Consider the following 144,179-nt stretch of genomic DNA (forward strand, 5'->3'; position numbering starts at 1 on the left):
AAATAGAATTAATAGAATCTCATAGGACTTCAGACTTTTCTTAATCCATTTAGGGTTTGTTCTCTCCCTTTTCCTCAATCAGCCCCACCTTCCTGGCTACCTGCGGACTGTCATCAAAAGAAATTAAAAAAAAATAAGTCAGTTAAAATCTCTAAGATGTAGAGAGCAAAAACTGTAATGGGTTGTGGAAAATACAGAAGCAGGAAGAATGAAAAATAAAAATGGCAGTAGATGTAGTTCTTTTCATAAGTATTAAGAACATAAAAGAAGAGTTCTTAAAATGTCTATGTGTTTCAGAGGGGAAGAAAAAAGATTTGTCTTCTCCTATTGTGTCTTAAAAATTATGATACAAATTAAAACAATCTTCCTTTGGTTAAAAATGACTTTTATGAATTTCATTATGAAATTTATAAGGAATGGTTTATAAAGCAATCTGACTTTTAGCAAATCCCCAAAATAGCATCAGAATGAGTATTATTTACTTCAGAATAATCTCAGTAGACTGTGTTCATTTCAACAATGTGGTTATTGCCCATGGGTTTTTGAAACTTTCTTTCATAATTCCCTTCAGAACCTGAAGTACATTTCTCCTCAATGGTGGCAAAACATTTGTTCTCAGAGAGAGAATTTGATTTCTTGAAATAGCCAAAAATTAATGTGATCCGCCTAGGTAAAAAAAAAAAAAAAACAGCTTTGGTCAAAACTGAGAGGAAACTATGATTCTGGAGTAACCAGCTTCAAAACCAGTTTCCCAAATAGGAGTTTGAAAGAGCACTTCCCACAGTGTACAGCCTGTTGGAGCAGGAGTTTGCCTTCCCAAGATGGGTGTTTGCTCAGCTACATGAAAAGTCACTCTCTTCTCTTTGGGAGCCTAAATCATAGTATCTGGTTTTTGCTAGCGGCTTTTCATAAAGTTTTAATTAGACATTTACAACTTGATGATACTATCTCCCCTTTCACCTGGCATCAGTCATTTTTTTCCCATTTCTGATGTAGAAAATTAGTTCTCTTAGAACCCACAGAACTAATTAGCTCATGAGGGGCCACTGTGGATTTGCTAGATAGATTTATTCTCTAGTTTACGACATTCTTTGACATTCATAAACTGTTAAGATTGGTGCTAGGTTGTAACTTCACCATGTTTCCTATGGCAATAGCATGTGGAGGTTAGCCAGGCCTCCTCTCCTGTCTCGTTTAGAAGCTCATTAGGAGGCATTCGCTTCAGAAGAGCATGACCATCAAGGGTATCACGTACTCATGTCTGCCATCCCATACATAACAAGGGCTGAGGGACACAACTTTCTGCACTCTTAATGCTTGTAAATGCCTTTTGCTCTGTTCCTGCGGCAACTTCTCCATATGCTGGGGAAAGATCAAGGTTGGTATATATGGGAAGAACAGAAAAGTCATTTCCAAATGATGCTCTCTCTGGACTCATTTGCATCATCTCTGCACCTCCTTGTGGTCCAAGCCTCCTTCTTTCCTCCAAACGAAAAACAGCACGTGGGCATCTTCCCTTCTTCACCAAATGCTGAGGCTTGGCCACAGCAGGCTGAGATGGGATCCTGGTGTTTGGGAACACAGTGGAGTCACCCAGGCTACCAGGGGTGCCTGTTCCACAGAGGTCAGCTGTCTGCTGCTCGTATGAAACTGGCATCAGGCTAAAACAGGGTGTGTGTTCCTCTGGGCCATATCAGAAGAGAGCTCTCGGAGGAGGAGCCTCAGGCATCTTAGAAAACTCCAAAATACAAGGCACAGGGACTTGCCTGCCAAGAGCCTTTCAGGTGGCAGCTCCTGAGGGCAGGTGCTCTGCCTACTGACCCAGCCTGATATCTTGGGACTGGGGATCCAGATTTTCCCTCTTCTGCACAAGAAGGATGAAGCGCTCCAGGCTGGCCAACTCTTAATGTGAGTATTGACTTTTGTCACTGATGTTTACCTGGGGATTTTTATTTGATTCACATAACTTAGTTATTAACATCATGTATGTAAGCTAAGTGTATTACTTAGAGATTAATGTGAGTGTTTACCTTTGTCACTGATGTTTACCTGGGGATTTCTACTTGATTCATATAACTTATTAATGGCATATATGTAAGCTGATCCTGCTATACATATACTTTAAGTAATATAATCATAGCTTTGTGCCCCTGGCTTAGAAAAAGGTGTCATATGTATCTCTTTTGGGTGGTTTTATAGAATTATTAAACATCCATCACTAAAATGGAGAGTGGAGACAGGTCATTCTTCTAAACTGGTATCAAGTGAACTGTTTCCTGAGAGAGAGATGAAGAATGTAAAGTTAGATTCTGAATTAAAGCCCCAAATTCACACAGTTTCTACATGGTACGTTGCACAGACAAATGTGCTACCCCTTGGAATCATAGAGAATCAGCTTTGGAAAATGGGTTTTGCCTGGAGTCAGTATTTTCCTGTAGGATCACATGGCCTGTCTCTGGTGGTTAGCTGCCTAAGACGTAAAGAGAAAGTACCAAAGAAAATGAAGGATTAACTAGAAAGATTATACCCTATGGTCCCCCCCTCGGCCCCCTTGTTGCTTTACTTCTCAATCATCACTTGAGAGGCTGGCAGTACCTTAAATACATGTCATTTGTTTGGGCGATTCTAATTTGTCTGCACAGAACAAGTTTTACTGAGAGAAATATGCTTGTAAAACACCTCTCCTCCCGCTCTACCCACACATCAGAATACCCTCTGTTTTTGACACATATAAGTGTGACTAATAAGGGAATAAAATACAGACTCACCAAATGTTTCATTCCCTTTCCTTGGTTTCCTCTCTCTCCCCTCTTTCTCTTCACTTTTTACTTTTTGAGTTTTGGAGGGAAGACCAAGGATGAGTAGATCTTACGTGGAGACAACAGTGATAAAAACTGCTAACTCCTGAATGACATAGGTCAAATGTCTCTGTGCACTGGCAAAGAAACTCACAGTCACTGCCAAAACCACAGAGTAAAGTCTTCTCAAAATCCCCTCAGACATCGATGTTTTAGAGTTAAGCCTTTTCGTTTATATTTGGACAACCACCTGTTGACTTCTACTGGAGCTTGTCAAGGGCGGATAGATGGTGGGAACCTGGAGCGTAATTAGCCCATTCAAAGGGCTTCATATTCCCCTTTGAAGAGGTTGCCATTATTTTCAATGGAGCCTAGTCAGGGCTCATAAGATCAAAACATGAAAAACAAAGAAGGAAGGGTTTACTTGGGGCAGGGTCCTACTCTTCTCTTGTGATTATCACGGCATTCTCAGGCCATTATTTTTAATCCAGGAATTGATTAGGGAAGTCTTCATAATGCATTTTCCCAGTCCTAAAATGCAATGGCAGAGCCAGGCAAAAGACAATGGAGAAAATCCATGCTGGATGTAGAGAGCACAGTGGCAGGTGCCATTCCAGGGTTCCTGCTACAGGTGCACACTGTCCGGAGCAGGTCTACTTTTCCACAGAGAAAGAGAGGAAGATGAAGACAAAGTGAAGCCAGAGGAAAGAGACGGAGTACAAAGTATGTTTTAGTTAGGAAGGTCTCATTAAAACCAAATCTCAAATTTGTGATGGGAAAGTTGCCCACCATAGAGTAGCATCTTAGGTGAGACACAGATAGTTCTAAGCGCTAACAGGGTGACCTCATTCAGGCAGGGTGCGGATACCCTCAAAGATGATACAGGACCTAGGGACTAGCAAGAGTAAGAAGCCCTTACCAGCCCCTGGTCTGAAAGGGCCAAGGGGGAGGGGGGCTCTCTAAACTGGTGAGAGCTACAGCTGTAGAAGAGAAGCTGCCCCCAGAGCTGCTTCTCTTTGGGAAGGGAAGGGGCCTAGAGAGCACAGCCGCCATCAAAGCCATAGAAGGAAGAGGACAAGGCGAGAAACAGTCTGACCCCTCTCCCCCAGTTCTCCAATAGCTGCCTGCTGGTTGAACTTGAGCAGCAGTTGGTGGGAGCCTAGCTCCCCCTGGGCTGGGCTGTAGAGAGTCAGTGTCCAGAGCATAGAGGAGTGTGGAAAGGATAGAGAATGGATCTGCTGGGGGAGGGCGGGAGGGCAGCGAGGTGCAAATAGAAAATAACTAGCGCACAGTTACTATGATATCATCCAGAAACTTTCAACCCAGTAGACATTGATTGGCTATCAAAGACATACATTGCCATTCTAATACTTTTGATACACGTCAAACCTGGAGCAAGTTTCTGTTATGCACATTATCTCATTTACTCATTTTATACATGATGAAAATGAGGCTCAGTTAGATTATGTCTTGGCTGAGGCCTCACAGCTAATAGTGACAGAGTCGGGATTTGAACTCAAGTTCATTTGACCTCAGTGCTTGAGTACTCTACTCAGAAAAATGTGCCTGTGGCAGGACTCAGTGGTTGGCTGGATGTGGGGAAGGGAAAAGAGGGGAAAGCTGATTGTATTTTAGGGGTTCATATTCCCCTTTGAAGAGGGTGTTAGCTCCAAGCGTGTTGAGTCCATGAACTAAAATGGGAAACCCAGGAGGGACAGATAAGTTTCTAGGGTGCATGCAGAGTCTGAGGCCCAAAAGCTAACTGGGAGGGGACTGTGCCAGCATGCAGCATGAATGCAGATATGGAGGATCAGGAGGCCTCCAAACAGATGGGCTGATGGCAGATATATTGCGGGTCAATGGCATCACCTAGGGAGCTAGCTGAGCAAAGATGAGATGAGGAATAGGTAGGTAGGGCTTTTCAAGACCCCTGCACCAAACGGTTCCTCCCGACTGGAAGGGGACTTTGTGTTGCCTAGTGTGGCACATGAGGCCTCCTCCACTGGGCCGCATGCACTTCAACGTTCCTTCTCCAAATTCCAAAGACAAACCTTCCCCTCTGGTTAAACCTGCTTGCACCTCCCAAACCCCTCCACCTTTTCTGCACTCCACACCTTGTCTCTCCCTCACCCTAGTCCTCCTTCGCAAACACTCTGGCCTGGCTCACTTTCTTGACCCTTGGTAGCTCCCGTATCTCTACTAGATGGTACATGCTGTCCTCTAGGGTATGTGTCCTTTATCTCCATTTCATGGGGGAATTAGGTATTCACGTAAATTAGATGTGGATGGCTCCAAAAATGCTGATTCAATGACTTTTTTGGGAGGTACTTCCAACTTTCTTGTTTGATTCAAATTAGCCCAAAATTTGGGACTGGTTTGTTCCTAAAACAGCACTCCAAAAATAGTAAGAGCAGCATTAGTGGAATATAAAGGTAGAATTCCAAAGGGACTACTATATGAAAAGGGACAGCACTGCTTTAGATATACAAGGGGGGGACCCCAAAGAATAAAATTTATTTATAGAAAGTTGTGTATTTATTCTTGCATATTATTTAAACTTCAGTCACCTTCAAAGTACTCTCCATTCAATGCAATGCACCTATTGAGGCTTTTTTTCACAGCTCAATAGTTTTTGAACTCGTTGATTTTGATGCCATTTAGTGCTTCTACCATTTTTGTTTCACTTCTTCCACATAAGCAAAATGTTTCCCTTTGAGGACTTTTTTCATCCAGAAAAAAAATTTTTTCTCGGGGCCGGATCATGTGAATAGGGAGTGTGGGACACAGGGATCATGCCATTTTTGGTCAAAAACTGCTAAACACTCAGTGCACTGTGGGCAGGTGTGCTATGTAAACCACCCATCTTAACAAAATGGGCAAATGCACTGAGTCTTAAAAAATTCAGTCAAGCCAAATGCAGCCTCTCACAACAACACCAGCTGGAACACAGGTACAGATGGGTTTCTAGAACACTCACCTAGTGGGGAAGCCTGTACTACGAGGGGTCTGCCCCCCAGAAGATAATTTTATTTGCAAGGGGATCCCCCCCTCATATAGTGTAGTGGTTAAAGGCACAGTGGGCTCAGGAGTCAGATTGTTTGTGTTCAGATTCTGGCCCTAACACCTTGCAATTTGGGGCAAATTACTTAATCTTTCTCAATTTTCTTAGCTTGTAATAGTATATCTATTGCATAAGTTTGTCAAGCATATCAAGGTAGGTAATGTTTAACCCAGCACCTGACAGGTAACAAAAGTTAGATACCACTGTTATAATTACTTTTAGCCACAGCATCTAGCTTAGTCGAGCTAGAAGGAACTTCCCAGGAAGTCTAGACCAATCATTTCATTCATACATGTGGAAATGGGTGCTCAGAGGCAGGACATGATCGGGTGGAGCTCAGCTGTCATAAAACAAGGCTGCGTGCTTCCTTCCACTGCCCAGAGCGATTCAACAGTGTGCGGGATGGTTTGTACCCTCACGGGCCATGCTTTCACTTGTATTGCAAGCAGTAAGGCAGAGTAATCTAGATTTTTTAATTTTTTCTAAAGAAGACAATATTTATATTATAAAATCCAAATTTTATATCATTATAAATACTGTTCAATTATTCAAATACGAAAAATGCCAATATGATATTTAAGACAAATATTCATAAAGCAAAGTTTACACTGGTTTGTAATCACAAAACTCTTGCCAGTGATCCATACCAATGGTTATGGGAATAATGAAAACAAATAAACAAATATATGGAGATACGTCTGAAGTAGAAATCACAAGGGAGTTTTCTACGTGACAGTTTTTGTTTGTGTTTTTGTTTTTCTAGATCACTATCTAGGTCACAGGGAAACACTTGTAATGAAAATGTCCACCTATAGATGGCAAACTTATACTGCTGGCATTCTGTCCTTGAGTGCCCTTGCAAACTAGTGTCACCGGGACGGAGACAACAGTGAACTTTAAAGAGAGAAAATGAGAAGCCTAAATGGACCCAGAAATAGTACTCTCACACAAACATAGAATGAAAAAAGAAACCCACAGAATTTCACAAAAGAGTTACTCTGATTCATCTGCAAAAATACCTCATGGAATTGCACCCAATGCATTATGTGAAATATATTTCCAGAGTCCCTACAACGTAGGCAACTCCCCCAGCTGAGAGTGAAAAAGGCACACACACCCCTGCCTGGAGAGCCCTGACAGCCCAGCGGCCTTCCGCAGGCAAAGCTCCCCGCAGCGGCTCTCATTTGACCATGGCTGTTTGCCTTGATTTCACAGGAAAGAGTAGCTCAGACACACAGGAATGGCAGTCGCTCTGTGGACTTCCAAGTCCTATCCCTGCCTGCCGCTCTATGCTGCTACAACATAGGACAGAAAGTGACAGTGACCCAGGATTTGGAGGATGTGGGGTTTCTCACTCAAAAGCAAGCCCCAGCCAGTTTTTCCAGAACCTTTCTGAGTACAGAGGCTCAGCTGCCCCAGCGAACCAGATTAACGTCCTTACAGGGCCAGGGATGGCTCTGAGAAGCGCAGCTCTGGACTTCCTGCAGCCTCCAGGAAAGCTAGTTCATTAACAAGGAAAAATCTTTCCACACTGCTTACGAAAGATCTTTCTATATAATACAATCTTTGTGTTGTAAATATGTTTGATTGGAACAGTAGTTAAATGCCTCATTGAGCATATAAACTTTTAACAGTTTTCTATGCTAGATCTATCCCTGTGGATTTACATATATGTGGGTGTATGTAAACCTGCAGAGGGAGTTTTTTCACCCACTTTATATACCCTTCTGCCACTGGCTCTCTTTTTTTTTCATTTAGCAATGTACTTTGGAGAGCTTTCTGTATACATGTCACTCAGTTTAATGTGGCATGGTGATTTATAATTTGCATATACCACACTATATAAAGCATTCCCCTGCTGGTGGGTAGTGAAGGTGTTTCTGCCTTTCAGAGTTATAAACAGTTATGTAGTGAAATCCCTTTATGTGTAACTGCACACGTGCACGTGTCTCTGAAGGCTAAATTCCTAAGAAAAATTTGTTGGAAAAAAGCATATATACATTTAAAGTTTTTATAAATACTGTTAAATCCTCCCCCCCCCCACATACACACACAAAGGCTGAACTGACTCTTTTTGTTGGCTCTTTCCATTAACTTTCTATTCTCTTCCTGTAGTCTGGGTCATGTTTATTCCATGTCCTAACTTTATCCGTAAAGCTTTCCTTCTCTCTCTTTCCCCCACACCCAATGCATCAGAAAGCCCTGTTAGATTTACCTTCCAATATGTCCCAGATCCAGCACCGTGTCCTCTGCTGTCCCCTGGTAGAAGCCACTGTCGTTTCTCTCCTGATCCCTGCAGTAGGCTCTCACATATCTCCATGCTTCTGCTCTTGCCTCCTTCAGACTCTTCTCAACACAGCAGCCAAAGGGAGCCTGTCACAACCCAGTTAGATGGTTGCACCCGTCTGCTCAACACCCTGCAACAGGTCATCACCCCGCTCAGAGTATAGACCTCGCAGTGACGGCCAGGGCCATACATGATCTACCTCTCTTGCCTTTTCTCCTCTACTCTTCTTTTCTCCACTCCTTTTTGCTCTGGAATCTGACCTGTTTGCTCTTTCACGAGCACTCTAGGCTACCCCTACCTCAGGCTCGCTAACCAGCAGACCCCTCCATCCAGGCATCTGCCCAACCAACTCTTTCACCTCCTTCAATTCTGCTCTAGTTGCACTTTGTCAGCAAAGCCTCCCTGGCACACTTATTAACACTGCACACAGCTCCCACCCACACCCAGCATTTTGCTCCTTTTTCTTCTCCCACAGCACTTACAACTCTCTTACCTGCTACGTAATGAACTTCTTTATTGCATGCATTGCCTATGTACCACCATCTGAATGTAAGTGCCACGTGGGTGGGAATCTTTGCTGTTTTGTTTACTGAAAAACGCTGTGTATGCAAAGCAGTACATAGTACACAGTAGGTGACTAATAGATGTATCTACTGAGTGGGAATTGTTTGTTTCTCCCCCTGTTGCAATTATAAAATAGCTTCACAGAGATGTGGCTGGGACACCGAGGTGTTCCCTAGTAGATGACGTTTTCCTTTTTGTTTCACAAAGGAAAAATGAAAAAAATTTTAAACCTTGGCTGTGCAAAAGACCCCAAAAGGAGGATGAAAAGACAATTTGGGGACAAAATATTTGCAAATCACATATCCATCAAAGGATTTGTGTAAATAGAATACATGAAGGACTCTCAAAATTTAACAGTAAAAAAACGAAGAATCCAATTAAAAATGCATAAAGGACATGAACAGACATTTCATCAAAGGAGCTATAGAGATGGAAAATAAGCACATGATATAGCATTCAACATCATTGACTTTGGGGAGATGCAAATTAACAGCATACTGATACCAGGCCTGTCATAAAATAGAAAATAATGATAACATCAAATGCTGGCAAGGATGTGGACAAACAGGATTACTCATACATTGTTGGTGGGAATGTAAAATGGTACACTCATGCTGGAAAATAATTTAGCAGGTTTTTTTAAGTTAAAAAAGGACTTTTTGTACAACCCAGAAATTGTATTCTTGAGTGTCTATCCAAGAAACAGAACATATTTTCACATAAAAATGCATATAAAATGTTCATAGTGGCTCTATACATAATATCCCCAAACTGGAAACTGCCCAAATGCCCTTCCGTGGGTGGAGGCTTTAACAAATTAGGGTACTTCCATGCCGTGGAATATTACTTAGCAGATCTGGAGAACACTATGCTAAGTGAAATAAGCCAGTCAGAAAAAGACAAGTAACACATGATTTTACTCATACATGGAATCTAATGAACAAACTGAGCTAACAAACAACATGGGGACAGACTCATAGACTGAGAGCAGGATGACGGCTAGTGGAGGGGTAGAGTTTATTAGGGATGGAGGGATTGAGCCAAAAGGCAAAAGGCTTCATGGACATGGATAACAGTGTGGAGATTGCTGGGGGGTGAGGGGATATAAAGGGCCTAAATGGCAATGGAAAAAATACAATGAAGATTTTTTTAAAAAGAAAAAGAAGGAATTAACTATTGATGTATATAACCACTCAGATGAACTTCAGAGGAGGTATGCTGAGTGAGAGCACCGATCTCAAAGGTTACTTCTTATATGATTCTACCTACATAACATTCTTAAAATAACAAAATTATAGAGGTATAAAACAGATTAGTGGTTAGGGGAGTTTAAGGTTAGGGAGGGAAGAAAGGAACATAAAGCGCAGTATGAGGGAAACTGAAGTGATGTTAAGTTCTGTATCTTAATTCTAGTGGTGGTTACACTAAGTTACCTACGTGATAAAACTGCAAATAACTAGACAGGAAAAGAGCAGAGGGAAGGAGAGAGAGAGAGAGAAGAGCCCACACATAACTGGAGAAACCTGAGTAGGTTCTGTAGGTTGTACCAATATCAGCTCCCTAGCATTAATACATACGATGGTTAACCAAGATGTTAACAGTGGGGCAGGCTGGGTTAAGGGCACACCAGACTTCTCTGTACACTTCTTTGCAACTTTCTGTCAATCTATAATTATTTCAAAATGAAGTTAGGTTCCAAGAAGAAATTCAGGTCAGTAAGTAAGCCCCTCTTCTTACAGCCCAGAGATGCTCCTGCTTCCTTGATTTCGTGAGGATACTTGCCCCTTGCACTAGTCTCTTTATTTTCAATACATATAACACCTCTCTACTTGGTCTTTTCCTAAAAGTTCCGCTCACTGTTCAAGGGAGACACTGGGAATACCTTATTCCCCTGTGGTTCTGGGGAAGTTGCTCAGCATGCTGTTCTTCAGCCTTCCTTTTGGAACATGGAGAAATGGCATCTGTCCCCTTCCTCACAGGGACACTGAGGAAGGCCAACCCAGAGAGGTTCCAACAAACTCCTCCCATGTCCAGTTCAGAGATCTAATGAGAATCAGGCAGGCACTTCCCTCCACTGAGCACCCTGCACATGCTCCTCACTGCACACGTGCTTCCAGCACGGAGACAAGCTGAACACCGGCCAGGTTTCAGCAGGTCCTAGAAAAATGTGAAGGTCCTCTGTCAGCCAGGGCACTGCTGGCCGTTGGACAACAGTTACCGCTACGGCGCAGTAGTTCTAGTGCGATAAACCCATCACATGTTATGGGTCTACGGTGAGTTTATACCCTTCCTCAAATTTCCAATTTGTCAAAGTGAGTGTGATTTTTCAAGTCAGTCACCTAAACTAATTACTTAGTAGGGTTTTTAAAGTAAACCTATTCAGCTATTTTTAAGAAACTTTTCCCTGAATTGGACCAATCAATTTTCAAACCATTTTATACATGTCAATGTCAAGTTTTTTGCAAAATTCCACTCAGTGCTTCCCACCTCCACACCCTTTCTTCTTCTTCACCGGGAGCATCCCTTCTTCACGGCCCCACTTCCTCCGGAGCACGCCCTCGCCAAACAAATGTGCTGTGTCACTTCCATTCTTGCACCTCCCTGGTCACTCATTAACCACTGAAACCTCGGCCGGATTGTTTCCGATGCATCTCAGGAAACACTCTTTGACAGGTGTCGCACAAGCCCAGAATCAACAAGGAGGGCTGTACTGTCGGGCAGGTGCTACACCATGTATCGCCCTCGTGCCAATTAGAGAAAGGCACCCTCTTCGGGCAGGACGCCAGACTGAGTCATGGCTGAATTTCAGTCTTGACTTGCCCAGCTGGGCACAACCTCCACGAATGGACCCAGAGGTTCTAGAACGAGTCCAGGAACAGGGCTCAGCTCCTCCTCCCCTTTGCAGTGGGTCCATCATTGACTTGCAGTGTTTCTAAGAGCAATCACGTGACCCTTTCATGACACATTTTCCCCCTTGGCTCACAGTAAAACCTATACAACGATGAAGACATCAGGTTTTACAAACCCATCCTGTTAACGCTGCTTTTCCCTGTCACCATGACGGTGGTGCCAGTCCTCATCGGGAGATCAGTAGATCACTCAGCTCTAGTGCAAGCTCAGACTGTATTGGTTTACTTCAGTGAGGAAGGGGGAGCGCTGGCCAGTTCTGTCTGTGCTTGGTTTCCCTCGTCCAGTGAGGTGGTCTGTGACTCACAGCACAGCACCCAGGACCTGCTGTCTGGGGCCCAGGGCACACACTCTCTTGAGTTGAATGAGAACATTTGACTCTGTCAATTTGTAGTGGAACACACCTCCCAGATTTTCTACACTCTACGATACCAGCTCAGGACTTTTCTCATTCAGCATTCGTTTCAGTCAGCTCGTCTGAAAATTGGAACCAGAAACACTCGACAAATCACTGGCCACATCATGGTTCCAGGTGGTGACATATTGCTGCTGCTGCTGCTGCTTATTCATGAAACTGGAGGTTAAGACTCTGTTTCTGAGACGTAAACTAGGGAAAACCCCACATAAAGCGCCGGTGTTGGACAGAATATCACACAGACAATTTCCAGCTGAAATGCCAGTTATTAGAAGTCATGTGGAGTCAGGAGTTGCCATGGAATCCATTTGTTTCTAAACCGGCTCCTCCTGCTGGAATAGTTTCTCATTATCACGTCTTTCTTATTGGGAAGGGAGGAAGGGGGAGGGGGAGGGAAAGAAAGAGAGGGAGAGAAGAAGGGAAGGAGACATCTGGTAGAAAACTACGTTAATAATTCTAAATACACAAGCCCTAAAATGAAGAAGAAATTACAAATACTGAGGAGAGTTAATATCACCATTAATACACATTTACGTTTCTGTCTGGTTTGCACTGAAACAATCCCATCACTATCATGGTTTCTTTTCTGTGACTTCTGATTATTCCAGGCAAATGTGTGCAGGCTTAGTATCTGACACTGATCTTCACAAACAAATCATCGGATCTCCAGGAGTGAAAATAAACATCAAAGCAGGTCTGAACCACGATAGGCTGCACATTTGCAGAAACTTGTTTTCCTCTGTTTTCTCCAGTGTCTCATTTTTATTTAGATTCTTAACCAGACCATTACAGCTTTCCCTCCTGTGAAACTGCTGCCAGGATGAATCTATCCTCTTGTTTCCTCTGAATTATTTGTTTAAATCCTGATAAGTGATTGGCTGGCATGTGTGAATACTTGAGTTGTTTTTGTGCTAAAGTCGCCATGTGTTTGTAAGTGAAATACAAAAACAGGTTGATTGAATTCCACCTTGGGACAACTGAATTTCAAAACACACAGAATCCATAATTTAACCAGTATTTTAACACATGTACAATATAATTTATCATAATTAGTCAGAAGATCTGTTGGATGAAGACACATTAAAATTACATTTGTATATTTATCTTCTGTTTTGCATTATAGAGTACTAAATGTTTCATGTGAGGAAAAAAGTATTGGTAGACAACTCCAGAACCTTGACCTTATACTTCTCACTGTCTCCACTTCCCACTGCTCTAGTGAGCTTTCCCCCAGGGATTCAACAAACCCTCATCTCCATTAAAAAGCCAGGTCCCAGCTCTTCTTCCCATTCAGGGGCCTTAAGGAATGTGAAAAGTTGTTTAACTTCCATAATAAAAGAAAAACAGTCTAAAAGGAGACTAGTTGTTTTTACCTATCGGATTGGCAAACTAAAAAAATCCATAATGTGCTTTATTGCAAGGCTGTGTAGAGGCATTCGCCCTCCCACACTGCTGGTGGGAGCATCAATGGGACACTGTGGTAGTACAACTCTGTGGTAGGCAATTCGGCAGTACGTATTAGGAGAACCCACATACCCTTGACCTAGCACCTCCACTTTTGGGGATCTGGCCGGTGGTTACACTTGTACACAGGTGAAAGACATGTACATGATTATTCATTGCTGTGTGGCTTGTGATAGCAATGGGGGAACACAACCTAAATGCCCTGGTGGGTGATAGGTTAAATTGTACTTACATTTCCTTAAAATGGAATACTACAGGGATGTTTAGGTTGAGGAAGCTGTCATGGCAAGTGGAAAAAAACAAGGTGCAGAACAGTGTGCAAAATATCAAGCTTGGTAATTGCTTGAATATGCATAGAGCAACTCTAGAAAGATAATAAAAAATTATATAGTTGTAGAGCAGCAGACACCAGCTGGCAGCCCAAAGATGCATTTGCTTCGTTTGCATAGCACTATAAAATTGGATTTCACTTAATAGTTTGCTATCCAGGTAATTTTAAAAAAATGCAGCAGAACAGGTCTTAAGATGTGATATAAGCCTTGGCTGGTGTGGCTCAGTTGGTTGGACAGTCATTCCATAACTAAAAGGTTGCAGGTTTGATTCCCAGTCAGAGCACATACCTAGATTGTGGATTTGATCCCCAGTATGGGCATGTATGATCCCTGACCTGAGCACACACAGAGGCAACCAACTGATGTTTCTCTCTCACATGGATGTTTCTCTCTCTCCCTGCCTCTCTCCCTCCCCCTCTCCCTAAAAGCAATGAAAAAATGTCCTCAGGTGAGGCTAAAAAAACTAAACATAAGATAAGAAATGGTGCTGATAACCTAATGTGTTTGGATTTTCCACCCAGCTTTAGGGTCTCACTTTGGACTAAGTAGAGCAGGGTGGGAGGGCTCTGCAGTGGGAGCACTGATGCACACACAACCAGCTTCATACCAGAGGAGAGCTGTGACTCACAGATACATGTCCTTTCACGGAAACTCTCTCCAGGTTTCCTAAAGATGCTGGGGAGCCACAGCTGGAAAGAGGCACCCCTGTCCTCCAGACAGGCCCAGGAGGCACACCGACTTATCCATTTGTCACAGTAGGCACAGCATCTAGGGCCTGTGATAGTTTTAAGGTCACACAAAATATATTAATTTATTTTACAACCAAAAGAAAAAATAAATATCAGAATAATGTGTAGCCCTGACCAGAATGGCTCAGGATGGTCACTTTGCTCAGGTGGCCAGCAAGGCGAAAGGTCACCAGCTCAGAAAGGGCACATGCTTGGGTTCTGAGTTCAGTCCTGGTCCAGGTGCAGATGGGACACAACTGATAGATGTTTCTCTCTTTCTCCATCCCTCTAAAAATACATAAATAAAGCCTTTTTAAAAAGAATAATGAATCTATGATAATGAATCAAGCTTGAATTACACTCATCTTCATACCAACAAAATTGTAAAATATAACTTTTAATATTTTTATGGAGGAAGAGGCACATAAAAACATGACAAAAGTGCCCAAGAACCAGCAATCATATTCTCCATAATGTGCAGCACGGAAGGAGTAAACATCAGAGGCCCAAAGGGCAGAGGCAGACCCTCTTCCTCCATGTGCTGCTTCCCTGCACCAGCACCACATAGATCTTGGGCTCTAGATGCTTAAATACTCTGGTAAAATTAGGGAATGGACTGGGTCTTGTGGCTCAGTGGATTGAGTGCTGCCCTGAGAACAGAAGGGTTGCTAGTTGGATTCCCAGTCAGGGCACATGCCTAGGTTGTGGGTCAGGTCTCCACTAGGGGGCACACAAGAGGCAACCACATATTGATGTTTCTCTCTCCCTATCTAAAAATAAATAAATAAAATCTTTTTTAAAAAGAAAGAAATTAGGGAATGGTTTCAGGGCCAAAAGGAAACCCAGTACCTTTCTGCCATTTTCCCAATGCGTCCTACCCATGGTCAATTGACCGAACTCTCTAAACTTTTTCTCCCCTATACCCTTGCAGAAAACCCTGGACCCCTAAAATCTTCTGAGGGTACCCCTATCACTCGCCTGCCTCCTGAAACCAACCCCCCCCATCCACGGAAGGGTGGCCTGGCTAGGTTCCAGGGTCCTCCTCTCCTTGGTAAGGCCCATCATCATCTTTTCTAAGAAGGCAGGAATGACCCTTGTTCAGAAACCCCAGCCTGTCACCGCGGAGAACCTCATCCTAACCTTAACTAGATAGTCATATGATTTTATGCCATATGCTCAAGATCCTACAATAGCAGGAGTATCACTTCAAATTTTTACCCTCCTGCCAATCTTCACCTGAGACAAGCCTTGAAAAACCGGACCAAAGCTATGGTTTTCTAAGTGTGGTTCCCTGACTGGCAGCATCAGCATCCCCTAGAAAACTGTTAGAAGGCAAATGATTGAGTCCCACCCCAGATCTGCTGGCAAACTCTGGGAATGGGAGTGGGGACAGCAACCTCTGTTTTAACAGGCCCTCCAGGCGATTCCAGTGCACGCTCTGGTGGTTACAGAACCACCAGGCGCATTGGGGCCCAGATTTTCAAGGGCAGATTCCTCAGTGAGTCCATGGAGGGTGGGACTCAGAAATGTGTCCCAGATGCCAGATGCACTTGGTCCCAGAGCCCAAGCCAGCAGAAAGGGACTTCCCCGGGATCCTGGGGTGACCCCAGGAGGGTCGGCGTGAGCGGCAGCTATTGGAGACTGCTGGCCTTTTCGCTCAGCAACTTCAGTCGGACTGCGCCCCTAGCTGGGTTGTAGCTGCGCCCTCGCGGCGTGATAGGAGGTGTCAGCCACGCCCCTCCCTCGGACCTCCTCTCATTCCCGTTCCTAACTGAGCCGCCTGGCGCACTTACCACCCCGGCCTTGCCACACCTTTCCGAACGCCAACTCCAGAGTCCAACAGGCATTTATAATTCCTAATCAGAATGGGGCTCGAGGGTCCATATGTAAAAGCAGCACTCCGCCACCCCTTCTCCCCTGGTGAACCAGAGGTTAGGCTGAGTCTGGAAGCCGGTCATCTGTTTATGGATTAGAGGGATCCGCCTCATGAGAATGCCTTGCCCACTCTGCCTAGAGGCAGCTTCCTTCGTAGTCCTTGAGTACCTTGGTCAGGGGTACTAAACTGGGCTCAGAGAAAGGGTAACTACACAAACCCAAAGGCTCTCAGAGCTGAAGGGAGCGAATGAAGCACACGCCCTTGGATACACGCAATTCTGAGACCCCCCTCACCCTTTTGGAGGCCAAAGACCCCACTACACCCCCTTCCGGCCACCCCGCCTTCGCTTGTGAGCCCCGCAGGAGCTGGGGTGCGCTCCTGAAATGCACACAGAGCATGGTTTGCCCTTGGGAATCCAAGAGTCTTTCAACCCCAAGTCTCAAACCAACGTTGATTTTCAGCTTTTGAACGCCTTGGTTGTGCACCTGTGCCCAGCTTTGCTGAATTACACACACACACACCATTCCTAGCTGGATTTCTGAGAAGGACAAGTGTAAAAAGTGCCCACGGAGCAGCAGGCACCCATTGGCTCCTGTCTTCAGAGTGCGCAGCATCGAAATTTTCCAGTGCAGGTGCGCACAATTTAAGCAGCATTCTGGTTACTCGGCAACGAATTCAAGGTACATTAGATCACAGTATCAAAATCTGGGTGGAAAATATAATCCAGATTATTTAGAGAAACTATATAACATCCTGACCTGCAGTCACCACTCTTATTTTTCAAGTTGGTGTATTTTCTTCCTTTTTTCTCCAGTGCTTTTTGGGACATTTCCACAGTTAGTAAGTCGGGCACCTGAAAAGCAGTACCTCAGAAGAGGGCTGTTTTGTTTCTTGCACAAAATATCTTACTTGCAAAACATCCTAACCAAACAAGTAATATTTACTGTAATTTAATTGTTTAAATATGTCTGCTTTTTTGTGTGTGTGGCTTATCCTATCCTTTGTTTTCTAGTAGACCTTCTTCACTGAGTCAGAATTTTAAGGGGCTCTTGTTTCGGCCCGGACATTGCAAAGTCTAAATGCGGTCATAAAACGGGGCTATACCAGGATTCACTTATGTACATGGAAGAAGAAAATCATTCATTATTTTCATAGACATTAATATTTCCCTAGATAAATTCTCCTTTCCAGCGGTAAAAGAGTGAACATGTGGATATAACATACTGAGATATTTAAATGACTATCTTTGGATTTTGCACCTTGATCATAATAATATCCTTCTTCTTGATCGGGGCTGTGCGCTTTGTACAATCGTGTGTATGCGATGTGCACACGTGTAGAAGTGCATGTGTGCGTCCCTAGCAGTCTGTAAAAAAAGAAAAAACTATGTTACTGGGGTGGGGGAGATGGGGGGGCGCAGAAATCACCCTCGGTTTGATAAGATGCTCAAGTGTCAGGGCGCCGAGAGGAGTTACCAGCAGGTCTGCGTCCAAGTATGAATCGGCACCACAACGGCCCGGCTTGGGGCCGTTGCGCTGCGGCTTGGCGGTTCGCACCGGAATTCTGCTGAGCGTTCTCTTGGTCTTTTATAACCCAGGGGTTCAGCTTTTCTAGTCTGGACTTTGCCTGGTGTTAGGAGAGGTCAGGCGGCCCTCGGAGACCCCCTCCTCTCGGTTTCCGGAGCGCGCAGCCTTCGGTGCCTGCAGGTGGGGGCGTCTGGGCGGGCTGAGACCGGGCTCCCAGTGGGCAGCATCCAAAGCCGCTCCGAAGGTGCAAGAGACTCCCAGGGGCAAGATGTCGCGGTCGTTCTAGGCTGTTCGCTCAAGTTGAGGACGAGGGCGGGGTGGGGGTGGTGGTGGTAAGAGTGGAGGAGCAAGGTGTTTGTTTACAGATCGGTTCCGGCTTCTTCCCGCGTTAGGATGGCGTTCTGGGGCTGCGTAGACATGCCTGAGGGACAGAGGGCTACAGCCAGAGGCACCCTCGCGAGAAAGGAGCGGCCTGTTCCGTTGCTGATGGGTTGCCTGGGCCCATTTCTTCCTTTTCTGGGGCTTTCCCCTTATATTGATAAAGAGGTGGGTATGATTCGCCAAGAAACTTATTAAGAATTTCTCACGCTAGAGCCCAGCACAAATTGTCAGAACACTTGGGAGGCACCCTGGTGCCTCGGTTCACGCCCCAGACTGGGGGGCCGGGGCGGGGAGCGCGAGCGGGGCGGGAGGGCGGGGCCGCCTGGAGGGCGCTGGGCGAGTCAGGGCGACCGGGCGGGGGCAGTGAAGGAGCCTCGTTCCGGCTACAGACTAAGTTCAAAGATTAGAAAAACAGGTGTTACGTCGCTATGCTAATTCACTCTCTGAGTAAACTCAGCTCCGACAGTTGTGTGCGGAGGACTTAGCGAGAGGGCCCTGGCTGTGCATTCACTTTGTTTATTAAATGACATCTACTCGGTTCATCAACAACTGAGCCTCACTGGGACGATGGAGCAGACCGCCTGGGCCCCCAGGACGTCGCCTTCGCTGCGAAGACTTCCATACTCATTTTGCTCATCTTGCTTCTCAGGGCAAAACACTGCATGTCTTCTAGGTGAAACGCACCCCGTACGCAGATCCCGGCATCGCCTAATCCCTCAGAGAGCCCCTGCCGTGGGCGAGGGTCTCAGACTCCCGAAAAGGCACGAACACACCTGCACGCTGTTTGAAGTAGGAGATGGGGTTTAAAGCAACCGCAGACTTAACTGAAATCCTTTCTAGAACACAGTTGGACTAGAAAGCCACTTCTTACCCCTAAAGTGTCATTGCACAGCCTGGCAGCTCCAATTTGCCCCTAAGATCTGTCCAGGCTGGAGACGGAGGAAACGAGGGTCATAGAAGGTCCTCTCACCTCTACAAACACACATCCCCTCTCTTTACATGCGGTAGGTACTTAATCTTACCCGGGTTTTCTGGAATCTTGTCTGTGAGGGAGCCACAGTACTTCTCTGTATTCCTACCCATCTCTCTTAACAGTGCACGGCTCGGTGGTCAAACCGCCCAGAACCAGGTCTCTAATTGGTTACAGCCTCTGCTGAAGATTATAGCCCATTAGCTGGATTCAAGTTTTGAAACACCTACAAATCTCGTTTAGTTTTTTTTTTTCTTATTCTTTCTTTCTGTGTTGAACATTCACCTCCTCTTTGCCAGGTGTTTCCCAGATGTGTAAATACCCCCAGAAGCCTCCGCTTGTCGCTCTGAAAGCTTACTGCCATCGGGTGGCAAGGATGTGGCAGATGTCTGGAATTTTTAATACACACTCTTAAAGTTGTTCCGAACCACAGCAGAATGGCACACAGCCCTCTTCAGAGTATGTGTATGTTTTCTCAGCGGCAATCAGAGCCGCGCACGGAGAGGATGAGCACGTTCCTGGCGTTCTCACTCTTTCACGGCCCTTGAACCCACTGCCGTCGGCGCACCTCCGGGAGCTGAGTCGTGGTGACCGCAGCACCGAAGCCGAGCAGGGAGCGGCGTCTTTAGGGAGGGATTCACGAGCAGCGAAGACTGTCCTGGGGGACAAGCCGACTCTCTCCCATTGCTCCCTGTTTTTTCTCTCGACAGGGGGAAGGCGAATCAAATCCTGCCTTTAAGATAACATTTGTTAGCAACAATCCTTACAAGCGCTTGTTTAGAGGGCTCCTGTCGGGGAATCGTGAATGCTTTAAATTCATTCCTGTAAACCATTCTTTCTGTAACGCATAATGATGTTAGACTTTTGTTTTGTGAAACGAAGCCCAACAAAAGACTTCATTCACATTTAAAACAAGGGAATATGTGAGATCTCTAACTCAATTTTGGACTGAAATGTAACCTCTTTTCCGCTATTGTCCCCTATCTGCTCCGCAGAGGAAAACTCCACCGGTGAGCCTTCCACGGTGAACGGATTAGCACCCAAACTCTACCCATTTCGGGGAAAAGAGCTCCTTTTTGGGATGAATTGAAAGACCGGTATGTTTATCTCCTCTGGCGAAGAATTCGATGCATTTTATCTCCTCTGGCGAAGAATTTGCCTTAGATTCAGACGAATGTGAAAGATAAAATAAAACCCATCGCCGGGCCGGAGTACCAGGTGGGCCCTGCGACGCGCCAGCGACAAGGGCGCGGCCGCCGGTGGCCCCCGGGCGAGCCCCTCCCGCCGCCCGAGCGGCCCCGACTTCGCGGCCGGGCGCCCCGGCCCCCGCCCCCACCGCCTGACCTCCGCGGCCTCCGCCCGCAGCCCGCGTCTAGCGGTCGCCCCGCCGCGGCGGTGCCGCCGCCCGGGGCCGCGTGCTTAGCCACGGCACCCCGGGGGGCGCGGGTCCCGCGCGCCGCCTGCGAGGCCCGGAAGCCTGGAGCGACCGCGGTGGCCGCACCGCGTAGACCCCCGCGCCCCGGGCTCGCTGGGGGCACTGCGGCCACGCCGGCGGCCGGCCGGGCGCCCGGAGCGGGGACGCGCGGGGAGCAGCGCGGGGCGTGCTCGCGCCACTCGGCGCGGCCGGGCCAGTGAGCGCCGGGCCCCGTGCGCGGCGGGCCAATGGGAAGCGAGGAGGCGTGTGAGTGGCACTCGGCGAGGGCGGGAGAGCCGGCGCGGAGTGAAGTTGAAGCTAAACCTGTAATGTGTAAAGAAGTTACAGGGGGGCGTTTTCGGCTTCCAATTAGGAATTACACTAGCAACTGCCCAGGAGGAGGGTTCCAAAACTGCCTCACCCGTCCCAAAGCCCGCATCCCCCTGTTCCTCGCAGGCACCCCGCCCCCGATTCCTGCCCGAGGGAGCCCGGGGAGCCAGGGCGCTCTCTGCTCCTCTCCGCCGGTGGGAAGCGCAGAGGCCCGCGGAGTGGCCCCGGAGTGGCCCGCGGAGTGGCCCGCGCAGAGGCTCAGTGGGACCGTAGACATGAGTCCAATTACGAGGCGGGCGCCTCCGCACCGGTTGCCGCCAGCGGGGACCGAAGGTAGGTGAAGCGGAGGACACCCTGCGCCCGCCCAGTGGTACGCGAAACCCTACGGCTGGGGCGGCGAGGCCGGACCGCCTCCCACCTCCACCCCCACCGCGGCCCGGGCGCCGCGAGGGGCTGCTGCGAACGTGCCACCTGTTAACCCAGCGCCGCCCGCCAGGCGTGTTGCCGCCCCTGCTGGGCAAGGAGAACGCCGGGTCGCCTCGGGAGACCCGAGGGACTTGATGCGTAAGCGCCACTTTTTGAGGAGTCCCTGAGACTTAAGATCCAAGTTGGAAAGGTAGCCAAGTTCCAGGTCTGCCGAAGTGGGGTGACCGAGAGGCAGCCCCGCAGCGGGGGAGGCTCGCACTTGCGGAAACCTGGACCGGCTGGGGCGCGGCGCCGGCGGCCCTCCCGAGGCTCTTCCAAACGGTCGCCGCGCCGTTTAGCCAACTTCCCAGGGGGCTGGAGTATGTGGCTGACCTGGGTGCGGGAATGCGAGCAAGCATTGTTGGCAGGGGGCTCCGTCTCTCTGCTGACTTCTCCATATTTTAAACAAACAAACAAAAACACCGAGGAAAGCAGAGGCGCGCCGAGGCCCTTTCCGGAATTCGGGCGAGGGCAGGAGTGATTGCGGAGCCGCAGATCTCTTACACTCTGATGCTGTTGTCTTCACAGTGGCCTGAGAGAGTCGCCCGGCCTTCCAGCTCTTTGCACAGGGACTTGGAGCCGTCTCAAATGCCGCGGAACTGAAGAGCGAACGTCGGGGATTATGTCGATTTTCCGAGGACCGGGGTTCGCAGCGCCGAACAGAAGAAAAGGCTGGCTCCTCGGGGGTCCCGCCGGCATTTGATATCCAGAGGCTGCCAGGACGCCCAGATTGCCCTGGATTAGCGACTTGCCTGTGTTTGCATCCCGTATTTTTAAAGAAAATAGTTTCTGTTCGCCGCGTTGGTCTTTTACCATCACTAATACACCGAAGCAAAGACTTTAGTCTTTTCATGGAAAGTATGCTTTATATTTTTGCCAAATATGATCTGTAAGTGAAAGTTTATTTTGGTTTTGAATGAATCTGTGGAGTTTATGTTGTAAGAAGAAAGGGGGAACGAGACACAATGAAAGAGAAGTCCAAAAATGCTGCCCGGACTAGGAGGGAGAAGGAAAACAGTGAATTTTATGAACTGGCTAAATTACTGCCTTTGCCCTCGGCTATCACTTCGCAGTTGGACAAAGCATCCATAATCAGACTCACGACCAGCTATCTCAAAATGAGAGTAGTGTTCCCAGAAGGTAAGTGACTTTGCCCAGATGGAATTTCAAAGACAGAAGGGGTAGAGGACTTGCCAGCCAGTGTGTGAACCTGTACCGCTGGGAGGAGAAGTACATTCATACTTTCACACACTCTCTGCAAAGAGAAGTTTAGCGTGGCTGCTTGACTGAGGACCTCTCTGAACTTAGAAACCCTGTTGCCTTTTCTTGGCTCCTTCTACATCCCCATTAATACTTTCTCTTCAGTCCGTCAGATATGTTTGGTTGGGAAGCAGCCCAACACTGCTTTTGTCAACACTTCAGATACTGGGCTCAATTGAAAGTACTACTAATCCAAACATGACTCTTTTTTTTTTTTTTTTAGTATTCCTCTCCTTAGAATTGTATCTGGTAGAAAGCAGGAACACTGCCAAATCCTTATATGTTTGCTACGTATAGTTAGACCAGTGCACACGAAGCTGGGGAAACTGGATAATAATTTCTCTATGTATTTATAATTCTGTAAATGAAGAGAAAGCATATTCATAGAGAAATATGTCCTGAATTTACCTAGTCTCTTGACTGCTGATAGCATATTTACTTTGAGTCTTCGAGATAGTCACAGATTCTGAAACTAACTCTGGGGTATGTGGTTTGCAGCTCTGGGCTGGAGAGTATTTCTGAGATAATAGGCTAGTCCCTTAAAACATAAGATTGAATTAATTTGGCTAGCCCACTTAGAAAATATCTTCTTAGGTGGTAGGTTGGCAAATGAGTCCTAGGAAAATTGTCTTAGAAGGACTAGAAGTTAGAACATCTGAGATGTTGTCATGATTTTAAATGTGTATTTATATTATGAAGATTCTCTGTGTGAGAATAGCATAGCCCTCACAAAATACTCTCCTGTGTAAAAAAAGCCATTTACACTCACTGTGAAAAAGACATTTCTGCCTTCTTCTCCATTCTTTACTGACATTCAAATAGCATGAACAGATCTAAAATATGTATTTTAGATAAATCATTTCTGAGGGAAGGCTTTTGAAAATGTGAAGGAGAGGAGACCAAATAAACAAAAATCGAAGAGAAAGAACCCAGTTTGTTTACTAATCAGAACTTCTTATTTGCCCCAGACAGGTTTATGTTATTGTTGCTTTTGGATGTTTGGGGTTTGTTTTCTTCTAAGGAAATAGGGGGAAGGAAATAGTCATTATTTGGCTTGGAGTTTCATTTTGCTTGAGCTTCACTAAAAGTTGCTATCTGAATCATAATCTTGCAAAACATGCCCCCCAAATTAGTCAGGGGCACTAAAGGAAAGCTTTCACATTATAGCTCAATTTTACCCCCAAACTTCAGTAGGTGTTACAGTCATTTTGTCTTAAAGCAGTTCTTTGCACAGTCTCATCTGACCCTGGAAACTACAGGAGGAAAGGAGTCAAAACCTAAAGCGCCTGAAAAGTTAGACAGAGAGAGAGAGAGAACCAGGAGGAGAACTTCTGTATTAAAACCCAGATTACCTCTTTAAATTCTGCTGAGAATTGTCGGTGGGAAAGTTACTATAATGCTACACTACCTTATGTTTAAAAAGGAGATCTCGTTGTCTTTTATACTGTCAGCGCCTACTTTATAAAAATAAAGCTATTGCGAACTCCGCTGGTCGCGCTGTTCCTAACAGGATTATTAGCAGTGATTTGTCAGCCCCTGCGGTCTCAGTGGGCTCCCTTTCTGCGTGATTTCTAGCAGGTCTCGTCAATTATCGGTGCCAATGTCGCTCTCTGTTTGATCAGAAGAACCATATGGTGCTGCTTGTGGGGCTGCAAGTAATCGCGGGAGGAAGAGGATAGCAGGTCTGCACTCCTGGGCGGGCACAGAGAGGGACCTGCGCACCGGGGAGTCGCTGGGCCAGGGCGCTCATCTGTGTTGTGCAGACCCTGGGCAGGCGGCCTGGAGGGGATCCGGGCTGGGGTTTGTCCTTTTGTTCTTGTTTTTAAGAGAGCAGGCTTTATTATTTAAATGGTAACTCTACAGATTATAAATCGCATGATAAATAAGTTGTTTTAGCCAACTTCTTCGTATTTTAAAGAGAGCGCTGATGAAGACTCCTGCTGGAGTCTGGGTGGTGGCCAGCACGGTCCCCTGTGGCTACCTTAACTGATGACTGTGCTTTCCGAAGCGCCCCTTGCCTTCCTCCGGAGCCCTGGGCCCTGGGCTCCTCCTCCCTCCACTCCCTTCAGTGGGGAGTGTGAGTTTATGGGGAGGAGGGGATGGACGATGTGTGAACTCTGGGCACATCATTTATTTCCCGGGCTACTGTTGAGCTCATAACTCACCCCGCAGCCTCCACACGGTGAGTTAGACAGGGTCATCCGAACAGCTGGCTGCTCGGGATGAGGTTTTAATTTTGAGGATAGCTTCAAAAATGCAAAACCCAAACACATGCGTTAAAAATATCCAACAACATCAACAACGAACAGACACCCCGACGTTTTTTAAGGAGTGAAATAATCAGAAGCGAAGAACCATGCATAACCTGCAGAGGGTGCCAAATTTGGGTTCAGCCAGGGACCGAGGGCCCCGTTGGACAAGACTGGGTTCATGGCAATGGGGGAAACTGACCACTTTACATGAAGATTCTCTTTTTTTGTGATAAAAAAAATGAAAATAATTTGAAAATGAAGTTTGTTTTTACATACCTTAATACCATCCTAGCACATAGTAGGTCTTCAATAATATTTTATTTTAAGGATAGGAGATAGTTGTTTCATAATGGTAAGCCTTCTTTCACATGCAACATGGATTTTGCATGATATGCAGTCTAAAATAACCATAAATCTGGTGACACAGGCATAACAATGACTGTGCGACTCTATTGTTTTTGCTCACATATATTTAACCCATCATACCCTTCATGCCAAAAGATTTAAATCAACAAAAATCTTTCCATATTTGAAAAATGGTTTAAATCCCAAAATATTGTTAACCCCCATCCAATTGCTGAATACATCCTTCCCACCAGGGTCTAGTGGATTCCTTGTCTGGGGGAAAACTTTAGCTCTTACTTATCTGAATAGAGAAAATTGAGCTGTTGAGGGAAAAAATAGAGAGAGAGATAGAGGAAGAACGGGATATGGATGCCTGAGATTGTTAAGAATAAAAGATTGGAGATTTTACAGTAAAAAAAAACCCTCAAGGAATATTACTGTGAAATCATTAAAACTGCATATCTCCCAATTGGCAGTGTATCCTATTCTAAAATGGTCTTGCAAAGAGAAAAATATCGAGGCATCTAGAAAAGTATCTTTGGTATTATCAAAGACAGAAAGACAGAATAATAAAAAGATGATGTGACCTTATTGTGCAAAATAAGATGAACTCAACTAAAATATATATTTGTAATCCAGATATCATACAGGTTTGGCTGGGGGTGTAGTGGCGTACAGAATAACCTTTGAAAGGACCAGACATATTTACAAACCCAAAGCCTTTCAGAGTCCTGGTAACATCACATTACCATTTCATACTCATGATGTCTTGGGAAAACAAAAATAATTACAGAATTGGAATTAGTAACTTTGCAAGAAAGGGAGTCTGGAAAGACAAGGATGATTAAACAAACCTCCACAGACTCTTTCCGTAATATTCACCTCAAGATTGAACTCAAGATTGAAATCCTTAATCACCTTTTTTTTTTTTTGAGGCCAAGAACTAAAAGAGAAAAAGAGGCCCCATTTCCCACGTGGATGGGTGATTTAAGGCTGTTTTTCTTGCTGCTTGGGGAAATGATTGAGCATTAGGTTTCCATGTTTATTTTCTTGCATAAGTTTTTCTCATTTAAAAGCCTTTAAGCACAGTTTATGCTCCACGCTGGTTTTCTCTGTTTAATTCTATTTTTGATGTTGACTTAAAATGTAGAGTGCAGAACTAAACTCCATGCAGAGCATTTGCAAGGCAGATTTATGTGCTAGAAATTGTAGATCAGCTCAGTGAAAAAAAATACTTTTTTTTCCTTTAAACAGAGGATCACTAATAAAAACAGTAACAAAAAAACCCAACATAAACAGTGTATCATAAGCTATGGCGGGTGCTTTTAAACAGGATGCAGTCAGGGTATCTGAAGCTAAAATCAGGACAACTTCCAGAGAGCAAGTGTGATTTCTAGGGAGTTACTTTTCCGTTCCGGGTAATCTTGGCAGCTTCGAGCATTCACACTCACAAAGGTAGATACAGTCAAGCCTAGGGAGTCTTGCCGCGTGTCACTATCTGTCAGCCCAGGTATTGCTCAAGAGAACGTTTAGACCCAGCTACTATGTTGGGATTTTTGCTGTCCATTCATTGTCAGTCTCTGATCCACAGAGTTTAATTTTTGTGGAGGTGAGAAGTACCTTCAATTATTTAGCAATGGGCCTGCTAATCAGAAAGGACTAAAACGGTGCCTGAGCACTGCAGGGCAATCCTGCAGGGAGTCGCTTGACCTCGGTGGCTCGGACAAAACCAGGGACAGCAACTTTGTTTAAGCCTCGACCGCGTCTCCGGCACAGCAGAAGCAGGGAGGAGTAGCTGCCGGCTGGCTGTGGCCTCCAGAGGTGACCCCATACCTCTCCAGGACTGGGCCCACCTTGGCTCCCGTGGCTGCAGCCAAGTTTGCGCGGGCTCGAGGCCTCCGTGAGGGACCTTGTCTCTGCCTGCCCAGGGTTCGAGGACGCGTCCGAGCGCCTGCAGTGCTGTCCTCATGCTGTCGGGGCTACTGCCCCAAAGGACCCGCTGCCGTCTAAACCTTAAGCTGAGATCGAGCCCAAAAGGGCCCTTGCACAGCCGCCGGAGCCACTGTGGCTAACCAGAACCTTTGTGGGAGACGCCAGGCAGGCCTGTCGGCCTCACCAGAGGCTGTGCCATCGCCCCGCCCGGCCACATTACAAGGCCCAGAGCCCTGGTGACACCGTTTGACCCTTTTCAGCTGCCACACAGGGCACCGATGTTACTCTACGTGCATTTTTGTCCCACGGTTTAGTTAGGACCTGGCTGAATGCCCCCCCCCCGCCCCCGTCCTTGGTTCCTGCAGTTCGAGTTCTTTAGCAACGGGCTCGGCGCTGGACAGCCAGCGTGTCCAGCAGGCTGCGTCCCGACCGGGAAGCGGGACAAGGGCGCAGCAAGTCTCCGCCTCGGGTTTACGCTAACTTTAGTGATTCCCCAGCGTGGGTGTGGATGCCTGAGGGGAAGGCAGAGCACACACAGCTACTGCTCAGTGCAGGCAAACCCAGTGGGGCCCCAGCTGCTGAGCAGGACCAAGCGTGACCCAGCACAAGACACTGATGCCCTCGGAAGGTCAGCCATACCCTCCAGGTGGCCAGAGAGGACCAGAGGTGGGGGTGGGGGTGCCTAGGTGCGTGAAGCAGCCTCCTTACGCAAAGACGACTCCTGGATTTGAGTCTCGGCTAAGGGCGCCCAATTCCCCTCCCTCTCTTCCAGAGAATCCTGCCACCGAGGCTCCCGGAGCCCTAAGTTCGCTTGGGTACAGGGCCCAGGGAAATGCTTGCACATCGAGCACTCTGAGCCCTCGGTGAGGACGCATAGGCCCTGGCAAAACCCCAGGTGGCTGAGACAAATCCCTCCGGAACCGAAGCCAGGAGCACGGTCTCGGAGGGGCTTTTCCTGCCTCAGTTACCAAGCGTCAGTCAGGTCGGAACCACTCCTCCAGCCCCCATCATGTGGTTTAACAGGCATATAACGGTTATTGTGGAGATTAAAGTTTTTCGGGAACGACTAAATGAAGGACACAGTTCTATTGGGATATCCTGTTTGTTTATCAAAAGGAAAAAAAAAAAGGTAGAAGAAAATTCTCTTCCTCCTCTTCCTGTCCAGGTGAAGGAGGTGATGATGCCGGCTTGTTATCTTTATTTTGTCAAGGGTACGAAACTCATTCCGAAGGAAAAGCTCGATCAATTTATTTTTGCTACTTGCAATAACACAGCTGGATGATGCTTTGAGCTCACACTAGACCGGGGCTCATCATTCATTCGCCAAGAACGGGCCTAAATTGTGCCTGTGGGATTAGGTCAATTTTAGTGGATCTACTTCGCCTCATTTGGTTACTAATTGGTTTCTTGTTTTATAAATCGAAATCTCATTTTCAGGAAATTACAAAACCCGTGCAGTCAGTCCATTGAGGTAATCCTTGGGTCAGGGGGTATTTAAATGGAAATGGCTCCACCGAGCACCGAGGGTAAAGCAACAGTGAAACTTCGCGGGGTTTTCACAGGAAATGCGAGCTAGCCCTTTAGATCCATAATAGATACATCCCTTGTAATACTGCTTATGTAAATATGATAAACCAGACTGGAAGGGGAGAGGGGGGCGGGGAAAAGCAAAATTTATCTGCCAAGGTTAATGTAGCATACCTTGGAACTCTTCCAAAATAGATTATGTTTTCCTTTGTCTTCGGCCACTTTAGCTGGGGAAAATCCTTTTGTCTAAAACCCGATTTAGCGATCGCCTCCCTGAGAGAGCTCCTTTTTTTCCTTTGCAAAACCCCGTTCCCTCGGCCTCACCGAATTACAAGAAAATCTTCAGATCTTGTTCCCACTGTAATCCTCCCGCAAAGGGAGCTGGTTTCCTCCTCATTTTAAACAGACAATCAGAGGATTTGCGAATTTTCTGCGGTAGGTCAAGTGCAGAAACGAAATCTCAGCTTACCCTCCCTTGCCAACTGAAATTGGGTGCGGGAGCGCGTCACCGCAGACAGGGAGAGAAGGGGTCGGGGAGAGGGGTCTCTGGCCCACTCCCGGGTTTTCGAAGGTGGACCCCGTGACCTGGTTTCAGAAGGTGTCCTGGGCAGGCTGAAGGGCGAGCTCAGGCCTAGCGTAAGATCGTTAGATCGGGAAAGCCCTGCAGGTAGACGAGGGCAGCCAGTCCCTTATAAAACATTAACCCAGACTTAACCGAATGACGGAGGTTTCGACCGACCGGGAATGTAGAGAGAAGGCAATGCTCCGTGAAAGCAAAAGGTTCCTTAAAAGGTGGGGGGTGGGGCAGGAGAGCTCGAGGGAGGCCCCTGTTAACCTGCGCGGGCCGCCTGTTTATTAACCTGCGGAGTGGTCTTATTTCCCCGGTAGGTTCATACTAATGAGGCCGCAACCTGAGACCATGAAACAGTTGGGGCGGGCGCCGGGAGTTCGGAACCAGTGCTTAACCTCAGCCCATCGTGCCGGATTTTAAGATGATTCGGGTCGGGAGGCTGATCCCGGGCATGTTCCAGACGCTTTAGGGGACCCTCATAATTTTAGAATAAATACACTTGTTGGTCTCGAGCGCACGCTTTGCGCCCCTTGGGCAGCAGCGGAAGGCCTGATTCCAGAAGCAGCACGACCTCGGTCAGCGCCGTGCGGCAGAGTGCCCCAGCCCCCGAGACCCAGCCACCGGGCCCCCGTGACGCTTTGGGCTTTCAAGCCTCCGCTGGGCCCACAGCGTCCCAGGCTCCCCCAGCAGGATCCTTTCCCCTTTCCACATTTCAGTCTCCCTAGCCAACCCTACCCGCCACTGCGCGGGGCGGGGCGGGGGTGCCGTGAGCCGGAATGAGGGAATGAACACGTTGTGCCAGAAACCAAGGGGGACAGTTAGGCCGAGATGGGAGGAGCAAAGAGAAGGTGACAATGCAAAGAACATGGACAGGCTGTTGTGGAGGCGGCCCTCCAAATTGGTCCGGTAGGACCATAGGGATTAGGATAGTGTGGAGTCACTCTGGGAAGGGAAACGGGGGCGGGCCAAACAGGCAGGAGGGGTGGAGGGAAGAGTCAGCGGAGTCCCAGCGCGGGCGGGGGGCATCAGCGTTTGCAGAGCAGTGGGGAGATCGTTAGATTTATTTAGATGTGCAAACATCCAGAAGGACCCGATTCGAGCTTAAGGTGCTCACGGTTGCTTATTACCAGAGTTTGGATGGTTTGTTCAGGAAGCAGATCCTGGTCAACACGTTTAGGAGTCCAACTCCATGTTTTATTCTGAAAGATCTACCCACAACCCCATATTACAGGGAGAGTGTATTTGTCATTGTGTACTTCATAGTGAGTTGCCCTGTACCCCAGTAAATCAGTAAATTGTCCCCCCTTTTTTGGTCATGTTAAATCTTGTTTAATTGTGTAAACATAAAAAGAATTTCAAAGTTAAATTGATTTCAGCAGCATCACTGTTAAAAAATATTACCCATAAAAAGTTTAACCTTGGTCTGGGCAAATTTCTTCTGTCTTATTTTTCTTTCATTTTCTTTCTGCAAACAGGTACTATAGTGTCTCCAAGTTAATTTTTAAAAATTCAGACACAGGCATCCTGAGAATTTTATTTTTTAATCATCACCGGAAAAATGGTTTGTGGCAAAGCCTAGAAAGAGCTTAACGTGAAAGCAAGAAGGAAAGGAAGGGGTTGCCTTTGTTAACGTGATACCTGGAAAGTAGAGAAAGGGAATAATTCTCTATATCCAGAGTGTCATGAAAATATTGCTAAAACGGTGTTAGAACCTTCGAATAGCTGACTTCAAGAGAAAACCTGTGCTGTTTTTTGGGGACTGAGATGACAGTTGAGATTAGGATGTGTGAGGGTGGGAGCTAGGAGGGAAAAGGCAGGGGAAGAAGAATTTTGAGGGTATGTTGATGCTGGAAGTCATCTGCAAGCAAATGGATTTTTCCGAAGGGGATTACAGGCAGAGGCCTAGGGGAGGAAAGTGACTGGGAAGCCCTGTAGCCAATGAGAAAGCCCACCAGGGACAAGCTGGACTTGGCCTACTGCCTCAGGTTACTCTGGGTGTGCAGCTGGATGTGTGGACACCCTTGGCCTTGTGATAAGAATGATAATGAAACTTGGGTGAGAAATAGTGTCCCTCAACCCTTTAAGGACACGAGTGAACACGTGCAATAGTTTTTTGCTGGGGTGCAGTGTAGTGGGCTTCTTCCGAGCAAGGCTGTCCCCAAATTTGGCCACTTGAAGTCCTGCCAGGGGGATGGATAGTCATCCAGGCCCTGATCTCCCTGAGAAGCCCAGGCCCTTCTGGGAGAGGGAGTCTGACTTCAGTCCAATCCTTTGGAAGTTTAGAGGGCGGGGCTGAAATTTACCTTCTCCCCTTCCTCCTTGTCAGGACAGGGATTTGGGGGAGCCCGAAGATACCCGGTTATGTGTGTGAGACTAGTCTCAATCTCCAATGGAGTAGGAGCCCCACTGCTAAAGAGTGTCTCTGTGTCTCCACAGGGCTCGGAGAGGCGTGGGGCCACTCGAGTCGGACCAGCCCCCTGGACAACGTAGGCCGAGAACTGGGCTCACATCTGCTCCAGGTACTGGCGCGGGCCTCCCGGCAGCACATATACTTCGAGGGTCCCAGTGACTGGCCCCCGCGCCTGGCTTCTTGTTTCCCAGAAAAAATAGGATTTCACCCGGACGTGGCCCTCCCGCAGCCTCTACAGTTTCTCCAGAGTTAAAAGGTTTAGCTGTTAACCTCACTGGGGCGGGTGGAGCCCCTAGAGGCGAGAGGGAGGCAAGGTGACAAGCGGCAAGTTGGGTTTGAAAGGGAGCTCCCGCAAGGTCCCAGTCTGGACGGCTGAACCTGGGGAGGGGGCGCCATTTGACACCACTGGGCTCAGGGAGCCTAAGCGTCCCCAGGCCGAGCTGCCGAGGCCTGGCTGCAAAACCGTCCGAAACAAAGGATTTACACAGGAAATAAGGGGAATCTGGTAGAAATGCCAGTCAATGCTTTAAGCCCACACATTCCGGATCCAGCTGCACCAGCAGCTCGTTTCATCCCCTCCCTGTAGTTCCTGGGCGCTCTCCTCCCTCTCCGTGGCCCCTCAGACCCTCACCACAGGCCAGCCCAGGCCGCGCACAGACAGACCCTCGGGCGCTCCTACACCTCCCCAGGCAATGAGTTTAGCCAATGTTTGCAGTGTGCACTGCTTTAAATTGCCTAGCTTTAAGCTGACTGCTTTAGTTATCTAGCAAATATTTAAAATAGTAAAACTCCACGTGCCATTTTTCGGTGAGCTTCTGGTGCAGGTACCTCAAACCTAAGCAGGCATCATGGGAAAGGCCTGAACAGTTGTTTCACAACAACTGACACCTTACCCAATCTTGCCATGTTACCAGTTAATTTCTCTCATCAATATAAACAAGAGAAGAAACTCCAAACAGTCTATCACCCCGTTTTGGCTCTTGCCCTGGCTTTTCATCTCTTCATCCAAACTTCTCCAGGACTTAATTACACTTTCAGTTTCAATCACTCACCCTGCCCCACTCCTATACCCCTACTGTCCAGGCACCTCTGCATAGGCTCTGCCTAAGCTCCACCACTTTTTGATACCCAGCATAATATACTCACCTCTTATCCCACTTGACCTCATTAATTTCACAAATATAGGATGGCCAACTGTGTGCCAGACAGAAAGCCCCGCCTTCATGGACTTTACATTATCAGGACAGCAGCCTTGCAAGCGCAGGTAGGTACACTGTGTAGTACAACAGGTGGTGTAGGTGCTGTGGAGAAAAATAAGAAGCAAGGCTGTGTTTGCATGGAAGAGGACCTCACTGACAAGGTGACATTGGGGCTTGATGGAGGTGACATTGCTTACTCCACATTGTCCCTCCCCTTCTTTTTCTAAAGTAGCACACTTGCCTGGGTTCTTCTCCCCCTTTTCTTACTCTTCTGGTTTTCCCATCACTGTCTGGTCGTAAATGCTGCCTGGCATTTTTCCCAAGGTTCCAGCTCTGTTTCTCATCTCACAGCTTCAAGGCCTCCTGAGTGATCTCAGCCAACATTATCACCTCAACTCCTTTTCCCACGTTTGCATGCCTCTAGTTCATTCCTCCAGTCTAGACACCCCTCCTAAGCTCCAGATCTTTATTTCCTACTGCCAACTGGACATACCCAGATGGAAATCTGCATACACCTGAAGTTTAGCATTCCCAAGTCCAGCATCCATTATTGTCCTCTTCCAGACTTCCAGTTACAAAAACTCAACATGCTTCTCTAAATTTCCAGTCTTGATTAATGGTGTTACCCTCTACTCAATAACACTGAAGTCAGTTTCAGCTTCTCTTTCTGCCACTATAAATTCTGTAGCCTTAGAACCATCTTTGACTTTGACTCTGCTTCTGATCTCCTCATCTCCACTCTGTCCTCCTATAGGTTACAGTCCACATTCTGCCAGAACCAAACCAAAACAAAAAACATCCAAGCATTCTATTTCCTTGATTAGAAACCTCCATTGGAACCCTGATGCATACAGGGGCATCTGTAAATTATCAGATTGACATATTGGACTCCCCCCAAATTCAGCCCTGGCTACTCCCTCAGCCCTATCTCTGGTTCACCCAAATCATCACCCAGATTCACTCTCCTCCCCCCACTGCACCCCCAGTTCCTGCCTTTGCCATATCAATCCTTCTGCCTAGGATGGCCTTCCTCCCTACTCCAGTTCAAGCTTCCTCTTCAAGGCTCTGCTCAAACAGCATCTCCAAGACCTCTGATTCTTCTCCAGGCCTCTGGCTACTCAGCCTCTGGGCCCCCAACACCACAGTACTGTCTATTCATCTGCGTGGTCATTATACTTCTCTTTAGGCCTCTACTGAAGTTCCAGCTCCTTGAGAGTAGGATCTGACTCATCGTAACATCTCCACTCCTTGGATTGAAGCCTCATTCACAGAAATAAGGAGACAGTGAAAGTCTAGGCTTTGCCTTTCTGGAGAGTCTGTCAGTGTGATGCATCAATGTAAACACACACATGTCACACTATAACACTACTTTATGGACTTGCTGCCTGGAAAGCCTCTCATCTCCTAAATCCCCTCTCCCAGAGTCTTTTCAGAGCCACTGGCCAGCTGCCTTCTGTCTACAACTCTTCACACGGCCAGCCCTTCCACATCACCCAATGCCTGCTATGTACCAAACCCTGCCAGTACTCTTTCCATTAAAAGATGCTGTCACTGTGGAGTCCTCCAAGACTGACAGAGGAAATCTCTGGTTTTTCAGTGATCATCACCCCAAGACCTAACTTATCTTTTATAGCAGGCTGTGTACCCCCACCACCCAAACAATATCTTCGTGTAGATGTTCCTGGCATGTTTGTTTTGTCTATTTTGGTAAATCCTGAATCTTGGAGGGCAGTAGCCTTGTCCATCACTTCCTCTGGGTCCCTTCCAGTGTGCTGCATTTCCCAGATCTTGCAAATTTGGAAAAAAAGCAAAACACAAAAGAGAGACTCTTGGGCTGATTTTCTTTCTTTCTTTCTTTTTTAAAGATTTTATTTATCTTTAGAGGGGAAGGGAAGGAGAGAAGGAGAGAAATATCAGTGTATGGTTGCCTCTCATGCATCCCCTGCTGGGAACTGGCCTGCAACCCAGGCATGTGCCCTGACTGGGAATCGAACCAGTGACCCTTTGCTTCACAGGCCTGTGCTCAAACCACTGAGCTACACCAGCCAGGGCATGGCGGATTTTCTATGCCCCATTTCCTGCCTGGCCCTCTCTACTCCATCTCTCTGCACTTCCTTCTGTGCATCTCTAACTTCTGTGCCCTTCAGTCCCATTTGTCCCGATGTCCCAGAGGGCTCTCCATTCAACTCTGTTTCTATCTCTCCAGACCCTGGATGGTTTCATCTTTGTGGTGGCCCCAGATGGGAAGATCATGTATATCTCGGAGACAGCCTCAGTCCATCTGGGTCTTTCTCAGGTAGGTGAGTGGTCCACACCTCTGGCCTTCAGTGTTTACAACCAGAGCCGGAGGCAGATGAGGAGTGGGAAGGCTTTTCCAAAGGTTTTATATGTGCATTCCTGGCACTGGACACATCTCAGCTGGCAGGAGGGCTGGAACTCTCTCTTTCTTCACTTCCCTTGACCTTTACCTTCCACCTCAAGCCTAAACAATGACTACCTTTTTGAGTACCTACCAGAGACCAAACAACATGGGAGATGGGTTAGATATGTTGTGATATCTTTACCAGAATACTAGCAGGGAGCTACTACTACTACTACTATTATTTCCTTTCGTATATAAGGAAACCGAGGCTTAGATAGCCTGTAACAGCACAGCTGGGATTAGAACTCAGGGCTGACTCTAGTGTTCTGGCTTCTGTCCTCACAAGCCTGTGGAATCCCTGCCCCAGCCTTCCTGTCCCTCCATGTGGCATCCACCACTGGGAGACAGTGATACCTTCCTCTTTACAGGTAGAACTGACCGGGAATAGCATTTACGAATACATCCACCCGGCTGACCACGACGAGATGACAGCGGTGCTCACGGCTCATCAGCCCTACCACTCCCACTTTGTCCAGGGTAAGGCAGGGGCGTGCCTGCGACGCAGTCGGGCCCATCACAGCTTTCAGCTTTTCCCTGTTAGCCAAGGCAGGGACCGAGGGGCTGCGCCGCCTGTCTCACGTCCTGCGCCTCCCTCCGCTCCTCTCCCCTAGAGTACGAGATCGAGCGCTCCTTCTTCCTGAGGATGAAGTGCGTCTTGGCCAAGAGGAACGCGGGCCTCACTTGCGGCGGCTACAAGGTGCGTGGCTGAAGGGGAAGATCCATGCCCCCTGGTGGCCGAGGCCTCTTTGCCAGGTGTAGGACTGGGGCACAGGACACGAGGTACTTAATAAATGGAAGGGACTTTCTTGTGGCCCGGACAGCACGGGAGGGCGTTTCCCGCACGCCTGGACCAGCTGCAGGAGGAGGGCATGTCACGAGGGGCATTGAACTTTGTACACACCTGGAACTACATTTTAAGGCAGTCTTACCTGGATACTGATGGACCACTGGGGCTCTTAAATCTAGGGCCCGTAATAGGCTTTAGGGATGTATCAAGCATCTGAAATGATTGGTCGCTCCAGTGGATTCGGAGTTTACTCGTGGTGGCAAATTCTAACCTCCCAGAGAAGTTAAGAACCAGGGCTTCAGTCAAATCCGTGGTTTTCCTGTTCAATGAGATTAAACACGAGGGTTCCAGGGCACCGCTTGGCGATTCTGGTGCCTTAAGGTCGCAGGGCCCGGCCTCTGCATTTTTGCAGGTCCCCAGGTAAGTTCAGTGAGGCAGTAGAGCCGTTTCCTGATGACACCTTAGAAAGCACAGGTGAGGGGTAACGTTGGACACTTGAGAGCGGGGGCGTGGCCCACACGGCATTTATGGCCTAGTTGAATCTCAAGGTTTTAATCCGTTCCCTACCTTTTTGGGTAGTTTCCTGAGTGGCTGAGGCTGTCACTCTCCGCCTCAGGTTATTCATTGCAGCGGCTACCTGAAGATCCGCCAGTACAGCCTGGACATGTCCCCCTTCGACGGCTGCTACCAAAACGTGGGCCTGGTGGCCGTGGGCCACTCGCTGCCTCCGAGCGCTGTCACGGAGATCAAGCTGCACAGCAACATGTTCATGTTCCGCGCCAGCCTGGATATGAAGCTCATCTTCCTGGACTCCAGGTGGGCAGCGGGGCGGGGGGAGGGGGGAAGAATCATCCCTGGCGGGAGGGCGGCCCTGCTCAGCGGCTGAGAGCTCTTCCTCGACCTTGGGAGCCCAATTTGGCACATGAGGTGGCTGATCAGGCCCTGCCAAGTGGGGGAGGCACCCAGACCTCTGGTGGCTCTGTTGGGTGGGGCACGCCCCCACACCCCGCGCTCATCCCGCGGGGATTTCTCTCTGCAGAGTGGCGGAGCTGACGGGGTATGAACCTCAGGACCTGATTGAGAAGACCCTGTACCACCACGTGCACGGTTGCGACACCTTCCACCTGCGCTGCGCCCACCACCTGCGTAAGGCGCTACCCTGTGGTACCCGCACAGCCCCTTTCAGTGCCCAGAGCAGGGATGGGGGAGGGGAAAGGTCCTGATTTAAGCCCCTCGCCAAAGAACAGCTGGGAGCCCGTAGTGGTGGTTGGTGCGGCCCTTTGAGCGGCTGCTGGAACACTGATGTCCGTGGTCCCTCACATGGTGGAGGGGGAATTTCTGAGTTTCGGAGCAAAATTCTCCAGGGAGGGGTTTTATTCTCCGGTCGATATGCTGCGCTCCCCTTCCCCCCTGCCCCACAAACCTTACTAAAGATGGGTAGAAAAACTGAGGCTAGCCCACTTGGCTCACACTCATTATCTGTGCCACTCACTTGGCTTTTGATATTGCTCTGCTTTGAGCTTAATCTACCGGGATAGAGAAGGTGAGCCAGGGAGTGAGCTGCCCAGACCTACCTCACCTAGTTAGAAAATCGAATGGGGGAGGGGTGGAACCCCCTAACTCTAAGCGTTCCCCTCTTTACCAATCGTGAGGGACCGAGGACTGGAAGCAAATTAACAGGATAATCCGTGCATTTGGGAAGGTGCGTGTTGTCGCTGGCTCCTGCTTGGTGCACTTTAATTAGGACCCACAGGGGACCCATACTCTCACTGCCAGGGGTTGCATTGGGGTCGATCGGAAGCGGGCTCCTGCGCCACCAGCTGCCTCTTGTTTCTCCATCAGTGCTGGTGAAGGGACAGGTGACCACCAAGTACTACAGGTTCCTGGCGAAACACGGTGGCTGGGTGTGGGTGCAGAGCTATGCGACCATCGTGCACAACAGCCGCTCGTCCAGGCCCCACTGTATCGTCAGCGTCAACTATGTTCTTACGTGAGTGCAAATCTGGGGCCCCTTCTCTTACTTCAAGCGGCCTTAGTCTCCGCGAGTGTGCAGGTGGTGGGCACCCACTGCTGGGTCTGCGAGACTAGGGCACCCTGGGGACGCCTGTTTCCACACTGTGATGCCTGCGTTGGGAGGCGGAAGCTTGAGCACTTTCATCTTTATGAAGAAGCTTCCTTCTTTATATTCTAGAGAAAGATTTAGGAGTTTTTCCATCTACAGTCCATATTTGCTTTCTACTCTCTCTCTTTTAACCTTTTAAGCGAACTCTGCATTAAATAAAACTTAATGCGGCAGAAAGAAAAAAAGAGAGAGAGAGGGGGAAAGGGTCCGCCGTACGGAGCCGTTTATGGATAACAAACAGGACATCTGTTTCACTTTTTCAAATCTGGGTTTGAAGTTCTTAATTTTAACCAGAGTCTCCAATCAAAGTTAAGAGTTCTGAGAGAGTGATTTTCCCCCTGAACCACAAAGGGGATTTAAGTGACCAAGAGGATCTGACTTTTACCTCCATAAAGCAAAGGAACCTGAGCTTATGCTGCAAGTCTTGGCCCGCGCCCAGGCCCCGCGCGCGTTCTGGGACGGCGGTCCTGGGTGCGGGGCTCGCCTGGCCGTGCGACCCAGGGCACAGCGGCCTCGGCGGCCTCGGCAGGCGCGTTGGAGCGGTGTTCTTTCTAGAAACAATACCGTGTGGCTCTGCGGGCTGATCACGTGGCCTGGTGTGCCGCTGGAGAAGAAAGCACGTTCTGTGTAATGTTTGTGAAAGTCGAAAGGTTGAAGCCTTCCTTTATGAAGAACTCTTTTGTGTGCGCAGTTGTCATTGGTTTTTTTTTTCCTTCTTTTTGTGGAGATTGAAATTCTTGTGATTTCAGGAGACCTCAGGAGTTATTTACTTTGGAAGAGTTGACACACCAGGCACTCGGTAGAAATGCTAGTTTGACACTAGGAAGTTGGTTAAAGGGTGCTTTTTGGAATCAGACTATACCGTAGGTGATGAGGACTGGATTAATCCACGTTCTTTTAAATCGACAAATCAAAAATGAAGTAATTGGAAATACTTTGCTTGGCAATAACATTATTTACTTTTTGCCCTCCTTAATAAGCAAATTTAATTCAATAGACCTGGAAAATGAATTTAGTTTAGATGAGAATTCAGTACTCAAGAAAATGGCTGGTTGCTGAAAAAAATCATTTTATTTATTTTCTTCATTTTAGTGAAGTGCTAAAATAAATACTATTAGGCTTTTGTAATAGCATGAAAGCTGTGTATTTTAATACAGAGCAGAAAACAGGAATATTTTGGGTATCATGAAACAAAAATCATCTATTTTATGAATGCAGTTGTTCATATTATTAAAATAAACATAAGAGAAAATGGCAAATCATAATTCATAAAATGAGCCACTCTGTGAAGCATAAGTATTAAAGAGTGAAAAATTATGTCTGCTTACCATGGCAAGGAAACTGACATTTTTTAAGAAGGTGCTTTGTATGTCTGAGACATCACAAGTGTTACACATACAGTCTGTTCTCTGGTGGGTGCCTGTGGTCAGTAATCATTTTTTATCAAACAGCCGGGTGTATAGTCACACAGACCCATATAAATGATCAGAATGCAAGTTAGACCTCCCAATGGGTAAACTTAATTTATGTTTGGAGTCATTTTGAAATATTCTGTTTTGTTTTCCAGTGCACAAGTGTATTTTCTTTCTTTTGTTGACTCTGTCATTCTTCACTCTACACACTTCTTCAGAGCTGCAGGATTAGGCTACCAACTTCACATCAGATTTAAAAGATCTGATGAGGATGGATGACTTACAGAAGAAAAAAATAGCATGGCACATGTTTTTTTGAATGTTTTATGCCTCTAAATGAAAATAGAAATAAACACAAGCACACAAAAATGAAAAGCTGAAATTGATTACCCTTTTATGTTTCTCAGTTCAAAATCTTTGTATAAAAAGTCTTAGGACAATTTTTATGGCTGTAAATGTGGAAACTGCCTTAGATAAAATAGCATCAAGTGGCTCTGTGTATGTTGACAGGATTTTCATAATGAACAGGTTGCACTTTGTTTGATGTGTGTATCACACATCTGGCCGGAAGTTACTAATTCACATTGTCTTAGCAAATTAAATAGATGACTATTGATGCTCTATGGTAGCAGTGAACTGTCACATACATTTGTTTTCAGGGCCAGTTCTCTGTGAAGCCTGAGAATGGTAAATGAATTCTTTCCAAATACACTACCTCAAGCAATGTGCTTAAAGAACCACAAGTCCCCCAAATAATTTGACAGGCCAGATGTTTTCCAAATTCAGACACTTTAATAGCATACATTTTGAAGGGATTTTCATGTCACAAAAGTGGAGAGAACTTTAAATGAGCATTTGTCAAATGAAGGTGTGCATTCGGTGGAAGCCACATTCATAAGAAGCTCATTTGTTAAATACCCAATGGTAAATTTATTATTGAAGTTAAAGTAGGCCTAGAAAAAATTAGTCATCATTATCTAACGACAGGAATAACAACTAGAAATATTTAGTTCCTTGTTTTAATCAGCAGCTACAACAGTGCTTTTAGGAATTTTAGAGGTTTCTGGTGTATGTCCTGAGGCTTTACTGACTTTTGTACCACCAGACAGACCACCAGACAGAAGTTTGGTGTTCTGAAATTCTGGAGAAGAGAGTGATGGGACACTATGATTGAATTTTAAAAATTCTTAGTTTTTCTCTGGCTCCTTGACATTCCCTGAGGCTTCTATAGCTCTTCATTAAAACAGGCCACTTCCCCAAAATCACCTGCCCCCCGACACACACACACACACACACACACACACACACACACTGGCCACTTCATGATCTTCTATAAGATAAACATGTTGTGTTAGCTTTATGTGCCACATTTAAAAAAATCTCTCTTAAAAATTTTGGTGCTCACAGACTTTGAAATAAGTGTTAAGTATAAGAGGCCTCGCTCCCTAATTATTCTCAAGAAGGTAGGTTAATGGAGCTAGTGTCTCCTAACAGTGGATGTTGGGGAAAGTCCAGAAAAAATATGGAGAGGAAAGCATACGTATAAAACCTAGGTAGTTTTCTTGAATTTTTTTTGAGTTTGTTATTTAGTAGTATTATCAATTGCCCAGATAAAAATCATTATTTAGTCTAAAGAAAATAAAAAATCTGGAACATACAATAGACTGTGAGAAGGAGTTTCTAAAAAAATGAAAAGTCTTGATTTCTTTGTGTTTTTAAACTTTATATGTTTTAAAAATAAAACATTTAAAAATCGACTTTTAAGGATAAACCAATCATGTGTAAAAACCCCATTTTAAACTATTTTAAAACACATTTTTGAAACATACAAAAAGTTAAAGGAATGTATAGTTATTATTATTATTTATTTTTTTAGTCTTAAACTTATTGATTGATTGATTGATTGATTTTCAGAGAGGAGCAAAGGAGGCAGAAAGAGAGGGAGAGAAACATCCATGTGAGAGAGAAACACAGATTGGTCGCCTCTCACTCTGGGCAACGCCCAACCAACTGAGCCACACCATTCAGGGCTAATAATTATTATTTTTAAGGATCAAAAAATTAAATCTATGTTGCTGTAGCTTGCTAAGTTAAAAGGTTATTATCTATAGGTCATATTATCTATAATATAAGACACACTTGCTTTGTGTATCAAAATTTTTTAATTTATATGCTTCTATTTGTATGTGCATTTTTGTCTCCATAGGGCACATTTAAAATGTTTTAAATTACTGCATGTAGAAACTGAAAAAATGTACACAAAGTGTAGTTTATTGGTGCCCTTAAGAATAATCTACCCCTGAAATGCTTTAGGTACTCACTGTTATATAACCTTAATTAGACTGACTAATAGACAATATTTTATGAGGGGTCTTCTGTAGTGGTAGAATATGGTAAATGTTAGTGTATCTAAACTAAACTTCTGATGAGAATTATTAGCTAATACAATTCTGATATTTTACCTGAAAAGTAAAAGAGAGAGAGAGAGAAGACTTGAAGAGTGTTTCGGTAATTTTGGACTCAGATTTAAAATCTTCCATCATTTTATTTATGTTGCCAAAGAAGATTACTCTGCTTGTTTATTTCCTCAGTTTAGGGTGGAACACAACTATAGTAAAAAAATCTCACATACTGTTTTAGAGTGATTCACTGATCACAGAGAAGGAGGCAATTTTCTCTGTTAAAATGTCTCTTTTAGTGTTGCAAAGAGCAGAATAGAGACAATTTACATTAGTGGTCTATATTATATTTGCTATCAATAAATAACCATTTTGAATTGGTAAAATTAAGGCAAATTCCAAAGGAGACATACTTCCTTCATGTAAAAGAAAAAACAAAGGTCTCTACATTGTAATTATTTCAGGTCCCATAAATTTTGTTCTTATTTGCACAAAACTATTGTAGCTTCATAATTAAAAGGGTTTTAAAGTATTAATATATTCTGCAAAAATGAAACCTTATGTATCCTTACCATAAAACAGCAAACATTCAAATATGCTCATATTAGTTTTCTTTTTCAAGTATAATAATGGTGACTTAATTTTGGCATTTAAATTTTTTAAAATTAAGCTAAAGATCTAGTGATATTGTTGTTATTACTACTAGGATGTTTAGAAAATCATTTTTAAAAACTTGACTAATAAAATATATAGTTACAGAAGTAGATGTTATTTTCCTGGTTCACAAAACTAATCTTTGATATTATAAATAATATCAAACAAAGCACTTTTTGACTTAGTAAGGGACAGGAAAATACAAAATAATTTACTCTCTTGCCTTGAACCTATGGAGTGCATGTTGCATAGATTTCATTTTTTGATCATTAAAAGTGATAATCATACACTAATGTATACCCATAAATTAGATTTGATTTTTAATTGTGTTTGATCTTTATTATGATAATATTGAACATCAAAGCTGCAGCTGTTCCTTATCCTCACCTGAGGACATGCTTATTGACTATAAAGAGAGGGAGAGAAAGATTGATATGAGAGAGAAACATTGGTTGGTTGCCTTTCGTAGGCTCCCTGACTGGGGATTGAACCTGCAGCCTAGGCATGTGCCCTGTCCAGGAATGGAATCTGCAGCCTTTCGGTTGATGGGACAGCACTCCAACGAAGTGAGCCACACCACCAGCTAAGGATCAAATGATCCCATAAAATGATCTTTTATGTAACTGAATCTTTATACAAATAATTAAAGACACATTTGTATTGATAGTAACTTATGACATGTAACAACCAAAAGTATTAATAGTAATTAATAGTAATTTCACAACTACCAAACACTTTATTAAAAGAAAGAGCTGGGAGATTTTGTCTATTTTATAGTACATAACACTAGTACTCATTCAGATACTCTTATCTTCATACACTTTCACTTATATTTAATTTTTTTTAAAGATTTTATTTATTTATCTTTAGAAGGGAAGGGAAGGAGAGAGGGAGAGAAACATCAATGTATGGTTGCCTTTCGTGCATCCCCTGCTGGGAACTGGCCTGCAGGGAACCGGCCTGCAACCCAGGCATGTGCCCTGACTGGGAATTGAACTGCGATTGTCTGGTTTGCAGGCCCGAGCTCAATCCACTGAGCTACGCCAGCCAGGCCTATATTTAATTTTTTAATTGAAATAATCTGTGTTTAATTTTGAATTCATTATTTACACTCAACATTTGTACTTTTTTTAAACAAAGGCCAAATGCATATTTCTTTCAAACTACTGCCCCATCTGTTACCTGATTTCCCCCTCTGACAGCTCTCTAGGGTGGTTTGGGGAGGGGTCCCATTGCTCATTTTCTAGATGAGGAAACTAAGGCCATATATACCTAAATAATTTGTGAAACTAGGAATAAAGCCTAGGGTGTCAACTCCTACTGCGTTGTGAGATTCTCTCCCTGGAGTAGGTAGGGGTGGATGTAGGAGGAAAGTGTCTGGGGTGGGGGGAATAGATTTAAATGATTAAGGCCCATAGGGTTCAGCCCACCTGACTTCTGGACAGGCTTTCATTTGATCTCATAATGGAAGATCAAAAGCTGCCTCTGTTGCTGCTTCACACGTATATACAGACACTGATGATTTAGTGGTTTAAATTTGGCTAAGCTATCTTCTCACTGATGTTCGGTTCAGAATAAATCTTTTTTTGTCCTTATGTCTCACTAAGGGCATTTTCATTTTGTAAGAATAGAAAATGTGGCCTGCAGACTTTTAGTTTTTTACTGAATTACTTGCCTTTAGATTACAAAGATATGTTATTGCCAATGATTTCATTTTTGCAACCAGATTTATTCCTTTATGTTCTTTTTAAACAAAGGTGTTAAAACCAATGTCAGTGGACTGGCAAACCGTGCCATCCTTTTAGTCAGAATTAGCTGCTGTGGCAGCGGATCATTTCCTAGGTGACAAGTGTGTTGTGTGTGTGTGGAGATGCAGGGTTGGTCCCTTTCTGTTTTCCTGGAGATTGGTAGGAAAGGTTTTGTGCCCTGGGGACTCTGTTCAGGGCCTGGGGCTGGAGAGCTTCTCCACATGGTCTGGGCAGGTGTGTCATCCTCTGGCCTTTTGGCAGGGCTGCTGCTCAGCTGCCTCGCCCTCTCCAGGCCTCTCTGGCCTTCACTTCTTTGGTGATTGTTGACCCGAATGGCAGGGGCTCCCAGGACCCCTCCTTCAGTTCCCGGGTGGAGCCCCCTTGGTGTGTGCTGGATAACCAGCCCCATCACTCATCTCTGGCTTCCTAGCCCAGTTGTTGGGAGGAAAGGCTTCTGATCTTTCAGTCGCATCATGGAAAATCACGGATCATTGCCTTATTTGAAAGCAGGGATCCATAGGTGTTATTGTGCCTGAACGGACGAATTCTAGTGTGGCTTTCCTTGGACTCCAGAAGAGCATGTTTTTGTCTTCTGGCCTAGTCTGTTCATGTTGCAAACTCTCTCTTATGTTTGGTACAAGGTCTGTGTGTGTGTGTGTGTGTGTGTGTGTGTGTCTTGGATTATGCCTACCTTGATAATTGAGTAAAAGGCTGCTACTTCTTTCTTCTTATACAGTGCTTTCCTCTCTGTGCTCCATTCTCTTTGGCTTGTGACATCTTTCCAGGTGAGCAGATACCTGGAAGATAGTGAAAGAAAATTTATATGGGTTGAGGTTCTAGTGTCTGTGCTTAAGCCAAAAGGATTGGTTGCAGAAAGGAGCGGTTGGAGTTTGGGTGAAAACTGGAAACACCTGAGTGCCCATCAATGGAGGAATTTAACGTTCTGCCCAGTCTGAAGGGGCACCGTCTCAGTTTCCTTTCCCCTGCCTCAGCTGTTCCAGGCTCCAGGGAGCTGTCAGGGCAGACAGGTGGTCTGTGCTGACGGCAGGGCTGAGGGAGATGAGGAGGAAACTTACTTTTGTGGGGCATCTACAATGTTCAGGGTCTGGCTGAGTCTGGGCCATCTGTTTACCATCTGTGACTTTTACTCTGGGAAGTTATATTGCAGTAGGATCAAGATTTTGTTTTTGTAAAACCCCATAGGATCGTGCAAAAAAAAACTGCAAGGAAAAGGCATGGGCTTTGGTGTCAGATGGATCTGGGTTTGCATATACTTTGCTGTGTAATAGCTGTGAGACTTTGAACACAGCTAAAGTCTTTGATCCTCTATTTTCCCATCTGCAAAATGGGGACAAGTGTACCCAGTTTTTAAGGATTGAGGGGGGTTAAATGAGATAATGTATATATAGCACAGTACCTGACAGAAAGTAAGTGCTCAAAGAATCTTAACTGTTTAGCACTTGCCAATTATGGGACGTCAATTGAAATACTTTGGAAGGGGATAAATAATCACCTCTTTTACTTGAATTTATAAGTCCTCAAATCCACACATTTAAAAGTTTATTTTCTCCCTCCTTCTCAGTCCCTCAACACCCACGCCTGTGAGCACTGTGCTTTTTGTATGTGATGGTTTCTACAGTTGGGTTAAGCTCACCCTGTTTTTCACTGCTGCCATTGCATATCTGAAAGGGAGCTGAGATTTCTGCCGGGAGGGAGGTAAACCAGCCTTTACCAAGTGCCTCATTTATGCCAGACAAGATCTGAAGTCCTTCACCTAGTGGAATGGAATTCCTTTACAGGAAAAAAGAAGGTTCTAAGAAACAAACTTCAGTCAGATTTCTAAGGTTAATTTAGTTGGGATCAGTATTTTGTCAACTTCATCAATGCCACTGATTAGAATATGAAGTAAATAAAATGTGCAACATTGGTATTTAAAAAATTCCTTTTTATCCTCACCTGAGGACATTCTTTCATTGTATTTGGTGGGGGTGGTGGGGGAGAGAGACAGAGGCAGAGATGGTCATCAGTTGGTTGCTTTCTTGTGAGCCTCTCTGGCCGGGAATCAAACCTGCAACCTGGGGATGTGCCCTGATGGGGAATGGAACCCATGACCTTTTGGTGTACAGGACGATGCTCCAACTAACTGAGCCATACCAGCCAAGGTGCAACAGTGGTATTTTTTTATGGTGTTCATTAGAGTCTTGTGTATATTCCCTGTTACTCTGCATAGACTGGATATGCCTGTATCTCCAGTGTCTCACCAAGTACGGCAGGTTGCAGTGATTTATTGCATGAACACATGAAGCAGAAGTCTTGGCATCTCTTGACTAGTTGACAATTTAGCTGGTAAATAGAAACATTCTATTTAAATGTTTAAGAACTCAGATTAGCCCAGTTTGAAATGATAAGGTACACTTGCACTAGTTGCTGAGGGCATAAAATTTAAAGGAGTTTGAAGTGAGGGTGGAGCTATCAGGGAAGGAGTCGAATTTTAGGGAAGCAGAGGTAGGGTCTTCTCAGATGAAACAGGGACATATACGTACTTGTCTCACTGTTCTTTCCCTGTCAGTGTCCCCTGAAACACATTGCCACTCTTCAGACTAGATTTAACAGTGCGTGTCTCACTGCTCCTGGCTAGGGTGGCTTTTCTTTCCTTCTTTACCTTGAACCTTTTTTGTTCCAACATAGGATTGGAAGCTATTTTCACTAGGGCTGTTGCCTTTCCTAAATTAGTACTGGAATATCTCCAACACATTCACTGGACTTTAGGCAGAAATTAGTATTTTTAACATCTAGGCATAGGACACAGCTTTTAAAGTTTTAAGGGCTGTCTGTATTCTAAAGGAATGTAAAAACCTATTGAAAAGAATATACAGTGATACCACACCTATAATAGTTGTATTTTTTAAATTTGCTGTAGAAAACAAATATGAGGTATACATTAGAACCACAAATATGAGTGAATTGGAGGAGGCAGAGGTACAAAGTATATATTCAGGGGGTCCCAGAATTGCAGAACCAGAAGGTTTCCCCAGTGCTGTGTTTGACACTGTAATCCTACTGTTACTAAACTCTGAGGCAGCCTAGGCTTCCTAGTGAGATGTCTGAAACCCTGATAAACACAGGGTGGTATTACGAGGTATTTGAAAATGTGTTATGAAATAAGATCTCACTGCATCTTATTAGGCAACGTGGCATATTAGTTAAGAGCTTGGGCTCTGGGTCTATTGCCTGTTCAAATCCATTGCTGCCACTCACTGGCTTTGTGACGATGGGCAAATTGTTTAACTTCTCTGTCTTTCCATTTTTTGACATTCCTGAAATGCAGGAAATGATAACATCTACCTCATAGAGTTGTTGGAATGTTAAATATGATAATGTATGAGGTTCTTGGCACTGTGTTTAACACAAGGTAACATTGAGTAAATGTGAATTATTAGGGTGGTTATTTCAATGAAACCAAATAAAATAATTTTTACCTTGCCAATAAACACAAAAATCAATGTCTGTGAGTTTTGGACTGAAGGAGGGAACATGTAATCCTTCAGAAGGCAGAGGGTGGCCCATGAATGAGAAAGCAGTGACTCTGCTATATCTGGAAAGGATTGTCAGAACCTTCTTCAGCTGGCTGGGTCCTTCGGCATTCATACATGGTATATTGAGCATCTATCATGGGTCAGGCCAAGTTCTGGGGATCAAAACAAATAAGACAGTATCTGCAGGAAAAAAGAAACGAACACAAGTATAAGCCGAATCCTAGCTTGATTTCCCTGTAAGCTCACGACTGAGATTCCTTCCTGGAGGGAAGAGTTTCCATCCACAATTAGAAAACAGAGAGCCTGAAGTTGCCTGGGTCACCCCTGGGGAACAAATTTGCAGATGTGGTCGGTCTCCCCTCGGATGAGGTGGTGGGGAGAGGGTGGAGGCAGTGGGAGGAGCTAGGCTCCTGGGTTTGTGCACATGTGTTGAGGAAGATCATGATTGGCAGCGAAGACCTGGCTGCAGCCTAGAGTCCAAGTTTAACTCTCACAAGGACAACATTGTCCCGGGCAGGTCCTGTGTATCTCATTACCTCAGCCAGAGAGAGCGGTTGTGCTTGAGTGGTGGTGAGATGATATTTTTGCTGCTTTGAATGGGATTTTTAAGTATTTTGGGGTTTTACTTCTAATAGGATTCTGAATCTCAGCAAATTTTTTATTGTCGAAACTATTACAGATGTCCTACATTTCTCCCTCTCCCCCACCCCGTCGCCCCCCTCCACCCAGGCCCCCTGCCCCTCCTCCCCTGCCTTCACCACACTTTGTCAGCAAATTTTCAAATTGAAGAATCACTGTAGATTAAAACTCTTTGTAGTTAGATTTATTACATTTTTTAAATGTTGCCAATTATTTGGAGCTTTTTTTTTTAACTTTTGCATTGCTGTTCTGCCCTGGAGAGACTGCAAGATGATTGTCAGCTCCTGAAGGAGGGAAGGGAAGATGCTGTTTGTTGCCATACTTAGGTTGGGGAGTAAGAAGGACTCACATTTGAGGGGCTACTACTTTGTGCCAGACGCGCAGCAAGTCCACGAGATTTCGCCAATACAGCATAGCTGATGAGTGGGTGCACCAACCCAGAGGCAGGACTTTAGCGTCCAGGTTCTCTTTAAGCTGGTAACATTGTACTGGGGTGAACCATATGAAATCACCATTTCTGTATATTAAGATAGTCTAATATGGGCAATTTCGTATGATTCTATTGAATATTTAAGAAACAATGTGATATTTTGCAGAGATTTTTGCAAAGGCCTATAGACAGTTTACTCCCTTGTCCAAGATGGGGTCTCCACAAGGTGACTCACATTTCAGGGGTACTCAGAACCCAGTCAGTGGGCATATAATATACTCACCTCAGGCCTGACTCCATCTCTCCTTCACCAGTTTAGCCGTCAACAGTCATGACATTTTCACAAAACAGCAATCGGTAAGCACCACACATAGAATATTATTTTGTTTAGAACATCTAATATTTTTCCAGGATTCAAATGGGAGCCTCTGTCTTTAGTAGAAGGATCTTTTCCCTTTGATTGATTGCTAAATGGATAGAGCCTGTGAAAGGATCTTTTTCCCCTCCCCAGGGATTTCTTGTTCAAACAGAATTTGTTGTATCCACATTAGTAAAGCCGTGTTAATATGGGCTGCTGGCCGGATTGTGAAAATAGCCTCATTATATTGAACTGGATGTCATAATGGTACCCATTAAGTTGGGATTCTCTCTGTGTTTGTACTTTTAAACCCAAGTCCCTTGCCACCTTTAACATCTCTCAGAGAACAGCAACATTCCCTGGTAATGCGATCTGAGAACGTGCTGTCCGCACGAATAAAAACCACTATGAAAACAGAATCCTGGGGCCTGCGCCCTTCCAGGGGTGTGTGGCTCGCCGCACTGTTCAGTCATGCATTTTACTCTCTACTTGTGACGGCTGTCACATGTTCTGGTTGCTGAAGGGGAAGCACTCCCGAGATTTACTTCCTTCAACACTCTCGTGATGTGACTTTGGTGTCCACATACACAACAGGAAAAGAGCAGCTTTTTCTCAGAACTAAGCAAGTGCAACACAAGGCTTTTCACTTTGATTTTTATAGGCTGTTAAGAGACTGATAGTGTTGGAAGTGACCGAATTTCTATTCGCTGTTGAAATCTTACTACAGTCCTGACAAAGGGAAGTATTTGTTGTGCTGGATTTGGGTAATGGACCCCTGCAGGGTTACGGCTCAGGAATGCTGGAAGGCTGAAGCCCACAACAAGGAGGGCAGGGTGGGTGTCAGTTCTATTCCTCCCATTAGAGCAGTTAAAGAAATAGCAAAGTGCAGGGTAGCATTTTATTGTGAGAGCTAATTGAAAACCAGAGGAAAATATTTAGATGCTATGTGGCATTTTACATTATCGTCTTTTCTATTTGTGTCTCTTCTTTGTCAACTCAATAGGATCTTCATTATAAACAAATTTCTATCATTAGGATCAGCTTAATTTCTGGTGCTATAATTAGGAGTATGCTACGAAATGTTGCAGCGTGTGTTTCTCACTATGGCAAACAGGGCGGATCCTGCATTGGCTGAGTATTACCCCCTTGCTTTCTCTGTCTAGAACTATGTGTGACCAAGACAGACACGATCCCTTCCCTCACAGAGCATAAATTTTAGTGAGAAAAAAATAGATAGTACTTATAAACAAATATATTATATAGCGTTAGGGAATGAAAGGGAAAAAATAAGCAGCATTGGGAACCGCTCTGCCTGGTTTCAGGAATTGTAACTACCCCCCATGGCTAAGGATGAGTGAGCCGCAAGGAGACAAAGCTTGTCTCTGGTAGCAAATGCTGCCTCAGCTTACTCCCCTGCCTCCAAAGCTTGGTTGATGTTGATGACGGGTAAGACTCCTCACAGCGAGGGGCAACCTAAGTCAGACTTGATCACTTGGGAGGCCATCATGGAAGGACTTGGGGAGCTGCGACAAAGAGGGAGTGATGGGCCCCTGCCCCCTCACCCCCAGCTATGTGACATAGCCCGAGTCCCCATGTCCTCTGGGAGAAGCACTTCCTGGCCCTAATCCTCTTAAGCCTGAAAACCTGATGGGGAGGGGTGCAGCTCCTTGCCTTGCTAGTAGTATCAGGGTAGATCTGGCATAACAAAGAATTCCTAAAAATCCTGTGAAACCTGCTTTGCTGAGTGTTTTCATTCATATGTTAAGGGTCTGAGCAGGAAATGAGTATGTCTCCCAAAGTTTCTGCAAACTCCCTTTCCTGACAGACACTGACTCAGACTAAGCCCTCAGATTTCTTTGAAATGTTATCTACTGTTTGATCCTTGCCATCCTGTATTCCTGTGTATTACAACCCAATAAAAGCCCCTGGAGGAAGGGGCTCCTGGCCTTTTTTTCTCTCAGAAACTGGCCACCTCTCCTCCCCAAGCAGATCATGTCTTGGTAGTGTTTACTTTTATCCGTGGCGGACTAAAGGCAAAGGGGGTCTTGAAAGCAAAGTTGCCCCCACAAAACAGGACAAAGAGATGGGAATGATTAGGGAAGTCCTCTCTGAAGACTCCTGAATGAGGGAAGGAAGCAGCTATGTTGGGACCTGCAAGGAGAGCATTCTGGGGCAGTAGGAAGTAAGTGCAAAGGCCGTGAGGCAGAAACCATCTTGGCAAATTGTGGAACAGAGAGTGTCACTGTGGCTGGAGCAGAGAAAGTCAATGGGAGAATGGAAGGTGATGATTTTAGGATAGGAGAATCAGACAGTGTTGGGTCCTGATGGCTTTGGGAAGCCATCAGAGAGTTCTGAACCAAGGCATGGCATAAGCTAATGTAAACTGTGAAAAAAATCATCCTGGCTGTTGTAAAGAATAGGGTTGGGAAGGGGCTAGGGTAGAGGAAGGGAGACCAGCTGGGAAGTGATTGTAATTGTCTAGGTGACAGAAGATAATGGCTTAAAAGAAGGAGGTAGTGAAAAGTCAGATTGAGAATATGTTTTGAAGATAGATAGTTGGGGTTTGCAGATGGATTAGACGTGAATTGTGAAAAAAAACGAGGAGTCAGCAATAGCACCTGGGTTTCTAGTCTGAGCAACTGAAGTGCATGGTGAAAAGGAACAGATTTGTGGGCAGAGGCAGCAATTAGGAATGTTTGGTTTGAAATGCCTTGTATCTGAGTGGACGTTTCAGGTAAAGGGTCTGAGTGTCTGTGAAGTAGGGAGGTCTGGGCTGGAGACTGGGAATTTAAAGTCAGTAGAATGGATGAGACCATTGCCTGAAGACCAAGCCCTGAGGCTCTTCAGTGTTACAGGGTCTGTAGAACAGGAGGTGCCCAAAGGGAGGCTGAGAGGGATGAAAGCAGTTTAGTGAAAGGTGTGCAGTGAGGTCAGGCGTGGGGAAAGTGCGAATTCTGTCTTTGGAACATTTCCTCCCTTTTCAGGGGTTTTGCATCTTCTTTGTGGTGCCCTTTCACCCGATTCCTTTAGTTTTCCTCGTCCCAGATAACAACTGCCCAAGTTCTCACAGTGTGGTCTCCTGAACAGCAGCATCAGCACCACCCAGGGTGGAGGGGTTGTTAAAAGTGAAAACTGTGGGTTCCACCCTAAGCGTACAAATGGGGAGCTCTAAAGGGTAGAGCCCAGTAAGCTGTGTTTTGATAATAAACTTTTCAGGCACTTCTGATGCATGCTAAAGTCTGAGAACCACAGCTCTAGGGAAAAGAACTGTTGAAATGAATCAATGAAAGGTAATAGACGAAGCTCACTAAATTATTCCTTTTTGAGCCATCTGTCTAAAGCCAAAGAGATAAATATCTGATAATAGATTTTAAGCATCAGCCAGTAGACCATTACTGAGAAATTTTTATGGGTGGATCAAGAAACCTTCTTAAATCCTATAAATCACAAAAGCAGGTAGCTGACTATTCTGTTTTTGGTAATGGGGTTTTACTGGTAACTATATGTTTTTATAGAATTATACAAGCTCTCTGACTTTAAATATAGAGAGAATTAAAATTTGGGTATTTTAGTGGACAATCCCAAATCTCTAGCAAGAATTTAGAAAGTTTTTTTTTTGTTAAACACAGTATATCTACCAGGCAATTTTAAATAGTGTCTGAATTCTGAGACATATAATAATAATGGTAGAACATTTGTGTAATTGTGAATTTTTATTCATAAAATACAACTCAAATTTATTTTAGCTGATTAAATAATAGAGTTTAATATATATTTAGTCAAGCATTATAGTAGTAAGGGCTTAAGGAGATTAGAAATAAATGAATCCAATTAAAGAACGTCTGTGAGATTTGATATGTCACAGGTATGAATGAAGTGTTTGCATAGCAGCTGTAAAGAAACCATTAATGATTAACCATCTATAAGAGGTTTAATCAAGAATAAATGACATAGGACATATTTTAAAATATTTAAGTTAAACAAATGAAGATTTGTACATTTGAAAACCTAGCATCATTTCATCGTTTTTGATGCATCATTTCCTTAGGGAGTTCAGAGTCTGAGGGTCTACTTCTCTATTATCCGCAGAAATGCCAGTATCTTTGTGCTGTGCAGAGAAGAGCTTCCAACAGTGCCGTGAGGCTTGGCCTTGTGGGGCCTCCCTATGCAAGTCCCTGTAGAGAATTTGGGGACCCCGTGGCTTTGAACCTTGGATCCAGGTTTTCCAGTGTTATAGGAAAGTTATTTCTTTATGAGTACAATTACCTTTTCTGTCCCTGGAGTTTGTGTGGAGTTAAAAATTGGAGCTATAGTTCTTTTACCCTTTCTGCCAGAGGACCTGTTTAGGGTTAGGAATCAGCTTTGCAAGGGTCAGAAAAACTAGGTAAGAAAGCCGTTCCTTTGAGAATAACACTTCAGCCTCATACCAGGTGGTCGGTTCCCCAGCAGCTCCTCTATCTTTGTCACCGGGAGAGTTTTAAGGGCAACATACATTTGAAAAACATCAGCTTAATAAATGACAAGGAAGGAGAGAGAGCTGGACACTAAGGGTGGGAGGTAGGAAAGAATGGAGGGAGATAGAAAAGAGGGGGCCAAAATAATGTGTGCATTTTATTTTTTACTCGTTGAAAAATTTAAAAAGAAACACTTGGTTGAAATTAGCACTGGTTTTTCTTTGTTTTTATTTGGCTCCCCACCCCACCATCCCGCAATGGACCAAAATTCAGGTTCTGATTGTGGGAGAAGAAAATCATAGTTTTGAATGTATGCCTTTGATGAAGAGGCAGCACATTTTGCATTTCATTTGTTCAGATCTGACCTTCAAACAGCAGCCTCCACCTCCGCCCCTCCCTGAACAGAAGAAGAAACAGGGAAGTTGTTTCAAACAGCACAGAATTTGGAACTGAGACCTGGAGCGTTCACAAATATGCCTAAAACTTTAGTAGCTAAACGTAGACTGTCTCCCCACGCATTAAAACCTGAAGTTCCTTGAAAAAGAAATGTGGCCCCAAAGTAGGGTTTACTCCACTTGAACAGTGACAAATGTGTTATCTACAACACACATGAAACTAAAATAAAAAAAAGCAACTTTATGGCAAGAGTTTCTTCTTCTTCAATTATAAGTAATAATTTAAGTTCTGTTCTCCAGAGAAGGAGATGCAGAGCCCTACAGTTCACAGGAGAGCCTTTAGAAGCAGACGCTCCGGTGAGGTGGGAGGGGCGGAAGAGGCAGCCCAGAGTGAGCCAAGTGCACAGGCACTGAGAGAGCCTGCGGTCACGTGGACATTTAAAAATGATCAGTGCTGTGCCTGGGAACTTGAACCTGTGGGAAAGAAGTGTAATGGTGCTTTATCTTTTGCCATTTAATATAATTCACATAGAATAAACCCTGGAAGTATAAAGAAAAGCAATTTGGGAACCATTTCAATATGAAGTGAGAGTACTTGAAATTTGCCTCGATTAGTGTTGTTTTTTAAGGAAATAGTTTTTCTGATTATAAAACTAATACATGTTTATTCTAGAACAAATGAAGATAATGCATAGAAGTACAAAGAAAAGATACAGAATATCTTTATTCTATTTTCTAGATATCCACTATTGACACTTTTTTAGTTTTTTGCCTTTCACTACATGTACATGCAAATATAGTACATGTTGCATATACGTGTATATACTATACATGTTAATTTTAAAAGATAAGCCCTGGTTGGTGTAGCTCAGTGGATTGAGCATGGGCCTGTGAAGCAAAGGGTCACCAGTTCAATTCCCAGTCAGGGTACATACCTGGGTTGCAGGCCAGATCCCCAGTAGGGACACATATGAGAGGCAACCACACATTGATGTTTCTCTCCCACTTTTTCTCCTTTCCTTCCCCTCTCTCTAAAAATAAGTAAATAAAATATTTTTTAAAAAAGATAAATTTTCACTTTATTAATGTATTTTTATGTCATTAGAGTAACAAAATTTAATGACTATAATATTTTATTATGTGAGTATACCATAAATAATGTTTATACTGGTTATTTTTATTTATAAATGCTTTATTATTTATAGTGAATTATAAGAAATTATGCTGATAACACTCTTGTATATAGACTTTTGATGTTTATCTCTGATTATTTTCATAAGATTTATTCCTAGAAGTGCAACTACTGGTTTTAAAGCATGGACATTCTTAAGATTCTTGATAAACACTTCCAGTATACTCCCTTACTGACTGTATATAAGAATGCCCATTTATTTCAACTTATTTTCACTGGGATTTATTGTCATTAAAAAAAAAAAAGAACCTGCCCTGGCTGATGTGGCTCAGTTGGTTGGGGGTCGTCCTGCAAAATGAAAGGCCGTGGGTTCAATTTCCGGTCAGCGCACATGCCCGGGTTGTGGGTTTGGTCCCCGGTTGGGGTGCCTACAAAAAGCAACCAATCAATGTTTCCCTCTCACATCGATGTTGCTCTTCCTCCCCCCAAACTTTGACAGTTTGAAAGGCAAAAATGACATCTGACAGATGCCTTAGTTCATCTGGGTTATTACTAGTGAGGCTAGCCCTTTAAAAATTATTTCTCAGCAATTTGTGCATTGTTTACATCCTTTTCTCGTCTTCCTATTGAGGAGGTATTGTATTTATTATCAATTTGTGGAAGTTATTTTTCTGGGGGCTTAAAGTACAATACCATTGCTCCTAACGCCTTAAATATGTTTGCAATAGTTTCAAGTAAATGGTTGAAGATTGAATTAATCTCATATTTTAGTCTGCCTAAATGTCATATATGTCATGCCTGGATTATAACTTTATAAAAATTAAGTGCATTGTATTAATATACATAACAAAAACAATAGCACATAATTTATTTCTTTGATTTAGGACCTCACAGAATTTCAGAATGATCACTGTTAATTATATACTAGGAATTTAAAAAACCCTTCACATAAATTTGCTTCCTTAGCAGATATCTCTCATTTATGCAGAAAGATTTGCCAGTTTTTTGAATTCTCAGTCATTAGGATTTGAGATGAATAAGTTAATCGCAATGAGAATTATTTTGTTAATCACTTGCAAGTAAGTATCTGTTCTCTGTCAGATATTGTGCTAAACAGCAAGTAGAGATTGTCATGGGAGGTGGAATTCAGGAGGTTGTTGTCAAGGTACACCATTTGTCACACTGTGAGACAGAACTGGAAGTACCACATGGTTAGGAGAGGCAGCTCAGTGGTGTAGGAGCTCAGGGGAAGGGACAGGGACACATCACTGTGGCCCATGGGGCTAAGGAAACAAATTCAGATGCAGTGGTAGCAGGTCTGTATTTGGCTACATTTCAGTTGTGTCATGAGGTGATTCAAAGATAGAACACAATCCCTGTGTTGTGAAGAGGGTTAACTTGCCACATCTTACTGGCACATTACTGGTTTTGAATTAATTTTTGGTTGTTATTGTTTGCCTATTGTTTGCACCCATGTCTGTCTTTCTTGAAATGATGGTGTGATGGTAGATGTCCCTAATGCATTCTTACCTTTGTGGTGCCATCCTCTCCATAGCATGTTGGATGAAACCTACAAAGTCAAGGAGAAAGACATTCTGGGGCAGAGGCAAGTTTATGTAACAGCAAAGACTTTTTCGAGAACTACTAAAACCACCAAATTTCATGGAGAAAATCACAAGGAGCAAATACAAATCCACTTATTAGTGTGACACTATTACTTTTCCAAGGGTGCCTGAGCCTAATTTCCCCGCAGACTGTCCTAGTCCGGGGCAGAATCCTCCCCATCAGCTCGCCCTGCTGGGCTCCAAGGGAGCTTGAAAATGAGGTATGAAGTAGGTCTCTGCTATGAAGGTGTACCCGGTGGCCAGGCAGGAGCTCCGCCAGAATTTAAAGAAGGTTATGCACTTCATGTAACAGTGACTCTAGAATCCAATTAAAAAGTTTAGTATTAAGGCACAGTCATTCCCACTTAATCTGATCATGGTTTAATGCAATCCCCTGCTTATTTCAGTCAGTGACTTTGGAGCCAAATCAATTGTATGTCTCTGTTTCCACATTTTCCTCAGTAACTCGATCACCTTCAGCTGTTTAAAAAAAAAAATAGCTCATTTGGGAAATCTGGCAACATTTTTAAAGAATGGCCACATAACATAAAGTCAACAAAGAAGCTCCAGAATGGCCAGCTCTAAACCTAATGGGGTCAGGGAGCCAAACTCAGTTATCTAAAATAGAAGTAGAATACGGTGTGGCAGACTGAAGAGGAAAATTCTTGGAAAGAACTTTCATTCAACATGAACTGATAAAATATTGTTACCTTTTCTCTGGGCATTCATTCCAGCTCACTTAAAGGTTGTAAATGTGTTTAGTGCTGCCGTTGGCATCATTGAGGCATTTTTCCCCACTTGAAATGATAGAAATATTAATGCATTTCCCTGAAGCTGATATGAGGTAAATGCCACCCTGTTAGTGGTGCAGGCACCTTCTATTTGCTTTGCAAGGGTGTCACACTGAGCTGCCCATACAGCAAGGTGGCATTTACCTCGTGAGTGGGTATGGTGTATTTCTTAAGGGAAGGCTAGAAGACCAATGATGCAAAAAAAAAAAAAATGGCTCCTTTTATTTTATTGGAATTTCAGTAACTCCAAATGTGTACATGACTATTATAAAATTTAGAGTAGTCTCAAGTGGTTAATTCTGCAAATTGAATGATTTCTGACTGTCCATAATGGAATAAGAGAATTACTTTGGTCTGTGCAAATATGGGTGAGATTGACGAGCATATGTCCTAATGATTGCAAATTGCCCATTTTGCACTGTTTCCAGAGCTGAGGTACCTGCAGATCTCTGAGCTCTGATACAAGTCATTAAAGGGAGAAACAGAAAACAAGTGTAAATTGCTATCAGTAGCTATTTCAAAAATATGCCAGGAGGTGTATGCTGTAGTTCATCTTTCAATATGCCAATCATCTTTGGGAGAACTGCATGAGAGAGGTGGTTACCTATGTCGTCCCAGAGTCAGTGTGGCACTTTTCAAGAAAGTTGCAGAAGTGGAGTAGGCTATGTCCTTCCTTTATTAAAGTCAGCTAAGTCAAATTCCTCACCATACTCATTTTAGAGTCTAAGCTCTGTGTGCCCAAGTGTTTTATTTTGTCCAGTTCCATCAGGAAGCACTGCTGTGCATACCCCTAATTTTGCTATGTAAGAGCTAACTTTGAGGATGTGTGTGATACCAGAACATGCCCTAGTGTGGGGAAGGGAGAAAGGTAGGGCCAGACTCTTCTTTGTGTCTGAGTTTGGAGGAGGAAAATGGAACTTGTAATGTGATTCCCATAAGCAGCTAGCCCTTTAATCTATACAAATGAAATACTCAATTTAATAGAATTCTAAAAATAAAACAAATGCTTTGTTCTTAGTGAATTTGCCATTCAAAGCTCCTCTTGGCAGCACATCAACCATACTTGAAATGTCTTTAAGTGGGTATTTTTTTTATTGTGCTTTTCATCTGAACACATCTTTTGAGCTTTAGACTTTTGAACAGGCTGAACTCTTCTCTGAGTGTTGGGTCTGTGCTCCTCTATGGTCCCAGTTTGTTGACTTAGCAATAAAGAACCTACCTTAGTAAGTGTTTTGACTGTAGAGTTTAGAGGCCAAAAACTAACAGCAAATTAGAACGAGTTTGGGGTAGAAAACAAATGCAGTGTAAGGAGGCATTGGTAATGAAATGGATTACTATTAAAGTGAAGCTACTGTTCTGGGGAAATTGCGTGTGAAAAAGTGCCACAGAATGTGGGAGTTAAGAAATAATGCTCGATTAATTGAGAATTTACTATGTTCTAGGTACTGTGTTGTGAGGTTTTCATATAACACTTCATCTAACCCTCAGCACATCCCTATGAGTGATGGTGAGGAAACTGAGGTCTAGATGGGTTGGATACACAAAGTGGCTCAAACCCTCATCCACCTGACTTCATGGCCTTCTCTAAAGTATGGTGGGTCCTTTTTGGTAGTTTTCGATCTGTTTCTAAACATTAGGCCTTTTTATTAATTTATTAAGGGTATTGCATAAATTAAGTTTATTAGAGTTTTCCTGTGAATATTTAGAATTTCAAATCATTTATGGTTTTAAAATGGTATTTAACCCTATTTAATCTGGAGTATTTCTGTCACTGGAAGCTACGCAAAAATTTTGGAGAAACTTTTTCAGGTAATTGAGATGCATAGTTGTGGAGTCTGAAAGTGTGCAACAACAACAGCAAAAAATGATTCTTATTGACTCTCTGCCTGCAGCCATGAAGTTCCTGTGCTAAAATGTTGCGTTAGGAGTGAGTGAAGAACATTATTTAGCCATATTTTCAGTGATACATGATTTTTGCTGTCAGTCCAGGTCCTGCCAGGCAAGGACTGGATGGATGCTCTGCTGTCCAGGGGACAGGACCCCGTCTGACACAGAAGGTGCCCCAGTGTCAGTTGGAGACCTACAGTGACCTGGCTCACTGTCGCACACGTGTGACCTCAGGGCAAGTGGGGGAGGGGATTTATAGCCACAAGGATCTTTTGCCACAGAGAAAAGCTATTGGGTTGAAAGTTGCTAGTAGTGATTGGGGTAAACAATTCTGTCTTATTTGCAACTGTACCTTTTCCCTCTTCCATCTATGTGAAATATTGTGCAAATAGCATCGGAATACAGCAAAGTAGCTCTTAATTCTTGTCCTCTATGAACTTAGATCCACTGGGAAAGATAATACATAATCACTTGAAAACTAAGGTTAGAGGAAGAAAAAGATAATTTCTGGTTCCATCCATACTTCCCTCAGGAACTGGTCCTGGTGACTTCATAAAGATAGTGACTTATTCCTTCTGTTCATTGATGGCTCCTCAGCCCCTAGAACAGAGCCCACATAGACACACTCGGTGAACATGCAGTGAAGGAGTTACTGGGGTTAGCAGGCAGGAAGGGCTCCAGAGAGGCAAATGGGATTTGAGGTAGTTTTTTGTAAAAGGTGTTTATAGGTACGTATTGGGGCAGAGGGGGAGTCAGGAAAGTATGAGGTGTTTGGGGAGAACTGTTTTGGATAAAGTGAGGGGCTAATGAAGGAAAAATTTGAAACATTGTCAGAAATATAGGTGGGAGCCACATTTCCACGTTTTGGAGGGCATCAAATTTCTGACCAAGGAGTCTCAGAGTCTGTGTTGTGTGTTGTCCTCAGAAGGAGTTGATTAGAGCAGGAAAGCAGACTAGGGATGTGATTGGGCTGCCCACGCCTGAGAGACAAAGTGCATGCCCACCTTCTACATTTTTGTTGCTCACGTAGGAAATTTTCTTTTTACTTGCACTGCGTAGATGGATGATCTGACATGAAGCCATTGCAATTTGCTGACATACATCACTAGACTGTAGTTTGTGGCAGTGATATTATTGAACCTGTTTTAGTTGGTTTCTATTCCTAGTCACTTGAGGGTCTCCTTGCCTGAATTATGCTTTTGCTTTTGCCTGATCTTCCTGTAGAAGAGCAAGTCGGGGGAAAGAAAAAAAACATGAAGGAATATTTGCTGATCCATGGAAATCTGCCAGTCACTTTTTCATATACAATGCTATTAATTTATTATATTTCATACACACCCCCAATCCAAAGAGTTGTAAAATGCATATATATTTTTTTAAAAAGGTGTACCCATTACAGAAAAGGAAAATAATATAAGAAAAATACCGGAATCCAGGGGAATTTGTTGCACAAAATACCATAAGAACTTGCTAGAGGTGGTTACAAATTGGCATTGGAGCTTGGGGCTTTTTCGCTTCTGGTGCAGAGAGCAATGATCTCCCTGAGATACACACACTTTATCCCCTTCCTACCAGTCCGCAGGTATGCTTCTTTATTTGTTTACCATCTTTTCCCAGATAGATTCTAATCTGCACAAGGGTGGGGGCTTTACATTTCTTACTCCCCTTTCAGCACTGCATAGCAAAAAAATCTGGTATATATTAGGAGCTTAATAAATATTTATCGAATGAAGGAAGGAATGCAAAGAACTGGTGATAGAATGTACCCCAAGGTAACTGAATTAGTTAGGGATATTTAACTTACTTGTAAACCAGGTTACATTAGTTGGCTAGCTATAAGAATATATGGAATGTTTATCAGAATTATTGATCTTGGAACTGTTGATAGAAGACATTCTTCTTGCCAATAATCATTTAGCATCAGATGGCCAGTTGTCTTTTGAGTTCACCCCACACAAGAAATGTTTAGAGAAGGTTGTTTAACCACCTCACCAACGAGGACCAAAAGCTCAGAGAAGTTGAATTCTGTTTTTTTCCTACTTATAAAAATAAGGAAAAATTTAACGAAGACATTTTCATGAGCATGTAATGTAACTTGGTTGTGGCATAGGTGGCAGCTATATTCACACACACCAGTTAAATGTTAGGCATTTCTAAAATAATCACAGTGTTTGTGGAAACCAGTTATATGGCCAACTACTGCTTGCTTCCTTTTCAAATACAGATTGCTGTCATTCCTGGTGAGAGAATGTATGAATTCCATTGCCCATGGTGACTGACTAAGGGCTATGTCCTCCCACCTGCAGGGACACAGAGTACAAAGGGCTACAACTCTCCCTGGATCAGATCTCAGCCTCCAAGCCAACCTTCTCCTATGCCAGCAGCTCCACTCCTACCATGCCAGACAGCAGGAAGGGGGCCAAGTCCAGACTCTCCAGTTCAAAGTCAAAATCCAGGACTTCCCCATACCCTCAGGTATGTGCATTGCCATTTTGCAAATTTCTTTTCTTGTGACCTGGTTTGGTCTTGTCATGGAGGAAGTATGATGACTGTTTGAAATTACCTGGTTCTAATGAATTTAAAACTTCTAAAAATCTGAAAAGCTTTCTAAAACTATTTTTTTCCTGTTCTCTCTTTAAATTAACTATGCCAGTAAAAATTTGATGTGATCTTGTGGTTTGCTGCTTTTATATAAAGGTTGTGAGAGTCTCAGTTTGTAATCATGACCATAACTTTGTTATTTCAAGAAGACTGATCCCAGAATTATTCCCCACAGTGACTAGCTAGAAAGATGAAGCCAGCATAGCAAAATATGAAGGATAAGAGCTCAATGTAGAAGAAGTGAATCTTAGGATAGAAACTGAAGTCGAAGGAAACTAAAGAATGGAGGCAAAAGACCAAGGATGTATTTCATCATGAGATTTGAGCACAGATGGGCTTTTTATGGGGAGGAGTGAAACAGAGAGGGTCTTCCAGATGGTAGGAATGGTAGGAAAAGCAACTCTTCTCATCTTTGCAAGATGGTGAGCTGATGAGACCCAGAGAAGGCATTCCAGAAACCCTGCAAAGTACAAAGACAAGTCCAGATTCTTGGAAGGAAAAAATTATTGTCTGATCAGTCACTGAGATATGGAAACTAGACAATGCCAAGCTGTGTTCACAACTCTTTCCTGGCCTGAAGGGAGCAGGACAGGACTGGGTAACCCCGACTCCAATCCCAGTATCCTGTACCCTGTGACTACTCACCTCCATCCTGCTCTTTCAGGACATCACATCAGACTGCCTGCAGTTTGCCAGAGTAACTGATGAGATGATTTCTGGGCTAGTATAAAGCCAAACTGGATTTGGACTCATTTCATCAAGGTGGTCTTTAGCATTTATGTTTTCAATATGTTTTTAATGTAAAAATGACCATCTAGGGCATACAGAAATGATTATTTCCAAACTTACCACAGCATATCATTCTGTTAATTTCTACAAGTGTATACTGTTCAAAGAAATGTAATCATTGACCTAATGGTCACTAAGAAGGTACTGTTGGCTAGATTATTTTGGTGGCTCTGTGTGTGAAGATGAGTAGGTCATTGTCCTCAAGAGACTTATGTCACATGGTTTAAAATCTCCCACAAAAGACCAGAAGATGTTTTCCAGGGAACACTCTCTGTTATGAGGACTGAATACTTTACCCATAAAGTGCATTTTAGTTAAAATCATTGTGGAGGGGGGATTTTTATTGAAGCCTGAGAAGATTTTCTTATTAGTATCTTGTACCTTAGGAAAAGTTTTGCTATCCCTTTTGCTACTTGAAAGGATGGATCATATATTTTGGTAGTTCTATACTTAAATATATGGGAATGTCGGACATGTAGATGAAAGAATTTAAATTAGGAAGTACTAAGTTAAGAAGGAGTTTGTCCATTAGACAGAAATTAAGCCACAAAAACAAAATCTCCCTGCTGAACTTTCAAGGCCTCACTGTCTATGTTCTCTTTCATGCTCAGCTCTTAATATCTAAAATTTTTGTTAGTTTACTCTAACAGTAGAATAACTACTCATTTTTTTAAATGTTTTCACTGCCATTAGGCTGCTTCTTATGTGTGTGGGGGAATGATTTAATTTGAAAGTTAAACATGTTCCATAGTTTGAAAATAAGTAATACAGAATAGTGGAAAGTAAAAAAAAAATCCCTTTTATATCCTCATTTCCCTTTCCAAAATTGTGCTTTGTTCTAGAAATGTTCTACAAGTATAAAAATCACTGACAAGCACACACACATGTCTACATGGCATTTATCTTGACATTAGTATGCTAATTTTTGTGGTTAATATGTATATAAATGTAGTTCTTAGAATTTTGGCCCTATGTTTCATTTGAAATTGCAGTCATGAATTAAGTTTATTAACATCTAAGTATCTAGTAAAGGTTATTCTTTAATCATGTTTACTTCAGATAATCAGGGTGTTGGGAAGGTCATTGGCTACTTGAGTTCCCAGTACATGGGTTGCTAATAGACAAGGGAGCAGGCATTTGTGGTGAATTGTCATGGGGGGGGGCAGAGGATCCTCTGGGTACACGCTGGAAAAACAGGACATCCAGGGCGAACGCGTTACTGCTTCTGCTGAAGGACAATGGCTTAGTGCCATCATCTTGAATTCCAACTTCTCAGAAATGCTAAAGAAAAAAATAATTTAGCTGCTCAAACGTCTTATTTGGTTCATATTATCTGTCTATTATTAAGGGATGTTAGGTTTTAATTTTCATGCATTACGTCTTGGACTCAGTAGATGCTAACTGAGTACCTGCTATGAAAGATGCTATGTTGGCCATTGTGGTAAAGGAGGGCAGGGGTTGGATAAAAGAAGGAGGACAGGGGTGAATGTAAAGAAGGGACATGAAGTGTCCATGAGATTTATAGTACAGTTGGGATAAGTTATCTATTTGAATACATAGTGTGTAGGTGATGGTGTATACAAAGCTCTTTATGAGTGGTATCAGCTACTAGTCTCTATGGCTAGGGAAGGTGTTGTAGGTGATCTGGTTTTGAGGGTAGAATTCAGGTGTGTGAATATAAGGGAAAGGAAGGGACACTTCAGGATGCCCAAGATTATGAAGAGATTCAGGAATGCATCATTTGAGTGATTGGGCTTGGAGGCGAAGTGAGGGAGGGTAAGGTCCTGGGGACAGGACTTTAGGGGTGACAGGTTTGGAAGCACTGAATGGTGCTAACTCTCTGCTGACCAAAGAGTTTAGAGTTTGTTTTGTGGAGAGCCAGTACATGTTTTGAACAGAAAATGAAAGCGTTAATGTGGTTGAAGCAAAGCACAACCACAGCCTAGGAGGCTCATTTTGCTGGTCCTGACGTGGGTCTGTGAAGGCCTGAACTAGTATTTACTGCAGTAAAATGCTTTGTGCAGGAGGAATGGGTAAATTTCTGTCTTTAGCGGCTTGCACCTCTTCTTGTTATAGATGTATTTTGATCATTACAGATTTATTTTGAGATTATATTTTAAAGCTTACCACTTCTTCAGATAAATACCCAGAAGTGGAATTACTGGTTTGTGTGGAAGTTCTATTTTTAAATTTTGAAGAACCTCCATAATGTCTTCCTTAGTGACTGCAACAATTTCCAATCCCACCAACAGTGCACGAGGGCTCCCTTTTATCCACATCCCCACTCACACAATGCTGGTTACTTGTTGTCTTTTTGATGACAGCCATTCTGACAGGTGTGAGGTGATATCTCATTGTGGTTTGAATTTGTATTTCCCCGATGGCTAGTGATGTCGAACGTCTTTTTGTAAGTCTGTTGGCCATCTGTATGCCTCCTTTGAAGAAAATGTCTGCTCAGGTCCTCTGGCCATTTTTAAATTAGATTGTTTGTTTTTTTTGATGTTAAGTTGTATGAATTCTTTATGTACATTTGGATATTAACCCCTTATTAGATGTATCATTTGCAAATATCTCCTCCCATTCAGTAGGTTGCCTTTTAGAAAGATACATGCACCCCTGTGTTCATTGCAGCATTATTTACAATAGCAGTGTATGGAAGTAACCTAGGTGTCCATCGATAGAAGAATGGATACAGAAGATGTGGTGCCTTTATACAGTGGAATATTACTCGGCCATAAAAAGAAGACACTCTTATCATTTGCAACAATACGGATGAACCTAGCTGGTATTATGCTGAGTGCAGTAAGTCAAACAGAGGAAGACAAGTACTAAGTTCAGGTAGCTGTGGAAGCTTAAAGCAAAACAAAACAAAACACAAAGAAAACAGAAACATACTCATAGATACAGGGAACAAACTGATGGCTGCCAGACAGGAGGGTGGTGGGAGAATGGATGAGAAAGGTGAAGGGGAATAACAGGTATAAACCTCCAGTGATATATATAATATACAGATATAGCCACAGGGATGTAATATACAGCATAGGAAAGTAGTCAATATTATTGTAATAACTTTTATGGTGACAAATGGTTACTAGACTAATACTGTTATGACTGCATTGTAAGGAATAGAAATGTTGAATCACCGTAGTGTATATATAAAACTAATATACAGTATGTCAACTATAGTTTGATAAAAATCAAAGCTTACTTTTGTAGTAATTATACACTTGTACTGAATTTTCATTTATATATCATTAATAGACACATGATAAATGCATTTTTAGTTACTGAATAATTAAGCTTTTAATTGTATTTAAAATAGTTCTTCCTCCTTTCTCAAAAATAAAGATAATATGTTTTTTAGTTATTTCAGTGTTTGCATATTTTTACCATATTTTTATAGAGGCAGTTTCTACAGCAAAAACTGAGCTCATAGGGTAACAGATTTATGCCTTTTATTAGTTATAAATATGGTGCTTCAATTATTCTATCAATATTATTTATTTGGTTTTTTTGCTCTATTATGTATTGGACATATGTTGAAATCTCTAACAGATGTCTGGTGAATGGCACACAGCAACACTGCCTTCGGGAATTATTGTGGCACCCTGATTTGAACATGCAAGACATGCACAAATTGTAGTTCACTGCCACCACCCAGTTTGTCTGCAGTGGCAGGTGAGCTTTCAGGTCCCCTTCTGGTATGGGAGCCCTTGGGAATGATGTTAGACTTGATTTTATTAGAGTCACTTAATGAATGACTCAATCACCTTTGTACCTCTAGCTGTTACTTGGAATAAGAGAGGCGAAAATGGAATTGTTTTAGAAAAGTCGTCGTAAGAAATAGTATAGTTAATCCCAATGACTCTAAAGGTAGCTACTCTGCTGCTGTATAGCGGCCATCTTCCCATTATGACCGTGGTATTGCATTGTTATTGGATTGCATGAAGATGGCAACCTAGCTTTTCATCGTTCTGTTGAATTTTAAAGTTGAGCATAGAATTTATTTCTCAGGCCTTATTTCTAGCAACTACTGGTGGTGATTGCTAAAATATCTTACACCTACTTTGTGGACCTAGTCATAGCTGCTCTGGTATAGTTGAAGTTATCTTGTCATAATTTAACCATGTTCATCATGAATAAATTGCTTCCTGATTCTAGTTTCCTTTTAAACTTCTCAGATTGGCATACTTATAGTTGTTATGTTTATTGCAGACAGCGTGTACCCTCTTGTTTTACTGCATCACCATGCCCTCCTTTCGTTTTTTCCCTAATCGCCAATAACCAATCCACTATATAATTCTGCAACAGCAGTGCGTGCATGAGGCAGTGTATGCTTCTGAAATGTGAAAGTACTTAATCACTTGCTAGAGAGACACTATAACAGTTGCAGGTTTTACTCCACATCTGTTGCTTTAGATAATCCCACAGAACCCTCTTAATTTTCATTTCCAGCAATCTGGCTTCCTTTTGATAAATGTGGAAACTCTCTTTCTACAAAGGTTTGGTTGGCCTCAAAAATACACCAGTGACTGCAATGCTGACTTTGTAAGTCACAGCGAAAAGAAGGACTAAGAATTTCTCAAGTAGAGTTTCCCCTTATATATAGTAGTACTTTTCCCACCTCCAGGACAGCTATCCCTTCCTTCATTTCATGTTTTGTATGTAAACCATTAGCAACAAAAATATTAATACATGCTGCAAAAAACAAGGTTATCTTTTCAGAAATTCTTTCAATGTACATTGAATGTAATATGTACATTCTCTTCTCAAGAATACAGGCTTATTTATATTTTCTGACCATGTACGAATTCGAGATTAGTTTGCCTTTTCTATAGAAACATCACATTATTAGAATAGATCTTTATGGTGTTTCTAGATCATCTTCATAAGTTAAAACATTTTGCTCCACAAGGTGAGATGTCTGTGTTACAGATTTGTGCTTTGGTTGTGACTAACTCTCGCACTGAGTTAAACATTATATGGATGGGCAAACAGAGGCATCCAGGGGCTGTTGCCTGGTGCCCATCCTTCCCTGATTACTGACAGGTTTTCTCCACAATCGCTTTATGGGCTCGCTTTCTGGTCACACACTTCCCCACTAATCAGCTTTCCTAGACTCCCAAATTCACCTGTTACTATCCCTGCCTCTCTGTCCTCACTCAGCACACGAGTTTCAGGAGGAACCTGGGTGCTTTGTTTGAAATAGGCAATTGAAGTCTACTGTAAAGGACACATGAACTTGCTGCGGGAACGTATAGCGTAAAGGAGCAGTCCGATTAAGGGGGTCCACTGAGAAAGGTGACTGTTTAGGAAGTGTATGGATAGAAGGGGTGATGAGATGGGAGGGAGTATCAGAGGGGAGAGGCAAAAGTGGTGGTTTCTGGTGCAGTCTCCCTCTAAGCCACTATAGGAAATTTCTTTGTCTTTCACTTTGCTTTGGAGCATGATAGTATAAGATATTAGTGAAGGGCTCTGGATGGTGTGGCTCAGTGGACTGAGTGCCGGCCTGTGAAAAAAAGGGTCGCTGGTTCAATTCCGTCAGGGCACATGCCTGGGTTACAGGCCAGATCCCCAGCAGGGGGTGCATGAGAGGCAGCCATATATTGATGTTTCTCTTTCTCTCTTTCTCTCTCCCTTCCCCTCTCTCTAAAAATAAATAAATAAAAGAAGATATACTAACATTTAAAAAATATTAGCAAGGGTAAAGTCCATATTTGCAGTAGATAAACTAGGTATGTGGATTAGAAATATAGGGCCATTTGCTTTTTTGTTAGTTTACCCATATCTTAACTATATATATATATATATATATATATATATATATATAGTTTAATTGCTTCTAACTATATTATTAGAAGCAATGAAATAGTAACTATATGTGACATATAGTATAATATATGTCACAAAAATGCATTCCCAAGAATGAGAATACAATGACAACAAATCTCTCAAAAACTTAAATAAACAGGTGGCTAGATTTAGTTATATTAGATTTATAAGTAAGGTAGCAGGATATTATTGAATATGAAAAGACCAATGAGAGAAAAAAATAAAAGCAATGGCATAAATGAGGGAGGTGGAATGAAACTTAACAAAAATGAGAAGCTGAAAGGAAGAAATCTGAGGGGGGAGCAGTTAATGAGAATTCTAAGGTCCGTTAGGACAGGAGATGTTGCTCTTGATAACCAGATTGCCCTGGGCACCCAGAAGTCCTTACTAGGTGCTGAACGAGTGCATAAACGGATCAGAGCACAGGAAGGTGATAGGGTAGGAGGAGAAAGAAACGAGTGAAGAGATGTTTTGGGGATATAGTCCTTGCCCCAGAGGGCTTCCTGATACAGTGGGAAGATAGAAATGTAAATGGGAAATGTAAACAGTGTGGTATGTGTGCAGTAAAGGCATGTGTTGGCGGCAATGATGCTGTGTGTTGGGGGTTGACCTGCCCTTTCAGCAGTGGCCTGGAGATGGGAGTAGGGGGCTGACAGTGAATGACCTCTAGGCCTAGAAACCTGCGTGCCATGGGGAGTTATCAGTGAGTTCAAGTTTATTCCTGTTTGCAGGGTTTGCAATGGGGCTATGGGATGGCAGTTAATAAAGTCCTGTCCCCTTCGGGTTCCCCTTCAAGGACCAGACTGATGTTCAATATCGCAGATGTGTTTTTCTCTCTCTTCACTCATTTACCCTTCTTTTCCAATTGCCTGTATCCTTACAACTCCCTCAGCGGAGCATTGCACCACATCTTATTTCTCTCCCCAGTTTGGGAAATTTTCTTTCCAGTCTGCCCTGCTTCTCAGATTGACCTTAAAAGACCATGTCAGTGCTTGCAGACCTTCACAACCCTGGCTGTCACTCGAGAGCACCTATAATTTGGTCCTAAATTACCTGGACCCTATGAACTAGACAGACCCCTGGGCTCACATTTTGCCTTGACTTCCCCTACCTCCAGCTTGAACTTACACATCTTTCAAAATTCTTCTTCTTTGAAAGCCCAGACTGAGTGCTGTCTCTTTCATGATATATAAATGAGTTATAGTTCCTTTTGGCCCCTATATAAAATAATATATATTCTGTCACCTTCTGGATATGTCATATCTTCCCTTTTGGCCTATAATCTCTTTGAATGTAGTAGCCATGTCTATTTAATTTCCCTCTCTCACCTGCCCCAGCATCTAATATGGTGTCTGCCACATATTTCCTCTCTAAATGTTGATAAAGCGATTGAATAGATACATACAATAAAAAGAGTCGGAATACTCTGTTAGTTGTCTTTAGAGATATAAAGACCATAGGAAAAAATATTCTGCTACTAAGAAATTTATAACCTATGTAAAGAGGCAAAACGCACATATACAACCAACCTGGAGATGATTTCACAAATGCCAAATCCTTCAGTACAAACCGAACTCCTAGGTGCTGAGGAGGAATTAGTTATGGGAGAAGCTACAGGCTCTTTCTAGAGTAGAATCATGAACAAGTACTCTGTGACTCACACTCAAGGGGCATTGGACCATCCCCATCTGATCTTGAAGTGAGATTTCTAGTTCAGGTTCCTCTGTCATTTCCAGTGCAGCAATGGGAAGATGTTATTGCAGCTGCTGTTTGCTCTGTGTGCGTGCATTTTAATTATGAATTAATTGTGTCAAAGTGAGTGTTTGTGCAAGAAATGCTGTTTGGCTCTGTCTTCCGCCTCAGGAACAGTCTGTGTTTACAGGCACATCCCCACTTCCAGGTCTCCATTCCCATGGTTGGTACATGTTTTCCAGGTCCCTGTCTTATTCCTCTTTTAATAAGCTACATACATTTTTGTACCACACCTTTAGTAGTTTTATGCTCTGTGAGGGATAGATTTCTATATAAATGGGAAAAATCTCTTAAATTTTTTTTGTTTGGTTTGGTTTGAGATCCTCAGGACCTAAACGGCCTGTGAGGGTCATGTTCCTTCATGATGTTTCTTGGCCCCTGGCTCCTCTCTGCCCCATTCCCACTGTCTTTGTCTGGTTGCAGGTTCTCCAGAACAGCCCCCCACATTCAGACCACGTTCCCATTCTCCTAACTGTGCCTCTGCTCTCTGACCCATCCCGCCAGAGTCTGTTTTCTGAACTACTGTGGGTGTCATGTATCTTCCCATCACTCTCTGGCTGTATTGAAAAAACCCACAGAAGCTCCTTACAGGTTATAGAGTGAGGTCCAGTCTCTACACTCTGACCCAGGCTACCTCTTCACCTCTGCCTACCCACTCAGCCACCCCAGCACAAGCTCTCACTCTAGCTGGGGTGTGCTGCAGTGTCTGTTGCGGTGTCTGCTGCGGTGTCTGCTGCAGCCTCTGCCTGAGGACACCTTTCCTGTTGAGCTTAAATCCTACGCACTCCCCACAGCGCAGCTGCAGCGTCACCTGGTGTCCCCGCAGACCCTTGGCCATAAGGCATAATTCACGTTAAACACATCTCTATTCCACAACATAGGATGGTTTGGATCTGGGGGAGATGTAGTGTCAAAAAAGAAATTGGGCAGCGGGTGGAACAGCTGTGCCAAATCAAATTCAGGCCTCTGCTTCTAGCTTCATGGAAGTGATGGCTGGAATTTCCGATTCTGCCACCCAGTGGAACAAAGAAGGAATGGCCAACTCCCCCCATCAAAATGTATCCAGGAAAGTTTATTTTAATGGAATCTATGAAATCAAATTTAGTTAAAACTAAACAGTAAAATTCAAGAGAGCAGTGCCTTATTTGACAGTCCTTGGTGGGATTTGACACACTCGTAATGGGAAGCTTCTGGAGTTAAGTATGTTGGATTTGGATATCTTTAAGAAATCTAGATTTCTTTAACTTTTCCATCCTTCACAGATTTTTAAGAGACCCCCTTAGGCACATTATAGTGCATGGAATTGCTGTGTTCAAAGGTCAAGGTTCTGGTGTATGTTGTTTAATAAATAGTTATGATAGTTGTCCTTATTATTTTACTGAGCTTGGCTTAGAAGAAGAAAAGGATCCATCCTTCCACTTACAGACAACATTGATTAACTCAGTAGAGGACTCTGAACTTGAATTTCTCTTCACAAAAGTACAAATCCAATAGATCTCTTTCAGTGTGCAGAAGGCCAGTAATACGCCTGCCAATCTGTTAGCTGCATCACAGGACACTGCCAAAGAGCCGCCTGAGCGGCTCGTCCTTTGTCCAGACCCAGAATTAACCAGTGGATGACCAAACAAAGCTGCAGTAAGGCACTGGAGCAGGTGGCACCACCTGTACACATCTAATCCAAGCCCATCTAATCTGCCATTTATATGTGAAAAATCGGAGTGAGAGTATCAGGGAAAGGATGGAAGTGGATCTGGCTTATGCCGGAAGCCCATAACAGAAGATTACCATAAAAAGCAGCTACTGCTCCTGAAAACCCAGGATTTACCCAATGGGCTAGAGCTATGTCTGTATTATCTGTGCACGTTGGGATACTCTTGGTCATTTATAGCGGTGTGTGTCAGGGCACTAAAACGCTCATCTAAATATTTCTTCTGGGTTTACTACCTGTTTGAAATCTTCAGTGCAATGAAAATTCCAGCAAGCCTTTAGGACTTCACCTTTGGATTTCCAAAAGGATGTGAATCGTGGATTTCATGGTTTGGGAACAGCTCTCTCCATATGGACCTCTATGGGAGATTCCTTATAGAATTACACTGGAGGAAACCCAGCCTCTGGTCCGAGTGCTGATTCCCTTCCAGCTGTACATCACCCTGACAGCTAATGAGATGTTGACTGTGGTTACTTTTCTGTGAGAAAAATGAGTGAATCGAATCCCAGGAACATTTTTGTAACTGTGGGGGGTGGATTAAGAGAAGGCTTATGACATTTCAAACCACATTTAAAGCATGTTAAAAAACTTCCCATGTTTCTATTTCATGAAATACATCAGGGATTTTACAGGTATAAAAGATTTCTCACCAGAATATTCTTTGAGCTAAAAATAACTAAAATGTGGGTTAAAGTTAAAAACAATGTCGCAACAAATAATAGAATGAACTCTAAGTGAAGGAATTGAAAAGTGAGTGAAAAATCTTGTGAATGCATTCTTCAAAATTGATTCTGAGAAGCTGACAATTTATACCACTTTCTAAAATGAAGGAAGACATGACCAAAATATTTAAAGTTTCTAATAATTGAACTGTGAGTAAATATTTGCTTTCTCATTATTTATAGTATAAATGAAAATATTTATTGCTCAGGTCCTCTACTGAAACCATCATAAACTCTAGAGTGTGACTCAGATTGATTTTTTCCCTTTGAAATGCATTCTCCAATCTCCAATTTTTCTGAGGAATGTTTGTTTATTTGTTTTAGCTTAACTGTTTTGGAACTATATGTCATTAAACTGAATTTCTTTTTTTATTTTTATTTTTATTTTTTTATTTAATTATTTTTCAACTACAGTATTCTGTCTTTTACTCCCATCCCAGGGTTCTTTTCCAAAGCTAAGTATTTGAGAGTCTTGCATAGAAATGTTATACTTAGCCATTCTTATATATACTCTGTAAAAATTATTCTTGCTGTTGAATAATAAGACAACAAGTTAGAAATCAAGCGACAACAAAAACATTTTCACTTGCTGTTCGTAGGCATGCAGGCACATGGAAGTGATGTCTATCTGAGATTCTCTTTGCAGTTTCAGGTGGTTATGATTTCTGGATGCTACAGTTGACTGAGGTTAGAAATGGACTCTAGTATTTGACTGCTGCTCAGTTGCATTATCATAAGCATGTGTTTTCAGTCAGCCTCTCAGATTAGCGAAATATCTTGCATAATTGTCATTTTAAAATGCATTTGATTCTGACATTAGTTTGTCTTTTACCCTGACGTTCATCCTTGAGAACCCCTCCACCCCCCGTAATTTCCAATGTGTGGAAGCCCAAGCCATTCTTTATAGTAAACATGACTCCTGTTTGAGGGAGCAGCCCAGCAGTGGGGGTTATTTTAATGGACATGCTGTACTACTTTAATCTAACCCTTTTACCATCTGTTCTTCCCATAACAGTGAATAAAAAAAAAACAACGTATTTTATGTTTCAGGGTTACATTAGTAAAAAGTAAGATAAAAGTGATTTAAAAGCATGCATATGTTCTTAGAACAATGCAGTCTGCATCTGTGATGTTTTTTTCTCATGGTTCAGACACAAATCAAGAGGAAAGCTGCTCATGCTTGAGAGAGTGAAAGTTTTTCATGGAAAACAGGACTTTACCATAAGAGGGTCTCTCTCTTCATTTTACAGCTAAAAAGGATAAAAACCTTGATGAGCTGCCAGAATAAAAATAGATAACTGTAACATCTATTGTTGGAGCATCTGGCATTTTTCCTGAGTTGGGTGGTTCCTGCCAGGTCTAGATGAATGCTGAGCACCTGCCTGGAGCGAGCTGTTGTGGCAGGGACACAGCTCACGGCTCTTACCAAAAGAGGAATATCCGTGGGTGTGCTGGGGTAAAGAATGCTTCAGTGGTGAGAGGAGGTCATCTCAGGGTGTGTGGAGATAGTTTCCTGGAATGTGGAGGCTGGAAAAAGCCCGCTTTGGATAAACATGCTCGGGGACTTGGGACGCATTACTGCTCGGAGGATGGGACACTGCCGTCATTGGGATGCAAGAACCTAAATCTAGATGAGCCTGTGGCACTGGAAAGAGTGAGGGATCTAGGATTGCATGCTTCCTCTTAAACTTCATAATCGTATAACAATGGGCAAAAACATTTTTTTGAGCTTTACTTGCTGCCTCTGTAAAGGAATTGATAATACTTTTAAGATGTTTTTAGCATTTAATAAGATAATGTCTATAGGATCTCAGCATAGTGACTAACATATAACAAGTATTTGATAATGATAGTTATTATTGTTGTTATGGGTATTAGTCAGCACCCACAAATCCTATAGTAAATTGCCTTTTAGGCAGTCATAGTTCATTTTCTCTTCATAAGCAATTGCAGTGTCAAAAGACAGTAATGGCTCCCTTCTGTGGACTCCTAAACTATAATGTTTTTCTCTCTCTTTGGGTCCTTGGCATTCCTAACTTGTATTAAAGTTATATTTTGTTAACATAACTTTATTTATTTGTAAAATTATTTATAATCCTCCTGATGTGAACACCTGGAAGGTGGGGCTGTGCTTCTCACATCACTCGACACATTGCTTTGCAAAGAGTAGGCACTCAAATGTTAGGACAAGTTATAGGAGGAATTATTGTAAGTAGTTCCCATTGGATGCACAGAAAGCCCCAAATGATGGTTCAGACCTTTTACCAGATGACATATTAGACTCTTCTAGAGGAAATGAGCCTTTCATGAGCTGTGTCCCAAAGGGGCACTGGGGATATGGATGTCAATTGTGGTAGTCGTCCAAGCTCTTTGCCCGTCAGCTTCAGCCTACCTTTGGAGGGTAGCATTCGGTTTCATGTTTTTGGGAACCAGGGCAGCCTTCACCTGACTCCTGAATTTGCCAAAACGAAGGTCTGCTTTGAAAATTAAATTTTAAATAAGAAATATGGGTAAATTAAGGTACAGAACATTCCAATGACAATCAATTTTTTTTAAAGAAAAAGAGAGGTTTTAGCAAAATCAACCAAAAATTAATTTTCAGAATTAATTAACTTTCTTCAATTGATTGATGTACCCAATTAAAATAGGAAATTAAATCATTCAGTTCCATGGCCTTAAATATAAGGGAAAGTGGTACCTTTTCAAAGGCAGAGCATATGTTCTACTGCTCCTAGAACGTGCTCCTGTTCTCCGTGAAGGTAGTATGGACACCAGCCATCACGGGGAAACATCTGTAGCTCTTAGATGTATTCTGATGGATTGCAGTTCTCACTGTCTTTCTACCTTTTAAAACAGACCTTTGCACTTTAAGTCAAAGTTTAGGTGGTACCAATTGTTGGTACCAGAGCGCATTTTAGCTTTGAAAATCAGAGTATTTGGAAGAAAGGCCTAGTGTTGAGGTAACTGGCCAGTCAACAGATTTTTTTTTGCAGCTGGGATGTTAATATCTTATCCTTTAACATATACGTTTTACCTCTTACATGCCTGTAGGCTGGGACTGAATATATGGTCTCTAGAAAATACAGTCTAGGAGAAAAATTATTTTTTGAAGGCGGTGAAAGTCATTAATCAAGAAGCTGTACTTGCAACATACATATCTGAAATACGTTTGTATTTTAAGACTGCTTTGATGCGTATTGTTTTGATCTTCACTACAACCCTGTAATGTGGGTAGTCTGTTTCTATCACGAAGATGCAAAAACCAAGGCATGAGGAAAGTGATCTTTTCTACAAGTCATATTGGATAATAGTAGATCAGGGTCCTTCCATGTTTGAGCCCAATGCTGTTTTTACTGGAATCCCTAGTCAGTAACTTTAAATTACATTTTATGCACAAACTATTAATAATCAGGAAATACAAAGATATTTAAATAATTCAGCTATAGAGCAATTTTCCACTTCTTCAGAAAAAATTTTTAATAAATGGCTTTGTCTCTAGATATTCTATAAAAATAAGTTTACTACATAAGATTTTTCTATTTTAAAACATTTATTTTGAAATGATTTCATACATAAAGAATTGCAAGAATAGTAAAGTATTCCTGTATACTAAACCTACATTTATTAGTTCTCAATGTTAATTTTGCCATATTTGCTTTGTTATTGTCTCTCTCTTTCCTCCCTCCATCTTCCCTTATTATTTATTTTTTTTCTGAACCAGTTTAGAGTGGGTTCCATATATGATGCCTCTTTATCTTAAATGTGTATTGCTTACAAGTGGAAATCTGCATTTTCCTGTGAGGAGTTGCCCACTTCCCGTCCCTGGAGGCTGCATGGGTTTGCATTTCCCCCAGCCATGTGTGGGAGCGCCGGTCCCCCACCCTCTGCTGACAATGCATGGTCAGGCTTTTGGGTTTTGGCTAATCTGATCATTGAGATGTGGTATCCCAACATTGTTTCAACTTGCATTTATCTTATTAAAAGTTAAATATCTTTTCATATGTTCAAGGGCTATTTTAATATTTTTTCTGTGAATAGTCAGTTTGTCATTTGACCATTTTTACTGTGCTTTCTTTTGTCTTCTTTTGTTATTTTTCTCACTTTTGAATTGAGAACTGAATTTATTTTTCATTTCATTTTTATTGATTCAGGTGTCTAAGCTGTGTATCCCATAAATCCAAATATGTACTATTTTTATTAACTTTTCCCCAGAAATTCTGTAGTTCATGTTTGTATCTGCCTATTTCCTCCAAAGTTATTTAATAGGTTTTTTTCTCAGATGGAAAGGCTTTTTTTTTAGATCTTATTTACTCATCTTTAGAGGGGAAGGGAAGGAGAGAGTGAGAGAAATATCAGTGTGTGGTTGCCTCTCGTGCGTCCCCCTCCTGGGAACCGGCCTGCAACCCAGGCATGTGCCCTGACTGGGAATCGAACCACAATCTTCTGGTTTGCAGGCCCACGCTCAATGCACTGAGCTACAACAACCAGGGCAGAAAGGCTTTTAAATTTTTATTTTTTTATTTATTGTGATCAGATAGCATTGTTTATAATATTTTTACTTCATGAAATTTACTGAGGTTTTATTTATGGCCTAATACATTTTATTAGTTTTGATGATTAATTGTGTACACTAAGACTGATTCTTTATTATCAGTGTGTAAAGTTTGATATATAGCCATAACATTTAACTGATTGATTTTGTTTTATAAGTCTTGTATAGTTTTTCTTCTTATTATTATTTTTATCTACTTTATTTTTTCTATACTGAGAGTAGTATCTCACTTTCCTATTATTTGGTTGTCTATTTCTCCTTTTATCTCCTATAATTTCTGCTTTATATAGGTGATATTGCTGTTATTTGACAAGCAGACAGAAAGACAGAAAAAGATATTTTTAAGCAAGATAATAGATATATAATTAGATAAGATTTCAGAAAGATCGCTGAGATGGTTAGGTTTTCCAAACCCCTGACCCTAGGCAAGGTTGGGAGTTTCTGGGGCTCATTCATTTTTCCTCTGTCAGAAAGGCGGGAAGTAGCATGGTGGTTTCCAAGGGTTGAAGAGTTATCGGAGTTGTTATTTAATGGGCATAGAGTTTCTGTTTTGTAAGATAAAGAGTTTTGGAGATGGTGGTAATGGTTGCACAGAAATATGAATGTATTGTACTTACTGCCACTAAATTGTATACTTAAAATGGGTAAGTTTGAAAGTTTTATGTTATGCATATATTACCACAATTAAAAATAATTTTTAAAAAGAATGGGAACAGCCCTGGTCAAGGGGATCAGTTGGTTGGAGAGTGGTCCCATACACCAAAAGACTGTGGGTTTGATTTCTGGTCGGGCCATATACCTAGGTTGTGGGCTTGGTTCTTGGTTGGCGTGCATTTAGGAAGCAACCAATGTTTCTCATATAAATGTTCCTCTCTCTTTCTCTCTCCTCCCCCTTCTTTTCTCTATAAAATCAATAAATATACCCTCAATGAGTATTTAAAAAATTTTAAAAAGAAAGAGAACAATGAGAGCCAGGAAGTGGGAAAAAGTATTGCTATAGACACTCATGTACAGGTTTTTGTATGAATATAATTTTCACTTATCTGAAAAAAGATATCCAAGATTGCACATGGTAGTTGCAAATTAAGTTTACTTAAAAACCCCCAAACTGGTTTCTAGAAAGGGTATATACTTACATTCCCACCAGCAATGTACAAGTGGTCCAGTTTTCCAGTATCTTTGTCAGCACTTGGTATTGTCACTGTTTGTTATTTTAGTCAGTCTAATGGGAATGCAGTAATATTTCATTGTGGTTTTAATTAGCATCTCCCTAATTGCTAATGATGTTGATCATCTTTTTATGTGATTATTTGTCATCTGTTTACCTATTTGGTGAAATGTCTCTTCATATCTTTTGCTCATTTTTTTAAATTACTGAATTTGGGATTTCTTTATAGATTCTAGATACTAGTACTTTGTTTGATATGTGGTTTGCAAATATTTTCCCTCTCTGTAGCTTATCTTTTTATCTCCTTAATAAGGCAATTTGCAGAACAAAAGTTTTTCATTTAGATTATCTAATTTATCAGTTTTCATTTATGCATTGTGCTTTTGGTATCAAGTCTAAGAACTCTTTTCTAGCTGAATATCTTAAAATTTTTCTTTCATGTTACTTCCTAAAAGCTTTATAATTTTACCTTTTACATTTAATTTGTGTGTAAGGTATGAGACTTAGATTGAAGTTCATTTTATTTTTGCCTGTGGATATCCAGTTACTCAGGCATTATTTGTTAAGTCTGTTTTTCCTTCATTGAATTGCTTTTGCATTTGTGTCAAAAGTCAGTTGGGCATATTTGTGTGGGTATACTTCTGGGTTCTCTATTCTGTTCTATTGATCTGTGTATTTATTTCTTCACAAATACCACACAGTTATGATTCTGTAGCCATATGGTAAGTCTTGAGTTGGGTGGATAGATTCTCCACCCAACTTTATCATTCTTTTTCAAATTGTTTTTAACAATTCTAGTTCCTTTTCCTTCTATATAAATATTATACATATATTGAAAGCTTCCTGTCTTCTTTTAACTTTGATTTTTTATTTTATCTATTCAATTTTTGTTTCCTTACATGTTTACTAGCCTTTATTCAATTTCTCTCTTTTTTAAAGATTTTATTTATTTATCTTCAGAGGGGAAGGGAAGGAGATAGGGAGAGAAATGTCAATGTACGGTTGCCTCTCATGTGTCCCCAGCTGGGAACTGGCCTGTAACCCAGGCATGTGCCCTAACTGAGAATCAAACTGTGATCCTCTGGTTCACAGGCCTGTGCTCAATCCACTGAGCTACACCAGCCAGGGCTTCCATTTCTCTTTTTAAATTTTCATTTAAATCTATTCCCCTTTTCACAATTTGTACTTGGTAGTTGCACTATTTGTAATTTAAATAAAGATTTATTCCATTTCTTTGACATTGGTCAGTATTTATTGCATTCCCCCCTGTTTTGTGGTTATTGTTGGGTGTTTTTTCTTTGTCCATTTCTTAGTGTTAAATTTGTGATTCCGGGAGCTGTGCCCATGTGTGCATGTCACGTGTGTGTGTCTCCGAATGCTTGTTGAGGGCACTCATTACAGTTTGGGGTGTTTGTTGTCTTGTGATTTTCCTTTGTTTTGTGGTTGGTTACTTAATGAGAACTTTTACCCAGCTGGGATATTTGTACTTTCATGTACTTTTCCTACAGGAGTTTTAATAGGAGTTTAATTTTTCCCCCCCATTCCTTGGCATTTTATGGACTGAGTTACTATTTCAAGAGCACTCTTTCCCATCAGTTTGTGAAATATAGTTTGTAAATGGATGATGATGGTGGTAGAGAGAGGAAGGAGGAAAGGTGGGATTTGCCTGTTTTGTTTTTCTTTCCTGGTTACTGGACCCTTAATGCCCCCTCCTCCTTCTTTCCTTTCACTGCCTTGTGTGAGGGACATAATCCATTCTCGATTTACTTTCATCTCTTATGGAAATGACACTTGTCTGAAATTGCCACTTCAGATTTTGCTTGATTTTGAGCCCTTATACTGTGGCCAGGGCCGTGGCCGATGGTGCTCTCGTATTTCGGCACTTGTGATGATTTTGTCTGTTTTGCCAATGTCCTAAGCTTCTGCTCGCTCACTCTCTCTCTTTCATGGAGTCTCTTAAACTCCCCCTAACCCTTCGCTCTTCTTCCACAGGCTCATAGCAGCTGCCGTTGTACTTTGTTTTAAGCTTATAATTTATTTGATGTTTGGCATGTTTTCTACCTCTTAATAATGTTGATAGCATGGGTCACCTGTGATTTAATTTGTGCTTCTTGATGACCTTATAGGTTCTAAGGGAAGGGTGTGTAGAGAGATACAGACTCAAATGGCTACCATTACTCTTCCTACTCAGAAGCCTCTGGAATGTAGTAATGTATTGACCAAAAGGCATCACATAATCCCTCTAAAACTTGTGCTATAATGGGATACTTGTAAAGTCAACATCATAGAAAAAAACATAACTTATATAACTTTCTTCTTATAACCATGTCAATTAAGAATCCTTGGCTATAGATGGTAGCCCTATATAATTTATCTTTTTTAAATAAGTGAAATATAGGGACCAGCATAAGAATCATATGTTCAACACTAGAAAGGATACTGAATGCTGAAGGTATAATATAGGATTTTAGCACTGAAACAAAAGTTAGAGAAAGTCTAGTCTAACTGGTACCTCATCCTGCAGATGAGGCTAAGAAAGAAAGTAATTTGCTCATGGTTACCTCTAGTGTTACCTGCAGGATTGTCCTGGGACCAAGTTCCCGTAGCTTCCTGTCCCTACTGCCTCTACCATTAAGTAGCTCCTTTTCTGGCTCAGCCTTTGGTAGGTGAAGTATCACGATGACCCTTTTCCTTTAGGGATGAAAGAAATTCAATCACTTGTCTAACATGGTGCAAGTAGTAAGCAGCTGAGGTAGGTGCGGGAAAAATCAGGAGCCCTGGGGAACAGCATCCATTCGCTGTGCAGCACGCGCAGCGTGCAGTGGCTGGTGGCCATCTCCCCTCTCTGCTCTCCTTCTGTCCTCAGATACTGAATGGGCACCTGAAATAGTTCAGATCAAATTACGGGCTTGAGGTAGTCTCAGCAGAGTTCACTTCTAGTGCACATCCTTTTAATGTGACGAATGTAGCTCAGGGCTTGGATGATGCACACTGGTGCAAGTTCACAGGGCTTGAGAAATAGAGGTTTTCAGCTAGGCATCTCCTCTGTGCCTCTAGAGCAATGTGAGGTCTTGGTCTTACTTAATCACCTGATTTCTGCCTGTTTGAATGGCAGTGTACTTGCTGTTGTAGTTTCCTGACTATTGACAAGAAGCTTATCCCTCTTCCTTCTTTCAAGAGCATCCCAAATTCTTTGGGTGCTCTTGAAATGTGTACCTCATGCATGCCAGGGTTACCTTGTGTTGAATTTTCTTTGTGAGCAGAGGACAGAATGTTCTTCTCTGCTGCGCCAATAGCACTTTCCCATATATACTCATGGGAAGCTTTTCCCCCTCTCAACAGGGCTCAAAAGTCTTGACTGGAGTACTTCAGAAATAGGCCTGGTTTATACTTTTATCAAAACAAGCAGAGTCTGGACCGTTGCTAGCTTGGACTAGCACGGATGATCTGAATCTTTCCTAAGCAAGTACATGGATGTTGTTACTGAAGGGCAAATGTATAGCACTCTGATTCTCATGCAGTAAGGAGAGGGGGTGCAGCAACCACTCGGTGAAAGTGAAGGTGGCATCTTGTGCAAAGGGAGGCTGGTGTCCATGGGAAAAAAGGCTGATGCCACGTGGAGATGTGATGTAGGAAAATGGGGCTCAGGATGCACTGATGTACCCAATTTATAGTTCTGCAAGGAAAGAAGCTGGATTTACTATTATTTTTTTTCTTGATGGAATATGCCAATAGTCCATATGTACATTTGGCAAATAATTACAGTAATAATTAGAAATGGTAACAGAAAAATCTTGAACCCAGAACTTACACAGAACTCTGTCCTGAGCATGCTGTCTTTATTAGCATATTTGGCATCTCCCCAGAAAAACTTCTGTACCTCATTTCTCTGACTCCAGGAGCCCCCAAACTGGGCTGCATATTTGCACTGAGTGGGGAAGTCAGGATTCTTCCTTCTGCTCAGGGTGGGCCCAGCATAAAGGAAAGAGTTTGCCTTGTCTTGTGAAGGTTTCACTGTGAGTTAAATTTGCTCAAGGAGCACATGACAAGTAAAGAACAGTAGAGTCTAGGAATTTTTCCTCCCTCCCCACCCCGCCCCATACCACGACAGACACCCATTCCTCCTTTTATCTGGGCTAAGAATGAATATGTAAAATGGACTTATATTGGTTCCTGAGACTCTAAAGCAGTTCCTGTCACTTTTCTGGAATCTCTCTGACCTTGGATCCTTTTCTCTCTCCTCTCTTCCTTAACAGTGTTTTCTCTCAAGTGTAAAACCATGGTTTGGAGTGCAGGCTTTGAGACCAGATAGACTGTGGGGTGGCCGTACCATTCTGTTAAAACTATCAGTGATACAATGCCCTCATCTATAAATTGAAGATGTATTACTGTCCAGGTGCTTATGCAGATTTAATTTTATATTTATACTTGTATATATATATACACACACACAATGATTAGCACATTGACAGGCACATAATAAGTTCTCAATGAATGGCTATTATTATCACAGCAGGAAATCTCTATATAGTACTTAGACCTGTGTTTGGCATTAGGTAACCAAAAACTGGTAAAAACTGTATTATTAATTTTAATGGTCATGAGGACCTTCAAACTGAGCAGACCTCCTAGAGAGGTCTGCTCAGCCTTTTACGTTTCCTTCAACACCAGACCAAATACTCTGGCAAAAAGTAAGAGCATGATTCCAAACATGCACAGCCTGGCCGGCAGCTGCTTTTCATGATGATCCTATGCATATTTGAAGTTCACTTTAGAAAGCAAGAAGCTCACCCCAGTAAACAGGGCCAGCTTATATGGGCAAGACATTTTAAAAGTTATATTGCCATTGAGTTAGCTAAGCTTTTACCCTACCATATAGCCAGCACAGCCCTCAGAGTGTTAACAGTCCCATGTAAAGCATTATCAATAAGCATGTCCTTGGGTGAGGATTAAAACACTCATGTTAAAAAAAAGGTAGGGTGCAGCACATCGATGCCTTTCTTAATCCTATTTTTGTTTTGTTTCTTAATTCAGAAAACAAATTAAAGAGCAAACAGAAGTAATATATGAAGCTTTCTTGGACTCTTCCTTTGGCAATACCATTTGGGTAGCGATAGAGAATTTGGGTCTGAAGTCTGGCGCTGCCACCTGACAACTCTGTGGCTTTGGACAAATTGGTTTTCCTCTTTGTGCCTTAACATCCCTATGGGTAACCCATATATTAGTAACCCATACAGTGGGTTACTAATGTATCCATTAAAGAGTTATTATAAGAAGTACTGGTGGGCGGGAGAAGGGTTGGTAATTCACATTAAGGAGTTTCAAGAGTGCCTGGCATTTAGTTCCATCCATGTTTGTTATTATTTTTGTCTCCCCCTTTCAGCAGGAAAAGGATTTTGTCTGACTGCTTACTGATCGCAAGTCAGGGGTGCTCAGCTGGTACTAGAATGAGTCTTCTTTTGGTGCTTTAAGCCCACTATGTCCTTAGGGGAGCTTGCAGCGTAAAAAGGCGGTTTTCCTTTTTGTTTTTTAAATGTATGTTTTTCGCCCTCTTGGTTTCAGTACTCGGGATTTCACACAGAAAGATCGGAATCTGATCACGACAGCCAGTGGGGCGGAAGTCCCCTGACAGACACAGCCTCCCCGCAGCTGCTGGACCCCGCGGACAGGCCAGGCTCTCAGCACGACGCGTCCTGCGCCTACAGACAGTTCTCTGACCGCAGCGCCCTCTGCTACGGCTTTGCGCTCGACCCCTCCAGGCTGGTGGAGGAGAGGCATTTCCACACCCAGGCCTGTGAGGGCGGCCGCTGTGAGGCCGGCAGGTACTTCCTGGGGACGCAGCAGGCGGGGAGGGAGCCCTGGTGGGGCTCTCGTGCGGCCCTGCCCCTGACCAAGGCCTCCCCAGAAAGCCGAGAAGCCTATGAAAACAGCATGCCTCACATCGCTTCAGTCCACAGGATCCACGGTAAGGGCCGTCGAAATGACTCCTGAGCTCGCTGCAGTGGGTCCCCGGGCAGGTTTATAATATTCCAGGTTGCACACTGCAGGGACTGACCCAGTGGTTTTCTCCTTTGAGTTTACAAAACAGAAACTCACACCAATGGGATTTGGAAAACCAATTTCACTCTCTTTAAGAGTATTGATTTTGCTACTAGTTTACCAAATACATTTATTTTGGATAGGTGAGTAAAAGTGATTCCCATTTTAAACATCAAATAAGTGTATAAATTAAGTTAAAGTGAATTGTTGAATAAGTCTCTTGAACTTGTATTATGTATGTATTTATTTTTTGTGTGTGTTATTTTCTTCTGCATTCTCATGCTTCAGATGTGGACTTAAGTGGTTTGGGGGCTCATCCAGCTGCATCTGTCTCTGAAGGCACTGTTAGCATGTGTGTGTGTGGGGGGGTACAGTCTTTGTTTCATAGCCTATCACTCACATCACAGGAAGTTTAACCTTCCTGGACCTCTGGGCATTAAATGCCAGTAACTGCCACCTTCCCTCCTCATTATGACAACTCGCCATGACCCCTGTGAGTAAAGGGTGGAGGCATACGTAGAACCTCCCGAGATTTTTGCCCCGAGATTATTACATGGCTTTATGAACACACAGAAGTGGGCATGGCAGTGAAGGCCTTTAGTGCTCCTAACACTCATCTTTGTTCATTCTACAGTAACCTGGTCCAGGAGCCCATTCTGTCCATTTCAGAGTTGGATTCAGTCAGGTCTTTGAAACTCTCCCTATTTCATTAAAAGTCAGTGACGTTAGGTTGATCCAATGGCCCTGATGGTCCTCTTCTCGGCATCGGTGGGGTGGGCAAAGTGCTAGACAGATACCACCTGGCACTGCCTGCCTGCTATGGTTTTCATTTTTTCTCTTTTCTTTTTCTCCTTTTACTTTGAGTTTCTCTAGTTTGTTAGATTAGTAATGGAAACCCAAGGCAAAGAACAATGGCTTGCCAAAGAATGGGGTGAGGCAAAAATCCTGGCTTAATGTACACGGTCTGGAAGAAAATATTCGAAATAAAAAAAGAAAAGAAGGGAAAAGGAAAGTAGTGACTAGTGTGGTCCGGGGCTTTGCTACATTAAAGCCGTTTACAGCTTTCACGTGTTTCGTTCCTCGTCTCCCTTTTCATATTGACTTCAGACTTTGTAGAATTTGAGAATTCAAATTCTTCTTCAGGCTTTGAGAATTATTTAATTCATGGAACATATTTTGGATACACTATTCCTGCATATTAGATCTCTCTGCTTAGGGCAGAATGCATTGTTATTAACATTTTACATTTTTATATATCCTTTACCTTATTTTAGAAACATTCTAAGGTACGAGTTACTCTATAATTATATGTAAAACTGAGATTTTTACCACTAGATTTGAGAATACAATATTTATATCTTTGATTGGGACAAGATAATGCATATCTATGCATGTGTCTACATATATACATATATTATACATATGTACAAAAGTATATATATTCTTAATGCTCAGTTTAAACATTAACATTAGATTCTTTAACTCTACTTAAAATACATTTAGCAATGTTGATATTTTAGTTGATTTAGTTGGAATTGAGAAAATAGTGCAGCCTATATCATCATCTCCCTCAAAAACAAATTATAGCATTTTCTAAGCATCAATTTAATATGATACTTTTCTAGAAAATAAAATAAGCCAATTGCTATGCATTTTCTCTCATTATTTACAGCCTGACAGGCTTAGTGATGTGCATACGTGAAGTATAGGTACTCTTCACTGTTTTTCTAATTGGCATGCACAACCCACAAACAAGGTTTACCTTTTAAAAATCTTGTTATAGTCTTCATCTGACTTAAAAGCCACAGAACTGTGAATTCCAGAACAATACTTTCATACTCTGTCATGGGGGGAGCCAGTCTATTTCAAATATTGGTGCATATATGAAAAATGAAAGATACAAGATTTCTTTAAAAAAGAAATACATTTTGGGGGTTACTTTTCAAACCACTTACCTTTTACTTTTTCTTGTTTCTAGGGCGAGGTCATTGGGATGAAGATAGTGTGGTCAGTTCTCCAGACCCTGGGTCGGCCAGTGAATCAGGTGAACGATATCGCACTGAGCCGTATCAAAGTAGCCCACATGAACCTAGCAAAATTGAAACTCTGATAAGAGCTACCCAGCAAATGATTAAAGAAGAAGAGAACAGATTGCAGCTAAGGAAAGCCCCCTCAGACCAACTGGCTTCCATTAACGGAGCTGGGAAAAAACACTCCCTCTGTTTTGCAAACTATCAACAGGCCCCACCGACAGGCGAAGTCTGCCATGGTTCCACCCTTGCCAACACTTCACCATGTGACCATATCCAGCAGAGAGAGGGAAAGATGCTGAGTCCCCATGAAAATGACTATGACAACAGCCCCACTGCTCTGTCTCGGATAAGCAGTCCCAATTCGGATCGCATTTCAAAATCCAGTTTGATCCTAGCTAAGGACTATCTCCATTCGGATATGTCTCCTCATCAGACAACAGGGGACCATCCTGCCGTGTCTCCAAACTGCTTTGGCTCTCACCGGCAGTATTTCGATAAGCATGCTTACACATTGACTGGATATGCCTTGGAGCACTTATATGACAGCGAAACCATTAGAAACTATTCCTTGGGCTGTAACGGCTCCCACTTTGAGGTAACGTCCCATCTAAGGATGCAGCCGGACCCTGCACAAGGACACAAGGGAACGTCTGTTATAATAACCAACGGAAGCTGATGTTTTTCTAAAATATCTTGTTCTTTAGAGATCTCTAAAAACATATTTATAGTTTCATGCCCCAATGACCAGCATTTCCTATGCTACAGATTATTAGAGAGGATAATTTAAGTTACTGGGTATTTGACATGTGTTCCTTTGAAATCAAAGAAAACAGCACTAGCATTCAAGGTTATACACAGATAATGGAGCTAAAGTGAATATAAAAACTCCCCCTCTAATTATACGGGAACATAGTAGATAAATTTTGAATTGAAGAATAATTGTGACTTAATCTAGTGAGCATGTGTAGCACATGGAGGACTGACGGATGACAGCATCGTGCTGTGATGATCCAGTGAAACTCACGCACACACACAGGCCGCTATGGGCAAACTGCAGTGTCCACTTTCTGTGCAGAGATCTGGGCTGTGTAGCATGAATACACCCTAAGTGGGTAACTTTCCCTAACCTGAGAACATTACAATCATTAAAGAAATGTTCGTTCCCAAGCTAACTAAGAAAGAGAGGGAGAGATCTTGGAAACTGTTTTCTTCTTTGTGTTTCTAACCAACCAGCTCATTTGGTTCAGATATAAATTAGGGAAATGGCTGTGGATATGGTTATAAGAATGGGTTTTCACGTGGCATCCATTAAAAGCAATCAGGAAGTGGTGATTTTTTACCTTACTTTTGAGTTAGACAAGGAACAGGATCACACTGACATATTAGCAAGGGTTCTTCTAAGAGAAAGAACTGAGATGTTGGGACATACATCAGAAACCTGAAGTGCCCGATTGGAAACAGTGAGATAGAAAGGCCAGAGGCCAAAGGAAATGAAGTAATATCTCAAAGCAAAAAACTTAAGGTTCAGAATATGGAATTAACGTATCTGGGGCTCATAAAACCAACCAAATAAAAAACTCAAACCAATTCACCAAGAAAAAAGTCTAATAAGTACAAAAGCGAACAGAAACCAGTGAAGTGCTACATGATAGCAGTTAAGTGTTTGAGAACATTTCAAAGCACAGATGTGCAAATGTGACAACATGTGGAAAACCTCAGGAGAGAGTCTAAGATAAAAGCTTAGGCCGATAGGGGATTTGAAAGGCAAGAATAGCACTTTGATGGGAGGAACAGGTGAAGTACTCATTTTCCTTATTGTTTGCAAACAATAAACAATAAGCTTGGTCTTAAGTTCATGTGAAACAGGAGAAAGACCAGCAGACTAGATGCCAAGATCTCTGGGTTCTGGTTTTGACCCTGCCTATAACTTATTTTGGGAATACAAATGTATCACTCATCACTCCTGGGCCTCAATTTCTTTATCTGCATGGCAGTTCTAATGTTCTACTGTTCCGTGGTTCAGTGGTGCAGCAGAACTGAACTTGTTAATCAGTTAACTCTCTGCTGTGAGTTGTCAAGACTGATCACTCTGGCTTTTCTGTACTCATATAGAGGTCTAGATGCTTCGTAACTTAAGCAGATGCATGGGCTTTTTTAGGCGTGTCCAGTTACAGACAACTTTCTAGTTCAGCCAAGACGAAGATGTTAGAAACTGATGAGGGAAAAGAAAAATAAGTAAGATTTATTTAATGCACTATTCTCTAGTAATCAAAGTGACCTAAGTGATTAAAGAAGTTTCATAGCTAATATTTTCTAGGAGTTCCATGCCTGCAACTCTTGCCATATGTAGAAGGAAAGTATTGGAAGAAATTGACTTAATTTTTTGACTTAATAATTTTGAAGACACCATGACATTGAACACTCAGGGATTAGTAATATGTTTTCATCACATAACACAGTTATTGGCAATCCATAGGTAGGTGACAATCTGAATGATGATAATCTGAGGATGAATACTGGGTTGTTTGTATGTGAGAAAAGCGGCTTACATGAAATGAAATACATTTGTCTTGGGTGTGACCGAGCAACATTGTGCTGTCAATGGAAAAAGTGCAAGTCAGTGAGAAAGTTAGTGGTTACATATACTTTCAAAAAAGTTCAAACAATAAAAACTACATATTGAACTATACAAGCAAAAATATTCTGTAATTTTGAGAAAAATATTTATGAGAAGCCCTTGGAATACTTAAAATTAAATTTTGATCATTTTGCAATGTGAAGTAAGGTTTTAGGAATGCTAAAGGTTTTGCAGACTTCTGTAGGGGATAAATGATTCAATGACACAAGTGTCTGAAGAATACAGTGTGTTTTGGAAAGGAAGTCTATACAGATGGGTTTTATTGATGGTACACGTTCTACGGAAAAGGTCAGAGACAGATGCTATAAAGGAAATGGAATCTTAGGAAAATGAACTGATTTGGAAGAAAAGACTTTCCTTAAAGAAATTTCAGTGGAATATTTACATGGAAAAAGTTAATTGAAGAAAGAAATAAATTATGAACGCTACAAATAGGGTATAATCAGAAGGAATAATGCTCCTTAAAATGGTAAGTCCAATATTTTTAAATGAGAACAGAATTAACTTAATTACATCTTTAAAATTTTGATAGTCTTACCCAGTTTTAAATACAGCTTATTTACTTTACATATCAATAATTTCATAGTAGCATATTTACATTACATATAATACCCACGGGCCCACAGAATTATATAGCTCACATTTTTTTGCAACATGGCGTGATTATTGCAAAATGACCCAAGATAAGTTGAGATAGTTTTTGGTAAGGTAACTTTTTAATATACTGTGCACATACATATATTAAAATATAGTTATAATCTACATTATTTTGTTCTGTGCAGGAGCGTATTGCCTCATAATGAAGATGTCATCTGTGTCTTTTTAAAACATGGGATGTAAAGTCCGTATGTTCCCGATAACTTAATCAGTTAAAATTAAACTTAAATTGGCTTTAATTTTAATCCTTGATCTCCATAACTTCATTAAATGCTGAGAATCATAATACTTGATTGAAATAGAGTGAGAAGCATGATTTATATATCACCTTGGGGATTTGTAGGAATGTGCTCTACCCAATTACTCTTACAACGTATAACAATTCATTAGATGCAACAAAGCTCATGCTCTCTAGTAATAGTAAGAATATCTTTATTGCCCATTTTACCTGCTGGTCCTGCCTAATTTAAAAATTTGGATGACCAAAGTAAGAAATGAATAATTCCCCTGCCCTTCTCTGGAAAAATTTTGTTAAAACTATTATTGAGAATATTCAGCTTTGACAAATTATTTTTGGGTGCATGATATTATTGTTATAGTCATTACAGATCAGACATGTAGGTGTGCTTCAGCTCCATCATTTGACATTCTGTGTTGAATATAAAGAACCAGCTTTCCAAAACTGTAATTGCCTGGTATAAGAGAATATGGCACCGTGCTGATATGACACTCAAAATTTGACAGGAGGCAAGAGATGATTTGCCTTCAGTAAACCCACTCACTCTTTCCTGGTTTTTATTTTATGGGCTTAGGCTATTTCCATTGGGTAATATTCTTAATTTTCTCTGTACCCTGCTGCCACTTGATGCCTCTGGGCAGAGAATCTACTTAAAACAAGCTTTAATGGGATCTTCTGGAAAAGCATAATATGCTCCATTTTAGAAAGCAGGGGGTTAAAGATTGATTCAATAAAAGATCATTTGGAAAACATGCAGAGATATTTCAGAATTAGAAAAAGGCCTTCCCCCCAAGACCTAGAACAATTAAATTTAATAGAAGACACTACAGCTACAGAGACATTCTGAGTACAGGTGTGATATTTTATAGCTCTCATCCCCTCTCTCTCTTTATTGCTGACACTATTTTGGGGGTTCCTCATTTCATCCCTTTGCCCCTCTTCTTCCTCTCTCTTTCAAGAGCAGGACATTACTAAGATGTTCCGTGAAATTCTATTGGTACTAGTAGAATTTGGAAGTGACAGAGTGAATGTTGATACTTATGAAACTGAGGACTGGGCCATTTTGGGGTCACTTACCTGGCTTAGTGGGTAGCTTACAGTTTAAGATACTCTCTTTAAAGCATTTGAATGCCCAAATCTGACTCCCTGGTTCACTCACATCACAGGACATAGACGTACATCCTATGGTTATCTAAGTAAGTATTTCAACTTTTATGTAAATGTCAGTTTTTTTCAAATAGGAATTTATTTGACTTTAAGACACCAAAATCTATTATTTCTTACTGAGAAATACATTGTGGATAAAAACATTCATTATCATTCTAAAGTTTAATGAATGACAGAACAGCTACGGACATATGGAAAGGATATCTTACATAGAAAATGTTCTTGGGGGAAATTTCCGTGTGGTGCTCATTTCTTGTGCACAAGAATTGTACGGGTAGTGCTTCGCTCAAAAAGTGAGATTGTGCTCATGTCCAAATAGGAATTTGTTCAGAGTTCCTTCTCCAAGATTGTATGCAGAAAGGCTATATGTGTGTAGACATGCATTCACATATATTTATACATGCAATATAAGGGTAATGCAGTACACATGTGTTATATGTGTGACACATGTGATACAATACATATATGTCTACACACAAACATGCACACATGCGATTGTCAAGCAAGAAACAAGATTGTATTCTCCTGTGCTTTTCGAAAACTGATGGTTCACATAAGAAATCCTAATTAATAATTTTAAAACAAACACTTATAGTTTTAATTATTATAATTTTGCTGCATGGGGCTTTGCTTTCATAAACCTATATAGTGGAAAATTTGTCCAAATTTGCTGATCTGGAACACATTTAATCACAATTGAATTTATACCCAACAACCCTGGTATGTTTACATTTCAAAAGAAATGAAATGGCGCAAAAAGTTTTTAGAAGTACTGTAACTTTTTTCCTTTTCTTTTCCAAAGGGGACAAATTTCAAAAAATGAAACATATGAGTAGGCACTTCAAAAAAGATGAAATATTTTATGTTTGTTTTTTGACTGACATGATATAAAAAGGATTATATTTGTGAAAGAAGATACTGATTGCCAATATTTCAAATACCATCTTGCAATGTAAAGTTTTTAGTGACATCGTAGTATAAATCTGTAATTTGAACTTTTACTTTGGAATGTAAAGTAGAAAACATTAGCTATGTCAATGATATCTTGCAAAGTGTTCCCATTTATAATTATTTATATTGTAAATAGCTTTCTGAAGTAAATTTGAAGTTATCATGTGCATAAAATGTATTTATTATGTGATGAATTTTTTTGGTTTTAAATATAGTTACCAATATGCAGTTTGAGTCTGATTATTCATTGAGAGAAATATTTGTAGGACAAAACGGTTATCAACCAGCAGATCACAACTGTAGCGGATGAGGACTGCTGTAGCTCTAGAGTCTGTTGGGATGGATAAAACACACACACACACACACACACACACACACACACACTCTCTCTCTCTCTCTCTCTCTCTTAGCAACCTGGTAATAGAAGCTTACAAAGATGCACAATAACTATGAAGTGACAGGTCTAATTTTTAATTAGACACTGGAGATTGTTTTCTCAATTTTCCATTAGAACATCTTAAGCATCACTCCTCTGGTCTGTCTCTACTTTGCTAATATAAAGCAAGAAATACGAAAGTACAGATTACAGTTTTAATGCCCAAGGGAAAGGAGTAGCTGTAATATTGGTGTTACTTAGTTTGCTGTCATTCAAAAACAAATTTAAAAGCATCTTGATAATTTTTTATTTTAGAATTCAAAGTATTTTTAAAATTTTAAATGGGAAATTAAGGTCAAACAAAAATAGATTATCAGGTGGTTTTCTCTTAAGCGTTTTCAAAGTACACATTTTTTCCCTCCAGTGATTCCTGATTTACCTTGATGTATTCCAGAAACTGTCAAGTTGGTCAGTTCAACAAACTGACACAATGTATCTTTAATTCAACAGAAATATTGTTTGTGTTTTATAGTTTTTCGACAAAAAATATTGTCAGTGATATTACAGCATTTATTTGATTTTTTTCCAACACGATTCTTCACATATTTGTTTTAGTGCTTTTTTTCCCTGAAAATAAAATTTCCACCTACTTTATACTCCAAAGTAACTGTACTTCCAGTTCAATCCACACTTTATGAAATACCTATTATATGCCCCAAACAGGAGGGTTACCCCAAATCTTTCTCACTGTAGGACATTATAGGAAAACACATGCAGAGGGTTTTCGATTTTCTTTATGTGCTTCCAAAGTGTAAAGTCCTTAGATAATAAAAAAAAAATCACAAATGTTTATTGATTCATACCGTGCCAGGCACCGAGCCAGGCTCAGATTATCGCTGAAGTGTGAGTCAAGACCGTCACAGGGAGACATGCCAATAAGCTCTGTTTCAATGATGAGGAGTGTGAGACTCAGGGTGGTTAAGGAACTGAAGTGGCGAAGATGACATTTTTACCCAGGTGGGTTTACTCCAGAGCTTTACTTCATTCAGCTTTCTTTTGTCCGTCTAATAAAAAAAATTAAGTGAAAGAACACATTGTCTAAATGTGGTTGCACAAGAGAGATCACTCGGTCCAGCCAACGATGGCTTCTGTGGCCCCGCATATGGTCTTAGGTCTGGGGTTGTCATTTCTCCATTCTTACTCTGACACCCAAGGACCGGCCTCAGGACGCGCAGGCCAAGCCTGCTGCCCTTATACGGTACTTTATCTTCCACTGAATGAGTGTCTGATGTTTCTTTTCTACGACCATAATACCAGGAAAAGCCTAGAGCACAAGAAACTACAGGCAAGTGACCCTAACAGGATCCCTATGATATTTGAAAAGATTTTTGAGGCTTTTTCAATAAACAAAATACAAGGGGCTTACTTGGCAATTAAAAACTATACAATTTATTCACCCCAAATTTTAAGGATAGCCAAAACAAAAGTTACTACCCTTTCATGACAGTCCTTAAACCCTCTCCTTCGTTTTATGGAAATCTTTTCTTCCTCTTTGGATAAAAACTGACCAAAGCCCTGTTCTTTACCAAGAACGGGTATGTCACCATTGCCTGTATTATTTAAAGGCCCTGGTTTTGAGGGTACTTAGTGGGTTGAACTTACGAGGCTGTAGCAACTACCACATTACCATTTGAGGGAAAATTGCCTGAAAATTGTCTGACAGGAAGGCTGCCTTCCTCGGAACACACATGATTCCTATCAGGTCTCCAGGCGTCGGGATGAGCCTGCTGGGACCAGCCTGCCTCTGGCTGCCTCAGTGGTGGTGGTAAATCCCTGGTGTCAGCAACCCAGGCAGCCTGTCCAGTCATCCCCAGCCACTGGCCTCTGCCTCCCAGTATCAGGAGGGTCGATTCTCTGCAGCACTTCTCGGCCTTTTCGTAATTATGCTTTATTACTTAATATGTGTTGCATTTACTGATGTAATTAGATCCAGGGTGGGAGAAATGTAAAACAGCCCTGGCTTTGGGAGTTTGTAAATAATCTCTGCTTTGTTCAGCTTCCCCCAGGTCAGGCTCCTGTGTGGGGAGTAATTCCATATGGGAGTCTTACTCGAGTGCCATCTAAATAAACCTTAAAGGAAATCTTGGCAGTATCTCTCAAGCCATAAGGAAATCATTCTCAGTTTCTGGGGAGGATTTTCTGATAGCTTTGTTTGATATATACATATCTCAAACCCGAAGAGTCTCTTTATGGGTAAGGTCTCCAGAGTTCTCTTGGGGATGAATAATTGGGATTTAATATGAGAAGACTCATCCAGACAATCATTGAGGTTCATTATGTGTTACTCAGGTGCCACATGAGTTAGACTAGGCAGGGTTTGTCTATGGCGCTATGCTAAACCTATTGTTTAAAAGTCAGAGAAATGTGTTTAGTCAACATCTGCAATTCTGTTACATACTTAAAGGTCCTTAACAGCGGAGAAAAATTCTTTCAGGGTGTGGAGAAGAGGAGGGAAGGCTGTCAGATTTTTGAGTGACTTAAATACATCTTGCAATCACCTGTGTACCTTGCTTAACTACATACATCTGCTATATAAGTGGCCCTGATGTTTTTTTCTGCATAAAATTAATGTATGTAAAAGGTATCGTTTAATGTAAGACATGGAATGTTTTATTCTTGAAATTCAGTTTTCTTTCATGAACGCTGCTGTCGCTCCACTTAAGGTCCCCTAAGGAAATGAGAAATGACTAAAGAATTCTATTTCTTGTGTGTATCACTTTGGTTGGTTTACAGTCAAGTCACCAGGTCTCCTTCTTTAGAGATTTTATGGCATATGGTATTTCTCCAAATTTTCACAAGCTCACTCTATCCTGCAGGCACCAGGTCATTTTATTTCAGTGACTATCTCTAAATGAAGACTTTAAGAAAGAGGTATACATAACCATTGTGTGACCCCCTACAGCTACAAAATGAACAACCATCTAATCTATGGCACTTTTTAAAAGAAAGAGACTGAGACCAGGCAGGATCCCTCTCTGGACATTCCTGGCCTTCAGCCCTTTCACAGCTCTCTCCACCTGCCTACCCTCATCTCTCTCTCTCCTCACCTGAGGATATTTTCCATTGCTGTTACAGAGAGGAAGGGAAAGAAACATTGATATGAGAGAGAAACATCTAGTAAGTTGCCTTTCATATTCTCCTTGACTTGTCCAGGCATGAGCTCTGTGTGAATCAAACCTGCAATCTCTGGTTACAGGCTGGTGCTCCAGCCCATTGAGCCACACTAGCCAGGGCTCCTTCCTCTCATTTTTGACTCAGCTCCTCCCTGGATGAAGTATATCAGTGTTCCTTTGACATACACTGAGGTATATGCACACACATATAGGCACACATGGGCACCCACAGGCACATATGTGGGCATACATACATGTTCTGCTCTGCTTCTCTCCACTCAGTCCTGATGGCCGGTGTTTTAAATCCTGAAAGCAGTGGCCTGGGATGGGGGTAAAAGGCAGAAAACTGTACTTGAACAACAATACAAATACAAATAAAAATAAATAAATAAATTCTGAGAGCAACCCGAATCCTACTTTGAGTTGCAGCCTGAGTGCCCTGGAGCCCCCAGTAGCTCTCCCCAACATCTCAAAATATGTCTATATTTTTGTCCTTTTGTTCCTGCCGTTGTGAGCAGATAATGAAGCAATGCCTGTGGGCCCCTCAGCGTGCAGCAAGATATTCAATAGACATTAGTGTTTAGTGTTAATGAGCCTCAGAGAACACAGACATGCAGTTTTCTACCTCCCTTCCATCCATCATCCAGTCAGTGTTCAACTAACACTTACTAAGTGCCTCCATGTGCCGACACACAGCTAGCCACCGGCAGTCCAAAAGGAACTGTAGCCTCGGACTCAAGAGGTTCACAGTTGGAGGGAGGTGGTGAAGGAGAACCAGAGGCCCTTCCCCTCCTCTGCCACTTTCCTTTGGTTCCCCAGCCTCTGATACCTGCCTTGGCTGGCCATTCCTTGACTGACCCTCTCCCTCAGCCTGGGAACTCCCATTTTTCTGAACTCCTCATATGGATGTTCTTAGCCAGCTTGACAGCTGCTCCCTCAGGTTCTCTAGTGTGTTTGGACTCTTTCATTAGCAGCAAAGACCCTCAATGCAGGAACTGTTTCCTATCCTCCTGTTTCCCCCAGTTCCAGCCTCCAGAACAATGCCTGACATGTGATAGAAACACAGTAAATGTGTGTCCAGTGAGTGAAGAAAGGATCCCTCACAAATGATGTATTTCAGGCCATTTGATCTTGGTCGATAGTTAATATCATAAAACTTCCTGGGGCTTGTTAACCCAAAATAATATTCTGGATTCAATAAATATTACAATGCTTCATGTTTTCTTATTAGGAGAGAAGCTTGCGACTTGTTTCTACTTTCTGAGTTTGAGACCTGACCAGTTTCAGTCACGTGAACACATTTTCTCTATTACCCGTACACCAGAGGAGCCGATACACCTGCAACACCTGAGGGCCCTTCCTGGCTCCCATGGTGAGGATGGGCACCTGTCTTTCCTCCCTGCCCAATTCCACCTTCCCCTCTAATTTGCTCCAGCACTCCCTTTGCATTTTTGATGCATATACCATGTTTCTAAGTTGTATTACATGACATCAATCCATTTAAAAAAATGCTTTCCCCAAACCTTACCCTGTCATTCTGTGAGATGTTGACACCAATTCAACCTCCTTACTTCCTTTCCCAAATCTCTCTCCTCCCCTCCAATGTCCTTCCTCCTGTTCTGGACTACACATCTCCCATACTGTGGGCAGTGCCTTTTTCCTGAACAATTTATGCTATTCATCTACTTAAAAGGCATTTTGTGTCCTTAGTGAGGCTGAGTGAAATTGAAATCTTTTAGTGTGTCACATCAGGTGCTTCCCAACTGAGTCCCAAAATACCTCTTTGGTCTTTCTCCCACCTGGCCTCCCAGACACCCCAGGTTTCTATGGTACTGGGTTTTCCAGCCTTCCTGGAATGGGCCGTGCTTTCCATTACCCTGGGCTTTGGCATGGCTGTGCTCCAGCTGAAATGCTCCCCCCCCATTCTTTATTGGGAAAATCCCCCCTCGCCTTTGAGGCCCACAGTTCTCATGTGACGCCTGGAGCCTGATTTCATTTGGGCAAGTTTCACACTTCTTTTCTGGGCTCTCAGAGTGCTTGGTTCTTATTGCTGTTAGAAAATTTATGGAGTATACTGTGAGTTGTAGGATTTTTATTAAATTAGAAAAACAATAGGCTAGTTAAAAAATTGACACAGTGGAGAAATATGTACAGCAATAAAGAAAAATGTATAATTTTGTAACTACTCTTTATTTTCATTCAACCATGTATAATGGGCATTCTTCTAAGTAAGTTTCTATAAATCTTTTATTCTCTCATTTCCTTTAATATGGTGTTTCATAGTATAAATATGCTGTGATTTACAAGTATTCCATTTTTGATAGCCATCTACTTCTTATCAATTTTTATATTTTTTAAATACATATATCTATCTTTGCAAGTAGACCTTTTTGAAACTGTGACATTCAGTAGAATGATTTCCTGGGAGTAAAGTTGCTAGGTCAAAGGGTATCTTCCACGTCAATAAATGCTACCAAATTGCCCTCCAAAGACATTGCAAAAGGGTACTCTGCCCCAATAGTTTATGGGATTGTATTCTTGTCCTTTAATAAAGGTTCTTATTTTGTTTCACCCAGATCTTGATCATTTCTCGACTTTATTCCTAGGTGCTCAGTAACTTCATGAACTACCAATATGTGGCTCTTTTCAAAGAATTTTTTTTCTAACTTGGAATTGATAGTGTATAGGAAAGTGCTTAATTTAAAAATATTTATCTTATACTAATTGTTTTTTATTTAACCCTTGTTACTTCTAATAGCTTTTAGTTGATTCTTTTGGATATTCTTGGTAGATGATAATATTTATTTTGTAATATTCACAATGATTTCTTCTTTATTTCAAAATATGAATACATTTTTAAACATCAATAGCAGATACTCATTTTTATCAAATGTCTGTTGGCATTCAAGATGATAATACATTTTTTCCTAATTTTCTGATGTGAAACATTCTTTCTTAATGTTGAAACATCCTTACATTTCTAGCCAAAACCTTCTCAAAGTTTTAAAAACATACTCTGTATTCAGAGTGCTAATGTTTAACTTCAGAAGTTTTCCTCTATATTTTCACTTGCAATTTTCTTGTGTATTAGTCTCTATTTGAGTATGGGCTCTTTGAGGATGAGGCCCTTGTACTGATCTGCTGTAAATGCCCCTCACTTCACATAACACCTGCTACATAGTGGATATTAAAACAATGCCTGTATTTGTGCTATGAAGACCTTTATGCAAATCCCAGTACTAATAACAGCAGACAGTTCGGTTAATATCAGTTGTTTCTTTGTTTGTATAATAGGCCTATGTAAAGATTAAATGAAAAATCATATATAAGGTATTTATTACAGTGTTTACAGCACGGGAAGTAATTAAGGTTAGTTTCTTTGCTATTCCCTTTGAAATAGAAAAACACCCTGAATTTATCTGTCATGAGGGTGTTATCAGAGCAACCCAAACATTTTTAACAGATAAGATTATGGGTCTCAGAACCTCCACATTCTTACTGTAAAGTGAAGTGATAGGTGTCATCTTTCCTATGATCACTGCCATCAAATAGATACTCGTTAGACATCTTACAATGACAGCTTGAGGAAGCCCTAACATCACACCAATTGTCAGGAGTACACAGGCCACACATGATTTTTACTTTTTTTGTTTTTTTAGCATATTCCTAATCTGTCCCAGAAGGGTAGAATTAATGCTTATTTGTAAAGTTGCCAGCTCTATTCAGCAGTAAGCTTGAGAATTTTATGATAAGAGTGGTCTAATTTGGGCTTTCTATTTCTACAAGGAAGAGAAAAATACAGTAAATGGTCTATTTAAACCTGAGACCTCCCTTCGTCAAACTTAAATATTAATGTTTTCTCATACACCGGAGAAATATGTTCTATTGCCTATGCATGAAGTCGAATCAATGTCTCGGAAAAGCCCTCTGGTGTCATCTCGCTGGATGGTATCAAATAGGAATACAAAGCCCAGATGAAACTAAGATGAGAGAGTAGAAATTGTGACAGGGCTATTTTTGAAATGATGCTCTTAGGAAAAGCTGCTGATTGAAATCAATACCTCAAGACCCGGAATCTGAAAAGACCATTTCTGAGACCTGAGAGGGTCACTGAATAGAAGTGTCAGTTGATAGTATTCAGACCATGCAATTGCTTTCACCAAGGTGCCTCTGTGTTTACTTAAGTGACTTGTGGTAGCTGGTGGCTGAGCATACATTGAGAGAGTCTCCCTGGACGCGGGCTCAGGGGGGGAGGAGACCAGAGGGGACGTCGTCTGTGGTTTAAATGAGTAAGTCCTAGTGTGCTATATTGGAGGAAATGAATTGAGCTGGATTTCCTTTTTTATTTATTCCCTGGGGGAAAAGTATCTTTGAAGGATGTGAAGACTATAAACTTCATAAACGTTAAAAAAGTTAGTATACTCCAAACCTTGCACTATTCATTTCAGACCAGGTCTTTTTAATAAGTTATAATTGATCAGAGGAAATTGATTTGCACAGATCTCCGCTAATGTCTCACAATTTCTACAAGGCACATGGAGGCATTTTCTCTTTGTAAGTGTAAGATTTTGTGTGTGTTGGTGCCCGGGGTGTGGTGTGACAGAGTCTGCTCGTGCGGCTTCAAACTGCTTTCAATAGAGGTTGCCAGATCGCTTAATTACACTAAGATCTAAGATAATTTTGTGGGGAGAAATGCATTTTTTTAATGAAGCCTTTCAGTTTTCATAGCACTCGATTTTAAAATTGAAATTACAGGGAGATTTGATGTGTCTTTTTGTATGTCAAAGTGAGTAAATGAGTAAATTCACATTTCAGTGACCCTTGCACGTGTGTATCGGGAGCATTAATTTTATCACTATGTTTAAGATTGTTCATTCGAATGACATTGAATACTCTTAATTCAGGTGCTCTAGAGCCAGCTTCCACTTTCCCATCAACCATTGGGCTGCCCCAGCTTCACGGGTGTGTTGCAGGTGCAGGAGACCACCACAGACTTAGGAGTCATAATCTCCACCTGCACCCCTCCCCCAGACTCTGTCACGTGCTTCAGGACTGGATGCGCTCTTCATAACCATGAACTTGTCAGACTGGATGTATGTTAAGCTTTGGAAAGAGAGTCAGGGTGTTCAGATGTCAGTGTAGAATGGAATATCACACGGCCCCATCAGTTGCCTCGGGTTTTAAAACTGTGTTTAAAAGGTGCTGCCACTCGTCTGAGAAACTCCTCCGGTGGAGAAGCAGTGAATACAGTGACAGGTGTGAAGGAAAGAAGTAAGATGGGCTGGGCTGTCAGGAGCCTTATGAGGAAAACAGCCAGCAGAGTCTTGTGCTTCACCCAACTGTGTCCTGCATACCTATATATCTGACCTTGAACCAGAGCCTGCAGGATTCCTGGGCATTTACATTATGTGATTACATGCTTAGCTACAGAGACTCTGCCTGCAAGGACCACCAAAGTAAGTTTGCCTTCTAGCTCTTTTACATACACGCAAGAAAAAAGAAGGTGTAGGCTGGAAGCCTAACTAGAGACATTGCCTGCCATTTCTGCCTGTGTTTTTTTCTCTTTGAATCTGAAAACACATAAAACCAAGCAGTTGAAATGTGATGTAAAAGCTGGTCTTGCCGATCCACACTCTGTCACACCAGCAATGTGACTGGGAACAAAGTACTCACTCGGTCCACATCTGAGTGTCCTCACAAAAAATGGGGAGAAGAATAATTCCTACTTTCAGGCACATAGACCAGTGGAACAGAACAGAGAGCCCAGAAATAAACCCAAGTCTCTATGGTAAACTAATATTTGACAAAGGGGGAAGAAGCATAAAATGGAGTAAAAATAGTCTCTTCAACAAATGGTGTTGGGAGATCTGGACTACTACATGTAAAAAAATGGAATTCCATCGCCGACTTACACCATACACAAAAATAAATTCAAGGTGGATAAAAGACTTAAATATAAGTCATGATACCATAAAAGTCCTAGAGGAAAACATCAGCAGGAAAATCTCAGACATTCCACACAGCAACATCTTCACTGATATGTCCCCTAAAGCAAGGGATATAAAGGAAAGAATAAACAAATTGGACTTCATCAAATTAAAAAGCTTCTGCATGGCTAAAGAAAACAGCATTAAAATGAAAAGAGAACCAACTATATGGGAAAAGGGATTTGCCAATGATACCTCAGACAAGGGTTTGATCTCCAAAATACATAAAGAACTCACATGACTCCACTCCAGGAAGACAAAAAACCCAATTAAAAAATGGGCAAAAGATTTAAACAGACACTTCTCCAAGGAGGACATACGGAGGATCCAGAGACACATGAAAAGATGCTCAGCATCACTAGCCACCAGAGAGATGCAAATTAAAACCATGGTGAGATACCACCTCACACTGGTCAGAATGGCCATCATAAACAAATCAGCAAACAAGTGTTGGAGAGGATGCATAGAAAAGGGAACCCTGGTGCACTGTTGCTGGGAAGGCAGACTGATGCAGCCACTTTGGAAAACAGTATGGACTTTCCTCAGAAAACTAAAAATGGAACTACCTTTTGACCCAGCAATTCCACTGCTGGGATTATATCCTAAGGGCCCTGAAATACCAATCCAAAAGAACCTATGCACCCCAATGTTCATAGCAGCACAATTTACAATAGCCAAGTGCTGGAAGCAACCTAAGTGCCCATCAGCAAATGAGTGCATCAAAAAACAGTGGTACATTTACACAATGGAATTCTAAACAGCAGAAAGAAAGAAGGAGCTCCTACCCTTTGTGACAGCATGGATGGAACTGGACAGCATTATCCTAAGTGAAATAAGCCAGGCAGTGAGGGACAAATACCATATGACCTCACCTTTAATTGGAACAGAATCAACAAAAGAAAAAAGCAAACAAAATACAACCAACATTATTGAAATTAAGAATAATCTAACAATAGCCAGAGGGGAGTGAGGAGGGGACTGTGGGGAGAAGGGTTTTCAGGAACTACTGTAAAGGGCACATGGACAAAACCAAGGGGGAGGGTGGAAACAAGGGAGGGAGGTGGCTTTGTCTGGGCTGTGCGGGGGAGTGGTGGGGAGAAAATGAAGACAAGTGTAACTGAAAAACAATAAAGTAATTCATAAAAAGGAAAAAAGAAAAACTCCTACTTTAAAGAACTGACATAATTATTACAAAAGTGATATCTTCAAAGCATGGAAGCATAGTACCTAGGACATAATTAATACTCAGTAATTAGTACTCAATAAAAATTATCATTAGTACTACAATTATTATAATCACTACTATTTGGTATTGTTCTCTGAACTAAATTTTGTAATTTCTGCTTTCAGGATTAAACTAAAGTCATAATATTTATGGACTTTTTAGTTTGGTGGGTGTTAAAGGACATCACATCTCATCAAAGACATTCTTTGGAACAAAAGGAAAAAAATGTTGGAATGTTTGTGATAGTTTTATTTTTATTGCAGTTCTTTAGTGGAATTCCAATATTATTCAGGATGTTTTATGTTCACAGAATTATTTAGGGTATAATCAAAAATACCATAATACTGCCTTCATAAATGGGCACTGTTTTAAAAACTGGGTATAATTAGCAGGGAAATATTCACAGTGTGGGTTTGACATTATTATGACTGCAATATAAATTCCACAAGGTGGAGAAGACCAGCGAAAGAAGGCTACAGATTTATTATAGTAAGATGCATTTGCAATATGGATTGTACTTATCTTTTTATTTGCCACAGACAATGTAAATTAGGAACATCTGAATGAAGATTCAAATACTTTAGCGTCTGTAGCCGCTATAAAATAAACTGTTCTGATGCCTAGAGTGGAAACAGAAATTTTCTGTTTTCTAACTTGGCTAATATGATTTGGCTTGGAGTCCCAGAAGTAGCCAATGATGGCTACTGCCAATGATGGCCAGGGAGCGAACCGAAGGAAAAATGGGGGAAATGAAGAAAAAGTGGGGATCACTTATCATTGATTCCTCCTGTTCTCTCTTTAGTACTTTAGAGAAAGTATTGTTCTTTTTTTTTTTAAGTATTTATTTATTTATTTATTTATTTTTAGAGAGATAGAGGAAGGGAGGGAGAAAGGAAGAGAAACATCAATGTGTGGTTGCCTCTGATGTGGCCCCCACTGGGGGACTTGGCCTGCAACCCAGGCCTGTGCCCTGACTGGGAATGGAACCAGCGACCCTTTGGCTCACAGTCTGCGCTCAATCCACTGAGCTACACCAGCCAGGGTGAAAGTATTGTTCTTCAGTCAAGATGTCATCAATAAATAAAACCTGTTGAGGGGGTAGAGTTTAGAATTAATTAATGTTTTCAACCTATTTTCCATCTTCATGGTTTTTTGTTGTTCTGTTGCTGAAATTATGAGCTTTGATAAGTGTAACAGCAAATGAACATTTAAGTTCATATAAATGTGTGTGCTTTGGTGGCGTATCTTTCATACCTCTAAACATTTCTGGGTGGACAACTTTCTCAGCACGTACAAAGAGCACCACTGTCCAGAGACCATCAAGTGATCACCATGGTGACAGACAAAGGGAAGAGGGCCTATTAGCAGCCTGGAACCTCATCCTAGGTTTTCATGTTTTATCTTCCCTCAGATCTTATTTTTGTTATTTTCATCTGACAGATGAGGAACCGGAGGCTCAAAGATTTTTGAATAACCACTCTAGGTCATTTGGGTCACAAGTCAGACTTACTTTTGCAGTAAAAATAAAATACTATAGTTCGGTGAAGGGTAAAGCTGTGACCACATATCAGGATGGCAGGCTTCTGCTCCCTGAATGCACTGAGAAAGCCTAGACTGACAAGCAGCTGTGAGTTCAGGAGCAAATGTTAGCTGTGAAAGCGACGTGATGAGGATACTGACCCTGGTGGTGTGGGTTGGGTGGGAGGGAGAGAACAGGGCGGGAGACAAGGAGGAGCTTGTGGCTCATCGTGGAACTTAATCTGAGCAGCTGAAACAAGGAAAGCGCTTGACTTTCAGGCAAGATGGTGAGAAGACCAATGGAAGATGGCACTTGCCTCATGCACTCTGAGTGGCTGGGTGCATTTTTGAAGCGGTTTTCCAAGTTGTCTCATTACACAACAATTTGGAAAGTTTGAGCAAAAGCTACACACTCTGAGATGGCCTCACTCCTGTCTAATCTGCAGTCTGACTGAGGCATTTTTTCCCACTGGGGACAAGAGGGGCTTCTTCTGGCTTCACCCATTTAGCGACAAACAACAGCTGGGTAGTTTGGATCCAATTATAGCTACTAATTTGCGAGCAGCTCTAAGCAGACCTGAGATATCCTATGACTTTCTCTTAGCTGTGTGTCGTGATTTGAGAAAAGAAAACATGATGTCCCTCTGGCCTCCCAGGCTAGTATGAGAGCCTCGGCTTAATGTGGAACTGATTTCTTTCTTTGAGCCTAATAGCAAAGCAAGCACTTCAAAAAGACCAATCCATCTCCTCTCCATAAAATGTTAATACCCTTCAGTGTAGGAGGAAAAAAAAAAAGGAACAAGCCAAGCTTTTACCCTTTGCACGGCAAACACTGACTGAAAAGCAAAAAGGACGAAGAACATTTGAATATCTTCTTTTGCAATCTGTTTGTTATCCATTTATCCCATACTGTGAGAGTCGGAGAAAGTATGTGTATCCTTTCTGTGGCTTAACTGTAAGCTTGAGCTTTGCCTACACTTGGGAGAGGGCAAGAACGAACTGACTCGTCCACGGAGCAGCACCTGGCCCTCCCCAGGAGGCTAGTTGTGGGGGCTCCCGCTCCTGGGTGTTTGCTCTGCAACCTCACATGAAAGCCAACTCCCCATGCTGGGATTCAGACCAGGCATCTGGGAGAGAAGATGTTGTTTTGAAGATGCGTGTGAACATGAACTTCTAAAGAGCCTGCAGCACTGTCATTGTATCCTGCCCAATTCCCATTTGGGAGATTACACTGTTGGGTTCTTGGTTTCTCTTTGCTCTCATTGACTTTCCATAGTGTCCAGAGTCAATCCGATGCTGGAAGCACACAGTCACTTTCAGAAGGAGGTGTTTCTTTTGTGTGTGAGGAGAGGAGGTAGGAGATAAGTAGTAAACAGTGTCCTTACTTTCATTACCCATTTTTCTATGTTCAGGACTAGGGACCAACTATCAGGCTGGAATACCAAGTAGGTATTTTCCTACGCAGAACTGACATGAGAAATATTTACCACATCACACTGGGTATCTGTTTCAGAGTTTGTCACCCCCTACCTACTGGGGACTAATAGTGGTTAAGAACTTGGACCCTGGAGCATAATTCCCTATTCATATTCCAGCTGTGCCCCCAAATAGCAACATGATCTTAGTCAAGTTACTTAACTTCTCCCGGTCTCCATTTTCCCATGTGTAAAATGGGAACAATAATATTAACAGAACCCATGTCAAAGAATACAGAACACCATCTCATATGTAGTAAATACTTAGAATGTATTAGCTGGTATTTTTTAAACCATAGGTATTAGGAAGCATAATTCAGTTTTGTTTTGTGCTTCCATCTTCTCTACATATGGGTGGCTAATGCTTCTTGTTAGAAAATGATTGAAACAAATTCTCCTAGGCTAAAAAGTAAATTTTTTTTCTATAAAACCCAATTTGTGCTCTTTACTAGAAGGAATTTCCCCCTCATTCATAACTATGATTTCTATAAAATAAACACAATTCCTAACACATTTCTGAGTTAACTTCATGGAGTATCACCATGGGAGAAATAATTTGCTAGTGTATTTCAATGGCTTGACAAACACAAATCATCTTCAGATTTAAATCACATAATACTTTTTTCCAATTTAACAAGTCTATGTTTTGTGAAGTTTAGCTGATATCTTTAAAATTTAATTGGTTCCCAGGAGCTCCTGTAAAATATGTGGAATTCTAGATTATTTTGGAATGAGAGCAATGAGGTAGATTAAAAATTGTGAGGAAGAGTATTCTTTATTGCTATTACAATATTGTTATCAGGTTATACAATAAATCCTCTTGCTATTACTCTTTTCCATTATCAGGACTCTCCAAATAATAACTAAGAGAAGCTGAGATGAGGTGTAGGAGAAATAAGTAGCAGGATTATTAGAAAATATAGAACTTAGCTTCAGGGCTTTGATTTTATCTTCTTATTGCAAAGGATATTCTGTTTTCCTCTCAGTCAAGTAAAGAAAGTGTGAAATATAGACACAGGTTTTTAAAGGTCTGTGGAAAGGATATTTTATAGTCTCACGAAGGGTATTTAGTGTATAATAAGCTTAGTCAGTAAATTCACATACATTAAATAATGAAACAGCCAAGAATTATTGAGCACCTACTATGGGCCAAGCTATTTATATATACCCTTTCATCTGGTGCTCACAGAATGTTACATCATATTAAAACATTGCTTTCCCCCCGCATCTTTACAGCTCAAGTAACATGCCCACAGATGCCCTTTGTGTCAAGAATGCTACAAAAGCATGTTATCCTCTCCTCCAAGCATGTTGCTAGACTACATCTTTTAGCCTATTTGCATATAGGTAAGACCATGCAATCAAATGCTATTCCATAAAAATGTGGTGGAAATGATATGGCTCCTTCTAGGCCTGGCCCGTGAATCTCCTGCAGCCTTCTGAGCTTTCTTTCTGTAGGCTGGAGGGAGAGGATCAAGTGATGCACTCCAAGGCTATAGAATATGAAGAAGCTACCAGATGGAAGGAGTCTGGGCTCCACACTGGGGAAGAGAACTACCTCTACACCTAGTCCTGTGACATGAGTGGGAAACACTTCTGTTGGGTTAAGCTCTTTGACATTTTGAAATTGTTTGGCCAGCTAACATTGCTTACCCTGACTAAAACAGTTAGTATTGATGCTTCTTTACTAATATATAAATGACTTAAAATAATAAGAGTAGCTAACAAGTACTGAATATTAGTTAAATTCAAGGATGGAAGCTTAGAGAAGGCAAGTTACTAGACCAAGGTCACAAGTTAAGGAGTGATGAAACCAGAATTGAATGTTGGGCAGAATGACCTTGAAGCTCATGTACTTACCCATTTTGTTTGAATATTTGTCTATGAAAGGTAGCATTTATTATAATTATTTTTTAAAGATTTTATTTATTTATTTTTAGAAGGGAAGGGAAGGAGAGAGGGAGAGAAATATCAATGTATGGTTGCTTCTTGTGCGTCCCCTGCTGGGAACTGGCCCGCAACCCAGGCATGTGCCCTGACTGGGAATCGAATCGCGATACTGTGGTTCACAGGCCCACACTCAATCCACTGAGCCACACCAGCCAGGGCTATTATAATTATTTTTATATTATAGGAGTAAGTCATGAGATAAAGTGAGCTTCAATCAAACTTTTGCTCTAATCACCATTTAAAAAATCTTGTGATAAGTAGCTGTAAGTAACTATACCTTTCATAGCTGAAGATCTCATTTCTTAGGTCACTGGGTACTTACTTCAGCCCTTAAAACAATGTAAGTAGGTATGCATCACCTTTATAGTTCTCTTTCCCAGCTGGGCCAGGATACCTCAGCTGAGACATAACACAACATATCTACCCACTTTTCTGTTTTTGATTTGGCAGGATTACTTTTCATTCCCATTAACTCTATATCTTCCACACTATTTTCTGTACTCCAGCTGTCAAGAAAGAATGGCCCTTGAATCCTAATAACCAAGGTCCTAGTTGCGATGATGGAGTGGTCTGTGTGAGTGGGAGTGGGTAGGGGCTAGAGAGAGGCCAGAGAAGGGGCGGGATGGGTCTCTGCAGCCCTCTACATTTTTGTTCTGTGGGAAGCCATCCTTTGTATTTCTTGTTTGTAAGCCTCCTGAAGAACATTATTTATCTCCAAAATAAAATGTACACAAACTCCACTGGCCTTAAGGAATTTTAGGTATGACTGTATGTGGTTCTTGTAGAAAAACCACCTTTAAATTGTAAAACCAAAAAGAAGCTTTAAAAAAGTAAAAGCTAAATTAGAAACAAAAAGATCTTTAAACCCTGGAACCTATACATATAGAAATAGTTTTTTGGGGGCCATATGTTCTTCTTTGTAATACAAATGTGTCGAAAGAGCAAATATCTGCAAAAATCAAGTATAAAGAATACCATGCGAGCTAATGCATATCAAGCCATTCAGTCACGAAAAAAATTTGAAGTAACCAGCAGTGGGTCCGTCCAGACCCACTCTCCGCAGTGGTGATAAAATCCCAGATGCCGTGCCAGCCGTGCGTGCGGAGGCCTCAGGTCAGGGGCGCCCCTGGGGTGTGTGTGCACAGGGAGAGGGCAAGACCAGCTCAGCCTCACCATTTGAAAGCTTTGAACAGCCTGTTTGGAATGCTAATGGTTATGCTTTCTGCTTGTAGAGAGGGATGATTTTTCTGCAAAGCATTAAATCATTCCCACCCCAACCCCCCAGGTCTTTCCAGTAGTAGTTCTATCAAATTCTATCAGATGACTCTTTCTGGACTATATTTTACATTCAAATTTGGAGAATATATGTCACAATCCATAAGGACATAAGAAAGGCAGAGCAAGAAAAGCAGACCTAGTTAAAAAAGGGATAAAATGGGAAAGCACCAGGAGGGTTACTAGAGAAGAGGAAGGGAGAGACAGGAGTGAGGGAGGAGGGAAATGTGGAGCTAGTTACACGACGGTTATCTCTGTGAGGCTGAGCCTGGAGTTCCTGAACATGAACTCAGAATGGACCTTTGCCTATGAATATGGCAATAGCAACGTTAGCTGTGCTTTTGACTCCGGTTATAATATATTAACTTATATATGGAACACATATTGCAAACAGTGAAATCTGGTTTTTAATCTGACAGACCGTCAAAGGGAATTGTGTTAACTAGCAATTTCACACATCTTCAGCCTAATGATAAATGGTGTTAAATGATGTTGTGTCTGAAGCAGAAAGAGAACCTCAAGGGCTTCCAACACCATTAAGGGAAAAAATAAGTTTATCTTATTGGATGCAGCAAATATAATATTTTGGGTTCATAATTTTAAAGACTGATAATCCATATAGCATATGTGATAACCAGAGTCTTTTATTAACCAGGACATTTCATTTCTAATAGAACTATAAACAGTTTATACTCAATGAACTCTGAGTTTCTCTAACTCATATTCCCTCTCCTGTTGAAGCGGAGCTTTTCAGGATACTTTTCTGTGGTCTCTGGGTTGGAGTGGAATCTCATTTACTGAGGGTCAGAGAGGATGGTGCCCCTCGGGGCTTCCCACTGTGCTTGCTGCTCCCTCGAATTTCAGGTGGTTCTTCCCCGAGGAAGCCTGTGATCTTCACATTCAGGTTTCTGCTCACCCCTAACACTTCTGTTCAGTCCTACAGAACTCTCCTCGAATTTGATTCCACTTCTACTTTCTCTTAATCTCTTGACTTTTGTTTTTTCACTCCAGCTGTTGAAACTTTTGTTGCCTCTGCAGTTTCATGAACACAACTGAATAGTTAAGTGCAGACTTACCTCTTCGAAAATCTTATGAACGGTGCTGTGCTGTTTGAGGGCACCCTGAGACCACCTGTCGGGGGGCACACATGGAGGCCCTCGGCTGTGCCTGCAGAGGTTGCAACAGCGACTATGAGGACTTCGCCGGTCCCACTCTGGGACTTTTGAATTTCTCTCTCTTCCAGCTAAAGTTAGATGAAAACTGATACTCAAGTATCTATGAACTGCAGAATATTAAAAGTCTGGTGTGGTATCAGACCTGACTGGTCTACGTAACTGTTCTCTACCACATGCCTCTGGTTTGGGAGATCTCTGGGGTCTGCAGTGTCTATCAGACCTGGCACCAGGCTGCCATCACACAGATGAAGCATTTCCCTTTTCGTGACAATTTTACATCACTTCCAGACTTGAACATTTTTTTTATTTTATTGAAAATATTTGGTTTACTTGTTGACAGATCAAATGCTATTCTTAAGTGCTCATATTTTAAAGTTAATTGTCCTTTAGAAATTAGAACCTGATTAGAAAGCTTTTTCACTCCAACATAAAGTGTTTTAATTCTTCCCCAATTCCTATGAATTGAAAGAAAAATGAATCCCCAGCACCTATTGCCTGAGTGTCTCTCTACATATATGATGTACAGGATGTGTGTCTGACTGCCTTTGGAGGCAGTAAATTTTTTATCTTGTGTCACTAGTGAATTTTATGTTTCCTAGCCTTTGTTAGTCTACTGATATCAACTGTATTTTTAGGCTTGAATATATTTATTTTATCTCAGGACAAAAGTGGTTGAGGCCCAGACTATACTGAGAGGCACTCCGTCACATGTGATTGACTCTGTGGCTCCATGTGGCATTACCTCTCGCTCCGGGACAGTTACCTCTCTTTTGGACAGACGGCTTGCTCTGAGTGTTCCACTGTGAATCCTTTGCTTAAAAACCTGGCTCTGCTATTTACTAGTTATGTGACCTTCAGAATTTTAACTTTTCTAAGCCTCAGTTTCATGGTTTATCAGGTGGGGATGCAACTAGTACCTAATTGAAGGGTTGTCAAGACTACCAATTGAGTTAATGAACCTGAAAAAATCTAGTGCATTGTCTCAGAAAATGTTAGCAATTATTAAGTGGGACCATATCTAAAAAATATGTTTGAAATTGTTTTCCTTATTAAAGAAAATAGTTCATATGGTGAGATGGGAAAAAGTCTCATTGAATCTCCTTTTCTGAAGTGAGATAATAACATTCTATAACCACTGCAATTCTGCTCTGACTAGTAATTTGCTCCCCAGGCCTTTCCATTATTAGTTAGTAATGACACTTACCAGTGTTTCAACATCTGTGGGATTGTAAAGACTGTTGTGTTCTCAGGATAAAAACTGCTAAACCAGTCACAACGCTAGCAGTGGACACTTTGAGAGTCACCGTAATCCCGTGCTGAGGCGTTACGGGAACACCTCTCAACTCCCCAGGGTAGGCCCTGGGCAGTCACGCTTGTAAGCTGTTACTTTTCTCTGTAAGGACTGCCAGGATACCTGACTTAAACAGGCTAATCACATTCTTTCTTCTGATCATCTGGCTTTGAAACTGAGACCCCTAGTCACCAAGTGTTGCTGGGACTGTAACAGGTAAACCTGGGAGCCGAGGGGCTGCCGTTGTGGACCACTAACGCCGAGACACAGAGAAAGCCTGTCTGCGGACAGAGAGAAGAGTGGAGACGTGAGAGAGGACGAGATGCGATTCATAGAGATTTGAAGAGAGCTGAAGAGAGGATTTCTGGTGGCTCAGCAGGTCCAGCTGCATATCTGCCCTTCAATTTCATGAAACATTCTGCGTCTATATAATTAATTCTCTGTTTAAAAAAATTATTGTTGTTCAATTAGAGTTGTCCCCATTTCTCACCCCACAGTAGCTGAGTAGCAACCAAATACTGTAGAGATTCTTGGCACTGATCGGTGATGATTTCAAATTTAGTTCACATGTCCATTTCCACCCACCCATTAGCCCTTATCATTTTACTTATGACCTCTGTCATTCTATGGCTGGTTGTTTTCTGCACAGTGAAATTTGATAGTCATGTGCTTTTCAAACAGTTATTTTTTTAAAACTCTCAACACAGATCATTTGGTTCAGTTAATATAAATTTGGAATAGTAATTTTTTTTTAATTTTAATTTTTTTAATTGATTATGCTGTTACAGTTGTTCTATTCCCCCCTTCATTCCCCTCCACCCTACCCCCATCCCCACCATTACCCCCCTTTAGTTTATGACCATGTGTCTCAAGTCCTTTAGATTCTATATTTCCCATGCTATTCTTGCCCCCCCATCTATTTTCTTTCTACTTTCTATGCTACTTATTTTCTGTACCTTCTCCCCCTATCTCCTCCTCCCACTCCCTTGTTGCTAACCCTCCTTGAGATCTTCATTTCTATGTTTCCACTCCTGATCTAGCTGTCCTTTTAGTTTGCTTTCGTTTTAGGTGTGGTTGTTAATAACTGTGAGTTTGTTGTCCTTTCACTGTTCATGTTTCTTTAACTTCTTTTTCTTAGATAAGTCCCTTTAACATTTCATATAAAAAGGGCTTGGTGATGATGAACTCCTTGAATTTGATCTTATCTGAGAAGCACCTTATCTGTCCTTCCATTCTAAATGAAAGTTTTGCTGGATAGAGCAATCTTGGTTGTAGGTCTTTGGATTTCATGACTTGGAATACCTCTTTCCAGCCCCTTCTTGCCTGTAAGGTCTCTTTTGAAAAATCTGCTGACAGTCTGATGGGGACTCCTTTGTAGGTGACTGTCCCCTTAGCTCTTGCTGCTTCTAGGATTCTCTCCTTCATTTTAATTTTGGCTAATGTAATTATGATGTGCCTTGGTGTGTTCCTTCTTGGGTCCAACTTCTTTGGGACTCTCTGAGCTTCCTGGATTTCCTGGAAGTCTATTTCCTTTGCCAAATTGGGGAAATTTTCCTTTATTATTTGTGCAAATAAGTTTTCCACTGGTGGCTGTGCCTTTCCCCTTTCTGGTACCCCTATAATTCGGATATTGGAGCGTTTAAAGATGTCCTGGAGGTTCCTAAGACTCTCCTCATTTCTTTGAATTCATGCTTCCTGACTCTTTTCTGTTTGGCCATTATTTGCTTTCTTCTGGTCTACTCCATTGATTTGAGTCCCAGTTTCCTTTCCATTACTATTGGTTTCCTGTGCAATTCCATTCATTTCAATTAGTTTCGCCTTCATATGTTTCTCTAATTTGTGGCTATAATCAACCAGTTCTATGAGGATCCTGATGACCAGTGTTTTAAACTGTGCATCTGAGAGTTTTGCTATTTCTTCATCGCTTAGGTCCATGGGCTCAGGGATTTTAAGAATTTGCGACATTTTTGGTCTGTTCCGGCCCTTTAAGTGTGAGAAGCGGCGCCTTGGACTCCCAGGTCGCTGGGTTGTAACGCTGTATGTGGGGGCGTGGTCAGAGCGGGGAAATGGCGGCGCCCTCTACTGTCGCTTGCCCTGGGGACGGCCCTGGTCGAACCGCCCACTCCCTCGCCTGTCCGCTCGCGCACAAATAGGCGACCCCAGTCAACACGCAGCACCGCTTCCCCGCTGTCTCCTCCACGGTCGCTCGCCTGGTCACTCGCCTGGTCACTCGCTGGGTCGCTCACTAGGTCCAACCCTGCACCTGGATTCCGCTTCTGGATTCCGTGCCTGAGCCGCTCCACCAGCCACTGGTTTCGCCCCTTACCGGTCAGGCTGCAGAATTTGTTGTTAACGGACTTCCGAAAAGTTCAATTTTCCGTGTTCTGGCTGTGTTTTGTGTTGCTAATATTTAGTTGTCCCTAAACTTGGTTGTGTGAGAAGGCACGGCACATCCACCTATACCTCCATCTTGGCAGAAGTTGGAATAGTAATTTTGTAATTGTGCTGAATTAAAACTATAAAATACTAATTTTATAATTGTGCTGAAAGTTTAAGAAGTGACAATTAATTAAATTCATTTCATTCTAACCCAGTTGTTAAAAGGTGTTTCAAATTCTGCAAAGAATTTGCAGTAGTGTTAACTGCTTGCAGTAGGGTTAACTCATGTTTAAAGAAAGAAAACAGTGATGTTTCTGGTATCAATGGAAGTTGAATCTCAGAGCAAAGGAAACCTCACTTTGATCCAGCCAAGAATGCAGTCCCTGAGGGTGGACCAAATCAGAATTTTCCAAAGTGCGTTCCTTATTTTCAGGGTTGTTAATGAATATAAGGAATAAAGGGGTTTCATGCTCAAATATGCTGTGAAATACTAAATTTAAACTCGGTCATGTCTTTTCTTTATTGAAGGGTTTTTAAAGACTTTATACAATGATAAACATTATGATTCTCAAATGGTGTATAGCTATAGTAATTCCTAAGCTAGTTCACTATGGAATCCTTTTTTCTCTGGAGAAGATCGTTGGGGACAAGCATTTAATGAAATGCAGTGCGTTGTCCTGTGGAAAGTGTTAACACTTGGAGAAAGTTGACATTGACTAGTGTTGCTTGCCTTGCTGTGCTCTCTTATTGCTCATCCATGGCTTTCATTTATAAATAATGCCAAAATCTCTTTGGAATTACAGGTATTTTTTATCAGTATAATCTTTTTTTAAAAAAAATATTTATTAATTTTTTGAGAGAGAAAGGGAGAGAGAGGGAGAAACATCGATCTGTTGCTCCACCCACACATGTGCTCATTGGTTGATTCCTGTATGCACCTCCACCAGGGAATTGAACTCTCAACTTTGGTGCCTCAGGATGACGCTCCAACCAACTGAGCTCCCAGGCCAGGGTATCAGTACAAACTTTTAAGTGACATTGGCAATGATAAAACAATATAACATATTTATTATGGCATAATTGGGGGCACATAGATGACCCCTACTAGATCACAAAATCCTTGAAGTATCTCATTCATATTTGGGACTCTATGACAGCTCATTGATGATAATCATATTAGTTGAATTGAATTACTAATTTTCTGAAGCATTAGAATGAAATATTTTTTATTCTTTAAATAATTAGTAAACTGTCAGTTTGTTCCTTATTTCCGTGTCTCTGGTTCTGTTTTGCTTGATGTTTGTTTCGTTCATTAGATTCCACTTATAGGTGAGGTCTATGTTATTTGTCTTTTGCCACCTGGCTTATTTCATTTAGTGACTCAATAGGAGGAGGGAGAGGGTAATGGGGGGAAAAGAAGGAAAAGAGTCTAGTCAAGGAACATGTATAAAAGACCTCTGGACGTGGACAACAGGGTGAGGATTGACTGTGGAGGGAGGGCAAGGCAGGGGAGAGCAAGGGTGGGAGAATTGGGACAAATGCAACTTGAATAACAATAACAAACAAATAAATAAATAAGAAACTCTCATTTCTTTTTTCCAACAATGGATTGCTTTGAAGCATCACTTATTAGATCACAAAGCTATAACTGACTGGCTGCACTGAGTGCCCCATTTTAATTCTTGGGGGTAAATTGTGAGCAAGTACTTTACTCTTTTACAAGTTTCTTTCAAATTTAATGAAATATCTGTTATACATTTGCTAAAGGAAAAAACAATAAATCTTTATTAGAGAAATCAAGATTTTGTTTAGGCACTAAAAGAGGGCTTTAAGTAACAAACCATTAATATGATAATTTAATAAAAGTATAAGGGAATGTGATAAAGAACAGTTCACTGTTAAGATTTTGTTGTTCTTTATATCAGTAATGGAACTGACTCTGGCAATGTGAAAACAAGCTAGGCAAAGTTAAGATGCTTTAGATTACATGAGTATACATACTTATAATGCATATAACATACACATTTCATTTTAATTTATGGGCTTAAAAGAACAGTGATTAAGTAGGAGATAGAAGAGCTTTTTAAACACCTTCTGGGGAGTGATTTCTATACTTTGCTGTCACATCTCCAATTATTCTTTCTCTTCAAATACTTATTCCCTTTCTTTGAGTTTTCCTGGTGCAGGTGGCTGCCATTTGTAGAGCTATCAATTTTGCTACCCCCTTTTAAGGCACTATTATTTATGCCAGTTCCTGCTTAACCTTCTTTTGATTCGTTTAGACAAGAACAGCTACAAAACATTTTAAACAGCTCAGGAAAAAAGGTTAACTTTAAGGATAACATGTTATCATGCATGGCCTCCAAATAAAATGTTTAATCTGTTCCAGCACAACTCGCAGGGATTGTGACTTTAACATGCTTTTAATTTGAGCTACTCTTTAACATGCCAGAACTGTGAGGCTCAACGCCATCCAAGCTGTGTAACACCGGCAAGGCTATTCCATGCAGTGGCTGAGATCATAAGCTCTGTCAGGACAAGTTTTTCTTGTCTTTGAACGACAGTGTGAAACTTGTCTTTTGGAGTCATTGCTTTCTCTCTCGGTTAATTGCTGTTGCATATTTTACTCTTCTAAGTCATTTGGTTTAACATGGGCGATGTTAGAATTAATGGCAGGTTTTGTAGTCTGTTAAACCATAAATTACCTCTCCTTGTCTTGGTACTGAAAGAGATTACTTAGCCATTCACAATTTCCATGGGATGTTCTCCAGATGTGTGCCATCTGAAGTCTCCTGACGCCTCTCTCCAGTGGACTAAGCTGGCCTCTTGTTGAAGAAACAAAGAACTAGAAAATATATACATCAATGTTAAAACATGCAGGTCCTCAGACAATGTTAAGATGCCTTCACACTTTTCTCTGAGTCCATTTGCGTTTCCTAACAATGCCCCTACTGTGGTGAGCAAGTGCCTCGGCTGTACTTATCCTTCTTTATGTATAATTTTATGCTAATCCTTGAATTGTTCAAAGAGCCTTTAACAGTCAGCTGCCTTTCGCTGTCTTTTGAGGTATCAAATGATGTTACAACTTGGAAATCCCATAGATGTGGGCAATTGTGTCTTTAAACAATTCTTGCCCATTTGGTTTTCTACCGTGTTACGCGTTAAGGACATGGATCTCTCCAGTCCATCCTGAAAACTGTGGGGGATTCTCCATTTCAAAGAGGCCTAAAGGAGATAGCCATTAAAACAATGTTGCCTCTAATCCAATTTCCCATAATCTCAAACTCTATGCAAAAGCAAATGTTGAACCTGTAGCTGAACCCAGTCTTTTGAATACTAAACCAGGACCCATAATGTATTATTTTACCTATTTGGGGGAAGAGACTGATTGTTTGCAAAATATCTTTGGGTTGCCATTAGTTAGAGTTTAATCCTTTAGAAATATTCAGCGCTCAGGCCTATTCAAGTGCCTGAGCCTCTGCTCCTCACAGCCCCTCCACTCAGCCTGCGATTGCTTGTGTACTTAAGCTCCACTTATTTTGTTCAGGTTCACGATCAGGCGAGACAGTGCTGTCAATTCAAAAAGACATTCTTTTTTCAAACTATTGATCTCTGCTTCTCTTGCAAATCCTTTAGTATTGGCTCTCAGGATTACTATAATGTTATAATCATTCTGTTAAGGATTCAGATTTGTGGTAGGCTAAAAGATGGGGACATCAAAAGGAATGAAATGCCCTTGAAGCAATCAATTTTTGTTCATCAAATACAAATGCTGAGAGGCTGCTTTCGGCTAATAATTTATAACTGAATTAATGACACATGGCTTCGTTCAGTCTTTTTTCCTTGCATTGTTTCCCCCCACCTCTTAAATGATCCAATTTTGTATTCTGGGAAGTGCATTTGAATTGCATAGTATTTTAAACAAGAAGAATGCTTTGGGAAGTGAAAAGCTTGTTTCACTGGTTTTCGAACCGCTATGGCAATAGAAGAAATCTTTTCTTTTTCTTTGGGCTCCGTGAGAAGATCAATCCAATCACAGCATCAGTTCTACTTCCTCTAGTAAATGAAAAATGCATTTGTGGTTTCTATGTGGGTGACATCTTAGCAGAAGCTTCCACCAGGAAAATAATTTCTGTTAAAATTACCAATGGCCTGCTGTGTCTCAATGACTTCTACATAAAACAGTTCCAACAATCAAAAGTTTATTAGTAATAAGATAATGATGTTATAGCGCAGGATTTTCTTTGGTGTTAATAAATACAATTCACAGATCTCTGTTAACATAATGATTAAAAGTACTAAACATTAAAAAGTTCCGAAGGCTTTATTTTCAGTTGCATTCCTCAAGTATCTTCTTCTATACTTCAAAGTGAGAATGTCGATATTTACATTTTGTACAGTAAAGGAATCTTCCAATGGAAGCACTGAATTTCTATTCACTTCTCATGTATCCAATGAGCTTCACTGACAGTAGCTAGAGGGGAGGTGGGAGGGGATAATGGGAGGGAAAGGCAGAAGGGTTCTCAAGGAACACATACAGGACACATGGACAAAGCCAAAGGGGTGTAGCACTGAGTGTGGGAGGTGGGGACAGCTGATGTGGAGGGTAGTGGTGGGGGAAAAATGAAGACTACCGTACTTGAACAACAATAAAAAATTTAAAAAAATAAAAAAAGAGTTAATCATGAAGATGCACCTAAAAAGAAAGTTCCATATGTGACATGAGTGTGACTGAAGAGCAGAATGTCAAAGAGCCATAGAGCCCAACAAAATGTATGGATATGGTCTCCACCTATATAGACATTTTGATTACTTAGATAGAAATGGTTGAAAATTTTCTTTACTCAATTAAAAGATAGTAAAGTTAATAGAGATGTGAACAAAATGGTCAAGAGTAGAGTAGTTGAGAAAAATGTTTTTAACTATTTTAGAAGTATTTACATAAATGTAAAATTAGAGTCTGATTGTGCAATGTCTAGTTTTGTTGACAGTTAATTTTGTTAGCTCAGTCTGAGTTGCTATCATATTTAAAAATAACAAAACTTTTTTTTCTAAGTAGTTGACAATGAAGACTTTTACTAACTCACAACATCTCTTTTATTTCCATTTTGGTTGCAGTAATTGATAACAAATACTCAGCGAATGCCTTGTCTACCATCTTTGAGATTCCAGGGTCCACCAATGAGCTTAGCACGTGGCAGACATGGAGAAAGCACTAGTTGGAAGAATGAGGGAGCCAGCTTTGTGTCCATCTTACATGTAAATTCAAACATTACAAGATGTTTGAGTCAAATTTCCAAATGTCCTGAAAATGCTGGCCTGTCTCAACTTTGTCAAATGAGAGTAGATGAAAATTCATAGACCTGCAGCTACGTCACCTTTGTGTTTGGGCAACAGGGAAAGTGAAAGTAGAAGCACCTTCTGGGATAGTACGCAGGTGAACCACAGGTCATGCTTTTTGGACTTTAACAAAAATTATTTTGTATGTAGATAGTATTTTTAACTTCTCCAAGTTTGAGAGCCTGTATTAATTTTTATTGTCACAGCAATACTGTGAGGAAGGTAGAGCAGGCACGACATATGATTCTCTCTCTCTGAAACAGAAACGAGTGTTCTCGCAGCCTCTTTGAGGCAAAGCTGGAAAAGGAACTGAGGGTCCCTGACTCTTAACCTTGGGTTTTTCTCTCTTAATGTATAGTGCCATACTCTGATGATCTTAGAGCTCTAGCAAATGTGTTCTTCCCCTTTCCCCCTTTCATTATGTAATTACACTCCACTACATGGAATATATTCTAGGTGGCGACAGAAATTGTGGGTATACATGCAGTAAGAATGGAAATTTTGGTAAAAGATGGGTTTCCATTGTTATACTTTGATGGTTATTTTGGGGATTCCAACATAAAAATAGACATATTTTTCCTTAAATAATAGCTCTCATTGACTTCTGTTTTTTTTCCCATATTTGAATTGAAAGTTATCTTGAAGAAATAACAATATAATTTTCACCAAAGTGTAAACAATGCTTTCCTCGGGGATATAGGCCTTTAGATGAGAGAAAAACTACATGCCACAGAAATGGAGCTATGACCGAGGACTCTACACATTAGTAAATCAGGAAGTCTTTTTAACAAGCAATGTCTCTGAAATCCTGCCAGCCCTATACCTGTTACTGCCGGTTTCATATCTTTTCAAAGAGTGGTCTCAGTGGTCCAGTTTCAAAATTCACTTCTCATTGTCTGAGTCAAAGTCCACTCCCAGAGATGTTTAATTTAAGCACTGGTAGCCATATGAGTATTTTCTACAAGTCATTTTTACAAAGCTTTTGACATTTGGAATATTTGTTAATTTCCCACTGCTTTTCACACTGTTGAGATGAAGTCCTGTCTTTAGGTTCTTTGCTTGCCTGAGGCACTCAGTGTTGTCTGCCGTAATCTCTGTAAACTCGGATCTATGGAAGGCCACGCAGAGTGTTTGTTATCCCTCTCATCACGTGATATTTATCTAGCTGCAACAATAATACTGTTGGTATTTGGAAATAGATATCAGACCACTTGTTTTAACTATCCCTGGCACTCTTCTGCAGGTGGTGAGCGTAAGGAAGAGCTTCCTATCTTGGAATAACTGAGTTATCATCTTTTTAAACACAAAGTGTGTTTGCTACTAGTGGCCTTTAGGGTCTTACTACATGCAGGTGTGAGCGTGGGTGGGGGAGAGGGAGCAGACTCTGCCAGCTGTCACAGCGTCAGACATAATACTAAGTGGCAGCAACACTTACCAATTAGTAACCTGTTAGAAGCCGGCACCAACATGGAGTGAGGTTTTTTCCTTTAAAGGAAGAACCATTGCTTCCTAATTTGTTATTCACACACTCCAAATACACAGGCAGGCAGAGGGGTCAGAAGAAAAACATGCACGTGTGTCATATAGTTTTCAGCTGCAAGACTGAGTCTATTCCTTATTTATTTGCTTAAAAATATATATTTCCCATGGAACACAGTTTCACAAAATAGGAGCTGATGCTCTCTTCCTAATACAACTTCAGAGAGTGAGTGGTGTTGACAAAGAAACACCCTGTAAGCCTCTGGATATTAAGCCATACTTTCCAGGTCTACCTGAGCCAAGTGTCTGACCCCAGATCCTTGCATGCTACGGCACCCTGTAGACTCAGTAAGTTTAGCGGCATTGAGTATAATGATAAATAATAAATAAAATGAAAAGTTTTAAATAAAAATCTGAATTTACCTCAATGGATCTGAACAATTTGTTAAAATGCACAGACTTTGTGTATTTGGTTCATTTATGGCAAACACCATGTTGCTCTCTTTGCGGCACATGTATTTGATGGAATTAAGGTGGGGAAGAGAGAAGAAGTACAAAGCACTTTCTCTTCCTAGTTTGAAGGTTTTCTCCTCTCCTTCAGTAGTTGAAAAAAAAATCTATTCAGAGAAATAAAACCATTTTCTCCCAATATTGAAGCATTTGATATTTATTATTTTTACTGTCTCTTTCTCACTTATAAAAGATTGAATCTTTTCTGAATAATCGAGAGAAAGTTTAATACCATTTCAATTCACAAGATCAGAGTGTTGGTTCTTTCCATTTGCAAGGAAAAATAACATGTTTGCCCCGGGGGGTTTATAAGGAGGCCGGGAGGCTGCCTCGGGATTGACAAGTGGGACGTTTCTTAGAATAAGATGGCAGCTCTATCCACTGGCCTTTCCTTCTCCCCTTTCCTTTTGTATCTGCTCTCTTTCTGCTTCACCAGTAACTCCTCTTGGAATTAATCTCTTGGGATCTTAGCTGGTGAGGTGCCAGCCAGTGTGGTGTACAGCTGTGAACATTGTTCTTCCTCCCCCAGTATTTGTTGGGGTGCAGGGCTCTGGATTTAACCAAGGCTGGCGAGGGTGGCAAGGTCAGAGGGGACAAAGCAAACATGGCATCCTCCACTGTGAAAGAGTGGATGTAAAGGTGTGTCCTCAAATATAAATTTCCTTTGATGTATTCTGTATTACATACACACTTGTTATAGATTATACAATATGCATCATACATAATTGAATCTCATATATGTTCTTGAGTGTAATCATTCAGTTGTGCTTGGCACATATAAGTTTTCAATACACACTGCTGTAGTTTGCAGAGAAGTCTATGATGTTCTGCTTACCACACTCACAGCTCTATAAGAGCCAAGACTGACCCATATGTAATTGGGGTAATAAAGCCACCAATTGCCACAGGGCTCAAATTATTATTTGATGTGAAAATAGTTTAGAAAGTATGGACGAGTGCTATTTACATCAAAAGAATTATTGCTAGATATATGTTCAAAGCCAGATTTAGGAAATTTGTTAAAGAGCAAAAATCAGACTCTGAAAAGTTTGTGCCATGTTTTTGGAAACTTGTATTTCAGTTTTGGGAAACTTGTATTCTGCAGGTAGCTGGACAGTCTGAGTAGCTCCATTATCTCAATGTATTCAAATATATCAGCATGTTATTCATCTGAATAGCTCGGAGTAAATAATGTATTTGTTCCTTTAAACTGAAATCATTAAGTCAAGCAACACCAGAAGGGAACTAATTTTGTTTCTATTGAAGAGTCGAGTGAAAACTCTGTAAGGATAAGAGTTGAGGGTAAGATGGTAAGGGGTAAAAAGGATAATGGGGTACTTCTGGGTGGGAGCATGGACGGTAGTTAAGAAGGAATCAGAAATGGTTTTGCGGGGAGCAGGTGGATTCCCGTGTGGAGTCCATGGAGAGTAACAGAAATGGGGAGAGAGGATTTTAAAGATGTTTTCTTGCATAATATTGTCTTTTCCCATCCCCCACCAGCCCTATGTATTTTCTGGAGAGCCTTTCTGAAAATTATACTTAAAAATAAATTAACACACCAGAAGATAGGCTCCAGGGCCACACATATTATTTGAATTGTACCTTCAAAACTATTATTCTCTGGCCTTAGCTGGTGTAGCTCAGTGAATTGAGCGTGGGCCTGCAAACCAAAAGATCATGGTTTGATTTTCAGTCAGGGCACACGCCTGGGTTGCGGGCCAGTTCCCAGCAGAGGACGCACGAGAGGCAACCATACACTGATATTTCTCTCCCTCTCTCCTTCCCTTCTCCTCTAAAGATAAAGAAATAAAATCTTAAAAAAAACTATTATTCTCTGAAGAAAAACATTTAGTGAACACCTACTACATTCCAGTGAGTACTGATTACAGAGCCATTCAACACATGGCACTTCCCAATGGCTGCTGTTGGCCCAGAGATGGACAGATGACCCTAGAAGCCCAGTGGGACTGAATCAAAGCTTCATTCTACACATGGAGAAGAGCTTTATTCTTTTTTGTGTGTGCGAACAAGAAGGCACTGACTATCATTAACAGCCATCTTTTGACCACAAAGGAAAACCAATTGTAAGTGGAAGCTGTTAGCCCTGGAAGGAAAACAGTTCTTGTTATGCTGGTTTTTTCGTGTGTGCACATGCCTGTTATTGTTGTTTTTCAGGCCATACTTGGAAGTATAGTAGACACATATGTGGTTAGGTTTAATCTCTGTAGGAATCATTTTCTACTGTAGTAAATACATGTATTATATAAACATATAATACAAATAAACAAATACAAAGTAGTAAATATCAGTTACTGTAGGTAGCATTCTAAGATGGTCACCAAGATTCCTGCCCACAGGTGCATAAGCCAGTGCAATTGAGTGTGAGCAGGACCCGTGGATATGATGGGTCACCAAGCTGGTGAATATGTTATCTTTTGGCTGGGGTGAGGGAATTTTGTTCTCATCATTAAGGGCCCAAATCAGTTGACTGAGTTAATCCAAAAGGAGGTTATTCTTGGTGGGCTCAATTTATTCAAAAGACAAACTGGGAGAATATCTTCTCTTTCTGAAGAGAGATATTCTCCTGCTGGCATTGAAGAAGTAAGTTACTGTGTTTTAAATTGGGCCATCTGGCAAAGAAATGAAGCAGCCTCTAGAAACCAAGTGTGGGCCCTCACTACTAAGACAGGGAGTCAAAATAGCTCTACCTAATATGCAGAAACAAACACAGGAAGGCTGACAAAATGAGGAGACAAAGAAATATAGCCCAAATGAAAGAGCAGAACAAAATTTTAGGAAAAAAAACTAAACAAAGTGAATACAAACAATCTATCAGATGCAAAGTTCAAAATACTGGTAATTAGGATGCTCAAGGAACACATTGGGTGCTTCAACTGCAGGGGGAAAAATCAGACAGAAATAAAGTTTACTCTAGGTGAAATAGAGAAAAATTTACAGGGTACCAACAGTGGATGGAATAAAGCTGAGAATCAAATCAATGATTTGGAATATAAGGAAAAAAATTTAATCAGAACAGCAAGAAGAAAGAAGAATCCCTCCGCCCCCAAACAAGGATATGCTAAGTAGCCTCTGGGACGTCTTTGAATGTACCAATGTCCAAATTATAGGGATGCCAGAAAAAAAAGAGAGAGAGCAAGAAATTGAAAACTTATTTGAAAAAATAATGAAAAAAAAACCTTCCCTAAGTTGGTGAAAGAAATAGACACACAAGTTCAGGAAGCACAGAGAGTCCCAAACAAGAAGAAGAAGAAGAAGAAAAAAAAGAAGGCCAGACCAAGACACATCATAATTAAAATGCCAAAGGCTAAATATAAACAGAGAATCTTAAAAGCAGCAAGAGTAAAGTAGAGAGTTATCTACAAAGAATTTCCCATAGAACTGTCAGCTGATTTCTTAAAAGAAACTTTGCAGGGTAGAAGGGGATGGCGAAAAGTATTCACAGCGATGAAAAGCAAGGACCTTACAACCTAGACTACTCTATCCAGTAAAGCTATCATTTAGAATTGAAGGGCAGATAAAGTGCTTCCCAGACAAGGTAAAGCAAAAGGAGCTCATCATCACCAAGCCACTATTGTATGAAATGTTCAAGGAACTTATTTTAAAATAGAAGATCAAAACTATAAACATTAAAATGACAATAAATTCACAACTATCAGTAATTAAATATAAAAAATTAATTAGGTGGACAAGCAGAAAAGGAACAGAGTCATAGATAAGGAGATCACTTGGAGGGTTATCAATTGGAAGGGGGAAAAGAAGAGAATGGAAGAAAAGGTGTAGGGATTAAGAAGTACCAATTGGTAAGTACAAAACACACTGGGGAATGTTAAGAACAGCATAGGAAATGGAGTAGCCAAAGAAATTCTATGCATGACCTCTGGACAAGAAGTAAGGGGGGATTGCTGGAGGGAATACAGGGTACTGGGTGGAGGGGGACACAGGGAGAAAAATTGGGACAACTGTAATAGCATCATCAATGAAATAGATTAAATAATAAATTAGGTTTAAGACATTCAAAAATAAAAGAACAAAATATTTTATTTTAAATTAAGTAATTAATTTTGTTATTGTCAACACTCTTACAGATGTCCCTCACTTCCCCGTTTGTCCCCTCCACCCAGCCCCTCCCACCTTTACCACCTTGTCTGTCTCCATGGGCTATTACATAGACGTGATTTTTATTCACTTATATTACATGGTAAACATGTTTTTCATGTTGCTACATGTCTTCATAATTATTTTAATCACTGAATAATACCTTATGAGTTGATAGCTTAAAATTTTTATAGTCAGTTTTCTATTGGACATTTAGATGATTAAAATTTGTTTTTTTTTACTTCTGCTACCTTAAATAATGTTTATTTTTGCTAACAAAGTTAACATTTTCCTATACATGGATTTTTCTAATGGTGTTACTGATGTTCTTAGTATTTGTTTCCAGAAATAGAATTATTGGCTTGAAGGTATAAACATTTCTTTGGACCTGCGTCTTTCTCCCCAGTTTTGCCAATGCACATGCTCTCCAGTTCTGTGAGGGGCTGTTTGTTTCTTCAGGAGCCTCTTACCACCTTTGTAAGTTACCTTTGTAAATGTTGGCCATTTAATTATTTTTTCACGTTTTAAAATTTTATTGTTGTTCAAGTACAGTTGTCTGCCTTCCCCCCTCCACTCTCCCAACCCTAATTATCCCTACCTTCCTCCCCTGATTCCACACTCCCTTGTTTTTTAAGAATCAGCTTTATTGAGGTATAATTATATGTAATAAAGTGGGCCCATGTACAACCAGTAGATCCTGCTAATTGTATATATCCGTGTAATCACCATCACAATGAAGCTATAAAATATTTCCATTGCTCCTCAAATTTTGTACACCCCTTAGCAGTTAACATATCACCCTCCCAATCCTACCTCCCTGCAACCACAGATCTGCTTTCAGTAAATAAATGTGGCTAGTTTTACTAGAATCTCAGATAAATGGGATTATGCAGTCTGCATTTTTTGTGTCTGCTTTATTTTGTTCATCATAATATTTTTGAGACTGATCCATGTGGTTGTGTGTATCAATAGTCTGTTTTTTAAAAATTATTGAGTAGGATTACATTGCATGCATATACCACAATTTGTTTATTAAGTGACTTGCCTGTTTTTGAACACGTGAGTAGTCTAGTTTGGGGTTAATATAATAAAACTAATCTAAACATTTGCATTCAGCATGTTTTTACTTCTCTTGAGTAAATATCTAGAATTAGGATTGTTGAGTCCAGTGAAAAGCACATACTTAAATTTTGAAGAAAACTGCCAGCGTGTTTTCTGAAGTTGTCTTCCCAATTTACATCCCCCTTAGCCATGGTTGGGAGCTCAATTGCTCCATCTTGGTGAACACTTGGTATTCTTGGTGAACACTTGGTCACTTGGTGTTCACCAAGACTAGTGACTTGGTGAACACTAGTGGATGTGAATTGGTATCTCATTATAGTTGGTCATTTAATTTTAATATGATCATTACACAAAGTTTTGGTGTAAAAACCAGTTAATAAAATGGAATTCTATTATTATATAAAAATAGGGATAAATGAAATAAATGAATAGTACGAATTTTATTTTTTTTAATATTTTTTAAAAATATATTTTATTGATTATGCCATTACAGTTGTCCTATTTCCCCCCTCATTCCCCTCCACCCTGAACACCCCTCCCCCATTATTCCCCCCCCTTTAGTTTATGTCCACGTGTCTCAAGTTCTTTAAATTCTATATTTCCCCTACTATTCTTGCCCTCCCCCATCTATTTTCTATCTACCGTCTATGCTACTTATTTTCCGTACCTTCTCCTTCCTTCTCCTCCTCCCACTCCCCTGTTGCTAACCCACCACGTGATCTTCATTTTTATGGTTCACTCCTGATCTAGCTGTCCTCTTAGTTTGCTTTTGTTTTAGGTGTGGTTGTTAATAACTGTGAGTTTGCTGTCCTTTCACTGTTCATCTTTTTTATCTTCTTTTTCTTAGATAAGTCCCTTTAACATTTCATATAATAAGGGCTTGGTGATGATGAACTCCTTGAACTTGATCTTATCTGAGAAGTACTTTATCTGCCCTTCCATTCTAAATGAAAGCTTTGCTGGATAGATCAATCTTGGATGTAGGTCTTTGGATTTTATGACTTGGAATACTTCTTTCCAGCCCCTTCTTGCCTGTAAGGTCTCTTTTGAGAAATCCGCTGACACTCTGATGGGAATTCCTTTGTAGGTGACTGTCCCCTTATCTCTTGCTGCTTCTAGAATTCTCTCCTTCATTTTAATCTTGGCTAATGTAATTATGATGTGCTCCTTCTTGGTGTGTTCCTTCTTGGGTCCAACTTCTGTGGGATTCTCTGAGCTTCCTGGACTTCCTGGAAGTCTATTTCCTTTGCCAGATTGGGGAAGTTCTCCTTTATTATTTGTTCAAATAAGTTTTCCACTGGTGGCTGTTCCTCTTCCCCTTCTGGTACCCCTATAATTCGGATGTTGGAATGTTTAAAGATGTCCTGGAGGTTCCTTAGCCTCTCCTCATTTTTTTGAATTCTCGTTTCTTCATTCTTTTCTGTTTGGTCATTTTTTTCTTCCTTCTGGTCCACTCCCTTGATTTGAGTCCCAGTTTCCTTTCCATCACTATTGGTTTCCTGTGCGTTTCTCTTTATTTCAATTAGTTTAGGCTTCATTTGTTCCTCTGATTTGTGACTAAAATCAACCAGTTCTGTGAGCATCCTAATCACCAGTGTTTTGAACTGTGCATCTGATAGGTTGGCTATTTCTTGGTGGCTTAGAGCTATTGGCCCTGGGGCTTTGAATTCTTCTTGAGCCATAATGTTTTGGTCTGTTCGCACCTGTTACGAATGATGGGCAGAGCCTTAGGTGTTCACCAGGGAGGGGCGACCCAGTCGCTGGATTGTGACGCAATGTGGGGGCGGGGTCAAAAAGGGGCAATTGTGGTGCCCTCTGCCACTTCCTGCTGCTGGGGCCGCAGCGGTCTGCTCACTGCTCGCTCCTTTGCCTGGTTTATCTGCGCGTGTGACCGTGGTCAGCCTGCCGCCTCGCGCCCTCACTGGGTCTGCTCGTGGCAACCCCATGTCTGGGATCTGCCAACCACTGCCTGCACCTGCCTCGGTGGGTCAGGCCGAGTTTTCCTGTGCACCCCTGTTCCGCCAGCCACTGGCTCCGCCCCTCTTACCAGTGTGGCTGAAAGGTTCGTTGTTGTGTGTCGTGTAGTTCAATTTTCTGTGTTTTGGTTACGTTTTTGTTACTAAAATTTTGTTGTCTTTGAACTTGGTTGTGCGAGGAGGCACAATGTTTCCACCTAAGCCTCCATCTTGGCTGGAAGTCCCCCAGGAGCTTGCTTTTTAAGCTACCATCCCTTTTTGTACGTGGCACTATTCTGGGTACTATAAACAGACCTATAGCATTAGGACATTCCTGTCCTCATGGAGAGTTCATTAGAACATCTGAATGTGTCCTTTGGTGATGGGATTGAAGCTGCCATAGGCAAGCAAGATAACGTGGGTCTTGGTGGTTTCTGTCAAGGTGCCGGTGGGTGCCTTGCGCTGGTCCTGGGGTCGCTTCTCTTTTTGTGTCTGAATGCCTGCAGAGGGAGAAAGGAAGGCGAGGCCTCAGCTCAGAGGCTGTGGACTCCAAGGAGCCATGCCAGTTTGTGTCACTCCCTGCCTCCCCTTAACCCTTGCGTCTCTGGCAAGATCCGAAGCTGCTTTTGTACTGCTCTGCTCGGTCCTTCTCCTTTCTTCCTAGCTTCTCACAGTCTCTCGCCCTTCCTTTCTCTCGCTAATTTCTATTATAGTAATGAAAATAAGAGGAAATTAAGGAAACTGAAAATGAACCACATTTTGAAGAAGAAATGACAAGACAATAAATCGATTTTACCACATAAGATGATTTCACAAAGGATAGATATTTTGATTTACTTGAAATAAGCAGACTCCCTAGACATCAGCAGATGAGGCCATGGAGGCAACATCAGCATTGTGAGCTACTTTTGGAAAGGCTTGCGACTGGCCAGGTGCCTGCAGTTAACCTATGGAAGCAGGCAGACCTTCCTTCCCCTTGCTTGCTCACTGAGAAAATGCACTAAGGCTAAATGATTGCTTTTCTTATCATGCTGCTAGAAGTAGCATTAATAAATATAAAATGCAGCTTCTCAGGTTGATGCACTCTTTCACTTCCTAAACTCAGGAACAAAGGGGATGGAACTGAGTATTTACTATCCTGGATCTCCCTGTCCATTTCTACTCAGGCTTTGGTGTACTGGGATAACATTTGGATTATTAGGTCTGTGGAAGTAGAAAGAACAACTCTAGTCTATTGGCTAACTTAAGCCAGAGTTAAGAGAAAAAGAAAAAAAAAAAAAGATGATATGCCTGAGTCAGCAATAATCATGTCCAAAGATCTCAGTCTACATTGTGCTTCATAGGGGGCCAGGGGCTTATTTCCCAGTCAAAAGCCTTTGTGACTCTAATCCCTATACCATGAAAATCAATTTTATTGCTTTATGCAAAACTTTATAAAATGTGTAGAGCCATGTTGTAGATGATTTTAATCAGATGATCTTTCATATTTTAATTTTATTTTATTGAGTTTATTGGGGCGACGTTGGCTCACAAAACCATACAGGTTTCAAGTGTACAACTCAACAATACATCATATGCACACTGCATCATGTGTTCATTGCCAAAAGCAAAGTCTCCATACCTCCTTCTCCCCACCTCCACCTCCCCCGACTCCCTTTTCCCTCTGCCTATCACCACACTGTTATCTCTGTTTATGTGTTATTTTGCTTAGTCCCTTCACCTTCTTTCATCCAGGTCCCCTAAGGCAGCTGTCAGTCTGTTCTGTGTATCCATGCCTCTTTCTATTTTGTTCATAAGTTTATTTTGTTCATTAGACTCCACATATAAGTGACATCGTATGGTACTTGTCTGTCTGTGGCTGGCTTATTTCACTTAGCCTTTAGACCCAGTGATTCCACTTCTGGGAATATATCTGAAGAAACCTAGAACACTATTTTGAAAACATATATACATTCTTATATTCACTGCAGTATTATTTACAGTAGCCAAGATCTGGAAACAGCCCAAGTGCTCATCAGTAGATGAGTAGATAAAAAAAAACTATGTTACATTTACACAATGGAATACTACTCAGCCATAAAAAAGAAGGAAATCTTATCTTTTGGGACAGCAGGGATGAACCTGGAGATCAGGTGATCTTTTAAAGATAAACAAAAGATGATAACAATGACGACATTCAATTTAGAAATTCTCCCCAAACCAGAAATACTCCCATTCTCTGAAATGTCACTGGTGCTGATATATGTACTGGTATTTTTGTCCTAATGTGATATCAGAAAGCTTAAAACCTCAAAGAGATCCTCAGAGAATAGTGATTTGAGCAACTTGTCTTCTGTGATAGGGGACAAAGTTTAACTGATGTGGATGAAATTGCTGCTTGCAATTATCTGGAACTGCATCGTTATCACTATACACTGTTTTCCATTGACATTTGTTTATACCTTTACTAAAAAGGAATTTGAGGAGACAAATTATGCATCTTGGTCTATGTGGTGTTTATAATGAAAGCACACAGGTTGCATTCTGATTTATCCTCTGTTTCTATTGAGACCACATTTTCAAAATTCAATCAAATAAATAATGCATTGTACTATTACTCTCAGTTTTTGAGATATGTCATTTTCTAAGTCATCTAACTAAAGACTTACAAGGATCACTTTATCTTTTTTGTTCAAAGTATCATTTTTAAATTTCAATGCTGGACTATTGATACTCTAATTAATATCTGTTAAAAATATGTAAAGCAACTTGTGAAATTGTTGCCACCAAAAATAAAACTTGAAACTTCTGCCTTCAAGCAATGAGCACTTCAGAGAAGACCCCAGAGAGAATTAGACCCAGAATTCTCTTATTGAGTTTTAATACATTTCAAATACTACATATGAAAAGGAATAGCATATTGAAAATGGAGATCATATGTATGGTGTAGCTTTTCTTCAGAAATCCCTTAAAGTTGAAAAAATTGGCAATAAAGTGCTATTCCTTCAAGCTGAGAAATGGCGCCATGGCGCATCAATAGGGACCTGGGTGAAATCCAATATGGTCCATCCTTAGTAAAAATACTATTCAGATGCTGAAAGGCAAGAGGTAGATTTACACATATTGACTTGGCAAGATCTCTAAGACATTTTTAAGTGAAAAATGTGTGGAACAATAATATTGTATAATCTCATTTACACAAAAAAGACTAAGTATAATTGTGATATGAACACATATGTATGTAAATGGATAACGTGCATGCTGAACTATCAACAGATGTTACTCCTGGGAGGGGAGCAGGTGAGCATGTGTGGTCACCTGCTTGTGTGTATGAATGCGTATGTATGCTCTGTGGGTGGTGTGAGAGGCAGTGAACCAGAAATGAACACGTTTTGTTCTGCATGATTCTTTTCACTTGAATATTTTACAAGACTTAGGTATGGGTATACCCATTTAGGTATATGGCAACTGCCCCTAAACAAGAAAAAATTAGAAGTATCATCAGCCAACTCAAGGTGGCATATACCCAAATCTGTAACATATCCACAGAGCGCAAAATTGAAGACTGTTTTGGAATCAGCTCTGTAATGCTAAAACAATTCATTGAAGAAGAAAATAAATGCAGTCACGACCCAGTGATAAGTGGTAAGCTCTGTAGGCTGTCTTACTCTCTACTCCACTTCTCATGCATTTCACAGGTGCCCACACAGAGCAGGAGTTCCATAAATATTAGTAGAATGAGTGTTTGTTGGTTTTTTGAAAGCATGTGCTTTTTGTGATTTAAAATGGAACAAATGATATTAGCATATTAAAGACAGTATGGATTTTACTACCTGGATTAGTTCAGTTTCCTCAGCAAAGATAACCACATCAGGAGACCCAGCCGCCAAGCGCTTTGTGAAACAGGCCTGCGAGAAACCAACATGGCACCCAGCTCCATGCCAAATGGAAGTTCTCTGGCATGACAGCAGCGTCCAACCTTCATTAGATGCTGCAGATGGCTTCTTGAGCCACTCCTTCAGCGTCATCCGCCAGCCGTACTTAACATGAAACATGAAGCAAGATCTTGCACAACGTGCTCCTGGATTTTGGCCAGGCTGCCTACCCTGTGTGTGACAAAGCTGTCGGCAACTCATGGTCTTTGGGGAGGACGTATGTGGAGAATGGATGGCAATGAAGGCTGTGCACCAAGCTGAAATGAGATCGCCTGGAGCAGGGTGGGCAGAAGAAATACTGCGATTTAATATCGAATGATAAGCTGTAGAGGTGGACTTCTGGGAAATCAGATGCAAAGGCAAAATTCCTTTCAAGCAAGTCCCACTGCAGGGAAGGGGAAGATAATAATAAACGAAAGAAATGTTTTTTAAGTTTTAGTTTTGACTGGAAGAATATCAATCAGTCCATCAACAGATGGGGTATGAAATAGTCTGCCTATCAATGACTGTCTTCAGAATCGTGATCACCAACATATTCGTACTAGTTTTACGCACACAGTGATTTTGCACAGTAGAATGTCTATTAATGTTACACTTATGTGGAAAGCCTGTTTTTGCAGAATCATGGTGTTTACCCAGGTTTGAGATTTGCAACCATGTCATATTTTAAAACTGGAAAATGACTCTGTGTTCATAATTTCCAATTCAAAATGAAAACACAGGCCATCTGGAAATTATCAAAATGCTGTGTAAAGGCAATGATGCCATTTACTGTACAGAATCAATTTAGCACACCAATAAACACACACACACACATAGAAACCTTGAAAAAGCAGGTGATTTTTTTTCCTCCATAGAACTTTTCATTTAAATTCTGTTGCCATTTTTGTGCAGTAAATTTTATTGTCACACAGCTATGGCTAAAGTGCTTTTTATTTGATGTAATCCTACTGCATCATTAAAATATCAGTGTTTTTATGTTTTACAAATATTTGTGGACACCATTAAGCAACATGAAGCATAGTGCAGTAACAAATGTCTGTTTTATGGCCACTGTCAGACTATATATTGTATAATGCCCCAATATTACCAGCCAGCTAGACCTGAATTATCACAACTCTAAGTCCATGAAACACAAGACACATATATAATCTCCCTCAGTCTGTGTATTGAAGTGTTAGAATTAAAAAGTTGGGCTATCAATTTAGACAGAAAATGCCATTTTCCAGAGGAACTTTCCGTTCAGGATTTTTTTTTAAAGGAGAAAAAGCAAAGGAATGATACTGAGGACTAATTTTTGAGAATACCTCTGAACCTGAGGAAAAATTTTATGTCTGAAAGTAGAAACACAGGTGAGAGGGGAAGTGAGTGTGAAAGTGAGAAAAGCTGTTTTTTTTCTTTTTTGTCACTGTGCTTTATTACTATCATTTTAATTAACAAAGACATTTGGATTATCAGTAAACAGTGTTGGTTTATGGTGTTACAAATTTTTTCACAACTCACAATTCTACTGGAGAGATGCCAAAGAGATTTATGTTTTAAACTATGATGACAAATTACCGACAACATATGGTTCATGGCAAACACTGAACAAATAGTCTCTAAGTTACTCCGGAATGTGACCAGCTAAGGTGCAGCAGGAATCTGTGTGAGATTGGGTCAAATGGGAGACATTTTTGTCATGTAATCAGGCAGAGTTAGCGTGGACTTGTTGTAAACTCAGCGATTCAATTTGCCCTATGACAGAAGCTCCTGAACTTACTGTTAAATATTTCCTTTCTTCCTCTATTTTTTAGCATTTCTGTAAATCATAAAAGACAAATTACCTCCCGCTGCCTTTATATCCCTTGGTCGTCTTTTCTGTGGAGCTTTGAAGGTGGCGCAAGAATCAATTTCATTGACTACAAATGACAATATTAATCATAAGACGCTGTCAGGACTCATAATGGTGAATGTGTCTAGAGGAGTCGAGTTGGTAGAATAATTGGCCTGTTGTAGTTCCCCTCATCATCGTGGTCCTGCATGGCAGCAGTTGGAGGGGTGCGAGGGAGCTGCTGGGTCTGGCTGCCAGAGACAAAGCAGGGGAGAGAAAAAGACTTTTAAAAGCAAGTGTTCTACTTTTGAATGTACTCTATTCAAACAGCCAGGGCATTTCGCAGAAGGCAAGCCATTACAAACCATGAAAGAGATTTCAAAATTTCTTTTTGAACTACACAGGCCAAATGCACACAATCTGCTTTCTAAAAATACCCTGCCATACAGTGTTTTTATTTTTAATTGTCCGTTTATATACATTTCAGAGAATCTCTGCCAACTGAAGAGTCGCATCCTCTGCTGACAAAAGTTGCCTCATCTGTTAGATGATCATTTGAATTATAACTTCCTCCCCAAGGAAGCTAAAATGAGTGTCAGTTGGTGAGCCTGGTTTTCGCTCCACAGCGAGTCATATTACTGATATTGACAAGATTTGTGACAAGGTGATGAGATGCCTTGATCGATAATTCTAAATTTTAAAAAATTACAGATTTACTTGAGGAGCATTTTCTCTCATGAAATAAATTGTGTTGGAAAAAGAATAAAAATGGGAAAAAGAATAAAAATGGGGCATTTTATAATTCATGTCTCTGATTAAAAATAAAGTGGCAGATAAAAATTCTACTTCAGAATATATGGAAATAAAGGAAAAGTTGTTTATTCACATAAATGAACAAAATTGAATTTTTAAGGACTTAAAAATAAGCAACAGATTGAATTATTTTAAGTAAAACTATTTAAAATATGTTTAAATTCAGTAGGCAGATGTTAAAGTTTCAGTTGATGAAATTTCAAAACAAGTTATAAAATTAAGACATTTTTCTAATTGCAGTTGCTTTTTAAAAACCTAAATAAAACTTTGGAGCATTACTTCTTTTTATATATTTATAATATAAAATATATATGAATGTTAGAATATAAATTTTTAGAATATGTGCATCTCTCATTGAATTTGTGTATCTTATGTTTGATGCAAACGATGTTAGGCAAAGTTAGGTTTTTTAGAATTGCTTTACACAGTAGTCCATAAAAAAAAATAAGTCTTACCATCAACTTAGGTTTTCCTTCTGATTTGTTTCTCTTTTTTCACTGTTAAAAAATATGAGTATTTGAAGTTTTTTGTTGTGGGTAGGGGGGACCTATGAAGAATTGTGTGAGTAATTCTTCCTGCCAGTGTTAGTGGAGATTTGGGTGTGCTGCATGTGGGTCATTAGCATTAGATACAGACGCTGAAGACCAGATGAAACAAACCACATACAATTGATGATTTTTTTCAAATTATGTTACTTACAAAATGTAGTTGAGTAATCATAAAGATAATGTGTATATTTTTTAAACCCGTATTATAATGGTTAGAGTAGAATAGTTTCAGTTTTGAAATGGAAGAATATTATAAACATGCTTGTATAATGGTGAGTATATGTATTTGTAGATGGATGTCTTTGTAAGTTTTAAGTAATTTTAGATAAATGCTGGGGTAGGTGGTGGTATGAGGAGGAGGAAAATTTTTACTTTTCATTTTAGGCCCTTCTGAACAGTTGGGACTTTCTATGTGTGTTCTGCTCTTATTTTTAAATGTAATGATTAAAATAAATATGTTAGATGAAATTATGTGCTATTTCCTTTCTATTTACATTCTGGGTTAAATTTGTTGGGTGATGTTTTTAAAATAAAAGTTTTAAACACATTTTTTAAGAGCTTGAAATTAAGCAGCCTTGTTCCTCGGTGTTTAGGAACAGGCTGAAGAGCAGTTACATGTTGTCAAAAACATCGTTTAGTATCACTTTGTCTCTTGCTTCTGTGCTTCTTCTTGTCATAAAATTTTGGATCTGATGTTTTGATGATCAGAATTTTGCTCGACTTAGCATTAGCTCCTTTTCTATTGACTCCTTGTAAAAAGATTTTACACTGGGGTCTTTCTGTGACGTTGCCTAGTTGCCACTCCTGAGTTTAGGGACTCACTGCCAGGATAAAAGTGGAATGTCATATGTGAGCCTAAAGGAATGGCCTGTATTCAGTGTTCTGTAGAGAGAGACTTTTTCCTACTTACCTGGTTTCATTTGGAATTTTATATTTGGTTGCATTATCACTGTGGTCTGATTTTGCATGCACAATGGCAGGTCTGCAGTGGACAATCAATTGTCTTTCAGCACTAAACATCCATTTGGATGTAATTAAATAATGTCTACTATTATTATTATTTTTCTTTCTCTACTTCACAGTTTTACTTTTAGTATCTGGGAAAAAAATGTGGCTTAATTTTTCCAAACACAAAAATAGGATTTTTTAAAAATTAAAAGCAATGCCAATTTACAAAAATAATACTCATTAACTCCTATAACTGGAACTATGTACATGTGAGGTAATAATTCAGTTACTTCCAAGATATGTTCTGCTTCTGGCAAAAAAGTACAGAATTATGTAGTTCTAGCTTGTGTCTAAAAGATGCTAAAGCAGTAAGTTTATTAACAAAATCATTTGAGATAACTATCAGAAAATTTTTAGTCAAAACATTGTCCAGTTGAATATTTCAATTTTTAAACAGTTTTCTGGTATCATATTGAAGCAATAATAGAAGCAATAAGTGATAAGACAGGTTTCTATAATAAGTCTAATTAATTAATATAATAAAATAAAGTTATTACTAAGTTTATTTCTGTTTTAGTAAAAAATACAGAAAATAATTTGTGGAAGAATTTCACACAATATAGATAAGAAGATGTGATAAAATTGTTACTTGGATTTTAAGACAGAAGTTTTTTTTTTTTTAATTTATAGCTATCATGCAGACTTCCAAGATTAATTACATATCTTACATTCAACTTTTTGTATTGCCATAAAATGCCCTGTGGGGAATAATAAACTGGTCAAGTTTAAGTTCAGATTATTTTGCTATACAAGTTTGTTGAAAATTATGTGAAGCTTTTCTGCTTTCTTCAGAAACATATGTCACTGTGTTCTTTATACTTCTAATGGATAATATTATGCTATTCATAAATCTTATCTCTAAAAGGGGAATAAGAAAGCACTATACCACCAAGATTTGTTTTTACTATTATGCATTCATAATCCTAAGTGAAGTTTCATTTTTTAATGGCTGGAAATATAATAAGATTAGTGGTTTTTGAAAAATTTTATTTGACACAGAGACACAAAGGTTAGTATTAAATTCAGGAATGAAAAGATTTATAATTCAAAGTTTAGAAAGTTATTTTATGTGCAAATCATTTTAATCAAGCTCTATACAAATTAATTTTTAAACTATAATCATGGTTTTTATTTTTTAAAAAAGACTCAAGCTCTTAAAGCAGTATTTTCAGTGTTGCCTTAATTTTAAATCAATAATGGGTTTTATATTTTCCAAGACTTTGATATTATATTACTGAGAAAACAAATTTACTGACTTATATGTTTGAAAATACAGTAATCAAAAACTTAGGAGGTCAATTTACCTTCATCTTTTTTTAAAACATGACTATTTTTGAGACTTCAGTAACTCACTTTGCATAATTAACTATGAAAGTGATTCAACACTTTTACACACATATTTTTCTAAGTTTTATATATACATTATAAAACTTCTTAACCTGATGTTTCATTCTTGACTTCTAAAAGGTAATATTTTATCTGTAAAGTAGGTAAAGTTGGCTTGAGGAATTTTTTAAAAATTATTTTATTGTTGTTCAGGTACACTTGTCTGCATTTCCCCCAACCCCATCCAAAACCACTTCCTTCCCTTGCTTCCACCCTCCCCCTTGGTTTTGTGCATGTGTCCTTTGTAGTAGTTCCTGAAAGTCCTTCTCCCCATTGCCCCCTTCCCCCTGGCTATTGTTAGATTGTTCTTAATTTCAATGACTGGCTGTATTTTGTTTGCTTTTTTCTTTAATTGCTTATGTTCCAGTTAAAGGTGAGATCATATGGTATTTGTCCCTCACTGCCTGGCTTATTTCACTTAGCATAATGCTGTCCAGTTCCATCCATGCTGTCACAAGTGGTAGGAGCTCCTTCTTTCTGTCTGCTGCATAGTATTCCATTGTGTAAATGTACCATAGTTTTTGATCCACTCATTTGCTGAGTTATATTTTAAAAGAAAACATTAACTGGTTGAAGATTTTTCAGGCAGCAATGCATCAACAGAGTGATTTTTTCTTGCCCATAGTCACATATTTCTGTTATAATTTTTAGAATATTTCTATTTTGTAAACAGACATTTGTTGAAATTACTACTACTGCTGTTACTATTATTACCAATAGGTTATATCAAACAACTTTTCCAGGGACTATGCTTAATGCATTACCTGCTTTATCTCATTTAATCCTTACAATAACTCTATGAGACAGAGACACGTATCCTATTTTACAAATGAAGCAATTGGGTGAGGTGCAGAAAAGTTAAGTAACTTGGCCCTTGTTTCATAACTAGCTAATAATGGTGCTGCAGTTTGGAACCCGGGTAGTCTGCCCCAGAGCCCACACCTTAAATTCTATATATATGGGATTCAAATCTATTTGAGTTTGAATTTCCATATTATGCTTGGTTTATATAGCAACAAAATTTATGAGGAAAATAATGTATAATTCTGAAAATGATTTCAATTTAATATTTTTTACCTATAGGTATGTTTTAAATTTACAAAAAAAAGTGTGGCTTCTTCATATTCAAGAAAGAAACTGCAGGAAACTAAATGGAATACAATTGAACAAATGGAGGTGAGTTCTTTTTGTTTGTTTATTTTTTGCTGGCTTTTTGTGACCTATTGATATCTAGAAGTAAAGGGCACACCTTCTGGTCTCAGTTGCTTACTATTTGGTTGCAGAATTTGTTGAGTAAATAGATCATCAGATGCAGTATGAGCAGGACTAGGTCAGAGGCAAATCTAATTTCACAGGAAAAAACCACTTACCTTCCTTAGTCTGAAGGACCTTTGGAAGGCTTCCTGGAGGAGGTAAACCTTGAGCTGATGCATTTAGAAGGATGTGTAAAAGTTTTCCAGGCAGAGAGGGGGTGGAGTGGAGGGCCTTGCAGGCTGAGGCACACCCCATTCAAAGACACAGAGACAAACATCAGGGTATGATTTGTAAACTTCATGGCCAGAGTATGAGATAGAAAGGACTGGAAATAAAGCTGGAGAAATAGTCGAAGCCTGTTAAATAAACTGCCTTGTATATACTATTCTAAGGATCTAAGATTTTATCTTGAAGGTCATATAAAATCATTTAAAGATAGGGGAGAAGACATAATTAGATTTGTGTTTTAGAAAGATTGCTTCAGCCACATAATGAAAGTTTTAATGCAGTAAAGCAAGACTGGAGTTAGAAGATGGTTGTACATGATTGTAATAATCCTGGTAAGATATAATTAGAACTTGAATTATAGCAATAGAAATGGAAATGGAGAAGAGAGGATAGGTTCAAAAGCCACTTAGGCGATGAATAAGTTACGTTATCTCCCAAAGGTAACAACTGTTCTGATTTCTATTACTCTAGGTTACTTTAAGTTGGTTTTGAATTTTATATAAAGTCATACATTTTTTGGTCTAGCTTCTTTTACTCAATATTTATATAATTACATGTAGCAGCAAGTTATTTATTCATTGCAATAACAACATTCCCTTATGTGAATATGTCACAATTTATTTAGTCTATTATTGATAGGCCTTAGGGTTGTCTTTTTGTGTGTTTATTTAATTAAAGGTGGACAAATATTCATGTGTGTGTGTGTATATATATATATATATATATGCATTTCTATTAGAAACACATATATGTGCACTTCTATGAGAAATGCTGGCCCATGGGTTGTGTATTCATCATTCATAGATATATCAAACAGTTTTCGAGAGTGGTTGTATCAGTTTACAGTCCTACCAGCACTAATAAATAGATATAGGTTCTCTAAACTCAGCAATAGCTCGAATTTTCAGATTCTTTAAATTTAGTCAATCTGATGGTTGTGTTGTGGTAGCTTGCAGTTTTATTTTGGATTTTACTGATGACTGATAATGCTGACCATATTTTCAGATGCTTGCTGGCTTTTTGGACATCCTTTTTCATAGAGTACCTATTCAATCTCTTGCCCATTAAAAATTATGTTGTCTGTCTTTTGCTTATTGATTTCTAGAATTGATTTTATATTCTAGACACGAGTTTCTTGTTGGAAAATACTTTATTGGCACTATTTTGGGAGTATCTTCTGATATGTGGCTTGCCTTAATTCCCTTAATGTCTTTTGAATAACAGAAGTTTTACTTTATTAATCTTTCCTTTGTGGTCAACACTTGTGTCTGTCTAAAGTATATTTGCCTTTCTCGAGTAAGAAGACATTCTCCTCTCATTTCTTCTATAAACTTCATCTGTAATAATCTGGAGTTTTTTCCTCTGCATTGTAAGGTAGTGGTCAAGTTTTATTTTTTCCCTACATATGTATATCCAGTACACCCCACAACATTTACTGAAAATACTGTCCTTTCTTTATCACACGGCAGCATCACCTTTATCATATTCAGTTAACCATATATTATGTGGATCTGTTTCCTCACCATTTTGTTCTACTAGTCAATGTGTGTATCTTTGTTCCAATATCACATCATTTTATTATTGTAGATTTATGATGTCTAGTTGCATATGCCCTCCAAAATTTCTTCTCCTTAATTATTATCTCTTGATTTACATTTCCATACACATTTTGTAATCATCTTGTTAGTTTTCCCAAACCTACTACTACTGACATAGTCTGATGCTGGTTCATTTGGGAAATAACTGCTCTTTTCCAGTTTCGGATTAGTCAAAATATACTTGCACATTTTCTCGTCCAGTTTTGTAAATATCCTGAATTGTAGTCTCTAATTAGGAATCTCCGATATAGGCACAGCTTTAAATGCTTCCTTCCAGTTTCTTTTAAAATGCTGCATTTTCATTATATTCGGGTTGAAATATTTTCTAATTGCCTCATCCTTTCTCAATTGTTATTTAGAAAAATAGTGTTTAAATTCTAAACATGCTATCAATTTCTTATTTAATTATAATCCAGTCTGATAGCATCCTCTGTGTATTTCAACACTTGAAAATTCAGTGGACCTCCTTTATGGCCTAGTATACAGCCCATTCTGGTAAATATTTTTCATGAACTGTACAAGTCAATGGTATCTATTTGGCTAAACATGTTAAAATCTACAGCACTAGCAATTTCCTGGGGTTTTTTCCTGTAAATTACTGAGAAACATTTAAACTACCTTATAATGAAATGGGCTTATTTTTTCCTTTTAATATTAGTTTTTGTTTTACATGTTTTGATACTCTGTTAGGCACACATAAATTTGAATGTTATATCTTCTTGTTAAGTTGAGCCTTTGTCATTATGAAATATCCTTCTTTATCTCTAAAAATGCTTGTCCTAAAGTTTACTTTGTATGATATTATTAGAGCTACAGAAGCTTTGTTTTGATCAATACCTGCAAGGTATCAGTATATATTTTTAAAATATATTTTTATTGATTATGTTATTACAGTTGTCTCATTTTCCCCCTTCACTTCCCTCCACCCTGCAACCCCCTCCCACCTACATTCCCCCCTTTTAGTTCATGTCCATAGGTCATACATATAAGTTCTTTGGCTTCTACTTTTCCCATACTATTCTTACTCTCCCCCTGTCTGTTTTCTATCTACCACCTATGCTACTTATTCTCTGTACCTTTTCCCCCTCTCTCCACCCACTCCCCTGTTAATAACTCTCCATGTGATCTCCATTTCTGTGATTCTGTTCTTGTTCTGGTTGTTTGCTTGGTTTTCTTTTGTTTTTGCTTTAGGTGTGGTTAATAATGGTGAGTTTGCTGTCATTTTACTGTTCATATTTTTATCTTCTTTTTCTTAGATAAATCCCTTTAACATTTCATATGATAAGGGCTTGGTGATGATGAACTCTTTTAACTTGACTTTATCTGAGAAGCACTTTATCTGCTCTTCCATTCTAAATGAAAGCTTTGCTGAATAGAACAATCTTGGATGTAGGTCCTTGCCTTTCATGACTCGGAATACTTCTTTCCAGCCCCTTCTTGCCTGCCAGGTCTTTTTTGAGAAATCAGCTGACGGTTTTATGGGAACTTCTTTGTAGGTGACTGTCCCCTTATCGCTTGTTGCTTCTAGAATTCTCTCCTTAGTTTAAATCTTGGGTAACGTAATTATGATGTGCCTTGGTGTGTTCCCCCTTGGGTCCAACTTCTTTGGGAATTTCTGAGTTTCCTGGAAGTCTATTGCCTTTGCCAGATTGAGGAAGTTCTCCTTCATTATATTTTCATTTTTTTGCTCTTCTTCTCCTCCTGACACCCCTGTGATTCAGATGTTGGAATGTTTAAAGTTGTTACTAAGCCTCTCCTTATTTTTTTGAATTCTTGTTACTTCGTTCTGTTCTGGTTGAATGTTTATTTATTTCTTCTTCTCCAAACCATTGATTCAAGTCCAGGTTTCCTTCCCATCACTGTTAGTTCCCTGTGCATTTTTCTTTATTTCACTTTTCATAGCCTTCACTTCTTCCTCTATTTTGCAACTAAATTCAACAAATTCTGTGAGCATCCTGATCAACAGTGCTTTGAACTGTGCATCTGATAGGTTGGCTATCTCTTCATTGCTTAGCTGTATTTTTTTCTGGAGCGTTGAACTGTTCTTTCATTTGGGCCATTTTTTGATCTCAACACACCTGTTAAGTAGTAAGGGGTAGAGCCTTAGGTATTCTTCAGGGCGGGGCAACCCTGATCCCTGCATTGTGGTGCCATACGTGGGGGAGGGTTCACACTGAGAAACTGAGAACAGTTTGGATTGCTCTGCTCTTGGCTGGCTTTCAGTCACTTCCTCTGCTACCCACAAGCAAATCGGGCCCTTCTGGTGCTGATTCTGCCCTAACACCCACAGGTTTTTTCAATCAGAGGTTTTGAGTATTTCCCTGCGCTGGAAACCTGGGTGGCATGGTTTGTGTTGCTCTCCAACTGTTCCTCCCAATTTATCTACACGCGAATGTGGGACCACCCGCTTTACGACCCTCTGCCCAGCCTGGTCCTCCTGCGACGACCTTGCTGTGAGTCCTCTCCACCCTGGTTGCCTGTCTGCATCCCTCCTACCGGTCTGGGTGAATGTTTGTTCTTTAACACTTTGGTTGTCAGACTTCCATACAGTTCAATTTTCTGGCAGTTCTGATTGTTTTTTGTTTCCTAAATTTGTTGTCCTTCTTTTGGTTGTGCAAGGAAGCTCCGTGTTTCCACCTATGCCTTCATCTTGGCCAGAAGTTCTCCATTATATCTTTTTAAAGCCATATTCTTTGAAAC

At 41.1% G+C, this 144,179-nt stretch overlaps 1 protein-coding gene across 8 annotated transcripts; it reads left to right on the forward strand.

Moving 5' to 3' along the window:
* Nucleotides 1–1,746: 1,746 nt before the first annotated feature.
* Nucleotides 1,747–92,793, forward strand: SIM1 (SIM bHLH transcription factor 1). Of its 8 annotated transcripts, none has more exons than XM_053664951.1 (13): nucleotides 1,747–1,908; nucleotides 20,305–20,406; nucleotides 22,047–22,658; nucleotides 31,842–31,924; nucleotides 35,221–35,310; nucleotides 35,805–35,913; nucleotides 36,048–36,133; nucleotides 36,840–37,039; nucleotides 37,263–37,369; nucleotides 38,066–38,213; nucleotides 62,091–62,259; nucleotides 84,471–84,873; nucleotides 86,926–92,793. In XM_053664951.1, the coding sequence occupies exons 3-13, from the start codon at nucleotides 22,484–22,486 to the stop codon at nucleotides 87,654–87,656; spliced, it is 2,301 nt and encodes a 766-aa protein (XP_053520926.1). In that variant the 5' UTR covers nucleotides 1,747–1,908; nucleotides 20,305–20,406; nucleotides 22,047–22,483; the 3' UTR covers nucleotides 87,657–92,793. The 8 variants fall into 8 exon arrangements, 7 of the variants coding, with proteins under 7 accessions (XP_053520926.1, XP_053520927.1, XP_053520925.1 ...); XM_053664952.1 differs by lacking the exon at nucleotides 1,747–1,908 and adding an exon at nucleotides 19,329–19,343; XR_005084973.2 differs by lacking the exons at nucleotides 1,747–1,908; nucleotides 20,305–20,406 and adding an exon at nucleotides 21,061–21,386 and having other exon boundaries at nucleotides 86,926–90,087; nucleotides 90,401–92,793.
* The last annotated feature ends 51,386 nt before the right edge of the window (nucleotides 92,794–144,179 follow it).

The sequence above is a fragment of the Artibeus jamaicensis genome, unplaced genomic scaffold (assembly GCF_021234435.1).
Source record: "Artibeus jamaicensis isolate MK-2021 breed Jamaican fruit bat unplaced genomic scaffold, CSHL_Jam_final contig_387, whole genome shotgun sequence".
Classification (NCBI taxonomy): Eukaryota; Metazoa; Chordata; class Mammalia; order Chiroptera; family Phyllostomidae; genus Artibeus; species Artibeus jamaicensis.

Excerpts from the sequence above, each read along its gene's own strand:
- SIM1 (XM_053664951.1), top strand. The coding sequence starts at position 22,484 with ATGAAAGAGAAGTCCAAAAATGCTGCCCGGACTAGGAGGGAGAAGGAA. Across the intron at positions 36,134-36,839 it reads TCACTTGCGGCGGCTACAAG|GTTATTCATTGCAGCGGCTA; the intron begins GTGCGTGGCTGA and ends TCTCCGCCTCAG. Across the intron at positions 38,214-62,090 it reads AGCGTCAACTATGTTCTTAC|GGACACAGAGTACAAAGGGC; the intron begins GTGAGTGCAAAT and ends TCCCACCTGCAG.